At 38.7% G+C, this 118,941-nt stretch overlaps 5 protein-coding genes across 24 annotated transcripts; 4 read left to right on the plus strand and 1 right to left on the minus strand.

Annotated features, from left to right (window-relative positions):
* Positions 1–13,497: 13,497 nt before the first annotated feature.
* LIG4 (DNA ligase 4) lies at positions 13,498–17,784 on the minus strand. 2 transcript variants are annotated; one of them, XM_040054961.2, is made up of 2 exons: positions 17,631–17,784; positions 13,498–17,103 (listed from the first exon to the last, which is right to left on the minus strand). In XM_040054961.2, exon 2 carries the CDS (start codon positions 17,087–17,089, stop codon positions 14,351–14,353), a length of 2,739 nt encoding a protein of 912 aa, XP_039910895.1. In that variant the 5' UTR covers positions 17,090–17,103; positions 17,631–17,784; the 3' UTR covers positions 13,498–14,350. The 2 variants fall into 2 exon arrangements, with proteins under 2 accessions (XP_039910895.1, XP_039910896.1); XM_040054962.2 differs by having other exon boundaries at positions 13,551–17,103; positions 17,647–17,698.
* On the plus strand, positions 17,748–29,658 carry ABHD13 (abhydrolase domain containing 13). 4 transcript variants are annotated; one of them, XM_040054963.2, is made up of 3 exons: positions 17,748–17,929; positions 19,649–19,684; positions 23,878–29,658. In XM_040054963.2, exon 3 carries the CDS (start codon positions 23,913–23,915, stop codon positions 24,924–24,926), a length of 1,014 nt encoding a protein of 337 aa, XP_039910897.1. In that variant the 5' UTR covers positions 17,748–17,929; positions 19,649–19,684; positions 23,878–23,912; the 3' UTR covers positions 24,927–29,658. The 4 variants fall into 4 exon arrangements, with proteins under 4 accessions (XP_039910897.1, XP_039910898.1, XP_039910900.1 ...); XM_040054964.2 differs by having other exon boundaries at positions 19,653–19,684; XM_040054965.2 differs by lacking the exon at positions 17,748–17,929 and adding an exon at positions 18,164–18,327.
* Positions 29,659–32,789: 3,131 nt separating this feature from the next.
* On the plus strand, positions 32,790–50,725 carry TNFSF13B (TNF superfamily member 13b). 3 transcript variants are annotated; one of them, XM_040056609.2, is made up of 7 exons: positions 32,790–32,916; positions 38,639–39,051; positions 39,135–39,240; positions 46,974–47,030; positions 47,361–47,473; positions 47,572–47,722; positions 49,411–50,725. In XM_040056609.2, the coding sequence occupies exons 2-7, from the start codon at positions 38,725–38,727 to the stop codon at positions 49,521–49,523; spliced, it is 867 nt and encodes a 288-aa protein (XP_039912543.1). In that variant the 5' UTR covers positions 32,790–32,916; positions 38,639–38,724; the 3' UTR covers positions 49,524–50,725. The 3 variants fall into 3 exon arrangements, with proteins under 3 accessions (XP_039912543.1, XP_039912541.1, XP_039912542.1); XM_040056607.2 differs by having other exon boundaries at positions 32,805–32,916; positions 37,309–39,051; XM_040056608.1 differs by lacking the exon at positions 32,790–32,916 and adding an exon at positions 35,497–37,411.
* A 13,473-nt stretch (positions 50,726–64,198) lies between these two features.
* On the plus strand, positions 64,199–98,498 carry LOC120765775 (arylsulfatase D-like). Of its 10 annotated transcripts, none has more exons than XM_040090978.2 (17): positions 64,205–64,371; positions 64,515–64,625; positions 66,805–66,858; positions 66,936–66,985; positions 67,130–67,342; positions 67,490–67,639; positions 69,581–69,702; positions 71,143–71,265; positions 74,495–74,918; positions 75,668–75,804; positions 77,009–77,143; positions 77,520–77,682; positions 77,968–78,089; positions 78,379–78,723; positions 85,154–85,421; positions 86,205–86,252; positions 98,453–98,498. In XM_040090978.2, exons 5-15 carry the CDS (start codon positions 67,152–67,154, stop codon positions 85,408–85,410), a joined length of 2,169 nt encoding a protein of 722 aa, XP_039946912.1. In that variant the 5' UTR covers positions 64,205–64,371; positions 64,515–64,625; positions 66,805–66,858; positions 66,936–66,985; positions 67,130–67,151; the 3' UTR covers positions 85,411–85,421; positions 86,205–86,252; positions 98,453–98,498. The 10 variants fall into 10 exon arrangements, with proteins under 10 accessions (XP_058280069.1, XP_039946912.1, XP_039946916.1 ...); XM_040090982.1 differs by lacking the exon at positions 98,453–98,498 and adding an exon at positions 98,346–98,356; XM_040090963.2 differs by lacking the exon at positions 98,453–98,498 and adding an exon at positions 91,665–91,748.
* LOC120765831 (arylsulfatase D-like) lies at positions 91,857–117,145 on the plus strand. Of its 5 annotated transcripts, none has more exons than XM_040091026.2 (13): positions 91,857–91,997; positions 98,453–98,522; positions 100,165–100,305; positions 101,047–101,168; positions 102,056–102,178; positions 103,035–103,458; positions 104,316–104,452; positions 104,735–104,869; positions 107,774–107,936; positions 108,725–108,846; positions 112,142–112,635; positions 113,680–114,126; positions 116,419–117,145. In XM_040091026.2, exons 2-11 carry the CDS (start codon positions 98,470–98,472, stop codon positions 112,498–112,500), a joined length of 1,779 nt encoding a protein of 592 aa, XP_039946960.1. In that variant the 5' UTR covers positions 91,857–91,997; positions 98,453–98,469; the 3' UTR covers positions 112,501–112,635; positions 113,680–114,126; positions 116,419–117,145. The 5 variants fall into 5 exon arrangements, with proteins under 5 accessions (XP_039946960.1, XP_039946967.1, XP_039946972.1 ...); XM_040091033.1 differs by lacking the exon at positions 91,857–91,997 and adding an exon at positions 95,515–95,594; XM_040091038.1 differs by lacking the exon at positions 91,857–91,997 and adding an exon at positions 95,566–95,594 and having other exon boundaries at positions 98,346–98,522.
* The last annotated feature ends 1,796 nt before the right edge of the window (positions 117,146–118,941 follow it).

Genomic DNA, 118,941 nt, shown 5'->3' on the forward strand with positions numbered 1-118,941 from the left:
CTTTCTGCATGACACGAATGTAAAGGTAAATTTTAACTCTTGATTTATATTTCAAATATTCTGCAACTCTATCTGCACATTAGTCATAGTCAGATGGGGCTTCTCACTGAATATATTTTGAAAGCTCTGAGTATCTGTAATGCCTCTCTTAGTACTCATACAGGCATAAAGAAACAAAATTATGCACAGGTGCATATAGAAAAAGGATTTCTTTTTCTATTTTGACTATGAAGGAGGCATGACACAGTAAGCAAGAACACGGGCATGCCTGAGAGGTCACCTACCTCCAGGGCTTAGACATAGAACTCTAGGCTACCCAGAGGCATTTCCATCTAGTTAAAATGTACAGGTGGAATGTCTTCTGGAGGAGGATGCCGGTTTAATATACATGTACCTATACATATATACATATGTATATATATACATATGTACAAAGCTAATATGTATATACAAGGTATAGATGCGTGTGTGTGTGTATGTGTGTGTATATATATATATACACACAGTGAAAAATAAATCCATTGGCTTAGTGTTGTTTTAGAATGCAGAAGAATACTTGTGGAGTATTGGTTTTATATTCTGCATTAAGGTGTTACAGGATGAAATATATAACCAGCTCTTGAAGCAGAGCTGGCAATGCAGTGCTCCTGCACAGCTTCCACGGGTAAGATAAAGAATGCCCATAGGATATCAAGGCCTTCAGCCCGCTCACCTGGGTTTCCTCTGGAAAGTTGGCACAAGTGACCCTGTGGATATTTAACACAGGTCACACACATCCTGCTTGTTAACATTTGTTATAACAACAACCAGCATCACTTCAAAGAAACAGCAAATTTCACTGCATACCAGGCTGAACCACAGCAGCAGGTTTGCTGTGAAGTGATAACTGTTGAGTCCTTGTGGAGCTGTGGATGGAATATTATCAGCCTTCATCACCAACAATGCTCAGTGCTGTGAAAACTGACATGCTGCTCTTCATATTCAGAAGCAGGAGACAAAATGTTGGGGTTTTCTTAAGATAGGAGCTCAGAATCATAGAATCACGGGACAGTTTTGTTTGGAAGTTATCTAGTCCAACCTCCCTGCAATGAACAAGGATGTTTTAAAATAGGTCAGGTTGCTCAGAGCCCAGCCCAACTCGACCTTGAATGTTACCAGGAATAACTAACAAAGTTTTAGTAGCTTTTGGTAGAAATTAGAGAGGTCTTGTAGATGCTAATTAGAAGTCTAAACTCTGCGTAAGGTGGGTTTGTAACAGCTAAATCCTATTTTTGCAACTTTAACAAAATGAAGATAACAAAGGGCTTTTATCACAAGGGACTTAGAAAACAAGAATGATACAAGGTGAAAATTCTCACATCATTGGAAATACAAATTAAGAAGTAAAGGCCAGCCTGTGCAAGCTGATTGGTATCTTTCAAACATGCATTTTCTCATTAAATGTTCCACTCCAGTAGTGCCATAGTTCATACTCTGGTCTTGTTCACTTCTGCACTTGGGAATGCTGACTGATGATTCAAAAACTGTGGATTGAATACTTCATCTATGTAACCTTTACAGAACCTAGGTAATTTCAAAAACATAGAGTAATATCTTTGCTTTATTTTTGTGCTCAGGAAGTTAAAGTTATGTTACTTCAGCAAATTTTTCTGTTGTATGACAGCTGAATTTAGGGAATACAAATGCATTCCCTAAATTGAGTGATCATAAGACTTTAAATGTCAAGTCATTATTCATGAGAAATCTTTTGTCTGCGTTAAGAGCCAGCTGCTGTCAGTGATATTGGGTTACAGAGCACAAGAACAGACAGCTAAAAAAAAAAAAAAATCCAAAGTCATTGCTTGATTTGATTGTTATTCACTTTTAAGTACTTTCATTCAACTCTGATTGCTGTAGAATTTGTCTGCTTTATGAGTGTCTTTAAAAGGAGACATTGATGTTTTGTGCTGTCTTAAGTGCTAACAATCATCACTGCTAATGAACACAGACTCATTAATGTCTAAATCATTCACAGCACAGGGGTGTTGCTTTCCCTCTTGAGTATGCTTTTCCTGGGATTATTAATATTAGCTTCTACACCTATTTCCAGCACCATCTATGAATTTTAGCTTATCCTTTGGATTACAACACTAAGTTTTTCACTGTAAAAATAGAATTTTTTTATTCAGGAGAAGACTTTTTAGAAAACCCTCACCCCTCTATCCATAGAAATATACATTTTTATTTTAAAATTTATTTAATTCTTACATTTATAACTTATAGCTCTTTTAACTATTCCCTAAATGAAAGCTGGTATTATTTTTGTGTAAATAAGATTACACTGTGAACCATGAAGGAACCAGATATACCTCTTGGGCACAGTACTATTAAAACAGACAATGTTACACAATAACATTATCAAAACATGTGGGAACAAGTTAAAGAAGAAATTGTATCATAATACCTGTTTTTCTATTTAGATCTTGTATTTTGGATCCTGAAGAACAAATCTTTCTTTAAAAAATGTTTTTTGGTGACTTATTATTGTGACCATTTCAGGAAAAGCACAGCACTGCCAAAGACTTGGACTGAACCTAGCCCTAAAATTTCTAAGGAAGAAACTGCAGTGTCCTGAGAAAAATAAATACTCTGAAACTGCATTACCAGCAAAAATATAAAATTAATAGTTTTCCTGTATGGTTGGACAGTGCAGAAATTCTTCATCCCACATACTATCCAGTTACTCTGGTGAAGCACTGGGATACCACCTAAACGAAATCATAATGTGATCACATGATTTTGTTGGGAAGTTCTATTGATTATCAAATCACTCTCCCTATGTTCTGAGCTTGGCAGATATGTAGTTTATGGAACTAAAAGGAACAATCTGTGGAACAGTTTTTTGTCTATCAGTCTCTTTTCCTCATATTTGGATCTTTCTGTTCAGGTAGAAATTGCCTTCTTATACAAGTATCTCCTTCTATATCCGATCAATTTAGATTCACTGAATATTCATAAAAAGAATGTGATAGCATTGTATTTTTAGTATCTTACTCACTAAATAAAAATGACAACCAGCACCATATTTCAGAAGACAGTAACATAGCAGGAATGTGCTAGGTTTTGAGAGTCTGACTAAACAACACAAATAAAACTCATTTTGCATTTGCAAGAGTGGTGTACATCAGGATCTACATCACACACTGCAGCAATGCTGAACATAGAGAGTTCTCTGAGCAACAGAACCAGATGATAGTAGCTTCAAAGAGTTTTGCAGATTAGTGATTAGATACTTTGATACCTAATGAAGTATGAGATTTTAATGTGATTGGGCATTCGCTGCTCCCACTTCATGTCAGCACTAAGCAGGAGACTGGAGCAGAAGAGGCAGTGTCACAACCAAAGAAGCTTGTGTTCCTGTTTCTGTGCCTTGGGTGGATTGACTTCCTGAGAAAGTGAGAAAACTGGGAGAAGTTTTTTGGCACCTGAAATATTTTCTTTCTGGGATAGGTACACAGACTCTTTCCTTCAGAGACCATTACCACCTTTTCTTCTCAAGCATTTCCCATGCTGTAGCTTGGGCAGAGGAGTGGGCAGGAAAAGGGTTATTGCTATTTTTTTTGTGAAATTTGGATAGAATTGGCCCATTGGTTCAGAAGTTACTATATATAAATAGACACAGGTATTCACACTTTGATTGCTCAATGTTCATTCTTTTCAGGCAACTTGATTGAAAATGTGAAGGAAGGGAGAGAGAACAAGTAAATAATCTGCTTTCCATGTAAAGAGGTCTGACTCATAACAAGCTGCCGTTCCCTTCATTTTGCCTCTGACTTCTCACTTTATGGTTAACATAAAATTCTCATAACGAGAGAAGAAAAGAAAAAAGCAAGTATCTGGAAAGACAATTTTACTACACACAGCACTTAATGCATGCAGCTTCTCTCTGAATTCAAAATAAGTGTCTTGCAAGTTCCATTTTATATATATATATATATATATATATATATATATATATATATATGTTTTATGACTGTATCTCCTTTATACAACTTTTTCTCCCTCACAGGATTTCAGCTGACTGTGTTTCAAGAATCCGAGGCTTGCCTCTAGTAGAGAAACATGGCTCAGACTTCTGAGGGAATTGCTAAGCTGGAAGAAAGATCTGCAGAGTGGAACCATGTGAAACAAGAAAGGTAAAGTTGACAGTGAAGGTAGAATTATTGAAACTGGGCCTGTGAGAGGTTCAAAGATTCTGAAGGAAAAAATACCAACATAGAAAAAAAAAAAAAAAAAAACTCTGAAGGAAGAAGAATGTGATGAAAGCAAACTCAGGAAGAGCTGAAGTCCTGAGAGCATCAAGAGCCAGCCTTGGTGCCTTTACCTGACTCAGGATCTTCCTGACCTGACCTCATTATTGATCCCTGGCTATCCCTCCCTGGAGTTTCTGAGTATCACATGGAAAGCGGTGAAGGCTGAGCACAGTAACATTTAGCCTAGCTCTTTATTAGGTAGCTAACATCTGTACGTGCGGAGCAGTGGATAATTGTTATATACTTTATAGCTGTGTGTATTATGCTGTCATAGTCTCTTTGCAAATAGCTAAAGGTGTCCAAAGTGTAGCAAACAGTTACATCAACTGGGTACACCAAACAGGTAATGACTCAGACATGCTGAGTTTCTGTGGATGCCACCAAAATCCAAACAGACCAAAAGCAACTGGTGGCAGAGCTTGGACTGGGAGAGAATTTTGAGGTGTAACTTCTAAGAGAAAAGGAGTTAAATGATCTGCACTCTCCACTGCATGGTCTAGGCTTTGAAATCTGGTTGTTGAAGGAGAAGGCCTAATTGTAACTGCTCAACAGGGTAATTTGTGGCCAATTAATGTTCTGGACTGCAGGGCTAGAAGGCTTAACTTCAAGAAAGGGTTAACCTCTCTGGAAGCAGAAATGCCAGACACAGATAGACTTCTTGCTAGGGAATAAAGGTTCTCTGGGGTAATGAGAAACAGCCTCAGCATTGTCTTATAAACCATTCTGGAATGGGAATATTCAGGAGTGCAAGCTTAGGGATGACCTTTGGACAGCAGAGCTGGGCTGAGCTGCAGAGGCACAGCTGGGCTGAGGTGCTATATGCACTATCAGGATTAGTGTTGATGAAAGAGTTCATAAGGCATCTGCTTATGACACATCTACAGAGACTCCGTGTAGAACTGCATATACTGGCAGGACTCTGGCCAATGCATAATTCATTAACCGTTTCTCTTCTATATTTAAGCACATATATGTGTTTAATTGAACTCTAGTGGTACCATAAAAATTCCTCAACACTGTATATATTCCATTTTCAGACTGCACCTCTGTACTTTTTAACATTTCCTAATTGTTCAGGAGCAATATGGTAGGTGACAGGTAAGATATTGCCCCAAAACCAAAACTGTGACCTGACACTTTGGAAATTTATAGGTATTTTCAACCAGCAGAAAAAATGTGATGTGTGAAATCTCCCTCTTTTAATTGGAGATTTTAATGGAAATACAGTATCCCCATCACCCCAAGACTTCTCATTACATCCTGTGGGCTAATGGCTGGGGCATTTATATGGACTGCAGTATCAGTTCCTATCATGATTTCTCAATTATGCCAAACAAATAAACAGCTTTGAGAGCAGGGACTGAAACTTCCCATGGCAAATACTTCATTTGCGAATCCAGGTTAAAATGCCATTCAAAAATCTGGATGTTTACCAGTCCTTTTAAAAGAATACTTTATGTTCACCCAGCTTTACGAAGAATTCGAATGCTGTGTCAGCCTGGCCTTAGATACCTAAATTTGGAGGAAATAAGAAAGAAGTAAATTTCTTTCAGTTAATGAGATTTTTCTTTGCCCTTAACAGTGTGCTCAGATCTAATTATTAAAATTAATAGAAAGATGCCACCACCTGAATTGAGGTGTAAATGAGACCATATGCTGAAGTCAATAATACAGATTTTTATTTAACAGTAATTGTGAGGTAGTGTTGGGGGTTAAGTTTTCCTGTGGATTCCCCCCACCCCCCCCATAAGTTGCTAGGAGACTAAATACTGATAGTTAAAGGGTGCTCAACCTGGACAAAGAAAGTTGATCACTTAGTTTTTGGAGGAGGGAAAAGGCTACCGGGAGCAGAGGGTGGTGGGCTCACTGCTCTCGGTTTTCCGGGGAGCACGGTCGGGCTACTGGTAGCTGCCTGGAGTCCACGGCTAACGGAGGAGTCTGGTCCTGGGAATTCTATCATCTGTTGGAGCGCCCAGGAATTCGGAGTTTCTTCACTGTCCTGCTGGATTTTGGGTCAGCCCGGGTCCAGCCGCTGCGGGTTCTCCAGCACCGCCAACTTCGCCTGCCAGGACACCCCCCTGCCTGCCGAGGACAATCCACCGCTTCCAGCCATCAGCGCCGGAGCTTCCACCGTTTGCCCCTCGGGGTTCTTAGTTCTGTTTTATTATTATTATAATTGCTGTTGTTGTTTGTCTGTCCTGTTATATTTACTAGTAAAGGACTGTTATTCCTTTCCCCATAGCTCTGACTGAAAAGGTTTTTTTTAATCTTCCAAATTATAATAACACGGAGGGACGGATTTGAACTCCCCATTCCTAGAGACGCCTGCGTCTCCCTAGCAGACACCTCTTTTCAAACCAAGACAGGTAGAGAGATAGATATACATAGAGATAGAAAGAAATAGGAAAAACAGAAAGAATAAGAGTAGAAAGGTCTATAGTCATGCCCTGTTGGATCCTAACACAAGACTTGATTGTTGCAACTTCAGAGTCTCTCGGTCAAAGCAATGGTCTCTATCTTGATCCATCAGGGGTGGGGGAAACCCATAAACCAGCATTTACTGGGTTTATGTGTGCTCAGGTTCTGGTAGGAATGCACAGGTACCTTCCCTGGGGCGTGAAGGCAGGATTTCTGGAGTTTCACACTGAAGGATGTAATGCTGCGGATCATGGCACACTTCAGGAGTCTTTGGTGGTTTAAGACCTTACAGCTGCCTCTCAGGTCAGCACAGCTGAGTCAACAGTAAACCATTAGAAGGGGCAAATACCTTCAGGCTACTTGTGAATGTCCAGATACTTCCCTGGAGGAGAGTTTTCATACTTTTCATACCTGAGCCGTTATGTAAGGGAGGACGTGATAAAAAGCACTATCCTTCCACATGGGATTTGCCTCTTACCAGCTTTCTCCCTTATCTTGTTTAATGCCCATCTGTAGCCTCCTGTAATGAATGTGGACTGCCCTCAGCACCTGGGCGGTTAAGAGGCCGATGGTTTGAGTTATTAACCAGTCCAGTATCTCACACAGTGTTTCACCCAGTTTGTGGGGTTTCTAGATGCCTCTTTTTCGATAATGGTCCATTAGTCAGAGAATCAGACAGCTGGATGTTTCTGAACAATACAATAGTAGCATGGTCTTCCCATTCCTGGGAAACACTCAAATCACAGACTGTAAATAAAGTAGGTGGAATATACAGAAAGGTGAAAGCTTTTTTAACTGCTCTCCTGAAACACGGATCATGCATGATTAAGAACGTCAAGGAGAAAGAGGTGGAAGAGTCAAAGGGAATCAGATTTCACTTTTACAGATGTGCATTACAACATACACCCAAATAAGTAATCTGCATGATCCCATGGAAGTGAGGGAAGTTTTTGTTTAAGTAACTGGAGATAGGCAGACCTGACTTGTCTCTGCAGGTCTCCAGAAGCCCTTTAGCAAATTTAGGCAGTTCTGCTTTGAAGCTAGATGCACATAATGTTGATGGGTCAACGTTTAAGTTAGAAGGATATATTAGCAAAGCTTATTTCTTCCTTGTGATCATCTTGAACCTGCTCACAGTATATTCATGCATGTAAAACAGCCAGTCCAGTCTATTTGTCTATACACAGAAATTATTTCACACCATTTTCAGCACAGCACATACTGCTTAAAGCTGGTGCATAAAGTTCTTTATTTGCATTTAACTAACTTCCAGGTCATACTGATAAACATATTAATTGAAATATCTTGTCTACCTCTTCCAACACCTTTTAAAACAACACCTGGCACAGGATTCTGCAGGGCGCAACCCCACCTAAAGGGAGGATCAAGTGAAGGATAGAAGGGAGGCTGGGGTAGTAGTGGGGTAGTAGGAGGCTGAGGTGGTAGTGGTGTGGAGGGGGAAATTAGGCTGACTAATAATGTAAAGGCTGTTCCTGCTTGAATACTGATGAGCCATGTTATCTATGCTGGCCACCTGCCTAACTATTTATTTCCTGCCAATGTTTGATTGCCTGCGCTGATCTTTGGGGAAATGTTATTGTGTGAATGCTGCTAAATGATTTTAATCTTTATTTTAATTCCTGTAAGCTTTTAATATAATTGTAAAAGATAATATGTGATTTTTGTGTTGTCTGATTGCTAAAACCTATGTGTAGTAATAAATGAGTGTTGAAATTCCCTATGGAAATTCCGGGATATAGCCAAAGGGCAGATAACTGTGGGTTAAGGCTTAAGTGAACAGCAGCAAAGCATTGCCACTGCCCTTGCTGGAGATGCACCGAGAACACTTTGGTTGTGTCAACATAGCACTCCTTATCTCCCCTCAGCCTGTGTAAGAGGCAGCTGTGGTCTGTTTTCTTGGCCTCTGCGCACTCATTTTGTTCTGATGTTACCTATAACTCCATGGCCAATCATGAACACTTGTCTTCTCACGAGCTCAAATTCCCACAGCAGAACTATGCCCTCACTCAGCGACCACAAAACCCAGCCACCTCCCCATGTTTCTTGTCTGCTCCTGGACATAATCCAGGGCATAGTATATATTTTCCATGGTCTCAAGGCTCTTCTTCATGTCAGATGCTCATCTCGGGCTCAATTCCTCATCCTGACTAGATAGATTAATGGCACAGGCCTGCCACAACTGTGCTGTTGTCCATAATGCAGCTTGCTGTGGACCAAGTAGCATTCTCCAAAACAGTGATGAAGCACCAGTTAGGATGGCCTGACCTAGGCTAAAGGTACAGCTTTTACATGACCAGACTATTTTAAGAAATGAGAACTTTTGCTGTACTAATGAGAACAGCTGGTGGTGGTTGGCAATATAGTTTAAACTGGAACTGGGAACCACTTCGGTTTAATGTAGGCAGCAGAATGCAAGGCATGGTCTGTGCTGAGTCCTAGGAACTTCTTGTTTCTACTGACTGAGTAAAACTTCCACAGTCCATTTTCTGGACGGGTAGGAAGAGGTCTGTGTGTAAGGCACAGTCATGCAAGTGACTGTGTGCAAGTGTCTTGGCCTGGGGCAGTCTACAGGTACAAATTCTGCAAAACTGTCACAATTCTTGTTCTCTAGCCTTCCCATCCACTTCTGGGATCTCTAAAAACATTCCTCAGCATTGCTAAAGATAAAGGAATAATAAGAGGTAAGGACAGAAGAGAGACATCCTATGCATCACATATGTCTCTCTCTCTCTGTCTTTATATATATGTGTGCACACACATACATACATATATATATATATATATATACATACATACATACATAAGTATATATATACACACACACTCTATGTGTGTGTGCACATTCACACATGCTCTAGCAGGTTTTGGCTACTCTGATGTAGAAACCCCCCTCCATGCAATTTCCTGGAGCTCATTCACATGCTGGATAGACAATCATGCAGTTGCAGAAGTCCAGAGCAGGGTCATGAATGAGCCACAGTCCATCCCTGCAAGGCCAAGGGTTCAGCACCCCAAACGAACCACAGAATTGTGTAAGTTAGACCAGAATTCATAAGCAAAGACAACCCAGTAGAAAGCACGTAATTCTAAAAGCATTTTGCACCGAGAGCAAATGTAAACCTGAATTTGGAAAGGCTGAATCAGCAGTGTCTTCCAGAAACACGGGTGATGAAGGCAGGTTATCCAAAACACATACAGCAGAAAACTTCTCCTGCACCATTACTTGTTAAGACCCAGGTCTCTTCCTAGTGGTAATATGTTTGTTTATATCTCCCAGTCACTAAAAACCCTTAAATATTTTAGTCTTAAAATTTTAAATGCTATCTGTATTGCACCTTAGATGGCTTTACTGAGTGTCTGCCAGGAATCTGTATGAGATCTTTATGCAGCAGTTGTTCTGTTCATAGAGCTCTTCATTACTAAATAAGAATTTAGATAATTGATACTGAAAAAAATTATTCTCAAGTTACCACATAATTCAGAGGGAAAAAAATATATATAGTAAAACTGTGTTTTTTTCTTAACTGTCTTTTATTTATTAACTTTGTTAATGTTGTTAATGCATTTGACTTCACTGCTCTGCCCTGGTTGCTGCAATAGCAGTGTGTCAGGTGGTCTACTCCCAGCACCTGCTGTGTTTCAGTTACAGAGAGATGTAATCAGCAAAACTGACTATCCTGTTTATTTCTCTTATCTTCCTTCAAAAGACCTGAACAATGTGATACCTATCAACTTCATATTTACTTTTGCCTTGAATAATCTTTTTTATTACACTAATAGCACTCAGAGATTTTAACTAAAACCAAAAACTAAAACACTAAAACAAACAAAAAACCCAAACAAACAAAACCCCAAAAAACAACAACAAAACCAAACCAAACAAAGCCAAACAAGCAAAAACAACAACAACAAGAAAACCCAACCCAACAAAAACCCCAAATCTGAGATGTATGTAATTATGTTTGGTATAATTATATGTGAACATGTTTAGAGGGCAGACTGAAGCATAACAGAGAGGTATATGTACTACCTTTAAACTGTACGTATAAATTCATTCCACTTTGGCAGCACACAGGTCTGACATATAAAATCTATTCACTAGTCAAAAAAGGCCAATTCAAGAGAGAAGCCGTGGGAGACCAAGAAGGAAAAAAGCAACCGCAAGACTTAATTGAGACTAGCTGTGTTACACATCTATTTGTTGTCTTTTACTTGAATACAAGTATTTATGCACTGACAGGAACTCCTATCCAACGGCCTTTGACCAGACAGATATTGCCTTAACTCTAGGTGTAAGATGTGCAGGCTAAAATAATAGATTTCAGAGAACACGTTGCCTCTGCTTGCCGCTGTTGTTGCCATAACAAAGTCTGCTGAGGTTATTAGCTGCTTATTAGCTGCAGGAGGAAGCTTCCATGCGCATGAACGTTCAAAATCCTACCTCCTCCTTGGATCTGTAGTGTTTACATGTATAAAGTTTACCATCACAAGAGAGAAGCTGTTACTTTAGCACTGCCATATCAAGACTGGGCAATGGGATGAAAGTGGTTAAATTACTGGAGCCTGTTTTCACTTTCACAATTGGTACAGTTATATATCACCTCAATTTGAAAAGCAGCTGTTCTCTCAGATATGGCTAGTATTTATACACAGCACTTAGCTCTTTCCACTGCTCAGGACACTGAACAACCTTGATGTTCATGTTCATTTGAATTAAATTTGGGTTATGCTTTGGGTTTTCTTGGTTTGCTTGTTTTTTCATCCAGTTTAATGTCTAGCTGTAAAAGTCATGCTGATAAAGAGAGTTAGCTATACTAAATTCTATTGTCCTGCAAATTAAAAAAAAAAAAAAAATCTATTAAATTTGCAATGAATATGTCACCACTTGACACTTGGACCATTCACAAGACACCTAAAATCAGAATGGGAAATTTAGTTCAGACCTGATTCACAGAACAGCTGAGGCTGGATGAGACCTCTTGAGATCATCTAGTCAAACACTGTCCAGTTGAAAGGTCAGGTAGAGCAAGTTGCAGCTGGTTGCATATTGAATGTCACCAAGGATGGAGATTCCACAATCCCTCTGAGCAACCTGTTCATTTGTTTCAGCACCCTTACAGTAAGAATTTTCCTAGTTTTAAGCAAAAGTTTCTGTTCTATTTTGTGTCCATTGCCTCTTGTCTTGTACCTCAGCTGCCGATGATAACTCTTCAAGCCCGGCACTTAAACCAGCTTTCAATCCATCTCCCTGCCCATTCATCTAGCCCACACTTCATTACCTGTCTATGAAAATATTACAGGAAAGTGTCAGAAGGCTTCCAAAAGCTGAGAAAAAAACTTCTAGAGCTCTACTTTTCTTCATCAAGCTGATCTTCTACTATAACACAAAATGCTAGACAAATTATAAAAAAATAAATTAGAATCACAAGGACTTCTATAAAAAATATTAAACAAAACAACCAACCTTCTACCTGAATCTGTTTCAAAAGGTTAATCTGAACTTCATAAAAAGCTATGGAGATACCATAGTTAACTTATTCTAATTGTACAACTCTATACAGAACCAGACTATATGAGTTCATCCTATTCCAGGAAAGACTGAGGATAAAAGAATGGAATACGCAACCCCTCACACCATACCCGCTCATTTTGTGTGTAACAATCCTTTTTTTTTTTTTTTTTCCCTGCTATCTTATTTCTGGCTACTTTAGTCCTGAAAAATGTATTTTACTTTATGTATGACAGGGAGAAAAATGAACTCTGGTTTCATAGCTTTACATAGTTCCTCTACCCATAGTATTACCAGAAGAATAAATTTAAATATATTTTGTCACTAATCTAGTGATAATTATACATGTTGAAACATTCTTATTACACCAGTTTTCAAATACAATCACATATGCTGTGAATATTAATGCTTGCTGTTTGAACTTAAATTCAACTCCTTTATATGTTCTCTCAAGATAATCTTCCCCAAAATTAAAAGAAAAGCTACATCTGTTTAAAGCATCCATTACATTTTACCTATTGAGTATATTTCAAATATTAAGAGAGTTGCTAATATACTAAGTGTTACCCTGGTTTTTCTGAGTTTCTTTGTTAGCCTTTTGATTTTCATAAATGGAGTCAGATCTTTTAGTTACTGTAGAATATTAGAGCAGTTTTCTACCTTTCCCATAGAAGTAATATAAACAAATCCTTTGTTTTTCATTCTCTGTCCTTTGTTTGCATATTTCTAACCTGAAAACAATTGTAACTGACAATTGGTCTGGCCACTGAGGCTGAGGAGTGGAAACCCCAAAAAGCCAATCTTCTGCTAGACCCACAAATGCATAAGAAGTAAAAAAATAAACAAAGGGGTCTCTTCTCTCCGCTCTTTCAGCTGGGAACTAGATCAGAAGAACATCTGCGAAAATCTCTTGTCTGCATGTGATTGCTTTGTGTGTCTCGGTGACAACTAAGAGATATCAATACAATTCCAATTAATCAATACTGCAATGAACCTTTCACATAACAATTGCCAAGCCTTTTTACAGGAACTTTTGCATGAACATGACCACAGAAAGCATTGAAGAAAGAGGTTAGGTAAAAACTGACTCCCTGTGATCTGCCCAACTTCATTTCTGTTTGATACCAATGTTGACAGAACAAGAAATCAGGCCTCAACATTTTTTCCCCTGAAAGTTAATGCATGAATTATCTAACAGTAGAAATTAAGTTTTGTGCTTTTCAAAAGTGACTGTCTTTTAAAGATAAATACCAGGCAGACTTTAAAAATAGATTTTATTTAGTAATCATAAAAATATACATTGAACTGGATATTTGGAAATTAATCCTACAATAATTTAAGAAGCATTTTTAAAAGATAAACTGATGGTTAATTGTAAAAGCCTAGTCCTGTCTCAATTCACAGATAAACTGTAATGAGCACAGGAGTTATTACAATTTTTAAGTAATTGATTTGTATTTCATACATATATATATCATTAATTCATTATCACCTCAATGAAAAGTTTAGGTTCTTTTGTACAAAGGCTATTTACACAAAGAAACATGGGATCTACACAATATCCTACAATCAAAGTGCTTCTGAGGCTGTGTGGTGCTTAATGCTAAAACCAATGTAAGCAAATTAAAATAGTGCAGATGAAGTTTATAAATTACTGAATTCCCTAGCTTATGGAAAAATATACAAGTCAACAAAAACATGAATGTGATTGCAAATCAATAGTTAAACAATAGCTAAACAGCAGAATCTCCATAAAATAATAAATTATTGTCTCCACTTTGAACAATGGAGGCAAGCATTATTAAAGCTAGAACAAGCTAGCCAGTTTCAAACATATTTTATTTATGTAAAATTTTAGATTGCTCCTGAGACCTGTTTGTGGATTAAAAGGCTTAAATTATTTATCTTGTGGTGGTATTTTCTCTCCAACATAGCTTAGTATCTTCTTGCTTCCACAAGAGTAAAATTAAAAGCCTTCCTCTGATTTCACTAATTCAGTGTTATTCTTTAGCCAAAGCCAGCTTTAAACAGACATGAAAACACACAAAAAATTTAGGACCTCACAAAATCCGAGTCAAATCACACCTTTGCTCCAATCTTAAAATCTGCTTTAAACTAAGTACTGATTTTCATTCTTTGCGACTCCTTCCTCCACTGAGTGTGTTACCCACAGCTCCGAAACAATTTTAAATTTTTTCCCAAATGTTCTTCTGAGTGCTTTCATCTGTTCTACCCGTGAATGATCTTCTCCTACAACAACATGGGAGACACCCTCTTCAAGGTGAGAAACTACTTTTGCACCATAAAAACGGAGCTCCAAAGCTCTAATTGATAGTGTAGTTCCAGGGATTTTGCTTTCAGGCTCACTAACAACAGCATAACAGTCCACATAAATAGTGCTTCCTCTGAATATACTGAGCCGACAACTGTTCCACCAGTAACGTTCTTCTAGCTCTGCAATCACGTCCAGAGGCATTGGCTTATTGTCTTTCATTCTTGAGAACACTTCCTTGAGTGGTGCAACATCTGTGTTTGCTGTGTAACTGTCTCCATAACAATCATACTCACGAGCAAAATGTTCTTTTGTGTCAGGAGACATGTGAATCATAAAGGCTGGTTGCCAAGGCACCAGCATTTTTGTTTGAAAACACTGAAGAAGCCATTCTGCCCTCACCACATCATATTTGTTGGAAGCAATAATGTTTTTCACTCTGACATTCTCAGCTCCTACAATGACACAGTAAGTCTCTGGCCCTGGGTTCTGTACCACACTGCCACCACATTCGGCTATTTTGCTTTCCAGCTCAGATTTTGAGTATTTTCCCATTCCTGTCATAACACAAAACTCAACATCTTCAAATACATTTGAAACCTTGCTTACACTAGAAAGATCAGGAGCCTTGAATTGCTCAGCTATTCCAATTATCTTCCTCACCTTTGAAACAGTTTTTCTTTTTTTCTCATGTGGCTCATCATACTCATCTACATGAAGGTGCTTAGATGCCAGCTTTCCTTGTGCTTTGCTTCTAAGGTCTTCTAACATGTCTGAAGTCATGCACTCATACCATTCTTTGTCTTCCCTTATCTTCTCAATTCGGGGGAATCTCAAAGTACAGCCAGTTTTGTACATATCACTGTCAACAATCTCAGCTGCCTTGATCTGAACTATAACAGAGTTGCAAGGTTCAATGTACATTTCAGGTTTCTCAGTTCCACACAAGATGTTACCAGGAGGGTCCTTCCTATGGTAGGGCTTCCAGTGTTTAGCCAGTTTCAAGCCTAGATCATACAACTCCTTCATAGTATAGCCAGAGCCAACACGACAAATAGAATGGAAAATGGTTGGTTTTTCATTTGGAGGGGGCGTCTCTGCAATAGCACATAGGAAATGAGACATCATTCCACCACGAGACCCCTTCCCCCAGTAACCACCAACAATTAAAAGGTCCAGTTCATCCATCAGTCCATTGACATACTCTGGCTTGATTTTTAACCAGCCTTCCCCACGTTTGTCAGGCTTGTATGTGGACATGGGATCTTTCACCATTATTCCTTCCTCTCTGTTATCTATTGCTTCATTTAAAGCATCAATTACTTCTTTTCTTGTTCTGCCACTTCTCTTATGGACAACATGTAACCTGCCCTTTACCGGGGTAAATACACTACTTAATATTTCATATCTTTTGCTTAGTACTTCATGCCCCAACTTCTGATCATTAACCATCAATACATCAAATACACAGAAGCAGGTCTGCAGATCAGAGTCCTCCACCATTCTTTTTATGTCAAATTTGTTTCCTTTTTGCATAAAAGTTTGTGTCTCAGGATTGTAAGCCATCATTTCACCATCGAGAATGCAATTTTGTATATTGCTCTTAAATACATTATGAATAAATGGCGTTAATGAGCCTTCAAGGGGTGAAGCACCAAACTGCTGAGTATAGTCAAACCCATTTCGGGAAAAATACTTGTACACATCCCCATCTTTGTGCATCTGCATACGTTCACCATCCAGCTTAGTTTCTATGTAGAATGTCTGGTTACTCATTTGCTTCTCAATTTGCTGGACATCTGCAATAGCAGCAAGCATTGGTTTAAAGGCAGAAAACAACATGATAGAAACATCACTAAGTGAGACAGAGGGATCATGCAGTTGTCTGCAAACTTTTTCCAAATCAGTGGTAACATTGTGCAATTCAGCAGCATCAGGATGAAAAATGGAAAATATAGTTTGTTGGCTAACACCAAGTTTTAGATCCTTTATAATCATTCGGATAAGCCATTTTTGTTCCAATGCTGTGCTCTGTGTAATTAACTGAAGAAGACTTTTCTTTAACTGCCCCTTGTTCTTAGCGGCATTATTATTAGCTATCACATCTAAATGTTCATTGACTTGTTCTATTGTCAGTCTGCCTTGTTTTGGGCTCCTGGGTTTTAGCACAAAGTAAGCGATCATGGCAAAATCTCCAGCATCTCCACGTGAGCCTGTAGGCGTTCTGTAATTTAAAAGCTTTGCAGCATCTTTTCCATCTTTTGGTAAATTAAGCAGTTCAATATAGAGCTTCGCAAGCATAGTTTCTTTAATTCCATATGCCATCCTTTCTCTTTCCAACTGTGGGAGAATAAGCCGCATAGCTGGGTAAAAGGAATCTGTGACATCTTTCTCTTTTTGATGGAGCGCATCATGGAATTTCCTCCAGGAATCCAGAAAATCTTTGAAATACTTGCTTTTCTCTGGACGAGATTTGCACTTCTGTATTCGCTCCAGAGTAGAACACAGATCTGCAAAAGGCACGTGAGAGGCCACCGTTTTTTTAGGAGGAGGCTGCGAAACAGGTGCAGAAGCCATCAGTCTTTTTTTCACTGGGAACAAAACAAAATTATAAATTTACAAACAAAACGCCAGTTACCCTGTCTTAAAAAAAAAAAAAAAAAAATTCGGTTTTTCTCATTTTTCTACCTAAGATCTAACCACTGTCTAAAAGGACGCCAGCTGATTCTTCATTTAAGGATCAAATTCAGCAGCGAGGCTGTGACACTGAAACAATGGCATCACCTAGACAAAGGTCCGCACGGCAGGAGAAGGCGCCGCTCTCCGCTCCCGCCGCTGCCCAGGCGGGAGCTTTCAGTGCTCGGAGACCGATTTCCTCCTCCACCCTCCCCGAGAACGCAGCCCGCTCCCGACACCACCCGCCTCAGCCCTTGTCCCCCGGCTGCTCCGTGCCGGCGGAGGGAGCGGCGTCCAAGGGGCCGGACAGGGACCGCCCTGGCGCACCCCACAGCCCCCAGCACGGCGCTGCCACGGCCACAGCACCCGCGGGGCACCGCCCGCTCCGCACGGGCCCGAACAGCAGGGAGGGTGGAGGAGCGGCCACCCCGGGAACACTCACGGGGAGCCGCGGCTACCTGCGGGGCCGGGCTGACACCGGCCTCCCACGGCCCCGGAAGAGGAGGGCCAGACCGGTGACGCCGGGCTCCGCGCTCCTCCCCCGGGCCGGTGCGGGGAACGGTGGCGAAGCCCGGGGCGGGGAAAGGCGGGGAGAGAAGGGGGAACGGCCGGACTGTGCCCTGGAAGCGGAACCGCGGCTGCGGTGACTTCCTGCGTCGGGAGGAAAAAGCGGTGGTTGAAGTTGCGCGTCGGGGTCTGCGCTGGCCCGAGGCACCGGCGGCGCCCGGGAGGATGCGGCGGGTGGGTCTGGCGGCGCCTCGGGCCCGCCGCGGCCGCGGCACGGGAGGGGCCCGGGCCCGGCCCCTGAGGCCGCGCCGCGCCCGGGGCAGGCGGGGCGGCGGGGGCGGCCGGCGCCTTTGGGGTTCGGTTTGGGGTCCCGTGGGGGCTAAAGGCGTCTCTTCCCCGGGGCGGCGGCGGGCGGGACATTGTCCCGGGCGGTGTGCGGCTCCTGTGCCCGCACAGCGGGACGGGGCTGCCGAGGAGCTGCTCCCTTGGCAGTGGCGATAAAGGTTCCTGCAGGTGCCTTCCTGCAAAGCCCGGGGAGCTCTTAAGGTTCTTGGCAGCAAGGTCTCGCTCCGGTGTTTCGTTTGTCTCCGCTGCCAGATGGAACAATTCCTGCAAATGTGTGCTTGTAGAAGGTGGGGCTGATGGTAACTGTAGTGTTCTTAATGGGCTAAGTGATTGTTTCGAAAAGGCTGAACTGGGTTGTTTCTCTTAAGTCAAAAAAGCAGCAATTTAACGAGCTTCGAAATTACTGTTTTAGGAGCCTTTGGGTCCTAGAAAGTTAAGTTTTCAAGTTAAGATATAGCCAACCTTGGTTTGTTGTTTGGGTTTTTGGTTTTTTTGTTTGTTTGTTTTTTACCCAGTATCATCCTAACTCAAGACATCGAGTTACATTTGATGATACTTTGTACCGTTTGTCGGCTGGGAGGAGAAGTGTCACGCGAGTTGAGAGGCAAACATTTTCAGTTCTCAGTAAGCGCAGCTTGAACCAAAGCTGTGGGTATTGGCTGTTTGAAATAAATAGGACAAGTGACTCGTGGATGTTAAAGCCAGAGACATGAAATGTGTGACGCTTAAGCTATTCTAACTGTACTTTTTTGTTCGTTTGGAGTCTCTACTTTTTTTTTTTTTTTTTTTTTTTTTTTTTTTTTTTTTTTTTTTTTTTTTTTTTTGAGTGTCTGTAGGATTTTAGTATTAAGGAAGTGTATTTTTCTGGCCCTTACTAAGCTTGTAGGTTTTCTTCCAGATCAGTTCCCCCTCTGAAACTAACTTTTTATAGTTGTGTACCTAATATTTCTGAATAAATATGAGTAAATGTAGCGCTTGTGCAGATATTGTCTGTATCTGGAGGAGGTAGAGTCTAGGAAAAGGAAGTGGAGACAAACAGATGTCATTAGATATTTCTTAAGAACACAGAGGATTTTTTGGTTTTTGTTTGCTTTGAATTCCAAAGGATTGCAGTGGGTGTTAAGATTAAACTCTTTTCTTAAAGCTCTTTAATGAGGAAGCAGGCATTAAAGACCTGATTGTGCTTCTTAGCACTAATTTTAAAGCTACTTGTGCACTAAAAGTTAGTTTTAACGAGAGAATGTAATGTTTGGTTTTATGCACTATGTATATATGCTATGTTATTAGTAAAATATTATAATCATATATGTATATGATTATAATATTACAGTATTGTCATATACTGTGTGTTGTTTAAATAGTCCAGGACATTTCATTGTGATTCTTGAACTTTGTTATAAGATGTCACATTCATCAAATGTTTTAAGCAAGCATTCAGCTTGATAGGAGGAGCATGAGATGCACAGTTTCCTTAGTGAAGCAGCTGTAACTTTTAGGGGGTTTGGCTCATCACTTCTTAATCTTCTTCAAATAACAAGATAAACAGTAAATTACCTGTGTAATTATAAACAATTTTACACAAAATTCATAAATGGAATTGTCTTTCAGGCAGAGATGAAGCCTGGGAAATCATCACATCTAAAGGTAAATGTTTTATGATATGATTAGTGTATGAAAGTAGTACTGTTTCATATTAAAAATATAGACGAAGGCAAAACAACAGAACCTGTGGCAGATACAAGAGTAATTTCAGCGGCCGTTTAAAATCAACAAAAAATTGTTCACTAGTACTTTAAATATACACTTGAATTTTTGTGATTTTTTTTTTCCATTGATAATGGTGTTAACCATTTAAAAATAGCATTAGGGCAAAATAGTTTATTGTTAAAAATGCCTTGATCATAAAGAGGTTTTTTTCCTCTAAATTTCTATTGTTGTGAGTGATTTGTATTTTCAGTATCTGCCTGATTTTGGGACTTGTAGCTCATCTAATAGAACACAGAGGTCTGCAATAGTTCCTAGGTTATGGATTCATCAGTGGAGGTGTGTAGATACAGGGGCCTGCGTGTATGTGTGTATATCAACAAATGTGTATATCGCAACACAAAGCTGAAACGTACCAATTCCAAATTTCCTGTTTTGAGAGACAGTACAGTTCCAGGGCAGTTTAGACAGCAGTCTGGCTAAGTCTTACTTTTATTAGGTCTTAATGTTGAGTTGGGCTGCGTTGCTGTTGCTATGTGGCAATGGTTTCCACAGTAAAGCTGTGTATTTCAGTACTGTTTTCTGCTTGTCTTTTAAGCTTACCAAATATAAATCACCAAATAAATACTTGTAGGAAGTATCAGGATTTCCAAAGGCTAGCCTTTCTAATGCACAGTATCAGAGGGAAAAATTTCTTTCTTTTTTTTTTTTTAATTTAAAAAACCTTATGCTAATTTACCTAGCCTTTTACTTAGTTTAAATAATCAGTGATTATGAAATACTGTGAATGCTGTTAAATGAGATACGACTTCTTGTTAAAGAAAAATCTTGTTTTTGAAGTTACAACAATTATGTGAAATACAGTGCTGTAATACAGTATTTCTTCCAAAAAATTTTTTTTTTTTTTTTTTTTTTTTTTTTTTTTTTTTTTTTTTTTTTTTTTTTAGTGAAGCACGATTGCCCTCCAAGAACTTAAAAGGGTGAATGCTTCTTGATATAGCTGGGGCATCAGACAGTTATGGGGCAAGTCCATGACTGGTAGTCTAGGAACAGAAGCAGTCTTGTCTAAAGAGAGGACAAACAGCAGGTTTGTCCAGGTGGTAGGTTGCTGGGTCTGCTGTTTCTCAAGTTGGCCACATCAGACATCAAAGTCTAAATACACTGTTCTCCCACTCTCACCTTTTCCAGATTATTCTGGCCCCATATTGGTCACAAAATTAGAGATGCAGGAGAAATGCCACATATGCTCTTCATAATTCATGACAGAGTATTTGCATCATAAGATGCAAATTGTAAACTGCTTGAAAGATTTATAATTTCCCATCCAGCACACCAGGGTGGGAATTAAAGACCAAGAAGAGAATTTTCTCTGTGTGTGTGTTGTCTTGCAGTATTTTGAACAGTCCCAAATCTCATACACTTCAAACAAGTGCTGACCTTACTGCTCACTGAATATTACTATATTAGCTTACCCTTTTTTTTTCCTGGCCTTCAAGTGGAAATTTTGTTCTGTTTGTGTCATCTTCTGCTGTCCAAGATAGCGTTTGGAAGGTCTGTTGCTTTGAGCTCCATTGAAGGTGTGGGTTGTAGCTTTATTGAGAATGAGGTTGTATTGATTTGGCTTAGAGTCTCTTCTAGGCCTGTATGCTTGTTTGTGAAACCATCTTTTTCTGATCGTTTAATTGGTGTTGAATGATGGGGAGGAACCTAGGAAAAGTTTTTATCTTAGTTTTCTAGCTAACAATTCTTGCAGCAAGATGTGAAGGCTTAGAAATGCATGGAACCAGTGAAGTTTCGCACAGCTGGGAAAAAAACTTTAGTAGTAATGTAATTGTTTAATATTACAGAGTAGTCAGCTTTATTTAAATATGTAGTGAGCGTGAAACATTTATGTCTGTGTAGTTTCCTCTTCCTGTTAACTACTTATTGTATGTTGAGCTGTAGTTGTAGGATGTACTGGCTTTGCATTTCTAGTAGCAAAGTATTTGTATATACCTATATATTTATTTATATACATATATACACACCTGTATGTACATATATATCTCTCTATATACCTTTATATATCAGAAGTAATTGCACAGCAGCATTGTCTCAGTAGTATAATATTTTGATAATATTAGCCTGCTGAAGTAAAAATAGAAGCAGTGCACTTCTCATGAAACTGAGATGGCTTATAAAATCAGTATCAGTCTCCAAATAATAATCCTTAGTGTATGTGGGATAGCCATTGCAAAACTTCATCACTTGAAGTGAGATTTTTTTTTAAAATTCTTTGTCTCTTTGTAGTTTTGTTTAACAATGGGTTTCTTACTCTTGTGCATATCTTGTTGAGAAGGTATTTTTGGAGTTCCTTTCATTTTGTAAAGAAAGTCAACAAAATGTTGAATAGTGTAGGTAAGGAGAATGGTTTTACTCACTCATTATCAATGTTCTTATAGTCTTGAAATGTAATGCACGAAATGTTTGTTAACTTCTTTAGGGAGTTCTCTTCGAAATTGAAGTAGCTACTTTATATATCTTTTAATAATTGTGAGTTCTTTTCAAGGGAAATGGATCACAAAAATTAAATTTGCCTGTAGACAGTATTTGTGCCTACTTTGATATGGATAATAAACAAGAACTTATAAATAATATAAGATAACTAAGTTCAGATAACTGTCTTTAAGACTATTTTATATTTCACCAGGTTTTTTTGTATTTGCAATGGATACAATATATAAAAGCTTAATATCACATTGGGTTTGGTTAATACACAAATCTTAGGATGTGACATATTTATTTTTGTTTCTGATTTATTTCTAATTTTTGCAAAAAATAGAGATGGCAGTTTTTGCTGATCAGATTAGGTGCTTATATCTGTGGAATGCAAAAGCTGTAGCTGCAGAGGTCACCTTTTATAACTTGAGCCTACCTAGATGGCTGGTATAAAATGCTTGGATGCATCTCTGCATGTCAAGCTCCTTTGGAGTTTGAATTCAGATTATTACTGTGCTATATCACTTTAGGAGATTATAAGTTTGTGTCTAAAGTGTGACTATTATCTGCTATATAGTTTAGTCTTCTCAAACAAGTGAGTTTGTGTTGTCTCTTCCGGGTAGTGAGATTATTCAATTCAGTGGTGACTGAATGGTTACTGTAGTTTTTGTCTAGATTTGGCAGGTTTTGACTGTTTCCCTATGAACCAGGAGTGAATACTCCAAGATCTTGTATGGATGCTGGGAGACATAACTTTTGGTTGGAAAGAAGGTTTAATCCATTGTCATTAGCATCACTCTCCTCATTTTATGCTGTGTATATGTTTTGTCATGAGTGAGTCTGTTTTCCTGTTTGGTGTTTTCAGCAGTGCTTTTCATTGACCAGAGAATAATGTAGTTAACTGACTTTTTTCAGTGGTCTTGCATGATGATAAAATCTTCCATTCAGCTAAAGACTTAATGTGGATTACTGATCTGATAGTGGAAAATTATTGTTATAGATTAAAAGCAATCAAAATATAGGAGAAAAAAGAGCTGTCATAAATGTAACCACAGCATGGTATCTTAGTATAGAGGAGTCTCTCTTCTGAGCAGTTCAGGTGTTGCTCTGTAACCACAGATGATTGAGATGTTGAAAGGCAACCAGTAATGCATAGTGGTGCTGGGATGTGTGGTGAGCCTCCACTGTCTGCAGAGTGACGTGCACAGGTTTCCTGCATACTACTTAGCAACTTAGAAATAAAGGCTATTTTTGTTTGTATTCTCTGAATTCTAGAGTTACTTACGTGAGCAGCTTTGACAAACTGGTGATTCAATCTATATGGTTGTCCTCTTGCTTAGTAGGAAAATCTGAGGGAAAGCAGAGGTTACTGTGGTCTCAGTCAACCAGTCTTCTAGTGCTGTTATTGCACTGCCTTGCCAAAATACTTTAAATGGGAATTTGAAGAGCTCTAATGCCTTTACTTCTGATTGCATTTCTGCTTGTTTTACAGAGTCAAATGGTTTCCAAAAGTTCAAGGCGAGTTTGCCACAAAATTTTATGTTAATGCTCTAATACATTGACTTGCTATTAATCTTCTGCAAGTACAAATGCTTAAATTGCTACCTTTTTCTTTTTTCCTGTATTTATATATATACATTTGGGTTCTTTTGCAGGATTTACTTGGAGTAAAAGATCACTGACTTCTACAATGGAAAAATCATGGATGCTTTGGACCTTTGTTAAAAGATGGCTACTAGCTTTGGCTTCCTGGTCTTGGAGTCTCTGCCGTATTTGTCTTTTGCCGTTGATCGTGACTTTTCACTTGTACGGAGGCATTATACTCCTTATATTAATATTTGTTTCAATAGCGGGTATATTATATAAATTCCAGGATGTTCTGCTTTACTTTCCTGAACAGCCCTCTTCATCACGCCTTTATGTTCCTATGCCTACTGGTATACCACATGAAAACATCTTCATCAAAACCAAAGATGGAATTCTTCTAAATCTTATTCTGCTGAGATACACAGGGGACAATGCAGCCTATTCTCCAACCATCATTTACTTTCACGGGAATGCAGGCAACATTGGCCACAGGTTGCCAAATGCTTTGTTAATGCTGGTAAACCTGAAAGTCAACTTGATTCTGGTTGATTATAGGGGGTATGGCAAAAGCGAAGGAGAAGCGAGCGAAGAAGGCTTGTACTTAGATTCTGAGGCTGTCTTAGACTATGTGATGACTCGGTCTGATCTTGACAAAACAAAAATTTTTCTTTTTGGCCGTTCCTTGGGGGGAGCAGTAGCTATTCACTTAGCTTCTGAAAATTCCCATAGGATTTCTGCCATTGTGGTGGAGAACACCTTTCTTAGCATCCCGTACATGGCCAGCACTTTGTTCTCTTTCTTTCCGATGCGATATCTTCCACTATGGTGCTACAAAAACAAATTTCTATCCTACAGAAAAATCTCTCAGTGCAGAATGCCTTCTCTCTTCATCTCTGGGTTGTCTGACCAGTTAATTCCGCCAGTTATGATGAAGCAACTTTATGAATTATCCCCAGCTCGGACTAAGAGATTGGCGATATTTCCTGATGGAACTCACAATGACACTTGGCAGTGCCAGGGATATTTCACTGCACTTGAACAGTTCATCAAAGAAGTAATAAAGAGTCACTCCCCTGAAGAAATGGCAAAAACATCATCTAACGTAACAATAATATAATTGATATTCTTCTTTGGGCTGGGGCAAGTACCTGCACTGTACCTTGATTTGTGATAAGTGGTAAAAGAATGTCTGTTTTTAAATGTATGTTGTGTCTGTACTTGCCTAAAGAGTGAAATTAAACTTTGAAAGGTCTGATATTTTATTAAGGTGTTCTAGATAACTTTTACATTTGCAGCATTGTAAATGAACCATTTTATGTCTTTCTCATACTTTTTTAGTATCTCTGTCCTGATATTCCATTTGTTTGATATGTACAACAGATGCTATTAAAGAAACTTGCTACAAAAGTAGTACAGAATGTATTTAGAACAACGGGAGGCTCTTCAGTATTCACTGCTGTATGTGTGAGCTTTTTGGACAGCCATGGTTAGCACAATGATTTGTTGCTTCTCTTAGAGTTTATTTAAAGTGTGCCATGCATGAGATTAGTGTTTTATTTCTTGAAATTTTATATTATGCAAAGTGGGAAGTCTTTGATGTGCTAAATAATATAAACTAACATAAATGGTAGAGTATACTTGCAGGTATACTATCCTGGGTTATTACTGGTTTCTATGGTTATGCAAACTTGCATATGTCAAACTGCAGCTGAAGATGAAAAGATACTTTCCTTATTTTCATTTATTATTTGTATTATAATAGTGCACAGAAGGTTGTATGTGCCTAACATCATGACTTCAGGATTTTACCCAAGTAATTTCTCTATAGAAAATAGAAGTAACTTTTTCTGAGAGAGATCAGTGCAATCTAAGCTCCTTTCTGCCTCAAGCTCTCCTCACTAATGTATAGGCAAACTATTTGTTAATAGTAGTCTGCTTGTGCATTTGAGGTGGTATTTCTAAAGGCAAAATGGGTGGGCGCAAAGGTAAAAGCAGGTTTTTGTGTTCAGACTTCTGTGCTGATGTAGTTAAATGTTTGTGTCCTTTATTTATACCTCCTAAAGAAACAAATCCAAATAATTACCAGTGAACACATGATTAGAGATAGTTGTTACAGTAAGGATAGTGAAAATGAGCAGAAAGTCCTAGATGGTCATCATTGGGAGTAGGAAAGCTCTGCAGATAGTGATTGACTGGAACAACAAGCCAAGGCCAACTGCACGAGTTTCAGCAAGATGAAAGGCCAGGTCCTGCACTTCAGTCACAGCAACCCCGTGCAGCACTACAGGCTGGAGAAAGAGTGGTTTGAGGGCTGGTCAGCAGAAAAGAGACTTGGAGGTTCTAGTCAACAGCTAGCCAGATCGATGTAAGCCTGCAGTGTGTCCAAGTGGTCAAGAAGGCCAATGGCATCTTGGCCTGTATCAAAAACGGTGTGGCCAGAAGGACCAGGGCAGGGATTGTCCCTCTGTACTCAGCAGTGGTGAGACCACACTTCAAGTCCTGTGCTCAGTTCTGGGCCTTTAACTACAAGACATACTTTGAGGTACTGGAGATCCAGAGATGGGCAGCAGAACTGGGAAGGATCTGGAGCACAAGTCTTATGAGGAGCAGCTGAGGGGTATGGTGGTCTGTAGTCTGAATAAGTGGGGGTTCAGGAGAGACCTTATTGCTCTACAACCACTTGAAAGGTGGCTGTAGCAAAGTGAGGATCTCCTCTTGAGCCATGTTTCAAGTGCAAGGATGAGAGGAAATGGCCTTGCATCAAAGAAGGTTCAAGTTGGGTATTTTAAAATCAATTTCACTGAAAGAGTGGTTAGCCATTGGACTAAGTTGCTCAGGGAGATGGTGGAATCACCACTTCCGGAATCGTTCAAGAGTCATGTGGATGTGGCACTTGGGGATACCATTTAGGGGTGATTATGGTTGTGTTAGCCTGATGATTGTACTGGATGACCTTGAAGGTCCCTTCCAACTTGGATGATTCTGTGATCAAAGACGTAAGCTGTTAGCTCTGTCTCTAATGGAGTGTGAGGGGCTCTTTAGATCTCTTCTGCAGGTTTATTTACTCATCTGCTGCAGCTGAGTTTGCCTCTTCAAAGTATTTTTTTTTTTTTTTTTTAATAAAAAGAACAAATTGGAAAGTCTTCCACACAGTCTGTAAAGTTGCCCTTTGGATTCAAATTTTTAAGTAATCTTTTATGCCATGTTGTCCTGATTCAGAAAAGCATCTCAGCACACACTTATCTGTTTCCTAAGGGACAGTCATATTTTAAGCTTGTGCTTAAGTTCTCTAGTAGAATAAAACTGCTTTCCTGAACTGGTGCCTTAATAAGGTTATGCCTCCTAATGGAATTGTAGTTCTTACGTACACGTGGGTAATAGTTGTCAGCAGTTTGTATATAGGACTTCTCATAAATGTGATTTGGGGGGGCTTTTTTTTTTTTTTTTTTTTTTTTTTTTTTTGTGGTTGTTTGACTGTTTTATTTTGTTTGGGTTTTTTTGGTGTTTTTTAAATAAGCAAATCCATACCAGAAGTTGCTGCTTTCTCTGATAAGTATCTTTTGTGATACTATTATTAAGATTTTCTTAAGAGTTGATTGAAAAAAGCCTATCCATCTTTGTGGAACTATAGATATGAAAACATAGAGCATATTTTTCAGTGAGTGAAACCAAAACTATCTTTTCAGCCTTACAGTTGTGATACATATTTTTTTCTTTTGGGGAGAGAAGTGCTTAGGCAAAGGGTATTGGAGAAGTTTGACTGGGGCTGGGAGATGAGGCTGTGTTTGTATAGCAGAAAGGAGTTGATAGACATAGCATTGCCTTTCCCTGGTGTATTCTACAGTGAGATATGAACTGCTTGCATAGATTGTTTAAACTCCTTCACATTGCTTTAGAATAGAGGTGGAGGCAGAGAAGGAGTATTGGAAGTCAAATACTGCTTTTCTAAAATTAAGTTGATAAAGCCAAAAGAGTAGATTAATTGTTGGAGACGGAAGAGAAAGTACTTGTTTCAGAAGTTGTCATATCTTGACATTAAATACCATTGCAAGAGGGGGGTTCACAAAGCATCAGTTTCTAAAGTAACATGGCATTTAACCCCACTTGCCACCAATCAAAACAAAACACTCAACTCCAGAATACTCCCAATATTATGTGGTACTGGTACTTGTAAACAAATTAAGTATTCCTATTTGAGCACACGGTTGCTAAGACAAAGTCAAATGTGTGGTGTTAGATTATGGCAATCTGAAACTCTTCAAAGTGGGCTGTATCTAAACTTTGCTTTTTATTATCAAGCCATATATTTTTACTATATTGTCTACAGGAATCTTTAATTTTGCAGGTACTGAGTGTGAGTTGACACAATTGTCATATATGCGTCCTTTACACTTAACATGGTTTCTTCCACCTTCCACACACGCAGTTTTGTTTCTCACTTAATGGGCTGGCCTCATACACTTGTGAATAGATGTTATTGTGCTATTTTTCATTGCATTGGTTATGAAGTACACTCAAGGAAATATAGGAGGGAAGTGATGTTTTTATGCAAATTTTCCACTGTTCTGCTTACAATTCTTTAAGGGAGGGAGGAAGAAGAGAAAGGAAACTTGTTCTGACAAGTGAAGACTTGTTTTTATTTCATGGACTGTGTGATGGAAACCACAGTTATCTGCTGCTAAAAAATTAACTGCAAGGAACATAACAATTTTAAATTGCCAAATGGTGTGCTATGATACTGTTGCATGTATTTTATTTAATACCATTATTGTTTTCCCATAACAGTCATCCATTTGTGTATTTGTTTCCTAAATATTTGTCATATAAATTTCTAGTTTGGGAAGAAGTCGAGTTCTTTTTGCAGGTTTGTAAGAAAGCCTTGGTTTAAATATGTTCATTAAAGGAATTTTCTGTTTTATAAGAGGAAATTAAAGGTTTTTTAAAAAAAGAAAGAAAGTAAAAACAAAGTTCCTGGGGAGGGGTCAGGAGTTGAACAACTGTAGCATTAGAGTTCCTTGTAAGGAAGCATAAAACCTTGTGTGTGCACACATATGTGTGGTTTTAATTAGTGGAAATACTTGAGGCTTCCTACTAACCCAAGTTTACATTCCCAGAATTTGCTTCTGAACTGTGAAATGCAAAGAGATAAGCTGTGCTTTCTTCTGGAGAAACATTAACTGGTTTTAGCTGCCCTCATGTCCATTTCTCAGGTAAAATTAGAAATAGAGCACAAATGCATTTGGTAGGCTATGGACAATCTGTCAGCTGAAGGACAGAAGGATTAACTATTTATACAAAATATGCATATCAGCATCTCTAAGCTAATAATTGGGTCATGTTGGATGTTCACAGTGAAGAATGCAAGGCAGAATTGAGAGTCCAAGGTATGGTCTTTTCTGTTAGCAAAAAGATGCAGATGTACCTCCATTTGTATTTCATCAATTCTTGAAAAAGACATTTTTATTTATGTGAATGACAGGTGATTTTGCTAGGGGCACTTCTGCCAAATATAAAATCAGTGCCTCTTGCATGTAGTGGGATCAGCCTGATGTATCCCATTAGGTATAATTTGCAATGCCATCCTGCTTGTATAATTTAGAGTAGAACCCCACAGAAGCATAAATAGAGATAGCATATTGAAGTTCTAAATAACACTTATGTTTTGAATTCAGAAACAGTCACTGATTATGAGATGCAAGCTTTTTATTTGATTTTTCTTTAATATATAGTTAAGGCAAAACTGTCTTATAAGGTATTCTTAAGTTTTGTAGACAATGCATAAATGTTATTGTATATGTGCTAATTGTGGCAGTTTTACATTATCATTCTAGTTGGTTTTTACAATAAAGTTAATTTTACAAGAAACACTTTTCTATTTTTATGTACTGACATATGCAATAAATTGATACATTAAAAGTGCTGTCAATGTCTTGTTCTAGTTTGTGGCCTGTCTTCAGTGTGTGTGAAGACGTAGTTTTGTTTGCATGGTAACAGATGTATACCCAAGGTATCATTTTCAGTCACTTACTAATGCCAGAGCACATGGACTAGACATCTGCATTGTTAGATGTGGCCTTTGTGGAAAGCTATTACAGCAGGGGGAAAAGCATATTACAAAAATGTTTCTAAGCTTTGTCATGTACCCTCACTTTCTTGAAGTGTTAGTAAGTAAAACTGGTATGTGGTGGCTTTCCATCACTTTCTAACACATTTTGTATTTCAAAATTTCTCTGTTGTTTGGGGGTTTGAGAGATGGTCTAAATACTATGTCCATTAAGAAGTATTTTGAAGTGTTTCTGAATACTTTTACCACCTATGCTAGCAATATTTTAAATGTCAATTTTAAATCGTATAATGCCACTCAGATTTATAGTTAATTCATAGAGTTGGAGTCAATCTGAGGCAATTTCTGCTTTCTTACAGAGAAATGCACTACTAAGCTTACATTACCTCTTCTTTCATTCAGCATAGTTAATATGAAATACCCAGAAAATAAGGGGTTACTGCTGTCTTTTCTAAAGCTGCAAAATATGTGTCCTCTCCTGAATTACTACAAGGCTTATAGTTCATTTTTAACCCAGTACCTAGGAAACTGGGCTGTGGGTGTGGGGGAGTAGGTGTGGTACATTTGGACACTCCGTTCAAGATATCTATTAATTTGGAATGAAAAAAAAAATCAAAAATCTCAAATTTTTGTACAGGAAGAAATGACAGTACAGGAACTCCAAATTTGGGTACTTCATGTGAATATTGCCCTGAATGAGAAGCAGGTTGCTGTCTTGTGAGCTATGTCACTAAAACTTACTTACACAGTGCTGTTCTGGAGAACAAAGTCTTACATTTGCTTTTCTCACTTGAAAATTGATAAGCAGCTGGGCCACAAAGTGCAATACAAATTGTGTCTTGGAATGTCTTATGATGTTATATTCATTTACTTAGTAGGTAGGTCTAGGCCTTTGTATCAGGCAAAACACAGTATTTGAATTTTTCTCTGAATTTGCGGGTACTGATTAAATCATAGTAAACATTCATGAGGGCTTATGAACACCTAAACTAAAATTGGAGCAGCCATGCCAGATGGGCTTGGGGGTGCTGGTGGAAGAGAGGCTGGACATGACCCAGCAACCTGCACTCAGCCCACAAAGCCAAGTGTGTCCTGGGCTGCATCCAAAGCAGTGTGGCCAGGAGGGCCAGGGAGGGGATTCTGCTCCTCTGCTCTGCATTGGCGAGACCCCACCAGGAGTGCTGCATCCACTGTGCATCAGCACAGAAAGGACATTGAGCTGTTGGAGGGAGTCTAGAGGAGGGCCATGAAAATGTTTAGAAGGATAGAGCACTTTTTCTATGAGAAAAAGCTAAGAGAATTGGGCTTGTCCAGCCTGGGAAAGAAAAGGTTTTGGGGTGACCTAATTGCAGCTTTACAGTGCCTGAGGGAGGCTACAAGATAGAGGCTTTTTACAAGGTCATGTAGTCACAGGACCAGTGGGAAAGGCTTCAAATTGAAAGAGAATAGGTACAGATTAGATATTTGGAGGGCGTTCTTTGTGTGAAGATGGTGAGGCACTGTAACAGGTTGCCCAGAGAAATCGTGGATGTCCCATCCCTGGAAGTGTTCAAGGCCAGGATGGAGGTGTCAACATGATCTAGTGGAGGATGTCCCTGGCCATGACAGATGTTGGAACAAAACGCTCTTTAAGATCCTTTCCAGCCCAGGCCGTTCCATGACTCCATGAAATGAAACCTAGACCAAAGGCTTGCTGTTCAAGTATAGACAGATAAGTTTTGAGAAAATTTTGAACCATTGGTTTAGCAAAAATTATTTGTTCCAAAGATTTTGAACATGTCTGAACTTTAATCTCTTGTTGGACCCTATTCAGGGTCTTCATTTTAGATTTTGTACTGAGTTCTGTCTCTGTAAGTAGATAAGGAAAATACACTGATTATTTCTGGATTTGTTTTGGAAACATTGATGTGATTAATTTGTTATGCTTCAGCTTGGATGGGGGCAGAATAACTCTTGTGTCTTGGAAAAACAGCAGTTTTTCTTTCTCTGAAAGGTAGTTCAGCTTAAGACCAAACTTGGGTTTACTGTATTACAAAACATGGTATCACTCCCAGCTGGAGATACATATTTAATAATCTGAAGCAATGAGCTGGATAATGCAAAGCTGCAAGGTGGCTGACAGAAATGTCCCTTTCACTTTCAGGAAAGGGAATGAAATTTTGAAATCAGAGAACCAAGTCTAACAAATGCTCTGGAAAGCCGATATGATCAAAAACAGTGGAATGGAAAAAATCCAGAAATTTTGGAAATGGAGGGATCACAGCCAAGAGGACTGAGATGAAAGGAGGGCCAGTGAAAAAGACCATAACTTGCTAATATTACTCTAAATCCAATCCTTAAGTGCAGGAAGAAATGTAAATTCAGAGACAGGGGAAGAATCTGAAGAAAGAAAATATGTATTAAAAAAAAGGTAAACATTTCAAAACCAAGTGAAAACAATGATAGTGAATGGGATGACAAGAAGTGCAGGGAAATGTACCAAAGCTTGCCAGTTTAATCCTCATCGAAATCTGACAGAAATGTTAAGTCTGTTCACATACCAGGTTCAGAGAGATGTTGCGCTAGTTTCACAAGGAACAGATTGTGCTGCTTGAAGGCAGAAAGAAAGGAAGTTCTACAGCTGGTTTGAATTACACTTAACATCTAGTGGGAGGTAATTACTTACAAATATTCAAAGAGAAAGGTCAGACAGAGAGTTTTTTCCTTTCTGTCCTCTAGGACTCAAGGACAGTGTAGCAAATACAGCTACGAGGAAATAACATTATGATTTGAAAATACTTGAATCCTTGTCCTGTGCCCTCTACTGAAGGTCTCCAGACTGTAGCAGCAGCAGGGTGGCCACTCCCACATGAAAGGCCATGCTTTGTGTTTATCTTGTTACCGCACAAAAGCATTTTTAGTCCATCTGTGCAAAATCTGTTAAGTTGCATAGTGTCAAAGAGGTGGAGAAATGCAGTTCTCTGTGTTGCTGGATAGCACAGCTGGTGAGACTGTAAGAGAAGTGGGCTTCAGCTGTATGACAGAGATCCTTTCGCCCTGGGCAGTAAGAAGCAATTGCTGTAACATCATGGGGAGGGGGAAGGGGAGGAGGTGGGCATTAAGCTGCTGTGGTATATAAATCCTGGGTTGTCTTCTTATATTTTATATGTTTTTAAAATTATTTCCTAGCTGGTTCTGCTGCATATTTTGAAAGACACCTATAATAATTGCTTTTCCTTTCTGTGACAGTTCCTTTTCTCATTGAAAGCACTGTAATAACCATGTAAAAACTGACAGTGGCTGCAAGTCAGACGTAGATTTACTTTGTGTGGTATGCATTTGGACCCAAATTGTCTAGCTATCTAGAGAAATAAAATATTGCAAAGAATTAAAGAAGGATGGCATACCTAAAATGTGCAGAAACATTTGTGTTAATCTCGGCAATTTTGAAACGTTGAAGAAAAGAGAAAAGATTACCCTTTTCACCTCAGAAGAATCTCATAGAATTTTTTGTTTTCCTTTTAACAAGGAAATTTATCAATTAAGGCTTTTACTGTTTGTGTAACAAATCCTTTACTTGCAAGGTATTCAAAAACTTCCTAGAAATTAAAATAATAAGATGTAAGGTATATAGCAACAGCAGTGGAGTATCCAGAAATAGAGTACTTTTTGCATCCATTTGTGAGGATGAACTTGCCTGGATTTGCTACTGTGTAAGCTGTAGTTAATGGCTGAAAGAACTAATTAAGTGTTCTTGAAGGGAATGTGTTCTGTTTCAGCGGGATATCTGTGAATACTCTTAATACAGATCTCTTTATTAGCAGAAAACTGTAATACGAGATTTATTCTGATCTCCTTCAAAATAGTTCTCCTATTTTGTCCAACTTCAGAAAGGACTTGAAATTAAATGGAAAATTTCAGAATGGAACCTTTGCTTTTTCTGTGCTCCTCCATCTGTTCTGCACTGTCTTGTGTGGTAAGGCGAGATATCGTGGTCTCTTTCTTGTAATTACCGCAGGGACCATTTTGCGGCTGCTTCAAAAGTATGTGAAGCTGGACTCTTGCCACTGGAGGCGTACTTTTAGTGTGGCCTTCGACAGGCTTTCCTGGATCTTTGGGTTGCAGCATCTGCAAAACCTCCTTTTTAAAAAAAGAATGTTTTAAAGTAAACTTTCATGTTTCTTCAGTAAATTGGGTTTTTCCCCAAGCCTTCACAGTCGTATCAACTGCTTCTCTTTTGTGCATTTAACTTCATTATGGGTTTTTCCTCCCCCTCAAAGAAGATGCTTTTGTGGTTGAAGTACATAACTGGATTTCAGGAAATCAAGAATTCCGTTTCTGGTTAAACCACAAATTTCCTGTATGATTGGTTACTATCTCTGCCTTGGTTCCCCACAGATGTAATGTCGATCTTTTATAAGTTTTCAGATTAGCAGGACCCAAAACACTAATTTTGAAAAATTAAGGATTTTAGAAAAAGTTAAGATTGTAGTTAAAGATAGGCTTTGTTGGAATTAATTTTTTTGCTAAAATAATTAGGAGTTAATGGTTAGTTAAAAGAAATTGGACCTGGAATAGTCATTCTGGATCTAAATAACCAATTGCTTGTCATTTTTATGTTTGTTTATCTGTGCTTATAATGTGAAACAGAGAAACTGATAAAGTAGATCTGAAGGAACAAAGACAATGGTAACATTTCCTAACATCCAGACTTATCGAGCCAGGAATCTGGAGTTCACCCAGCTGTAATTTGTCTTGTTATCCAGTGAAAAATTTGAAAGTTTAGAAAGAGGAAGACTTGTTTTCCTTCCTCCTTTTTATGACCCCTCCCCACAATAGGACCACCAACCCATTTCAAAAGACGAAGTACTCATGCTTAATAGCTTTTTAGCTAATTACTATACAAAGCGGAGAATAGGAGGTGACAGGGTTATGAACGTGCATTTTTATTTTAGGTATTTGACACTTTTGTAAATAAAAAAGCTGTGTGATCACCGGTAACTTTGCAGCGTACATTAGGGAGCAATCCCACGCACTGCCCAGCGTAGCATTAAACATATGCTTTCTAACTCTAAACTGTTAGAGAGTCTTTTGTCCATCACAGTTGGGTATTTATACTAGATCAATATCCATATTTTAATAAATCAGACCCATCTTGATCATTTAATCTGATACTCTCTATAATGAAAAAAAAAAAAAAAAAATTACCTGCATAAAATTACAGGGCTTGTTTCTGCTGTAACATCTTCGAAGTTTTAACCGACCTTAATTTTGTTCAGGAACCCATTTCCCTGTCTTACAGTGAAACATTCTCACCTTTAAGACTCTTCAGTGGTAATGTGTTGGGGTTTGGTGTTCATTTATTTATTATTTTGAATTTTACATAAATGTTTTCTCTTTTTCCTGGAAGTAAAGAATTTGGTTAAGTAGAATTCTTAGACAAGCCAAGCCATTTCTTAATAGTTTTCCTTTGCTAAATTAAAGAGGTTTTTTAGTCAGTTAATCTGAGTATTCAACATAACTCATCCTTTGGGTTAAGGAGACACTATGGTGTATGCATGGATCATGTACTGTGCATGCAAATTAAGATCATATTTTCAGAATACTTTTAGTATAAGGGTTTATTCTTATTTGTTCACAGAGTTAGATGGTCAGGACTAGGTTTCTGCAGTTTAATGCAACAACATTTTCTTTTGTAGAAATAGTTTGAAAATGCTGCTTTGAACTGGTCTTGAGGTGGCCCCTAAGGTTTTCTGATTGCATATGTGTCTTGAACCCAAAATTGTTGATGTGGTACAAAAGTTTGCAAAAGGATTTTCAGAAAAGCTGTCCAGTAGAAGCAGGCTATTAACCAAAACCTGAATACCATTTCTGAGATTAGTTCCTTAGATGTCTTATATTCATTCTGGATTTTTGATCCTTTTCACAGTTAACTTTTGTCAGTCTTAGCTATATGCAAATAGGTTTGTTAATATAAAAGCACAATGCTATTTCCCTCCAGCATATATATCCAAATAGCATATCTCTGTTTCAACAAGAATATTCTGCTAAGGGCTCATGTTCAGCTGAGATCACCTTCCCATGTCTGCTGATGGGAGGCTGATCTGAGCACTCCTTAGTCCTCTTTAGTCGCACCTTAGTTTAAAACACAGCAGAAACAGCATGTGCTAATCTTAGTGACTTTGTTTTAAGCAGGCTAAGCATCCCTTTGCAGCTCTGCCAACGAGAGGAATCATAACGACATGGTGCAAGACATAGTGGCGAGCATTGAGGCACTGGCTCCAGGTTCTAGGCTCTGCAGCTAGCCTGGGGTTTTTGTTTGGTTTGGGGGCTTTTTTTGGGATTGGTGATTTTTGGAGGGGTTTTTGGAAGTAATTTTTGTGATTCTCTTTGATGCAATTAGCAATCCACAATTAACTAAAGCTCCATTTGACTATATTAGAAGTTGTTCGGCTGAGTATATTTCTAGGTAATTCATACTGGTTTTCATGATTGATCTCTTATTGCCATTAGTTACTGTTCCAACATTTTTGTCATCACAGAAGTTGTTTGAAATTGCATTTTCTTTCAAACCACATAACTGCTTATGAATCTACAGGGCAACACAAAATTGCCACCAGAGCGATCCCTTTGATGCTTAGCTACAAATGCCTATTGAATTTAACAACTTCCCATGTGTAGGCTGTTGTGATTTTCCTCATCTTCCCTTTGAAATTCTCATTGATCAGAATTATAAGCAAGATGGAGTCCAATGTCTTACAGAAGTCCTCTATGTCACCACAATTACTTTGTCAGCCCAAATAATGACCCCATTTAAAGAGGCTGTGGAGGCTGGGAACAGCCTATTTTCCCTAGAAGTGGATAGGGCACTGCTATTTATATAGCAGTCTGTTATTTTCTGATACATTAATGACTGCAGAGACCTCGCTGGCCAATAGTTTCTTGGTATTCCTGCATAACTAGTTATAACTTTCGTTCTCTCACTCAGTTTCATTTTCTAAAATAGCACTTCTTTTCCAACTGTCACATTATTTTTTATTTTTGGAACAGTCAGTACTAAGCTGGTAATGTTCTGATGTCTAGAGATACTTGAAAGCATGTCTGCTTAGTTCTAATAATTTCTTATTCTGTTTAAAAACCCCTACATTAGTTCATATCAAATTTACTTCAAAATGCAGCCCTATATACAGCTTAACTTAGCCTTTAAAATAGGAACAGAAATGGTACGTTATTCTATTTTTTCTACCCCATACCGATTTCTGTATAATTTCTCACAGTATGTATGTGGCTTCCAGGCACAAGATACAGGGTACATTTTTTTCCTTTGCATTTAGGAACAGATTTTCTTGTCTGTGCAGGATGTGTGTGGTTGCTAGAGGTGGCAAAATAAAGAAAAGAGTGCCTTGCATCACAACGGAAGATGATAAAGCTTATAATCACACTAAATTTCTTGTAGCCTTAAGAAACAGAAGAGGGAGAGGCTACGGAAGTTGTTACTCTATTGTTGTTCCTTCTTCCTTCTCCTTCCCAACAGAATTAACTTGAGCTGAACTACTCTGGTAGGTGTTGTCATCAGAATTTATTACACGGTGTTTGGGCTGACCTGTAAATGTTTTCTCTTTTGCTAAGATAAAGTTTACTTACAGGGTAAGGGGGTTGACCCATTGATTTTAACCATAATTATGATACTGTTTATCTTTTTTCTTCTGTCCCAGACCACTGGAACTTTTAACAAAGGGGTAAAAGTTGAATTTTGTGTGGAAACAGAGTAAAAAAGATCACATGAACATACGTGGGATGTCTAGGTAGCCTTGCTGTTGCTGAGAAGAAAGAAATTCCTAATATAAGATGAAAAGACTTATAAAACCTTAAAATATTAACTTAAATCAGACAATCATCATTCACCTGGGTGTTGTCAGCATGTATGTTTTAAGTTTTGGGTTGTGTTTAATTTTAAATTCTTTAAATAAATATTTTCCCTTTCACCCTGTTCTTATTTCCCCCTCTCTTATTCTTTTTCATCCCCTAGTTTTCACCTCTTCTAGTTCCACCCTACAGAATTTCCTCCCCTTTGTGTTCCCTCTTGCATTAATGCAGGTTCTTGAATTCTTTAGAGAGACTGCATTTATTAGAAAAGTTTAATAAAATGTCATCCCTTTTCAAGTTAGTTTGCTGAACTGAACTGAACTGAACTGCACTGCAGAATTTGCATCTTCTTACAACTGAGAAACCTGTAATTTGTGACTCATACCTGGGAATGTTTTTCACCATCATTTTTAGGAAAGGACACAAAATTTATTTCGAATCATTTGTCTCATCTGTAGGCATATTGGTACTTTAGATATGAATATAAAGATGTTAATATAAATGATATAATATATGTACAGAATGCATCTATATGTCTTCACACATGCAGAGGCATATGCCTGTCATACATGTATGTCTTTTAAGTAGCACTGGATGAAATGCTGCCAGGAAACTTTACATAGTTTCTGCACTTCTAGATAAGGCTCAAAATTACCAATGGTACTGGCTGTGCCTAAATTTAAAGATTATGGGAAATGGCTATAGCAAGCTGCCACATAAATAACTAGTGGAAAGTGAAAGGAGGAAGGTAGCTTGTGAGAAAGTATCTCTTTCCAAAATGCAGCACAGAGAGGTGAAAACAAAGGGAAGACAGAGTCTTAGATGTTCACTCTGTACATTAAGTTTAATAGTGCTATCAACAGCTTCATATGACAGGAAATGATCTGGGCGTTTTGTTCACTTATTCTGGATGCCCTTAGTTTCAGAGAGCAACTGGTAACATGGATTGCACCTCGGAAGGGGACAGCTGAACTCTCCCTCTGGCTTTAGTAAGGAAAGAGCAGCGATGAAATCCGTGGACTGTGTGCACGTCATCCAACAGAAGGATACCGCCTCCTCTCCCTCTGCCCCCCCTGGTGCTGTTTCAGGCACCACGGGACTTTTTTCTGTCACATTCCTGTGGCTTGCAATGCTCCTGTCCTCTTGTCTTGCAGCAGTGTCTCTTTACCATGTTATCATTCTGAAAACAGAACTAGAATCTCTGCGCAGCGAGCTGATCTACAGCGTCCGGGCAAAGTCTCCGCTAGACCAGCCACTCGTGTCCCACGATGAAAATAAAGCAGGTACCCCTGTTTCTTCCTTCCTGCAAGTGTCTGCAGCTGGCTTCAGGCAGGTAAGCTGGAGGCATGGGTTTTGGCTTGCAGGGCATGGACAAATGTGGGGCTCCTCTCACTGGATGTTGCTTCTCCTTGTTAGGAGAGCAGGCTTGCTGTTACTGGCCCAGCTGAGAGCTTGCAGAAGGAAATCTGGAATGGGAGTAGAAACAGGGGCAGGAGGTCTGTTGCCGACACAGAAGAAAAAGGTAAATACCAGCTGATGAAGTGGGTTGGGATGCCACCGTTGTATACTCTCTAGAGAAAAGCAGGAGTGTTTGATTCATGTTTTCTTTCTGCTGTTAGTTGATCCGTGTTCCCACAGCCCATTCTGGTTTTCAAACTATTGGTGGGTGAATGGTGTTAACCATAGGCATATTCTTTTAAAAGAGAATATTGAAATCACAGAATGTTTTGAACCTTTAAAGGCCATGTACTCCAACAATCCTGCCATGAGTAGGGACATACTGTTTAAAGTACCAGATATTTATGCTATCTGCAGGTTAAACTTTGAATGCTAGATCCCAAATCTGCATGATGTGTTAGAGTTGAGAAAGGCAACTTCAAATCATTCAGTTTTTAAACTGTTCAATACTCTCTGATCAAAGTAGGGAGAGGAATCTAATAATAAAAATGCCAATTCACTTTTCTGGGAAACATGCTCACCCTAAAAGAGAGAAGTAATGAGAACTTTAGGGAAATAGGAGTTTTCAAGAAGAAAAGCTGGCTTGTACCTGACAAAAGAGGCACACTACAAGGAATTCAGAAGTTTAGCATAATTTCTACATGAAAACAACCTATCACTAAATAGTAAAATTAATAAAGGAATGCCTATCAAGTAAGATTTTTTTTTTTTTTTTTTTTGGTCATGGTTCTCCTTTTTAAAAGGTTCTGCAAAGAACACTGAAGACTGTGCTTCATTAAAGACCTCAGATGTGTATTACAGAGTTGACGTGTTAATGGGATATACTTGTTTCCTTTGGGGATAAAATGCCTACATTTCTTTCTTTTTCCAAACACAATGGGACCTTATAAGATGAAATGCAGAATTTTATTATACACATACTCTAATTGCACTGAGTAACTAAAAATATTTCTGAGTTGCTGAATCAGTTCACTCTTCTTATGTATACTTTTATATTATTTTAACTGATATCTTATACTAAGAAAAGTTGAAATGGAGTAAATTATAGGTAAAGACTAAATGAAGCTCTGCATAAAATGTGTATCTCAGTGAGCAACTAACATGTATTTCACTTGAGCTTCAGAAAGCTAAATGAAATTTAGGTTCTGGGGTATAATTATTCTACTTCCAATATTCAAAAAACCCCCCAAAAAACACATTAATTTAGGACATCACATAAAATACACAGGTTTATATGAGATTTATTCTATTTCATTAGTAGTCTTTGATTCAAGATCTTGGCTAAGACAGATTTCGCAAACGGGACTGATTGCTTAAATTGTATTTCTTGTAGCCAGTTTCCTACCACAGGAACCACAGACGTCCCCTGCCCTCCCCACCCTAGGAACTCCTAAATAAAAACAAGTTATCTGAAGTACAAGTTTCATAAAAAATGTCTTTTTTTAAATGAATGTTAGAGCATCAGTACTCTGCAAGTGATCCAGTTTCCTCCAAAATAGCTTTCATCTTTATTTTTACTGCTATTTGAGGCAAGCAGGGTTTGGCGCTCCTCAGCTGTGCTTCTGAGTAGACTTTAGATCCTTCTCATAATGTAGCCACCTCTGATTATACCTGTTTACTTCTAATATGTAAAATTTAAATTAAGCTACTTATTTCTGTAAACTTTTTTTTAAGGTAAAGCTGGCTTTAAAGCTGTTTAGGATGGATGACAGAAAACACACAATATGAGCATTCACGTTAAAGGGAAAAGCTACCTAAGTTGACCTATTACAAAAATGTTTTCTAACACATACCTCATACTTTTGTATATAAAAAAATAAAAAAGTAAATTGCAAATCTTGCATTTGTATCAAAGGTTGTCTATTAGAATTAGCTTTCTGCCTGCTCTAATTACAAAAAATTTAGCTTTTCAGAGTTCAGTAACATATTTTCTCAGATCAGATTTTGCTGAGGATCATGAATTTACTAGTCAATGTTAATTTTTTTTTTAGCAGAGTGAGTTAAATAGAAGGCAATGGTGTTGTTCATGGTGCTGAATCCAGTCTACTACTTGGTCTTGTACACAGAATTACAGGATCTGCATTTTGATCTTTTGACATTCGTATCTGGGTACCAGAATTCCATCAGTCTCCAAATTGTCCTGCAGAGGTGTGGCACTCATTCTGTTATTATTGCAAATAAATCCGGGTATTGAGTGAAGTGCCTGTTTTTGTCCTACTTCTGTTTGCTTCACCAAGGTCTCAAAATAGAGTCTGGTTTCATAATTAATTGTTGACCCATCATTTTACTTTTATCCTTAGAAAGCTAATATTTGGAAACATCACTGGTATCTAATTCCTTCTCTTGTGCTTAAACAGAGAGCAGAAGTCAAATATAGAACTAATATCTTGTTTATTTATAAAGTTATTGTTCAGTTCTGGGGTTTTTAGACTTAATGATTAAATTCCAGGAAAGGATGCCCCATCATTCTTTTTTTAGACTCAGCACAGCTTTTCTTAAACATACTGAATTTCCATTTGAATGCATACAAGTGGCCACAATAATTTGCTAATGCATTTTAATCAAAAGGACAGTTGAACGGAAGTGGATTTAACACAATGTTATTTCTTTTTTTTATGGCGTATACATTTGTCTGCGCTAATGCATCAAACTATTAGTCATCAGTAGTTGCATATTTTGTGTCTTGCAAAAATTTCCAGCTTGGGTAGGTTGAAAAGAAGTGTTTTAAGCATCAATTCCAAGTAAAGCTGCACAGTTAGCAGTCAGAACCAGAGCTCTTGATGCAATGAGTAGGAGGGTAAAGGGTGATTTTGAAATGAACACTTCTGGTGAATGTCATATCAGGACACATTACAACAGATGTACTTTTTATCTTTCTCTTTACAAATTTCATCTGTGGAGGAAAATTGGTGCACAACAAAAGACCTCTCCTGAATTTTATATTCTATTCGCAATTATTGATTGTGTTTCCTGTGTGTTTCTTCTTAAGCTGCACATGCACTTGAGTATAGGAACAAGATTTAGGTCCCTTCGCCTAAGCCAAAGTACGAACGTGAGGTTTTATTTTTACGCTGCCTCAGTGCCTCATTCTGATCATTATTGTGGGATTCTGATTCCCATGACCTAGGGAGGTGAGAATCAGGTCTTCTGTAAACACAAATGCAGGTGACCTGCTGGGATCAGACTGGAGCCCCCATGGACTACATTTACTTTGGTGAATTGAGGTTGCCCAACTCCTAGCATGTATGAAGGAGCTGAGGAGCTATTCTATGTAATTCCACAAATCAATGAGGCAGGATAACCTGGCATGTGACTTGGCAATTGTTTTTTACTAGCAATTCTCAGATTCTATTCCAATATCAGTTTTGTCCATGGGAAGTAACTATTGCCTTCCAAGCACAGTGTGAGAGTTTTGCCATTGCTCTTGATAAAATTGCTGTACTGGAAAATTGATACATTTTTTGGTTGGAAGTGTTTTGACTCTGTATGTTGTTGGTTTAGATATCCATGACAGCGGGATAGCAAGAGGTTTTACAAGTGGTACTTGACTTCAGTAATCTTTGAATTGAGACACAAGCATGTTTTAGTAGCTTAAACAAATGCCATATATAAAATTTCCTTACCAAATATTCACAATACTTCATATTTTATTGTTTCAAGAGGTCAAATATAAAATAAAAATTAAAATAAAATTTAAAAGGAAAAAGAAAGACCTACTTTTTGAAAATTGTTATCCTTATTTTTTTCTGCTGACAACAGTCTAACTCAAAAGGAAATAGACCCTTCTATGCAAAAGGATAGAAAATTACTTGATGCAATTCCTGCAATTGTACATGAAGAATTTCACTGAATGAATGAGTGAATAAATCAGTGCTGTGTATTATGCAGAACACTGTACAGTCAAAAATAGGCTCTAAGTTTTAAAACCAAAGTTCTGCTTTGTACTGTATAACAGAAACCTTAATTCCTAGTAAGCAATTCTCTTGTTTTTCTAAATGCAACATGTTATCGACAATTCTGTTAAGTGAAAATAATGCGACTAATTCTTTGAAGATTTGTTAGATCTTAGTCATACTATGCATATACTTAGTGCAACTATGATCAGGGCATTTTAATGCAGGGACTGATTGAATCCATAATTAATGCCATACAAAGATGTCTCTATAAAAAATCACCAAATTAACCAGTTGTCCTGGTTTCTGCTGTGATAGAGTTCATGAAAACCAGTTTAAAAAAATGCACAAGCAAAAACTAGAATAAGATGTCTTGTGATTAGAAATCAAGAAGTTAAGGTAAGAAGAACTGCAAAGAGTTCAAGAAAATGTTTGTCATTTGTAAATTAAATTGTCTGGTGTTTAAATGTGCTTTGGGAAGCTTACAGAGATCTAGACAAAAAAAAAGGAACCTAAATAAGCAGGTCTGGGGTTTTTTTCAAGGTTAGGGTTTTTCCTAGGTTTTAATTCAGCAAAAATTGTCACAGATGTCTCAGGCCTCAGTTATCAAAACTTTAAATTTTTATACATGAGCTCACAGATATTAAACTTGAAATTTTATTTGTATGGATCATTGAGTGAGATTGCAAAATACTAAAATTATTATGAAATTTAATATGTGCATGTGAGGGAAAATTTTATTTTACCAATATTAGGTCTTAAATCATGGAGATATGCAGAAATCTGGAAGCTGTCCTTCAGCAAAAGATAGGTTTTTTTAATCATGACTACTTTGTTATGATTAAGTCAGTACAGAACGCATCATTTCATGTGTTGGCTGTGGTTTATAAAGGCATCTGAACTGACTAACATCTTTAGAATTGGGCCTTCTGTTCAAGGAATAAGACAGACTCCAATATGAACTGCCAACCCACAGCCTGCAGAGCAATTAAAGTCAGCAGAAAAAAAGACTGTTCATCCAAGCAAAACTCTTATATAAAGTCACAAGAGGATGGGGCACACTTTATCACTCTAGATACACTTTTATGCATATAGATCTCGTGGTGACAGTCTAGATATTTTTACACATTTTCAAGATGTATTTTATTAATCTTGCATTTCACATTCATTATTAAATATCCTTTACACTACAAAGATGTTGCTGAAGGTTTGATTTACACTGGGCTGAAAGACATTCAGAAGCAACTATTCAAATTGTATTTTGTAATACATTTATTCTTCATATTGTATTTGAGATTAGGGTGCTTCTTGGAATAGAATTGCTAGCGTTTCTTAACAACATTTACTGTTTACTGAAAATTCCTGTTAATTTACCCAGAAAATGTACATTGTATATCCATATCTTCTCCTTAATAGTAGTAGTGTTTACTTGGAATTTGTTTCAATTAATTAGTTTAGGCATGTAAATAGTTCCACTGAAGTCAAAGTACTTGTATATACTGGAAGTAGTCATGTGTCAGCTTTGGCTTCTGAACGTATTTTTGAAGCACATTGTTCTTCAATCTGTCAAGTACTTTTTTACATATTGTCTTTTGTAGCTTTAGGCAAAATGGCCACTGTGCTATTTTCTGTTGTCATGAAGGACACTATTGCATGCATTTTCTCCAAAAACAAGCTTACTGTAGTCTGTGGAGGCTTGTTCCTATCTGCACATATTAAAAGAAAAGAGACAGATTTTTTTTTTTTTTTTTTTTTTTTTTTTTTTTTTTTTTTTTTTTTAAGATTAAGTACAGGTCTGATGGCTGTAGAATAAAGTAGAGTTGGTATGTTTATTGAAAAAAGATGGAGATGATCTCAAACTGTACTGATCTTGCAGATTTAAATTACTTTGAGCTGTTCTCAGCAATGCTGACTAGAATTTCAGTGCTGCAAACAGCTGAAAAAGAAATCCAGAATTGCAAACTGAAAATTAGGATAGTTTGAAGAATGCCCAACAAGTTTGCAGAGCGAGTTTAGCAAGACTTGCTAAAGTAGCCATAGTTTTCACTGCTTGTAGACACTTCTCACTGGTACCCAGCTGGATAGCAGCTGGTTAGTGGGAATCATCATAAATCCTCTCATCTAATTAGTGAAAAATCTAGTGGCCACACTAGTGAGTTCTTTTAAAAGCAGGAATTAAAATTTTGTATTAGCATAGTGAAATACTAGGGAATCAACAAATTCCATGTACTAGGAAGGCATTTTGTTCAAAGAATTAATAACTTGTGAAATAAATTACCTAATATGCTGTTGTATGTCTCCATAAAATCGCATTTTAATTTTATTGAGAAGTTTAGTTTTCAGAAAACTCTTTTGCTCACACGTGTGATATAAAAGGTATGAAGTGCATACCTTTTTTAATTTGGTGTTGGCTTGAGGTTTTTTTAATTTCTTACCAGAAGGTAGATAATTCAGATGCCTTTAAATTCTTATTTTGAAAAATCTATAGATTGTAGATTGTACATTATTGATATGTATTGATAGAAGTCAAGGACATATTTCAGTGTAGGATACAGGAGTTTAGATGATAGTATTCCTATTAATATAAATAGGGCTTGCAGGTTGTCTGATCATTCTGGCATTGGAGCATTCCCAGATATGCACTTGCATCCTTGTGTGCTGCTAGTTGTGCTGGCGAGCATCCAGCCCTCTTCTGCTGTTTTCAAGAAGGACTCTTTAAAAAAGAGACTTAGAAACAGGAAGAGACTGCTTTCCACCCAAATCCTCTTGCTACCTGCTGTGCACCAAGGGGTTTGTGGTACTGGACACTTGATTGCTCATGAGGGTACCACTGACAAATATAGAAACAGGATCCCATATATCCATGCCATTCCCCATTATAGCCAAGTCTGTGTGGCCAAGTCTGACCCACAGCCTTCTTCTGTGAAAAGTGGTAAACAAAATGGAGCAATCCATGGCAGGATTTTCTTCTCTTGACTCTTAATAAATTAATTTGGTCTTTGTCATGTGCAGTAAATATTACTACTCAGTTTTCCATCCTTCAAAATGTCATGAGAATCATATATTTTGATTAAAATCTGCTCCAAGCAAATGCTGCTATTCTTTTTTCCTTTTATCCTGTTGCCTGTCACTTATGCTTAGCAGGTTTTTTTAAACTATCTTTGTTTCACTTGCAAATCTATATTTTAACATTCTGCAGTATTTTTTCTCTGAACACATACCTAATTTCTCATTAGTGTCACCAATCTCTATAGTTTTGAGCAACACATTTTGATGGATACCAAGCTATTTGTTATTCATGCATTAATTTGCTAAGAGTTGTCTCTCTATTTTCCCTCTTAGTCTCAGTATAGGTTGATCCAGTGTAGGTATCTGAAAACATATTGAAAGAACTTATATATGGACTTTGAAAATTTATTAGGAAAGAATATATGACTAATATTTTACAGCGACAATAAATAGAAAGTAAATTCTCTAAATAATATGGCAAACATAGTTAGAAAATGTGCTATCATAGCTGGCAGCATTGGGGCTTTTTTCAAGCTTTTGCTTAGAAATTTAACAAGGCTAATTGACCTGCTGATTTCTAGCTCATTTGACTTACTGTTACATAATTATATTAAGACCAGATATTAAAACAAGCAAGTGTTACTTGTGCTGCTACCTGAGGCCTCCTACTTAGCTGCATGATCTCGGAAAGTTATCTATATATTGTGACAAGAATTTTCATTTTGCACACTTGAGTAAGATCTATGTTAAAATCAATATGTTCTGGTTTAAAATTAGTGGTGAGACTGAAAGATTTCTTTCATGTCTTTTTTTATTTTTTTCTTAAAGTAGTTTCATAAGTTTATTCTATTACTGATTTATGTCTCTTTGATTTCAAAATGCTTTCACTTCGCAGTGCTGCAGGCCTGCTTACAACTGATTGCTGACAGCAAAAGTGATATCCAACAGAAAGGTAAGAATATGGGCCATGATTTATAGTTTATTCCATGGGATAAATATTTCAACAATTTTTGCCTAACTTAAAAGCAGTAACTGAGTTATAACAGCAAATTTAAAAATAATAATAAAAAAGAAGCAACAACAAAAATACCAAAAAACAAGGAGGTCCCTGCACCTGGAAGGTCCCTGGATCTGGATGGCTCTTGCAAATATCATCCTTTCAGTGGGGAAATCCACCTAGTGAGACTGGAAGTTCTATTTAGAACCCAGCTTTGTTAATTTTCAGCAGGTGAAAATGAAGAAAATAACCTTTAGGTTCACCCAAAATTATTTTGTCTTTTAGATGATTCAAGCATCGTCCCTTGGCTCCTGAGCTTTAAACGTGGAACAGCTCTGGAAGAACAAGGAAATAAAATAGTGATCAAAGAAACAGGTTATTTTTTCATATATGGCCAGGTGAGAAAGCTCAATTCACTTCAGCACCTGACTTTTGTAAGGATTTTTTTAATGCCTTCATACAATAAGTTTAAAGTTTTCACCTCTTCTTTCTGTAGGTTTTATACACGGATACAACTTTTGCTATGGGACACCTAATACAGAGGAAGAAGGCTCATGTGTTTGGCGATGATCTCAGCTTGGTGACATTGTTTCGCTGCATCCAAAATATGCCACAGTCTTATCCAAATAATTCTTGCTATACTGCTGGTAAATATCTGCATTTTTCTTTTCTTTGTTTGCAAATAAACTGTATCAAATAGAATCTGTAGTGTTGGGCAATTGTATTGCAGCAGTCATAAAGAGCAGGGTCTGCATTCATGGATCTGCCTAAGTGAAAAATTAGAGAATGCTTTCAGAAACTACAGTTTTATATAAAATATCAGCAGATGGAGATTATACATCCTGCTTGGTGATCTGAACAATTTTTCTCTCTCCATTGACTCTGTAATGTAGTTAAACATTCTGGTGTTTTCAGTTAGATGCCTGAGGCAGGCAAGAGGAGTACCTACTGTCCTTATTGAAGAATTCAATTTAACCTAAGAGTTGAATTCCATATTTAGTTATCCCAAGAAAATATTAAAGAGCTATATTCTTCTTTGAAATGTCATGTATGGATTTTTGCCATCCAATACTTGCATACCTTACTGTGATATTTCTACTCCTTATACAGGCTACTGCATTTTTAGTCTTTGGTTTGATGAAAAATGGTCAATTCCTATGAGGCGCTCTTTATGACTGCACAAATTAGAAACGCCACAAGAAATACCAACTAAAATATTTAATTCAAGTCCAGCAGGCTCAATGATCAATATATGTGCATATTCCTGCAGTAGCATTTAAGGCATTAATGTCTGGGCCTATAAAACCCCATATATCATTTCTTATCTATCTGTCTTTCCACTTTAATGGTGAATTTGAGGGTTTTCTCTTTGGTTATTTTCCAGAAAGATTTTTTTTTTCAATGCCTTATGAAAAGGTGGGTGACAGTGAGGGATGGAATTGACTGTCGGCAAGTAATGGCATTCAACAAATGGGATGTGGCAGGAAGTTTTTTGGTTTTTTTCCAAATAAAAATAAATTCTGACTAAAGAACTAACTAGATACTTCATCCTGGCAGTTGAGCCTGTCCAAACATTTAGTTTAGGTTTTTGCCCCTTCAGTCATGTATTCTTTCAACATAACCACCTTCAATTTCATCTATATTCTGATTTTACCCTTGTATTACTGCTCCCCTTTCCTAACTAGGATCTCTATCTTGCCACTTCAGGTTTCTGCTTCCCAGATTTCCATTGTACCATTTTCACCTGGAAAAAAAAAGTACTGACTGCTCTCTCTCATGCTTTTGAGCTTGTGTCACAGCAGATGTTAGATATGTTCTCAGCTCAGCAACTGCAGCTTGAAGACAACATGCTCTTAGTTATCATATCAGCTGATGTGTGGCTGGCAGGATGCAAAATTTGTGATCTGCAGTTGCAGTGGATCAGCTGATGTGTGGTAACTTTGTTAGGCTGGTAAAACTCATCAGATCTCCTTCAGAAGTGGGGAACACAGTGGTCTAGGGCCAGTAATTCTCGATGCTGACCTTGACTGTCTCATCACCATAACATGAGGAACCTAGGTACACCACGGTTAAATTTTTTTGCAGTGTTTGCTTAAGTGAACTGTTATGTTATGCTGAGTGCAGTGTGCCAATTAGGTCCATCTTCACAGAGGATGTTAAGTGTCAGTTTTGGATAGGCTGTAGCCTCTAAGATTGTGCCTAAAGATAAAAGCACTCATCACAAGTAACAAGCCATACTTACATTTGTAAGATGACACATAATGACTTTTGAATACCATTTTTAAAATAGCGTATTTGAAATATTAACTTTAAAATATTCCAAATCTTTTGCCAGGTATTGCAAAATTAGAAGAAGGGGATGAACTTCAACTTACAATACCACGGAGAAGGGCTAAAATATCCTTGGATGGAGATGGTACTTTTTTTGGTGCAGTAAGACTCCTCTGAAGCCCTTCATTTCTGTTTTTATGCTTAATGCCATTTTCTTCTCTACCTATGCCTTTGTCAGAAAAAGATATTGGATTGTAATAAAGCTGCCAATTCAGCCTCTCCTAATTCACCACAGGTTTGTAAGAATTTTCTTCACTTTAATATGCAAACCCAAAACAGGAAACATACCAGATATGCTTTTGATATAACCACCATGTGATTACCAGAAAGCCAGTTTATTTTAGACAATGAGAGACCCTAGATAACAACTTTAAAGCAGTGAGGTTTTGGCCTTGAAACAATTTGTCGTCCATATGGTAAATCAAAGAAGGAGTTGACCAAAAATAACTGCATGACCAGTATGATAGGCTATCAAATTGTTATCAATTGAAAACTAAATCTAAGCTAGAACTGCATCTTAGATTTGCACTATTTCATCAATAAAGTATTTAACATATAAAATGTGGGGAAAAATCATCTAACAGTAGATTCCCCACCACAAAATGAAATTGTTAGGTAGGTTCTGAGCTTTGGATTTCTCTTCTTTTCCCAAAGATACTGGGGAAGGAAAAAATCTAAATGTCTGGAATAATGAAAACAAATATACATAGTAGACACTGTCTTGCTTCTTCCCTGTGAATAAAAAGTGAATAAATCACTAAAATATATTAGTATTTACTAATTAGAATTAATTTTACTGGAAAGAACACGTAAAATTTCACTTCAACAGATTAATTTTCAAAGCATTGCTATTCATCAAAGAGTATGTGTACACTTCTATGTAAACAAGGCTGGCACAGGAAGAAACAGTGAAATTAGACACAATATCATGGTTGGAATTGGATTTCTGCCTCCATAATTTCTGCAGTCATATATAGATGTGTATATATATACACAATATATAGACATATCTGTATATATTTGAAAGTATGTGCACACACATAGGTATTGGGCATTTGAGGATATAATTTTATGTTCTTTTGACCAGTTTATCCAATGGAAATACTACATCACACATATATCCCTTGCTTCTTGGTATGATCCATTCTATGCAATATAGTAAAAAGGAAAATCCAATAGATCTGGAGCCAGCCATGCAACTAAGAAAATACACTTGTATCTCAGAGGCTTTTTCTGCAGTTTTGAATATAGTGCTTAACTCTCTTTTACAAAAATATTCAGATCTGTAGAAAGAATAAACAGATATCCTTTTTTCTTTTCTTTTGTCTGGCTGCTTTGTTCAGTAGATAGTATTTGTGTCTTTTTTTTATCCCAAGTATTGTATGGTTAAAGGAGCTATTGTACATTTCCCCTCATCTTAAAGAAGCATTTAAGTGCCATTGGAATAGATAAAAAGTAAAACCCCAAGCAATGAATTGTACTTCCTTTGAAAATATTTTTAGGACCTGGGAATTGTGTTATATAAGCTCACTTAGTAAAGAAAAGATGATCTGTATATGGCAGTGTCTTTGTCTGTTTTTATGAATTGTGATTTGATTGATTTCTCATGGTGATACATAATAAAAGATATTTGGATCTCAGAATTATAAAGCATTGTAAACTAATGAAACAATTATTTCATCTTCTCTGGGCTTCAGAAGACATTTCAGCAATAAGCATATGTGTATTAGATTTTTACACTGGGTTTTTTAAAAAGCTTAACTACAGTTTCAAAATATCTGCAAGTCCTCCTTTTTAAAAAAAAACAAAAAAAAAACTTTATTTATATGTGGAGCTGAAACTGCAGCTGCTTTTTTTTTTTTTTTGGTTGTTACTATTATTATTATTATTATTATTATTATTATTATTATTAAACTTTGATGTGCTGAATTTGCCAAAAGGCATTTTAAATCCTGTACAGGAGCCCTCCATTTAACCAGGGTTGTCTAATGCTGCATGTGGGAAAAACAGCTATCAGCAAGCAGCAAGTTGTCTGTTATTACTGAAGTAAATTAATGATGCCCAGAATCTCTCATCAGAAGTTTGTTGATTTTAGCATTTCCTGATTATAGGAAAAAATATGTTGTTACTGTTGCTTTCCCAGAGACTTGGTAGCTAAACTTGCAAATTTAACTTTCATTGTGTAAGCTTCCCCAGTGGTTTTGGTGGGCTTGTGTGTGCTTAGCTTTAGCCATTTCCCTGGCTGGATTTCTTCCTTCTGCTGCTGACAAATGTGCAAAGTGCAGAAGTTTGGAAAGGGTCTGGCACATGATTTGGCTTGGAGGAAAACTTCTGTCTTCTGAAAGAAAAATTTTCAAAGCCGTTCCCTTCCTTAGATGGATGAAACTGAACTTCAACTTTCTTCACAAAAACCATGAACCATGTTTCTGTGAACCACGAGAACTCCCACATGTGTGCAGAGTGCAAGTTGACAGACTGTTCAGATATTTCTGCTGGCAAATCTGGCAGTTCTGATGCTGTCAGATTAGCTTTTTACTGGCTTCATGAGAAAATTTATTTTCCCAAAATTAACCTACTTCTGCACAAAGTTGAGTGTTAACAGATCAGCATTTTCTGATAAAAGCATAAAGGAAAGAGAATACTTCATCCCTGATCATTCTGCTAACAAGCTGGTGATACAGAAGGTAGCAAAGTGCATCCAGACCACCATCACACACATACTTCAGTGAGTGGGAGTTAGCGAAGCATTATGCATTTTGGAGGTATTTAAGTGTGATGGACAGAAATGAGTATCTAATTGGTTCATATAATATTCTACATTTTTATCAAGGATATCTAGCATTTAAGACAGGTTTCTGCAAATGCAACAAACTGTGTGCATACTCTGGTTCTTTTACATGTGGTGTTAAGCAGCAGTGTGGCAAACATAAGGGACCTTTTCTTTCCAATGCATTTCAACACAAAGTGTGAAGTTGTAACATTATTTCCTTTTTAATAATGTGCAGTTGCCAGATATATAGCTGCTTTCAATATAATGTATTTAAAGTAATATGTATCTCATCTCTTTTATGTAATGTGCAGTCACACACCCTGCCAACATACTGGGTATGTTCATTACTCTCCTATATCTGACTGTTTCTCAAATTGCTCAGCATTTGCCAATTTAAGACTTTCATTTCAGAGGTCCCATATTTTTTGCCAAGCTTATACTGCTGGAGCTGACAGTTTCCGTATCTCTGATTTGTGTCTTAGGTTGAATTATTTTGGGTTATCTGTAGCCCTCAAAGTACTACTCTTCTAAAGATGAGGTTAAGAAAAAAGGTGTTCTTTGGAATTCATTTTAAAATTTTGGCTACTTTTTCTTTGGAAAGGCCTAGGGATTTTGCTTTGAAAGAAGAAATGTGTATAACGTGGGTCTTGTTTTGTTTTAGAAAGAGTTTTCTTTCTTCCTTCCTCTCTTTCTTCTGGACTCTCACAGAGTATATGCTTTTGAAGAATATTTTATGCTTTGTCATGTTAAGCATATTCTATCTCTGGAACTTTCAAAAAGAAGAGGGAAATGTTCCCAGCAGTTTTGTGTCTGGATTACATCAATAAGGTCTAAGTTTGTTTTTCAAGATCAGTCCAAATAGCAGCGAGAAGGAAGTTGATGCAAATGCAGGGAAGAGGGAAGGTAAATATTTGATGTAGAAAGACTCTCATGGAATTTGCAGGTTACATAAATCCCAGCAGTGTTGGGAAAAACAAATTGGAGCTTGGAACTGGACAGAAGAGACCCTAGCTGGGATTTGATTGATTGATTGATTGATTTCTAACTCACAAGCTCTCTTATTCACAGCTCACAACTTGTAACTCATGCATCCATGAGCAAAACATAGCTGGGGAGAGCTCTTGTTCTTCCTCCTCTGCCATGGCACAGGTGTCACACTGTGAAGCACAAAAGCCTCAGCAATCCAGCTGCTTCTGCAGCCACTTTAAAAACTGTTTGAGTAAGCTGACACCCACCAGCTTGGACATTTGGTCTGCACCATTTCCGGGCGTCAGCAGGTTTTGAAGAGATTGCCAGATAAACAACATCTAAGATGATGGCTGCAGGAGAGCAGGCTGCAGGTGACAGTGGCTGCATAAGGACCTTTAGCCCTTTCTGGCCACTGTGTGGAGCATACATGTTGCCTTTGCTTTGGCTGAACAGTGCTGACCCCAGCATACATCAGGGGATAGCACACAGCATGAGCCATGTGTTAGCCAAAATCTGAGCTGGAAGCGAGTGAAGAGCCACACCGTGGGGAGGGCAGTCAGACACTGCAGCAGGTTGTTCACAGATTTCCAACATTTTTTTGGATAAATCCCTGAGAAGCATAATCTGAATTCAGTGTTGATCTTTCTTTGAGCAAGATGAAGTGCAGGCCTCCTAAATGATCCCTTTCCTCTGGCTGATTCTCGATAAGAAAGCAGGAGATGTGAGAGACAGAGAAAAGACTGAAAGTTGTGGGTCAGAAAAGGTCCTGCTGGGGTAGGAAGGGTGTTCATTTCCTGAGTGCAAATGAAACACAGGTTCCTCAGTGTGTGCTTCAACAGGATCAGCAAACATTTATGTACCGAGCAGGGCAGGTTCCAGTTAAGCACAGCAAGTTCCTAGTAGTCATCAGGTACTGCATGACCTCAAACCTAAGAGTGTAAATTGAATCAAACCATGTGGCCAAGTAATAACCTTCATTCACTCTCTTGCAAGTTTTCTTTGACTTTTTATTTTCCTGCTCCCCTCCCCAGTTCACTCAGTGGATAGAAAGAAGATATTTCATCCTGTGGAAAATGGGATATCGATGGAAAGGATTTTAAGCTGAAGGCCAGAAATGTATTTCAGAAATGTTGAAAGAAAGTAGTAAATTAGGCAGAATATGAAAAGAGAAATTACAGTGTCCTGTTTAAATCAGAATTACATTCTGTCAGTGAGAGCTGGGTCAAAAGTCATGTTTACTTTCCACAGATGTTGATTTATTTTTTTTTCCCCCTCCTTTTAAGGCTAGAGTTATTTTAGTTTTGACTTAAAACCATTTCCACAAGCATTTTCGTTGGCCGGTCTAGAGATCCTATCTCTTGTCCTGATGAATGTCAGTTATTCCAATGGCTGCGGGAATTTCTGTATCACAACATGTATGTGAGTTCTCCTTCCCAGCTGTGCTCAGGGTACTTGCTTTCCAAAGCTTCTCAGCCTAGGGAGGAGTCTTGATGAGCTGCTTTGGATCTGGAGATTTCCACTTTCCCTGCTCAGCAGTTAACAGCCCTTTTGGAAGTCTAAGTTGAGTTCCCCCCAGACACAATTTTCAGTTTCATGACAGTTTGTTCAGACTGAAATATTTTAAGGAGAACACGTTGGGCTCCACAAACCATGGTTTTGACAAAGATCTGTTTCATCTGAAAATTTCCAGACTGCCCTAGACTTTGCTGTAGAGTTCCTTAAACAAGAATTTTCACAAGTGGTCACTGAGTGAATGTTCCTCATTCTCTGTCTGACTGACTGATGACCTTGTGGTCTCATTTGCAGAAGTGTTGGAACACACAGCTGCAACTGAAATTAGCAGGAGCATGCTTTGAATACATGGAGGGTCGTATATTTCTGCTAGAAGTCTGCTGTGGAAATACTACAGCAACAAATATTCTGAAAAAACCCCAGGGGAAATAAATTCAGATCTGGAGGCAAACATAGTTAGAAGTGTGCAGTCAGCCAAGAGTCATGCTTTGGAAAAAGAGTGAGGAAAAGTTTTTAAGTCATTGCTTGGGTACTGGATGTTGTGTGCATTCCATGTGATAGGGATCTTAATGGGAAGGATGATATGAGAGTATACAAAGTAACTGCTGCTTAGCAGTAGGCACTGAGGCAGTAGGACTGAGACTACAAAGAAAACTTTGGTCCATCTTCACTTACAAGCATTTAACTTTGCATTGAAACATCTAGTGGAGATTGGAGACAGGATATCCAGAGGCCTGTTTCTATTTCCTCTGTTAAAAAAGGAAGCTTCACTCCCCACAAACCTCATAGAAACTAGTTAATGTAGCTGTGGAAGGGTTGGTGACAGTTCTACCTGTGCCTAGAAAGTGTTTGTCTTGACATTAAGGGAACTTGAAAACAGCCACTTCATAATTCCTGGCACCACTGGAAAGCAGACCTAGCATTTTTAAAGTGGGAAGAGTAAGGGGGAAAGTGTTGCAGAGGACAACAGACTCTGGTGGCAAGCTGCCATCTCAGGATTTCTCACCTGGCTTTGTTTGTCTTCAGACCATGTTAAGTCACAAGGATGACAGGGATTTGAAAAACTAAATGAGTCTGTTTTGTAATAAACACTGTTGATTTTTTTTCTTTCCTTCAAAGAGTAGATTTTCCATCTCCCCACCAGCCCAAGAAAGGGTTAATAAGAGCAAAGGGAGTGGATGGGGTGAAATGCATATCCGATTTGATGGCAAGTGGGAGAGGTAGCTGAGACGTAGCTGTGTGGAAGGGATGAGTGAAGATGAGACAACAGACTGTCATGCTACTGCTGCTTGTCTTCTCCCACTGCTCCACGCAACCTTTCAGTCCTGTGTTAGTCTGGCATTTAGTCTTAACTGGTAATTTTTTTGAGAGGAAGTTCTGATGGGTCATACTTGCATCTTTATTCAATCATCAGTCACAAATACCAGCCAAAATTGCCAGTGCTCAGCCTGTAGAATAATACCAATGATGTTCTGTCGGGCTGCCACACTGGAAGTGAGTCAGGACTGATGAGAAATGAGGTTGAGTCTGACATTCTTTGTCTGTAAAAGGATGATGGTACAATTTCCTACCTCTTAGGCTGCTGGAAGTGCATCTTCCACCATCAGTGTATGCAATGAGCAGTGGAAACAGGAGAATCATGAAGTCTGCTACTTTTTTCCATCACTTATTTTCTTTCTTTCTTTACTTGTTCTATCCAGGATCCCTTTATCCAGCTTTGTTTACCTCTCTACTCTCTTGCATTTATTACTATACTCAGAACATGTGGGGGAAAAAACAAAACAAAAAAAAAACAAAACAAAACAAAACAAAAAAAAAAGGTGGGGGGGAGGGGGGAAAGCAGAAAATTTTACTGTCTGCATCATTAGTTTTTGATGGATAACCTCACACCATCATCATGATCCTCACCACTCCCAGAGGGCTGGAGTCCTGTGCTCAGCAGAGCGCGGCCGGTCTGTCCCCACCGGAGAGCAGCAGTGCACACACACCGAGCCGCAGCGAAAACACCTCTCCCCTTCACACACAGGGGATCACTGCTGACACTGCCAGTGGAAAATGAGAAAAAACAAAATGAGAAAAACAGAAAGAAAAAATGAAAAAGGAACAAGAAAGCTCCTGGAACACCAGTGCCAGTGAAGTAAGCATTTCTGCCAGATTCTATGATTAATTATGAGTTAATTCTATGAAGAATCATAGAATATCTTGAGTTCTAAGGGACTTACAAGAATCATCAAAATCCAACTCCTGGTCCTGCTCAGTATAGCCTCAAGAATCACAGCAACACACACAAACATTTTAGGAATTTTGGTCACTATTCTAATTGGATTAGGCCCACCTTGTTATTAATTCTCTCTTCTCTCTATTTGCGTATCTGAGTCTACACACTCTTAATGTATATGTAAGCTCAGCCTGGTATGAGAAACTATAATTTATTCAATTTATAATTTCCCACCATGAATGGATCATTCGCTACCATCTGAAAAGCCAAATGCTTTGCTTTGTTTTTTTCGTGCTACCCAGGTTGAAAAACAAGGGTGGAAAGAAGATTTTTTTTTTTTTTCTGTAATTTAGAAGCCGATGATTTGAGAAATTTTCTATAAATCCATTTCCTCACCTTGACTTAATATCAGAGACAAGAAGAAAAATAAGTCCTTGTACTGCCATAAGTATCTTACCTCTCTGAAGGCATTACTTGACTGCCTGTAGCTGCATTCACATTTTCATTAGTTTCTAATACACCTTTCATTTTAGCTGAGAACATCTTTTCTGTTAAACTGGGAATAATGCAAACCCCATCCCTTTGATCCTACTCTCTAATTCACAGCTTTAGAGCTGATATGTTGTTTTAGTCTGCTGAAATATTTGCTTCTTTGGAGATGGTGATTGCTTACATATATTCATTAGTTTGCTTCACAAAGCAAATCTAAAAACTGATCCCTTGGGTGCACAAACTCCTGGTCTGTGCAGAAGAGACAGGCAGAATGGCAACATTACACACTGATGTGGTTAAACAGTGCCTTATTGCTCAATTTTCTTTCTTTCTTTTCTTTCTTTCTAATGGTTCTGAATAGAGGAGATCACATTGACTTTCTTTAAATGCTCAGGACAAGGTTCTTCTGAGTTAATGAAGATATCAGCATCTGCCATGAGGATGCCTCCATGTTTTGAAGTAACTATCTGGTAGTCCACGGGGAGAAACAGACACTTCTGTGTCAGTTTGACACATTTACTTATGTAAATGATTAATGGCTGAGGTGAATCATACTTTTTTTTTTTCCTCTGTGACTAAAAGACACTCAAGTTAACTCCTCACAATGTAGCTATCCAAATTTAGAACAAGCAGATAATGGCATATTAAAACAAATTGAAGAGGATAATCTTCATGGCATGATCTGTAACTTGGCATTTAAGGGGCTAAACGGCTCAAGAGCAGCCTGACTGAAAAGGACTAGGAAGTGGTGGTGGGAGAGAGGCTGGGCTTGACCCATCAGTGTGCACTTGCAGCCCAGAAAGCCAAACATGTCCCAGGCTGCATCAAAAGCAGCAGGCTGAGGAAGGGGATTCTGCCCCTCTGCTCTGGTGAGACCCCAGCTAGAGTGCTGCATCCAGCTGAGGTCCCCAGCACAGGAAGGATAAGGACCTGTTGGTGTGAGCCTGGGGGAAGATGTTGAGAGGAATGGAGCACCTTTCTTGTAGAGACAGGCTGTACCAGCTGACATTACCCAGGATATTTTGTATAGAGGGGAGGCGTGCAAGTACTCTCAACTATTTGTACAATAGTTTATATATGAAAATGAATGTATTTGAATCTCTCAAATACTTTTAAATACTAGCCAACTCCACAGGTGTAATAGTTTCTCTCTTTTTTCCTTTCTATTTCCATTAAAAAAAAAAAAAAATTCTCCTGGACAAAATCAAAACCCCCAGTCATGTTATAGTTATAATACTGCATTACTTTGACTTTGCAGATGAATAAGGCCTTTTCTTCTGCTTAGCAAGAAAGATTCAGGTCTCAAGTACGGCTTGGGGGTATCCTCAGCAGTGGCAGTGGTAAGTTTTGCCTCTGTGTCTGCCTATTTGCACCTGCTTTAGATAGTCAGAACCTTCTCCTTAATCCTGTTACAAAATCCTTTTTCCTGCCAAACTGAGACCAGCAGCATTCAATTCAACTGAGCTGTCATGCATTTATTCAACACACAGACACAGATTTAATTTCCACTACTCATTCACCCAGCAGCAAAAGCTACCCTGGGAGCAGACTCATTGCCTCTACACAGGCTGTTAGGAATTTCATCTGCACGCTCTCTGAACTGGCCGTGGTAGTCCAAAAAACATTTTTAGTGAACTCCTAAGTAGAGAGATACACAAGCACTCTGAAAACTGAACGTGTTACCAGAGTACTGGAAGCCACAAAAGTATGATTCAGATGAAATGCAAGTCATTTTAGTCCCAGCACACAATCCATCCTAACTTCACAGAGCTATTTAGGCAGCCTAAACCGTAGCAGTCTGTAGGCTTTTGAATCACCATGGGTAAATCTTCTTCATGTCAAATGTTCGACCAACACATATACCCCAGGGCAGCTAAATGGCATGGCTCAGAATCACAGAATGACTAGCTTGGAAGAGACCTTCAAGATCACTGAGTCCAACCCATGCCCTAACACCTCAACTAGATCATGTCATCGAGTGCCACATCCAATTTTTTTTTAAACACATCCAAAGATAGTGACTCCATCACCTCCCCAGACAGACCATTTCAGTACTTTATCACTCTTTCTATAAAAAACTTTTTCCTAATATCCAGCCTAAATTTCCCTTGGCACAGCTTGAGACTGTGTCCTCTTGTTCTGTCAGTTGCTGCCTGGAGAAAGAGACCAAACCGCAGCTGACTACAGCCATCTTTCCTCCATGCCCTATCAACCCCCTTAAATACTTCCTGAGACCTGACCCTCCTTCCAAAGATGATACATCCTCTTTTTATTCTTAAGCTCCTTCAAAACCTCCTTGCCCATCCAGGCTGGACATTTACCTCGTTGACTCGTCTTGCGGCACACAGGGACAGTCTGTTCTTGTGCCCTCAAGGTCTCTGTTTTGAAGCACATCCACCTTTCCTGAACTCCTTTGTTTTTAAGGGCTGCTTCCCAAGGAACTCTCTGAATAAGGCTCCTAAACAGGCAAAAGTCTGCCCTCCGGAAATCCAATGTAAAAGTCTTATTGGTGTTCCTCCTGATTTCACCGATTATCGAGAACTCTATAATTTCATGATCACTCTGCCCCAAGTGGCCTCCAACCACCACATCTCCCACCAGCCCATCTCTATTTGCAAACAACAGATCTAACATAGTCCTTCCCCTGGTGAACTCACACACCAGCTGCAACAAAAAGTTGTCCTTCACACACTTGAAGCATCTCCTGGACTGCCTCTTTTCTGCTGTATTAAGTTCCCAGCAGATGTCTGGCAGGTTTGAGTCACCTACAAGAAGAAGGGCTGATGATCCTGAAACACTCTCCAGCTGCTTATAAAATAAGTTGTCCACCTCTTCCTCCTGGTTGGGTGGACAATAACAGACTCCCAACAGGATGTCAGCCTTGTTGGCTTTCCCCTTAATTCTTACCCATAGGCATTCAACTTCATCATCATTAGTTTTGATTTCCATGGCAACAAGAGCCTCCCCAATATAAAGAGCCACCCCTCCACCTCTTCTCCCTTTCCTGTCTCTTCTGAAGAGCTTGTAGCCATCGAGTGCAGTGCTCCAGCTATGTGACTCATCCCACCACGTTTCCTTGATGGTAACTCCATCACAGCTTTTCTGTTGCATCATGGCCTCCAGCTCTTCCTGTTTGTTACCCACGCTGCGTGCATTGGTATACATGCACTTCAGCTGGGCTGCTGATTTCCCCCATCTCAGGCTTACCAAATTTGGGCCTGCTTCCAGGCAGCCCAGCTGCATCCCCTTCCCAGGGGCAAGCACAAGACAGTCCTTCACAGCTGAAGGAAAGATTTAGCTGTGCATGTGAAGACAGAAGTTGCAATGATGAAACTCAGCCTTACTTGAAATCCAAAAGCAATGATACAGATAAGAGCCAAAATCCTGTTTGATAGTTCCCAAATTTATGGTAATGGCAATGAGAAAGCTCAGTTTACTGCTGACTTCTGTGCCTATGTGTGTCTGTCCTAGAACTTTGCCGTGGTGATTCTGAACCTCTCTCAGTTGCAGATGGTGCAGGGTTAAGAGACTTTTGGTATGAGTTGCTTTATCTTCGAACACTATAATAAAAACATTTTCTACAATTTATTCATTCAGCCAAAGTAAAATTCAGAAAAATGTTTATCTCAAGGAAATTCACACATCTCTCAATCTCCAAATGTTTGTACTGGTACAGGTACCAGTGGCTAACAGAGAAAAAAGAATGCTTACACCACATGGATGAGAAACAACTGATATCTGGTAGTAAACATATATTCTTTTATCATTGGGAATCATAATTTCTTAAGTAGGTTGCACTTGTGAAGGGCTTTGTTTCTCCCAAAACTGATTCTCCTTGTCTTTGTACAGTAAAACCTCATAGGAAGAATGTTTCACAGCAAACTCTGTTTCATGTAAATTCCAGAAACCCTTTTCACTATATCTGTTTTCACTATTTTGTTTATATTGGAGCCCACACATTCTCACTGAGACATAGAATCTCATGATTATTTAGGCTGGAAAAGACCTCTAAGATCATCCAAGTCTAATCAGTAACCCAGCCTGCCAAGTCCACCACTAAACCATGTCCCCACGTGTCACATCTACATGACTTTTAAATACCTCCAGGGGTGGTAACCCAACCATTTCCCTGTTCCAGTGCTTGACAGCCCTTGCAAAGAAGAATTTTTTCCTAGTATTTAATTTAGACCTCCCCTGGCACAACTTGAAACATTTTCAACATTTTCAACATTATCATAATGATAATTTATTTTGATACTTGGGAAAAGACCAAGTACTCTTGCCTTGCCACAGTCAGGAAGTTGTAAAGAGCAATAAGGTCTTCCCTGAGCCTCCTTTTCTTTAGACTAAACACCCCAAGCTCCTTAGCTGCTCCTCATTAGATTTTGCTCCAGATCCACCACCAGCATTGTTGCCCTCCTCTGGCCATGGTCCAACACCTCAATGTCTTCCTTGTCGTGAGGGGCCCAAAACTGAACACAGGATTTGAGGTGAGGCCTCATGAATCCTGCAGAAAAAAAACACATTTCTCAAAGTACTCACATGGGGCTTCCTGGGACCCACTTGATCTCATGTATGATAACATGTATGTGTCACTGCCTTTTTATGCCTTGAAGTTGGATGTCTTAAGAAATACACAGCAAGGATTCAATAAAGAGTATAACTTCCTACAAATGTTAACTTTCTACTCTTCAGACATTTTAGGTTATGCTTTTTTTCTATTACAGTTGAAAATACAACTAAATACTTCACTTTTAACAGCTTCAATCCCAAGAGAATAAGAAGTAGTATTCAGGTTTTAGAAATTAAATTAAAGGCATCTCCATTGTTCAAATAGTAGGATTGTTACATTTGAATCAGATGGTTTTCCTTAAACTTAAAAAAATAAAAACTCACCTTTCAGAACACTATTGGAAATGTTGTAATAAAAATAGCTTTCATAATTTTCTCTGTATGGTAGTATTCATTTGTTTGATCTTTTTCTAGAATGACTAACAATATGGTTTGGTAGCTCTTTAACCAATTCCAATCTATCTGGAATAAAAAGCCATATAAATTCTCTCTGTACAGGCATTAAAGATAGACTGGAACCTCTGAAGGATGTTTCATCTCATCCTAGAATAGCATTATAGGACAGCTGGACTGCCCTCAAGGTGTCTCTCTTTCACAATTGATCACAGAGCCTGGAGGGCAGGCTTAGATGTGAACAGTGAATTTTTTGTAGTGAAACCCAGGTGATATGAACCCATCCTGTGGTGCAGGAGGAAACAGCACTGGATTAGGTCTCCTATTGGAAACCATGTGGACGATTAATTGCATTACAGCCTTCTAAGTATATTAGTTACATTACTTACCAGCTGTAAGTCGAGCCTTAGACAGGAATTGGGGCATCTGAATTGCATGCCTCATGCTTTACCCCAGACCAGGAGAGCACTTTTGAAGCACCTCTCCTACTCATCCCCACGTCCTTCAGTTAGGGTCATGTAGCAGAGCAGTCCTGGAATACATGAACCAGGCTTCTTCCCGGTGTTTCAAACCTGTATTGCGTGCTCCAGGACGACAGGCAAGGCTCTGCAACTGCTTCTGAGCATCCAGGCATTGAACACCTTGTGTAAATCAGAGTTCCAAGAAATAACATCAAAATACCGTTGTGCAATGCCTTTTAGAAAGGTGGGTATGGATCCACCGTTACTCTGAAACGAATAGAAGGCAGTAGTCACTAGAGGGAGCCCCTTAATCATCATATCCTACATCAAACCCCGCTACCACGGCCCTCCATCTCTTAGACGTTGGAGAACCTTTAAAGCATCACAGAGTGTTAACTGTCTCCAGTACTCAGTAAGGAAAACGAGGGGAAAAACAGGAGTATGCAAGGCTTCTGCAAAATTCAACATTCATTCCACATCTTGAAAAAATACAGACTTTTAAAAGATTTTCCCTCAGAAAAGCAGCTAGTGTAAATTCAGTGCATTGGTTGGGAACAGAATTAGCTTTGCCTAGACCTTTTATAAATGTCATCTTTAAGTAGCACCAGTGAAAGGGCATTCACCATTCCCTCCTTCAAAGATCAAACACCAAAATGAGTTGTCACTCTGAAGCTGTCACTCTGAAAATCTTCAGAGCACAAGCACATGCTTTCTCCCTTTAACTTCATAATGCTATAGGTGTGCCCAGTGGCAATTCCCAGCAGCCAGACTTCAGCAAGTGCTAGTTAGAGCAGCAAATTGGTCTGGCTCTCTCTGTGTTTAAAGAGGGCTGTCATAAAAGACAGCAAAGGCATGTTCCTGTAGTGTAACTGCAGACATACATTCAATTTTCTGTTGTATCCTAAATTTAGTAAATAACACAGCAGTTATAGTTTGTGTTTCTCTGTTATAGAATTTGCAAGAAGTCCTGGAGAAAATGCAACAGGGATAGGAGAGCTGTGGAGATGGACCCAACCGCAAAAAAAAAGCTCTCTCAGTGAGCAGGGCCCTGCAGGGATTGATTGCAACCTGGACAGACAAACCTAGAAGCAACGCAGAAGGTGTTTCTTTTTAGAAAACATGCAGCAGTAGGGGGCATCAGACAACAAGAAATCTTGCACACCTGAATGAATCCTTGAGGTGCTAAAGGCTCAATGAGGGGAATGGGAACTAGAGAGGTACAGATTGGGATTCTGTAATGCAGGAGGGAATCAGAAAGCAGACACTGAGAGAAGCAAAACCAGACACATCACTTCTTCTATGAATGTCAGCTGTAACCACTCCAGCATGCTAATGCCGTGGTGGGAGGGACAGGGAAGGGATCACCTATGGTGCTGTAACTTGCCTTAGAGATACTCCACTAGCAATCCAACCTGAGCATTGCAATTGTTACCACCTCACCACACCTCCTTTCTCTCTTAAGATACAAAAATGCAGGAAACTCTCTGTTATTAAAGTTAGATTGCTGTTGGGTCTCAACTCATGCTGTCCCAAACCACTCAGTACAAGAGGACTCACATAAGAAAAAAAACCAAGAAAGTAAGTGTTAGCCAGCATGTAACAATAATTTGTCCTTTCGAGCAATGGCTAGAAAACAGGCAGCACTCAGAACTGAACATGAATGACTCATTTTCTGGAAGAGAAAATTCAAGCCTCTTACCGGCATTTCCTCCCCACCCTAGAACTATTTCTCCCAGCAGAGACAATCACCTCACTGCAGCGTGCACTCCGGGTTGCCATAAAGTGAAGAAATTAGCTCGGTTTCTATTTCCACAACAAAGAACTGCTGCTCTGTAAGTACGGCGATTTTCTCTTTTCCTTGGTGGCAGTGAGGAGAAGTTTATTGGGATCTGTTATTCACGGTACCTTTCACGGGAGTGTCTCAGACTTGAGGGAGATCACTCCCGTCCCTTGAGAGACTGGAGGTCAGGCAGAAAAGCATTTTAGCTGTGTCTGTGACGCTCCCCAGCTGGGCCCTCACCGCTGTGGGAATGTCAGGGTTGTGCCAACAGCAGGGGGAAGTGCAGCTCCAGACTCCACGACAAGCCAGAGCATCCGGCCGCTTGGAAGCTCTGGCATTGCGCGCGTTCGCTGCGGTGAGCAGTGGGACGTGCAGCTAGGCCCCGCTCCAGGGCTGCCTTCAGAAAGGCTGCGCAGGAGCAGCAGTCCTTGTGCTGAGAAAAATCTGGAATCATTTTCGGCCACCAGCCTTTCAGCTGCCTGCTTTCAACATAACTTGACCAGGTACTGTATTCCTCCTTTACTATGTTGGGAAGTGCACAGCAAAATGTTAACAGCTATTTGGATTTTTTTTTGGTTTTCCTTCTGTACATAAAAATATTTCAAGGAAGTTTTTAAAATACTTTTCCCTGTACAAAAGCGTTACTCTCGTACAAGACTGTGTACAAAGAGAGAACTGGAGTCTATGTGTTTACAGGTCTGGGCTTTATCTGTATCAAATCTACAAAATGGTAATTTTAAAAGAAATTTTCACAGGCTGAACAGTACTGAATTGAGTGGTTTTAACTGTGTGGCTTTTTGCCAAGTGTTGCCAAACTGATGCCACAAATGCATACTGTTTTCAAGAAGGGCGTGTATGAGTACGACTAAAAACATGAATATTTTCTATTATGGGATTTTAGTATCTTGTAAGTATTTTGTTGGGGAGGTAAAGACCGGCTATAAACTTTGAACCAATACACAAAAACTATTAATAATATATGAAAGATATGCAAGCTATTCACCCCAGGATTATTAAAATAGATGAACAAAGGAAAAAAAAAATAAATAACTTTGAGGGAGGAGTTAACAATAGGAAAGGGAGGAATGAGTTTTAAGCCGAATTCTGCTCAGATAGCAGAGGGGACTGTTTCCTTGCAGTTTCTCTGCCTGGATTCTCATCACCTTTCACTGAGGAAATGGTTTGACAGGGACAATACCAGTCAGTATCATAAACCAGCAGCTGTTTTCTGCGTATTGCCTGCTATTTTACAGGCAGCTTCTGGGGAAGCTCAGCCTCGAGCTCCAGGCTGTGCTTTAAATCTGTGTCTCTACTGTGAAACACAGACAGTTAGTAACAACCAACTGCACAATTAAATTATTCCATTATTTTTTCCAACTGTCTTTTACTTCAACTGTTTTGGAGGCTCACAGAACGTAAATGTTAGAGATGACTGAGATGTTCTCTTATACTTTTCCTGTAACTACTTAGCATGCAGCGAAGGCATAAAATCACATGCAGGAAACTGAGTATCTCTAGATAGCAATGCTGCACCAGTTCTGGTGCTTGTAAGCAGTTGTTTGGATGCCAGTTTTCTAAGCACAGAAATCTAATTTTTCTCTTCTAAGCTTGTACTGTTGATGGATAAAATGCAAGAACTATGAATATTAACTAAATGGCTTAATACATAATTTCTTTAAAATAAAAATAAATATGAAACAAACATAATTCATAAAATTAGGTGCTTGGGGCAGTTCAGCCAGGTGTGGGATAAATTTCAAAGAAGTCTATTTTGAAGCTTTAGAACAAAGCTCGTTCGGCTCCTACTTAAAAGTCTTCAAATAGTTTATCTCACTGTCTTGACAGCAAAAGAAGAAGCCCCAGAGAAACCTCTTCATTCTCAGAGTTAAATAACAAGAAGTCATGAATTCTTCCAAGAAGTTATAATAATTGAAAAAAGTTGACTAGAATTTCTACAACTAAAAAAACCTCTTACAAACCTGAAAGGAAACGTGAAAAAGCACAATGCTGCTACTGTCTATCATTATAGAAAAAAAAAATATTGAGGACTGGGTTTTAAAACACTTTTTTTTTTCCCTTCTGAAAATTTTTATACAGATGATTCATGTAAGAAAATAGAATTATTTTGCCATTTTGAGATAAACTTCTTTACACAAAAAAGAAAAATCACTCTAATAAGTGAAAGGCTAGCAATATAAATAACATTAATGCCTTTACTCTTCTTCATTTAGGGTCTGATCTGAGATGCACGGGAGTAAATAAAATAGAATGTTAACAGGCTTTGAGTAAGTCTTTAATCTATTTTTTATTGCATTTGCTACTAAGAAGATGTAACTATGACAAAGTACTCTTGGTTTTGCAGAATTTGAATGCTCCAAATGCAGAAATGATTTGGCAACTAGCATCTCATTGGTAAGAAAAAAACCATACTTAGATCTAAAGTGAGTGATGCTTAATAATGATGTAATACTGTCATATAAAAGAGTAGCATTTTTTTTATCTCACAATGTGATTTTCGTTTGTTTTTCTTGTTATTAACTTTTCCATAACCCAAAGATCCCAGTCTGGGAAAAAAATTATGTCAGAGGAAGTTGATCCCATTCTCAGCTTCCCAGAGCAACTCTTTATAAACATCCAAAGCCATGAAGGAAGTCATCTGCTACATGTAAATTCCCATGTGAGACCGCTCACAGGAAACTTGGAAACAATCAGAAAAGGAGATTTTAAAGTTATGGTCCTGAAATTTTCCTCTTCATTGCACCAGTTTGGGTAAATGGCAGACACTCAGCACACCCTCTGTGTCTGGACAGCGTGGTCTGGTCTGCAGCCAAGCCCACGTCACAGGGTCTCTCTCCATGTGCAGGGGGAGTGATGAATGGCCAGGTCACTGGCTTCTTTCCCTCTTCTGTGTTTCAGGTCACCCCTGGTTACACTCCTGGTTTTTGGTCTGTTTCTGCAAGCACCATTCACACAGCCCTCCACCATCACACAGCCAAATTTTGTCCTGTTGCTGGCTGATGATCTCGGCATAGGGGATGTAGGTTGCTATGGGAATGATACTATCAGGTAAAGGAAACTGACTTCCAGGGTGAACAGAGCTGGTGTGATATTTAATGTAAATGTGAAATCCTCTGCTCAGGATTATCTCAGCCTGGAGGGCATTCCCAGGGCCAGCTCCGCTGTGTAGCACTGCTTTACTAGGGAAATATGACAACCATTCTTGTGTATTCCTCAATTGCCTAACACTTAAAAAACAGCTATACCTAAAGATAGAAATATTGTCCCCTCTTTCAACATGCAAGCCTAATTACCTCATTTTAATTCTATGTTACCATTCTTTCCCAGTCTCAAATCAAAATACCAGGAAATATTTCTCTTTTCAGCATCAAGGACATAGAATTTGCCTTCTCTTTGAAAATTGTGCCGCAGTATTTCCTGCTGGCTTGCAATGTGTTTGAGTAAAACCAAATATGCTATGATTCCTCCCCTCGTCCAGCAATGTTCTTGGAATCTTACCCTGAAAGGCTTCAGTCAGCAAGTTCCTGACAGGCGGATGGTGATCATAGGTAGCTGAGAGGGTTCTTTAAAGCCAGGCCTCCACAGCATCATCCCCAAGGCATGGATTTTCTTTGTACACATTTGGGGTATACTAGCAGGGAGACTAAGTATCTGGTCTCTCTTAGCAGCTGGTTCTCTGCAGTGTAAAGAATGGCAGGATTTCAAAATAGCAGTTTGGGAAGCAGACCTAGTGCTCCTTTGAGGAGGAATGTTTATCAGCTAACTGAGATGGCAGTTTTGCTGAAGGGTGGAACTACAGCAGCTGCTTTGCCAAGTTTCCCCCGACTGCACCACTGGCAAAAGCCCTTAGAGAATAAGAAACCTCGCTGCAGATGTTGTTTCCTGTCAGCATGTCTTTGAGGGAGGAATCCATAACAGTACGAGTACAAAGCAACAAATCAGCCAGGATCTTTCAAAATCCTACTGCAGGTTTTGCCTACTTGTGAACACCATTGAGCTGATAATTGCAAAAACAAAACTGTAAAACTGAAGCTCAATTTAATTTAAAATAGAAGTAGGCACATCTTGAATTGGAAGAGGGGGATATTGTATTCTGAAATGCAAGATATTACCTCGTCTATTAACTAGTGTGCTAGGAAAGCTTTTGTTGTGGTGGTTATTGTTGTTTGACAGTTGCTTGCAAAATGCCCTCTTCTCACCTGCTTACTCACCGTGTGGCTTAATTCATGTTGCCATGAGAGATGGCCACTACAGTGTGAAAACATGCAGGATTTCTTTCCATTTTTCTCATTTTCCTTCACTACAAATGTCATGATATGTACCTTGTTAGCTTCCTTATCTGTACTGTAAGTCATGTAGCATCTTGTCTAGTCAAGCACTGTCACCCTGTGGCAACTGAATTACCATTACACTGATACACAGAGGCTAATACACAGCTCTTTAAGAAGCTGGTGTAGGAAAGGCAGCTCTGGAGGAATGAAAGGTCTTTGCTGTGAGGGTGGTGAGGCACTGGAACATGTTGTCCTCCAGAGAAGCTGTGGATGCCCTGTCCTTGGAAGTGTTCAAAGCTGGGCTGGATGGGGCTCTAAGTAACCTCATCTAGTGGAAAGTGTCTCTACCTCTGGCAGGGGAGGTGGAAATTTGTGATCTTTAAGGTGTCTTCCAGCCCAAACCGTTCTACAGTTCTATGATTTCTGTAAGACCCTTCATAGTACACAGGGAAAAAAAAAAAAAAAAAAAAAAAAAAAAAAAAAAAAAAAAAAAAAAAAAAAAGGTTGTTTTGATAATATTCCAGGTACAGATTTTTAAAGAGGAAAGAAAAAGAGAAATATTTCCCCATCACTTGAGAAAATTAAAGTGAACTACAAAAATATTTCCTGGCCATCTTCCAATACCAGTAGAAGAAACTTCCAAAAGATAAGTATCTAATTTCTTATTCCCTTAAAAGACTCTCTGGATGCTGTCTGGTGGCATTGGTTGCATTTTTAGGACGCCGAACATCGATCGCCTGGCAAAGGAAGGAGTGAAGCTGACCCAACACATTGCTGCAGCTCCACTTTGCACCCCCAGCAGAGCAGCCTTCCTCACTGGCAGATATCCCCTCCGATCAGGTTTGCCTTGCAAAGCCACACACCATTTAAGCATTGCTTTATTGCCGGGGAGAGCAATGTCATACAATGGGCACTGAAGGAATGAGGGTGTGCAAATAGGGGTGTCACAGACACTCCATCCCTCACTGAGACTCACAAAGTGTCAAGTAGGCTAAGTACCTTTGAGGTGGCTTCTATATTTGTAGGGTATTTGTGAACCAATCTGAGGGGAAGCAGAACAGCGAACCAGCTCTGCAAAGCATCTTGGTCTCCCTCAAGGCACAATTTTGGTAACATTTGATGCTCTGCTGTACAGATTGCTTCCAGAATGGAATTAGTGCAAACTGTTACATTCAAAAAAGTCATTACACAAAATATGAAGAATTGCAACAACACATTTACAAAACACTAGTTAAATTAATTTCTGTCACAGGTGACTCTTCATCAGATGTCAGAAGCAGCTCAGCCCTGCAGGGAGCAGGGTAGGCCTTTGCAGATGTGTGTCCATTCCCTCCAGTCAAGGTGCAGAACAAGTCATTCATGGGAAAGCTTCTTTACGTAGATGTCAAAATTAATCTGTCCTAGGAGATAACAGTTTGACAGCAATATAATTTTTCCCAGTTGTGTTTTTGAAAAACAAAAATACTATGCTGTCAAACTGCATCCCTGAGATGAAGAGGTATGAAAAACAAATAACTCTACATGTTTCTAACAGCAAACCTCAAATGCTTGTTCTATTGCAAATTATCTTCAGAGCCTTCATTCCTGAGGCATTTTGAAGCTGATATGTCATCCTACTTTTATCATGACAGCTCCCACTGAGACAGGTAGTTTGAAAACACACATGGGCTTGTACAGACCCTTTCCTTCTGTAACAACAGGGCCAGAGATGCTCAATGCTACAATGACAGATTGAACTTTACATAGCGCTGTATGCCAGGACGAAACACTAAATGGTAGGGTGTAAACCTGCAGGTGAACAGAAGATAGCTACTCTGTGGGGCTCAGAGGTCAGATACCAGCCATGCCACTGTGAAGGGAAACCCTGAACTCCCTGGCAGCCCTCAGTGAGCTAGAGTCTGAGACTGACAGAGGACTGAAGTCTCCTTACGCTCCTCCCTGCCCTCACATTCACACTAAGCAAGTACATTTCATACAGTCTAGGTGCCACGGTGACATATAAAATCTCCTATACAACCATGTCATTCCAAATAAAATTAAATTAAAGAAAAAAAAAGTCTCAATAAGAGATACAAAGAAGAAAGAAAAGGTACTATGGTGAATCTTAACTCTTCCTTAATCTTATCCAGGGTCTTAGATTTATTTTCCCAAGCAAACAGCATTAGGACAAATGTTTAACACTATCGTTTCAATGAAAGCAGGAAGGAAACAAAAAAGTATGTTGGATAAAACTACCCAACCCTTTATACTTACGCAGATTGGGTTTTATTGCATTTTTAGGGATGGACGCTATAAATGATTACCGTGTTATTTTTTGGAATGCCGGCTCAGGAGGGCTTCCTCCGAATGAAACCACGTTTGCCAAAATACTGCAGCACCAAGGCTACAGCACAGGATTGATAGGTATGGGGGCACTCCTCTCCTAAAGATGTTCTTAAATGTGTTTCACCTGCACATCTCACTCAAACCATTTGTTTGCCTGTACTTTAGTTGTAATATTTTTATTTCCTGATTAAGAATAATATGTAAAAAGAAACTCTGATCAAAAAGTACCTCTCTAAGAAGAACAAGCATGATAAAGAGGGCAATTTTTACCATTGACCCACTTTTAAGCACAGCTGTGGTTGTTAAAATACGTAACAGAAAATGTTATTAATTCCTGAATATTATTATACCAGGTATAAGATACTTAGTTCAATACTATTTCATTTAAAAAGAAGTAAAAAACATGAGTGCCATTCAAATATGCATGATGATGTTTTACACAGTTCAGAGCAGATTCACATAAAAGGAAACAGGTGTAACTTAAAACATTAGAGACAGTTAATAGTGTCACAAGATTGGGCCCTTCAGAAACAGAAACTGTGATTTTTTTTTTTTTTCTTCAATCGCAACATGCCGCTGTAGTTCACCAAGATTTCAGTACAGCCCAAAACCACTACCTTCTTCAGCATAAATGTGAATTTCATTTTACTTTATATTTTATGGCACTATATTTTTTAGTATAGTTGTAACTTTTGATCATTATCTTGTTTCAAATAATTATTTATCTTAGATTTGTCACATAGTTCCACAGGCTGATAAAGCACAAACATTCCTGGCTGATTTTTCAGCTATTTGCCCTACCTCATCTGAGCATGTAAAATGTCAAAATCCAAAATCTGTATCTGGCACATAAAAATACTAACTGCACAAACCAACTGAATTTATTATTAAAATTTCCTGCAGAAATAGATTTGTATTCATTCAACAGAATAAATCTAAACCACACAGAACAAAACTAAAAAAAGTGTTCCAAGCAATTTAAATTCTACATTAATAAAGATCCTGTTAGTTTTGTAGAGATATTATTTTAGTTCTTTTAATCGGCTTATAAAACAGGCTGTGCATGCTTCATTTTGGTTTCAGCATGTCATCACCAGCAAAACAATCAGATTTGTCTCCACTGCCCCCAGGCAATTTCCCTGAAGCGGAGTTGTGCTGCTTGCCTCGCAGAAGGAAAATGGGGAGGCATTTTCCCTCTGGGCATCTCGGCTAAAATCACACTACAGATGCCAAAAGCATCACTTAGATTAACCGCATTGACAGATCCTGATTAATTGCACCATGGGGGATGATGGAAAGCACCAATGATAAGTGACACACAACATACCACAAGAATTTTACATTCAAGTCATGAAGCAAAAAATCTTAACACAACACCTACCATATCACCACAGCTGAATGAGCACTAAGTAGTCTCACCTGAATCATTTGTGATTGTTTTGCCCTGAGCACAACCAGTTTAATTGCAAAGTTAAATCCTATTAATAACATGCAGCTTGAAGTGATAATGAGATTATTTTTTGGGAAATGTTTTGAAGGTTTTTTGTAGTCAGAGAACCAATGCTGTATAACCAATGCCCTCAGAGATTAATTTGTCTTAATTATACACTTACTTTAGCTTCTGGAGATTTGATTCTTTTCTAGCATGTCAGAAACCTTTATCGACCTCAGCTGGAGATTAAGGTGTTGGAGTGCATCTGAATTCCAAGAATACTTTAGCTGCACCTGTATTTATGACTAACACATGTATGCATTGATTACAAAACTGTTTCATTCAACAGCGGGCTCTAAATATGTCAGGAGGTAAACTGAGCAGAGACTTTAGCTGAAAGCAATTCATCCACATATGCTAGAACTTCCATTCTTTCTTTTTATTTACAGCCAAGAAGCAGCAATTTTTCTCCTCTGGGACAGTTTTTCTGCTCCTATTGTAATGCACTGCAAGTCTATTGAAACTAACTCAGGATTGGCTGCTATTATACGTACTAATAACATACCGAACAATTTCTTGAAGATAATATCATCCTGGAAGTGCACAGTTCCTCTCTCTACAATAAGAATTGATTTCAAAATAGTTTTTGAGTGAAATTCCTAATGTCCATTTTTATCTGACATCCAATATCTGCATAAATGCAATTAAACCTCTGATGAGTGGTAGATTTTGTCCACTCAATTCAGACATACTTAAACCTCAGTGTTTGAACCAAATGAGCCAACTTGCTGTCACCATGTAAGTGCCTGTTTGACCAGGCATGTTATGGCATATTCAGAATGTTATCAGAACATATAAACACCAGTCTGTTTGAATAGACTGGAGGGGAAGCAAAGGCATGGTTTTAATGTGCCATCCATGATAGTAGTTGGTACGTTCATAATGAAGGACAAATTGTGTTACAAAAGGTCAAGAGATGTTCCTTCTGATATATGAAGACTTCAGTGTTGTAATGCATTAATTGGGTTTATATTTCATCGGATTTGTAATGTTCTTTTCTATCAGTCCTTGCCCAGCAGTGCCCATCCCCCGCAAACCTAATCCTGTTCCCTCCCACTTATCCCTGATTGGGTATTGCCTATGGGCCCTGCCCCCTGGGGGAAAGTGCCACTGCGGGGGAGGGGCCAGCAATCTCTGGCATCGGTGAGCCATTGGGAAAGGTCTCCAAAAGCTGAGCAGGACTTAAGAATAAAAGCAGAAATATCCAACCTGGAGCCAGAGAGTCAGACTCTTCTTTTGCCATTGGCGGCCGTCTAATCTCGTGGGGGAAATGACACTTCAGTATTTAAAAGAAGTAGGCTTTAACATTTTAAAGTTTTATTAAATACAAATAAATGGCACAAATATATAAAACCAAAGTATTTTATTCTCATTCAGTATATGGAGATATAATGATAATCGAAGTTACTTAGAAATGTACAGCTTCATGAGAAACACTGATCGCCCGAGTGCAAGTTTTTCTGGATCCAGTGGTTTGTCTGGCAGTTCCATGAGCTTCCAATATGCTACTCTATCCATATCTCCCCTTACCAATCTGGTACTGAATGTTGCCATAGTCCTGACATCAAAACCTCCCAGGAACAAGTCTGCATAGCTCTTTGAAGGTAAAGAGACAACAAAACAAGGTTATTTTTCCCTATGCTTACAAAAGGACAACTTCCACCTCTTTTCTGCTTGTCAAGTCACCAGGAAGGTAATTTTTTTTTTTTACTCAAGTTTGGAATTTTTCTCAGTTTCTAGTTGCCTTTATATGTTTTTAAAAGTACATTCTTTTAAAATAATATCTTTTTATATTTAAATAACCTCTTTTCTCAGGGAAGTGGCATCAAGGTGTTAACTGTGAATCCCGCAATGACCATTGCCATCACCCTTTAAAACATGGATTTGACTATTTCTATGGGATGCCTTTTACGCTAATAAGTGACTGCCAGCCAACAGAAACACCAGAGATGGACAGAGCCTTTAGAAGGAAACTCTGGCTTTCCACTCAAATGATTGGCCTCATTACATTCACTGCTGTCCTTGGAAGACTGACCGGCTTGATTTCAGTCCCCTGGAAAACACTGAGTTGCCTTGCTGGGTTTAGTCTCCTGTTCTTCATATCCTGGTTCTCAAGTTATGGATTTGTACGGTACTGGAACTGCATTATGATGAGAAACCATGGAATTACTGAGCAGCCAATGGTGACAGACAGAACTACATCCCTTATCTTGAGAGAGTCCATTTCATTTATTGAAAGGTAAAGTGGACTTCCTTTAACCACAGATTTTCTGGTTCTTGCACATTTTGTAACTTGTAAACAGCACTTTCCTGTTTCATGTCTTCATAAGTTTTTATAATTTTTACAATATTATATAGGATTATAAGTACTGTTATTTTTATTCATTTTAAATAATATCAATAGTTATATCATGTAATAAAAATAATAAAAAAAAAAGCTGCTGCTTAAGGATGCCCTGTATTCCTAGCTTCACTAAAGCTGACTATAGTTCCCAATTTCCATCAGTTATATTGAATATTTCTAGGCTATATTTGAGAAATATGTATACCTATCAATGAGACCAGCGTTTCAGCTTTAAGTAATAGCAGGTGATGTCAGAAATGTGTGTGTGGGCCAGGCCAGGGAAGGAGAAGCAGAGCTGTGATGTAGCCTTATCATATGGACTGATAAGTTGGCAACAGCTGGCAGGAGATGAACCTGCTGCCTTCACTTCAGTAGCATAGATGTGCTTTACAATAGCAGAAAGTGGATCTTCAATCTGGTAGTTTTCTATCCATGATTCAGGGTAGAAAAAGGATAATTTTATAAAGGCCCGACATTCTCTTATCAGACAGATCCTAATCACTGGGTTATAATATCTTAAAAAGTAAGGGTTTTCTGAAGGGATTGTTGAAATATCTATATAGAAATAATATAATCTTTACTAGAACTTGTCTGCATTGAGAACCTTCCTCCCTAATAACACAGTGTTGATTTCTGTTTTGTAGAAATAAGCACAAGCCATTCCTCCTCTTTCTTTCCTTTTTGCATTCCCACACCCCTCTCCTCACTACAAAGGAGTTTCTTGGGAGGAGCAGACATGGATTATATGGAGACAATGTAGAGGAGATGGACTGGATGGTGGGTAAGTCAACATAGCATATAACAATGTCTCAAACTATCTAATACCTAGGTCTAAATAAAAAGTTTTTATTAAAAGAACAAAAAAGATAACTAAAAACATGCAGAAAAAAAAATCCTAGGCTTTTCATGGACATCTATCCATCTTATGTGAATGCTGTCAATTTATAGTGTTGGCTTTTTACTTTCTCCAGTCTTGGACCAAATTTCTTTCGCTTTTCTTTTTGGTGAAATGTTTACCAGTTTTAACCATGTCCCTTTAGCTCCTGTCAAGGAGCTGTCTTGTTCTTCTTGCCAAATATGTGAGAATTTCTTGGTTTTCTATGATTAAAGACCAGATTATTTCAGGCTCTTATGGTCATTTCTAAGTAGGATACTTCAAAAGATGATAAAATGGATAAGGAAATTAATTCCAGATGGAAAAGCAGCAAGCTATTTATTTGTGGCCACTACATTAAGCAGAGTACTGAATATTTTTCAGCCACAATCATAAATCCAGATGTTCATCAATGTTAATTGGTATGCCACCCACAACAAATTCATGTTATTTTTCAGCCTGTTTTTCTGGAGAGGAAGGAGAATTATTTATCATTTAGTCATTATGGACAAAAGGACCCACGTTTGCAAAAGAGAGAGAAGTCTGGTACACATATAGGGAGAATTTGGTTTCAAACCTGTGAAATATTTACACACTGCATATATAATTAAGAACATCAGAAATAGCTCAAGCATGATTTCTAAATTTAAAGGAACTTTGTTATTAATGCATATGGTGTCCATGCAGTAATATAATGCAAATCCTATCTGTGGTCTAGAAAATGTAAGATAAGGGTAACCTTATGTTTTTTGCATATGTTTCACGATGGCCACCACTGATGCAGAATCTAACTTTTTGGCACCTTAGATCATAATTTCTTTCCATGTTTTTACAATTCATAGTAGTTTTTGCCCTTGACAATACACGTTTCTTGTCTGTGACTGTGGGTCTTGCACTCCTTGCTAAAATACCAATAAAAAAGTGGATGCTACATATCAAAAATTTTCTGTGCTTTTAGAGACAATGAAATCATAACTGCAAATCTCAGTCTTAAAAGATATTAAATAATGAGTGGCTTTACTGGTAAATGTTTACAAATCAGAGGTTAAAATTTATGTAGTATGAGGGACATTTTTTGTTTTGTGATATATCCATATTCTTGCGTTTACAGGCCAGGTTCTAGATGCTATTGACAAGGAAGGCTTGAAAGATACTACATTAGTTTACTTTGCCTCTGATCATGGTGGATGGCTGGAAAGACAAGAAGGCAAAAGGCAGCTGGGTGGCTGGAATGGAATATACAAAGGTAAGAGCTGTCAGAGACAATGACAACCCAGCAACAACCAGTAAAATCTTGGGACACCTCTAAGGCCTAAGTAAGATTGTACTCTCAAGGAGTGACACTGGTTTATTACCAAGAAGCAAATATGTCTTGTTCTAATTAGGCATGTAACAATGTAGCAAATTCTAACCTGGGCAGGTGTCCTTTATAAGCATGAATTCTCAGATTATCATGGTCTGGTCTACTGAACACACTTTCAGTAATGCTCAGTAGGAGCTTAGCAGCAAAAGCAAAAGAGTGAAGCTCATCAAGGTAACATGATAATACAATAAAATTTGTGCAAAAATTCTCTGTATTTTAAATCAGACTTTTTTTAATTTTATTTTTTATTTAATGAAAGGTGGAAAAGCTATGGGAGGCTGGGAAGGAGGAATCCGCGTCCCAGGAATATTTAGATGGCCAGGAGTGCTGCCTGCAGGCACAGTTATTGATGAACCCACAAGCCTTATGGATATTTATCCTACAGTAGTTCACTTGGCTGGAGGGGCAGTGCCTCAGGACAGGTACAAACAAAAGCATCTTTATTCCTCCTTTCCCAAAACAATGGAAAATCTAGCTCGGAAACACATTCTAAGAGTTTGATGCTTTCTGTTTCAGTCCTGCTTTTCTAGACACATCAAGGTCTATGAGCTCAGTCACCTCTCCTTTACCTTTGAGATTCAGCCCCTACCTGCCATTTTCTGCAATCCTCTTTCTTGTCCAGAGCTGCCAGTTCCAGGGAGAGGTGTGCAGAAGAAGCACAGTCCTTTCCAGCTCACCCCAGCCCTATGGTCTGTTTCTCGTGCTAGGGTAATCGACGGCCGGGATCTGCTGCCGCTGCTGCGCGGCACGGCGGCACACTCGGAGCACGAGTTCCTCTTTCATTACTGTGGCGTTCACCTACACGCTGTGCGGTGGCACCAGAAGGACAGTGAGTACAGAGCTTCTTTCCAAGGAATTGTATTCAGTCTACAGGAAGGCACGTTGTTATAACACATTTTTTTCTGGGATTGCATCTTTCCAAATATTCTTTTCCAGGTGTAAGGTAAGAACTTATTAGCATTGCCTGTATTGTACAGCATCTGGAGAAATTACAGGACTACATTAATTAATAAGTGTAGAGCTGAAGTGCTGCCAGAAATGAACACTAGAAAAACATTCACTCTTCCTTGTGATAACTGGCAATGTTATAACCTTCTGTGGTCCTTTCTTTCCTATAGCTGGAGCTGTTTGGAAGGCTCATTATGTGACTCCCATCTTCAGTCCTCCTGGAGCTGGGGCTTGCTATGAGAGGGGATTTTGCCCATGCTTTGGGGAAGGAGTGACCCATCATGAGCCTCCATTGCTGTTTGAGCTCTCGCAAGACCCTTCTGAAGCCAAAGCTCTCTCGGCTGACACAGAGCCCCTCTTTGACACTGTCCTAAGGAGGATTGGCAGAGCCATAGAGGAGCACCGCAGGACGCTGACTCCAGTCCCAGAGCAGCTCTCTGTGTCCAATGTGGTGTGGAAGCCATGGCTGCAGCCGTGCTGTGGGACGTTCCCATTCTGTTGGTGTGATAAGGAAGGTGATAATAAACTTGTTGATCTCTAAAGGATAGAACCTGATACTTTCTCAAAAATGTATTTAGATTAAGAAGGTTTCCTTTGGGGGGTGTTGGCCCATGGGTCATTAATTTCTCTAAATGGACCCTTTATAAAATAATTGTTCCGGTGAATGGCACAGTATTAAGTAAAGGTAGCTTTAAGTTGGACACTGTCAGGGAGGGATCAAGAGAGATGATCTGAAGACCATGTTTTAACTAGCATCTGCTGACAAGAGAATTAATAGTTCAAATGCACTGAAGTGGGCCAAGATTAGAGCTGTACAAGCAATGGTTCTGAATGTATATTTTGTGCTGAATTTCTAAGTGATTCCTGGACTGGGTTCTCCCTTAATTTTGTTGTCCTTATTTCCCTTTTGCTATCCTGGCAATGCATTTTTTTATCCTTATCTCTCCTTTTGCTATCCTGGCAATGCATAAAGTGACCTTATAATAAATTTTGCAGACTGTTGCTTCTGAAATAATTAGAAAATAGTCTTGCCTGCACTTCCTCAAGAAATCTTTCTTAAGAGTGGCTTTTTTCATCCCTTGTAGCTAGGGTCTCCAAGCAGCAGTAATGATAACCGCTGATTGGCCTGGGCAAGGTGTAGGGCAATCAAGATGACAAGCTGGGCAGTGGCTGTCTGCACTCTCTGAGAAGGGTGGGACTCTGCTGGTTGGAGTCAGCCTCTTTTGATGGAGTGTTGGAAAAACACAACTTGACAGAGATGGGGCAGCTGAGGGGCATTTTTAAAGATTTTACTCCATTATCAATCTCATAGAAGGCTGAGACACAAGAGATGTAAAACTCAATGCTATTCTATCAGAAGCCACCATATTTCTATTTGTTATAATACCTTATAAATGTTTTTCAGCCTATTAGCTTTTGCCACACCATGCTGCTAATACTTCTAACACCAATTACCTATTATTTCACCCCATGTGATCTTGTTACAATGCATTTTTCACAGTTCTAATTCTCCAAAATATCTGGTCTGCTTGCAAGACCATAATTTGAAACTTGTTTTCAGTTCAATTTCTCTCTCAATGTCTTCTCTATTCCATGGCCTTTCTAAGTCAGCACACCTTATCTCAGAGTTTGCATACAGATGTGAGCTTTCAGTCAGGCTTTGACAATCCTCTACAAATCCATTTCTCACAAAAGAAAAGAAATAAAGGAAACTACTGTCCTTTTCCAAAGCTCCCTTTGCCTCCTGCTCCCTAAATAGCACTGGCAAGGGCCTTTTGACACTGATGGTCACAGTAGTGCCACGCTGATGACTGGTTCAGTCATTTGGGTACAGGACGGCACAAGTTACACTGCTGCCCAGATCTAAGTCATAAGTGTTTCCTACTGACAAGTAGCATCTTAAAAAGAAGATGTCAAGCACTAATTATGAAAACAAAAAATAATTTGCTATGAAAAAAGGTAGAGAATTAAGGTGGGTTTTTCTTCACAAGTTACATTTTCACACCACCAAAAAGGTAGGATTACTTAGGTCTATCTCTTTGCTTCTATGCCTTTTTTGCTGCAGTTCTTTCCTTCTTTGTGTTAAAATAGCTGTTCCTTATTAAGCAGCCTTGCAAGTAATGTTTTTCTTTGTAAGCCTGTAAATACATCTGTTCAGATAGACATGTTTACACTGATATAACTGAACAGTTAGGCATCTAAACATAATTTGTGCATTTGTTTTATTTCACTGTTTTTAACTTTTCTTTAACTACTGTACTAGGACCAATTTATCTTATTCATCTTATTCAGTACACATTTGGTTCATTTTGGTTTTATTTCCTCCTTTGCTTCCCACAATTCAGTCACTAGGAAATCCGGAGGTAAAAAATGCCCTACAGCTTAAAAGCAAAATTTTATTTTATGCTGTGACTTCATGCATTTCACAGATTGTTTTAATTCAGCCAGATGCACCATCAGTGCTATTGATGAGAAGAAGGTCTTATTGATGAGAAAGTCTTACTGTGAAAAATTCAAGACATTCACTAAATCCATTACTTTCACATGTTCTGATTGCTGCTCCTTCCTCCGATGTTAGAAATGTCTGAGTATTTTCCTCATTTGAGTGTATTCTATTTAACTGTTTCTTTCTTGGAGCGATTTAAAGGTCTTTTCATATCCAAAATGAAGTGTTTTCTTTACCTGAAATTAATGTGATCAGACTGGAATTTTTCAATTTTCTCAGTCATTTTCCAAGATATCACTTCCATTCTCAAGCCAGTGCGTGGGATTTTAGTGTGTGGGATTTTATGTCCTCTCAGTTTTTCAACACTTTTAGAAATGCACAGGTGTAATACCTGTGAATATGAGCAAACCAGGTTTTGGGGGGGGTTTTGTGCTGAAATACTTAATGGCACTGCAGGATATCCATTAGGACTAGAGGGTACTGGAAAACATCTGAGCTAGAATTTGTCCTGGACACCGGTGTTAGCACACAAAAGCACAGTGATCATCCCCTGCTGATCTCCAAAGTGCCATGGGATCAACAACCATTCAAGGTAGAAGGGACATTATACCTGGAGTGATGTCAGGCAATGATAAAGGCTGCCTTGACAGTAACATACTTGGGAACAGGCTGACTAGCAAGTACTGATCAGCTTGATCACACCTTTTTTTTTTTTTTTTTTTTTTTTCCCCCTATCATATTCATGGATTGCTATTTCAGTGCAAATAATTTGGTAGTTTTCATCTCATGATTTATGCTGGTCATAGCCTAAGATGACATAGATAGTGTTCAAGAGAGGATTTCAAGGAATCTCATAAAACTCTTAAGATCTAAATTTGGATTCTGATAATGTTTTCAAACACAGTCGAATGCAACATTTGAGCATGAAAATTAAGTTGTTAAAACATAATTATCTGTTTTCATTTGAAAATTGGACATAAAATATTTTTCTGTTTACTGAAAGGAGATCTGTGACAAACAAGAAAAGGAATAATTCTCTATGTATTATTTAAAATTTTATGGGGTTTGTTTGTTTTTGCATTAGAATAAGAGCAATATTTTTAAGCTGGTTTTGAACCCTCCTTGGCACATATTGGTCAAGTGCTTCAGCTTGACTTCAGCATGTAATCATCAAAAAGGTCACTGTTTTTAGTATTTCAAACTAAGCTTCTGTGGACACCATGATAGATTTTGATAATTTGATAATTTGTCAGGCTTCATAGATTAATAGTTTTATCCCATGCAGGTTGGTATCAGTGATATTTACACTTGAACACTATCTCAAACAAGACTGTCTGTGCTGTTAAATAGCATTGCAGGGGCAAACCAACATATCAGTAATCTGTGGCAGTACCTGGAAATGTCAAAATCAGGATTATAAATTTAAAAACTCCCACAGCATCTGTCAGTACCATGAAACTGAAGAGACACAATGTTGCCTCATAATTTGCACTACATGTTGTAACATCACATGTATTTTACAAATAAGTATTTTTATCCAATCTAAAAGAAGCAATTAAAAATTGTAATTGCAAATTACTAGTAATATATAAAGAACAAGCTCTTAATTGTCCTTTTTAGGATTTCACTTCAGTTTGAATTGTTTTGTCACTGGGGCTTCACTATTTGTTCTTGCACATTTTAATATCCTTCACAGTTTGTTAATAGTTTTTGTTGTAAATGATTTTACTAATCTCAGCAGAAGACTTTCTACCATTAGGTAGTCCATTTATTTCTTACTAGTCATTGCTACAATTAATTATTTATAACACAAATTTACAAGTATTTTTAAAAATAGATGTTCAATCTATATGAAAGAAGTTGAGAAATCAAGAAAAAATGTTGATAACAGGAGATACAGAAGTTGATTTATTTCACCCTTTTTCAGTCTTTCTCTGGAGGCCAAACTAAAGATGCTGGTAACAAAGAGTGCTTTAAAAGCATCATATCACCTTACTACACTTCTGATTATGGCAGATGGCCAGAGATATGAGATGGAGGAGCTTTTCCAGCTGGACAGAGTGAATTTACACAGATGTGAGAGCTGGGAATTGGATGATCAGATCTGCCCTGGAGTAAAAGGGCCAAACCCAAATCCCTACTTTTTCAGCGAGTCTTTGCAGAGTGGTTCTTTCCCTTAATTCTTGGTTTCTAATCCAGGAATTTTCTGCTGCCCTCCTAGTACAATGGTACAAATGAATTGTACCATTTCTATTTAGTTTTTCCAAGTCCCTCAAAAAAGAAAAAAATAATGAAATCTTTCTCTTCATATCTCTGAAGCTTTCCTTTAATATATTCTCCCTAATGCATGCAAGCATCCTATTCTCAACAGTGGACTTGAACTTGAGCTGGAACCTCATTCCTTGTACTCTTATTTCTTTGCCCCTTTTCCCATTTACCAAATACTTTTTTGGGCAGAAGGTTTTAGTGAAAATATTGCAGTAACTACTGCTATCTGCTGATAATATTTAAGACCCTAATGCTCCCCTTGATTTCTATACACCACACCCACTAATGATGCTATGAATATCATTGTAATTATCAACGGCTAGTTAGTAAATTCTGTTTTCTCCATCTTGCCACAGTGGCTTTTATTAATATTTATTTTGGCCTTTTGTGGCTGTTTCAGTTCAAAACCAGGCAGAAACACCATTTAAGTGTGGGGGGGTTTGGTTCACCAAATTGAGGTTCCTGGAAAATGAACCAATTTAATGTAGTGGGTCTAGTGCTGGCCAAATGCCAATGACTTACTAGAATTATTTACTTATTTTTCTGCTGCAAGATAAGATTTAGAAAGAGAGTAAAGCAGACTCAAAACTTTAAAGGGTATAACAAAAACTTTATTAACAGAACTAAAAGAAAAATAATAAGAAATAATAATAAACCTTTAGAACACTTCTCCCTCCACACCTTCTTTTCTTTCTCATTGACAATGCAAAGTGACAAAACTTGGGACTGTCAGTCAGTTTACCACCCCTAATATAGTCTTTTGTCAGACTACTTAGGGAGAGGAGTCTCTCTTGCCATGCCATGGAGATTTCTCCACAAGAAAGTTCTTTTGTGGCTTCAATGTCACATAGAATCAGCTGCCTGGGAATGGAAAATCTGTTCTCAGTGTTAGTCCCTCCTGTGCCTTTCAGCCTTCCCATAGCTGCTTTCTTGGGCCATGTGAGCTTATGGAGTACATATTTTCAAGATGAGCTGTTCAAAAACAAAGGTTCTCTTCCTCTATCTCTGAGATCATCTCCATCTCTGGGAACAGAGATTTTTGGGTGCAAAGGGTCTCCATCACTTTTGTCTCTCACTGTTCAAGCTTCTCATTTGGATCCCAATGTCTGCTTTGCTTCAGCATTGGTGCCTTTGCTCATGTCTGCAGTTTAAATGCTCCATCCCCCCCATGCTTTTTTCATGAGTTACAGGGACATTCCAGTGTATCATAGTCCATCACCATAGCCTCACAAGAGAATTTCAGCCCAAGACCAAGGCATCTCCTCATTCTCCACTCATCTGAGATTTGGCTCCGTCTTTACTGACCTTGGTTTCTTCATGTTTTTTCTCTACGTATCTTCACCCTTTCCTTTTCTCATCCTTGAGAGAGGATTGATGTTTGTGAGTTTCATCTGTGCAGTAAAAGAGTTAATATCTCGCCCTGGCCTGCAGGTGACCATGTGATCTCGGTTGGGGCCCCACAGCCTCCCCGCCCCTGCCCAGCCACCATGTGAGTAATGGGAGAGAACTTCTCTCTTCAAAATCTGGAGAGCAAGAGAGCTTTTCCCGGGGTTCGTTCATTTTTACATATGTCTTCACAGAGGCATATCTGCCTTTCTTAGTAGTTTAACAGGTTGCCAATTCTCAGAGTTAGCCAGCAATTGTCTTTGCCAGGCACAGAGGAAGCTCTTAACAACTCCCCTCAGAAAACCATTTCCGTGGCTGGCTCCTTCCCTCCTCACCAAAAATCAATTAATGCAAAACCAGCATATCTTTGACAAGAATATGTCTACACCAAGAATCTCTCTCGTATTTTCTGCCTTTCTTTGAATAAAGCCCTTTTTCAGTGTATCACAGCATAACACCTTTATACCCTCTTCTCAAACCAGTGTAGGCACACTTAGCCAGTAAAAAGAGGGGTCCAGTACACCCATGGGACTAGAAAGATGCATGGCAAGCCAGATTGTGCAACCACATGTGTATTAGTGTTGGCACAGGAGCAAACTCACAGAGAGAGGAACTATAATAACACAGGAAGGAATGAGCCAGGCTACCAGGACTGGCATGCACACACCAATGTGACAATGCAATGATGGATTTTCCTTGATTCCAAGGGAGCTGCATTAAGCAGGGCTCATTCTGCATTAAGCAGGGCTCTTCCACTTCCATCCACAGGGTGGTTCTCCACACGGTGCCCTGTAGCCGACAGTCTCACTGTTTTGCTGCTCAAGCTCTTCTGTTTGCCTTGGCAGATACAACAGCTGGATTTGCAGCATCAGCTTTAGAGAAATTCTTCCTTATTCAACATGTGTTCCCAGGGGAAGGTAGGGAAGCCCTTCCCTGGAGGAGTCAGGATGAAGTAAATGCCTTTGCCCACTTTTTTAAACAAGACTGGTGCCTGCCAATTACTCTATATGATATGAGCCATGGTTTTGATAATCCCTCCTTGGAAGCAAAGATAAGAAAGCCTGAGGTGAAGAGGAAAGTGACAACAGTGTTCCTGCAGTGAGTGAGCATGGAGTAAGTAAAAGATGGGGGAATGTTTGAATTTTGGGTTGTTTGGGGTGTTTTTGTTGTTGTTGTTTTGGTTTAGTTGGTTGTTTTTTGTTTTTGTTTTTGTTTTTTTTTTTCTTTTTTTTGTTGGGTTGTTTTGTTCTGTTAAAAAAAAAACAAAAAACCCTACACCCACCCCCAAAAACCCCACCCTTGCCTAGGTTTTTGGAGACAACTTATTTTTTTCCTTTTTCCAACAGACCTGAGTAATTTTTGGCAAAAGGGGAATTTGCCATCATTTTCTGCTGAACCCTGGGGTTCAGAGTGGGAGTGGCTGCCAAAGCCAGTGCTTTCTGAGGCAGATTCCACTCCCCATGAGACAGTGCTGGGAAGTTGAGCTGGAACAGCGAACCCTGCACTGCAGAGCTGTGCTCTTTTTGGGAGGATGGCCTCCAGCCTCTTACTACTGTCCTTCTCTGCCAAGGTCTCAGACTCCACCTGCCGGTGGAGCTGATCCAACAAATAGTAAAAAACCCCATGGGATTAGGGTTGCAGCAGTGCATGATAGGGGAAATCAGCTGAGTATAATAATTAACAATCTGTGTTTTCCTTCCCTTTTAAGTGTTTCAAACCAAAATTCAGTTTTTGGAGATGATTATTATTATTATTATTATTACTTCATAGGGATAGACACGAAGCATGATTTACCCCCTGCTTGCTTCTCTGTGTCTTTTCCTCTAGCAGACATGCCCCTAATTGCTGCTCCTTTAATCTCATTCCTCTGCCCTCTTTCTGCCTCTGATTTTCCAGTTGTGCGCTGCTCTTGTCCTGGCTGGAAGGAAAATTCTGTGTTCCTAGGTGAGTAGTTTGAAGCCAAAAGGTACAATTATATTGTTTAGACCAGCAACTGCTAATCATAATGCGGAAATGCTCAAGATAATCTACAACCTAGGGCCAGAACCATCCCTTACTGCTGTTACTCTGAAGGCAGAGTGCTCCACAGCAGCACCCTGGCCAGAACAGGATGGCCATAATAAATTTAAAAAATTGGGTTACTTGCCACAAGAGTATTACTTACTGACAATGCACAAAGCTATGTGGTAACATAATCATAGTAGCAGAGAGCAAGGATTGATATTTTTCATGCCACTAAAAACTGTATTGCCCCCATCACCCCCAGTGAACACTGTTGAAGCTGGTTCCCTGAGGGTGCAGAATGGAAAGGGGGAAAAATAAAATAAAATAAAATAAAAAAAATAATAATAAAAAAAAGTTACTGATAATCTGCTTTTGACATCCTTCCAAGGGCATCCCGTGTATTTTGGTTGATGAGTAGCACCTCTGGCTCACCAGCTTCAGCCACTCACTGAGAAACTGGCTGTGCTCACATCAGATGGAAGTTTTTAAGTTCTTTACTCTGTCTTTCCCCACTTGTTGCCTCTCCTTTTCTGAACATCTATATACCCAGAAGCTATGTAAGAGAAGGGTCAGCAGGATGGAACAGTATGTGACATACAGTATGTTGAATGTGCTTCCTTTAGAACCATAATATAATATGAAATTAGCATTTTTAGTTATGTTTTAATATACTCTTTACTGAGATTAAGCTTTTCTGTAGCATGTTTTTGTATAAGGTGGAAAGCAAGTGCTTATTTTCAGCCAATAACTAAGTAAAGAGAGACTGTTGTACATCACCAGTAAATATTTCTATATATGTAATAATTGTAATTCAGTTTTTTAATATTTAAATAAGCGTTGAAGCATTTGGAGTTTTGCTCTGGTTTTGCAGCAGTGTGCAAATTATTTCTTTCACTGTCTGAAATTAGACAAAGGAAACAAAAAGACAAATTCTTTTGTTGTGTGTAATTACTGGCTTTTAGTTTAATTAACAAGGATTTATTCTGAAATTTTCTGTTGGAGTTGGACCTCTCTTATCATTTTTAAGAATGAGAAGTTTCTTTCATTCTGGTGGATTCCCAGTGAGTGGTGGCATCGCCAGGCTTTTGGGAATTATGGTGCAATATGGGATATGCCTGGCTTTAATAAAAATTTTGGTAACAGGGAGATATTTTTGAAGTGGAGGTTTGTATTTTCTTATTCTCTGTAAATTTATCTCCTTTTTTCTTCTATTCAGCATATCAAGAATTATTAATTCTGATCAAGGAACACATTCAACAAGTGAAATAGAGGATGGGAGAAGTACCTAATGCTAAGCTACAGTCAGGGAAGAAGAGACTAGTTTTCTAGCAGTTTCAGGCTTGAAGATTACTTTCTGTAAAACAAAGCTGGGGAAAAAAAAAAAAAAAAAGTGCAAACCAGAGCCTACACAAGGCTGCTGGCTAGACAAAGCTGTTACCAATCCATGTTGAGTTAGGTCCACCTACTTCAGCCCCATAATAAACTAAGCAAAAATTTTGGGGGTAAATCTCTTTAAGTGACTGTTGAGGCAGCTGCAGACTTTGTGGCATTCCTGGCAAGTGGAATGCATTTTATTGGAAGTTGATTAAGCCTTCATTTATGGTTGACAAATTTGGAGAAAGAAATGGTAGACCAGTCGTGTACTAACATCTGCTGAAGAGAATGACTTTTGGATAAGGTTTGCAGATAATTAAAACTGCTTAACGCCAATGTGTCCACACAAAATTTGCTGGCCAGTTTCTGCTGTCTGGGCCCCTGGGATTTGATCTCATTTTGCATAAATGTTTAGGTTGGATTATTAGATTATTATTAACCCTATGACCTCTTATGTGGAGGTACCAGACTCAATAATTGGTGCTCTGCACTTCTGATTGCACCTTTAAAATACTTCCCTGGAGAGCCTGTTTCCATGCTTTAGAATCCTTCCTCTGATTTTTTTTTTTTTTTTTTTTTTCCCCCCCTTAATATCCTGTCTAAACCTCCTCTGGTACAACCTGAAGTAATTTCCCTCTGTGCTGTCACTTGTTATTTGGGAAAAGAGACTGACTCCCACTTCTAACTTCTTTTCTGATAACTGTAGAGAGCAATAAAAAGTTTGAAGGATTGATTGAATTCCTCTTTTACCTCTGACATCATGCTGATGACTGTGCCCAATCTGTTGCTTTCTATAAGCTTAATTTATTTTCAAGATTGCATTGCTACATTGCAGAGACATTGCTGCCATTCTCTTCAGGTTGGCAAGTGTCTGGCTTCTTCCTGAATGCATTTGTTTGTACTTGGACAAATTAAAATTGTGTTGTTTGAATTGACCCACCTGGAGTTTTTTCCCAAGAACGCTGGACTCAAACAAATCCGTTTTCCTGAGGCTTCATGTGCTTTAAGTTTTTGTTGTTCCTTTCTTTACCCACATTTAGGAAATTAAATTCTATTAAAAAATATGTCATTATTTCCCCCCACCCTTTGTTTTAATCCTTCCCTGACTGTAAGTGCCACAGAACTAAAATTGTGTCTTCCTTTGTACAAGCTCTCACAGAAGTAGTCCAAGGTGTGAGGCTCTTGCACAGGTACAGCTTCCCTGTGAAATCTGGAAGGAGCAGATTTCTTGAATAGGAGGGTGCTATAATTTATAATGCTGTCATTCTCTAGATGTACACTGAGCACAGCAGTATCAACTTAGAACATAATTCTAAGGAAAGCATAAGCACCAATTTCTCTCAACATTGATTGCTGGCGCCAATGGCTTCTCTGTCCTCAAGATCATTGTTAATAATGCTCTGTGAGCTCAGTTATGGTGTAAGTCCATACTGAGTCTTGTAAACAAAAGTTACATAATAGTTGCCTGTATTTTTCTGATGTTTTTTATTTACCTGATTCATTAAGCAGATGTTGTAGAATCACTTAGCAATACTAGCTTCTTTTTTTCTTTTCTTTTTTTTTTTTTTTTTTCTTTTAATGTTTTCCTGGTTTTAGGCCATGAGATCTGTTTCTTGAGTGGAAGTCTCTGGCTATGTCTCTATCATAATTTTCAGAAATAACATTTTAGAGAATTTTGAAAAGGTTTACATGTGTATGTGTCATATATATGTTTTATACTCTTCTTTTCCTATTGCTTTCAAAGTTTACTGGTGTTTAGTAACTAAACATACTTGCAGTCTTCCTCCATGGATTGCTGAAAAATAATTAGAGCTCTAAGCATGGTTATTTTATAGTGCACAATACTGCTACATAACAACTTAGAATACAGACTTGGAACTGTAAGCAGTATGTTACCTGAGATGGAATTTGTCCTTGACCCTATCTTAACGCACAAGCAGGATCACCACAGGGATCAGAATATATACAGCATTTAATACCATGAGAAAATAAAGTGCTGGGAGGGGGCTGAAGACATAGGTAAAAGCAGATTTCATAATTTGTGGTGGTTTGGGTTTTTTTGGGTTTTGTTTGTTTGGTTGGTTGGTTTTGGTTTTGTGGTTTTTTGTTTGTTGTTTGTTGTTGTTGTTGTTGTTTTTAATATGAGACAGGAGGGGTGGAGCACACTCCTCTTGTCCTCATTTTTGAAAAAAGAATGCCTGAGTGATTCAAAGGGGCTGTCAAGGACTGCTTATTTCCAAGGTCCTTTTAGAGACCTCCCTGCAACTCTACCTGAATATACTAGTGCTCTGAAAGGATTCATTGTGCCGCTGAAATGCCCTGCAACTCTTAAGAGATACAAGACTGGCAAAGAGAAAATTCTCCTTTCCTTAAAATTAATATTCCGAGTGTAGAGATGGAACTATCCTGCAGTGCTTCTAAAGCAATGTTTTACCACAATTCTCTTTGTCACCATGTAGCTTAGTAGTAGAATGCACTAAAAAAAAAAAAAAAAAAAAAAAAACCAACAGCCTGGAACTTTGCTCCTGGATAGTTAAAGTCCCATAGGCACTGGTTAATTATTTACAATTGGGAGTTCACAGTCATGTTTACAAGCAGTGCCGTGTGTTGGGTTTGCCCATCAGAGGTGATGGTTACTTATTTATTCAAAACCACGTTTCTGTATGTAGGTTCTTTGCATCCTAAAAGGATCTGCAGAAGCTCTCTCAGTCTGGGCTAGAGATTTGCCTCATGTTTTGCAAAATCAGTACATATTGTGATGATGTGTGTCCATCTGAAAATATCAATCTAGGGTTAGGTTTAAAGGCTATTGATAAGTAATGCTTGCTAGGCATATTTAAGAAAATTCTGGTATGCCTGTGTAAAAATGTAAATTCTGGGGTTTTCTGCAGCAGGTATTTATTACAGCTGATCTATGTGTGGGTCCTGGCTGGCATTTTAGAATGGCAGTAGGGGAGATGGCTTCAAGTAAACGTATTCTTGATTTGGAAGGGAAAGTTTGTGCACACTTTTCCTCTTCCCTTCCAAATATAATTAAAATGGCTTTACTTGCTGGAGACAAAATACTCAAAAATGCCACCATGACAGAACATGGGTCTTTATAGAATTTATGGAAATTGGAAACACCAATTTTTCTCAGCTCTTGGAAGTTTTTGCTACATATTGAAATCCATGACACTAGTTCAAGATGAAAATTGGTGGCTGAGGTTATTTTGGCACAAACAGGCCCTTACAAGTACCTCTTAGCTTTGGTAAACCCCTACTTGCCCATCAGATTTTTTTAAGTTCCTTTGGAAGTTGCAAAATATTAACCGGTCAGTATTGATTTATGAAATAGATTACTTTTTTTTCTGCTGGACCAAGCTCTATATATTGTTTATGTATTGCTTGATGGAATGAGTTGAGACAGATACCATATACTAAAATCAAACCAACAAAAACGCAAACAACTAAATAAAATCAAGATGATGTGTAAATATTGGCTTGGCAATCTGGTGGCTGCTCTTAAATCCATAAGAAAATTATTCTGTGAGCTGTCTCAAGTGCTGATGCAGCCAATGTAAAGGAAAGGCAATGCAGTTTTGTAGCCAATGCTAAAAATTCATTGTCAGGTTTGCCCCTGCCTATGTTTCTCTGCATTGCATCAAGGTAATTGATGGGTGAAACTTGATGCCTTTACTGCAAGGAAGAGCTCAAAAGTCAGAGCATGGGTTTCCCTTTCACTGTTGTGGTCCTCCTTGCACGCAGTGTGGTGAGACCAGAAGGAGGTGGCACCAATGTGGCTTTTTTCATATTTATCATGGTTTCCATCTTCAAAGTCTGTAGGTCTATACAGAAAATCTGCTTCATGGTGTTTTGGGTGCCAGGGTGTGTGAGAAGACATCTCCTTAGTCAATAGCTCTACTACTGTTGCTTGGAGGAACTTTCCATTTTTCTCTATGGCTTTGTAGTTGTGCCATAAGTTTTCTTTCCTGCCAGGTGGAGCTCACTTCGCAATTTAAGTTTTTCATCCACCTGGGGCTGAAGCTTGCTATGGAGAAAGAATTTGTCCATGCTTTGGGGAAGGAGTGACCCATCATGAGCCTCCATTGCTGTTTGAGCTCTTGCAAGACCCTTCTGAAGCCAAAGCTCTCTCGGCTGACACAGAGCCCCTCTTTGACACTGTCCTAAGGACAATTGGCAGAGCCATAGAGGAGCACCGCAGGACGCTGACTCCAGTCCCAGAGCAGCTCTCTGTGTCCAACATGGTGTGGAAGCCATGGCTGCAGCCGTGCTGTGGGACGTTCCCATTCTGTTGGTGTGATAAGGAAGGTAACAACACATAGACTTTCTGAGATGCATGTCTAACAACATGTCCTGTTGATGCCTTAAGTTTCAGCTTTTGTGTTTTTCAGATTCTGTGCTGCCTAGGTGTACAGTTCTGAGCCTCATATTAAGTGTTAGTAAGCTCTCTTCACAGAGTAGGTAGACATAATAAATCCTTTTCCTGCTGGAGACCAAGGACCACCATTACAAGTTTTCAGGCACAAAAGCACAAACAACAGTGGACTGAAGAGAGAAAACAAGAAGGGTGGGAATTCATATGAAGCTGTAATTGGACAATTAACCCCAATATGCAAATGGACCAAAACTTATTAAAGTGTGAGACCTCATGACCAGTTGTCCATTTTGTGACCATTTTGGGTCCTTCTTGGGTGTAGCCCTGGCCAGGCTCTTGTACTGCCTGAGGCGTGTCCTCAAAGGCCTTTTAATAAATACCTGCTTTATTCTCTAGTTCTGTCCAGTCTCTCTTCCAGGTCAGCCAAGGCATCACTGGGGCACTGAGTACTCTGCTGACAAAAATACCAGATAATAATTGAGTTTTTCTTCTCCTGGGAAGCAAAGTAGATGAAAATAAAGAAAAGGAAAAGGAATGTCAATCAGAAGTTTTCCCCTTCATTCTTTGCCACTAGCCAAAGGTTTAAGGAAATCCTGGGTTTGCAGATTTGAATATAAGAGAAAACTGTAGAGGTATATTCTTAATATCTGACTAATTTATGCCGCTCAAGGATTATAGTTGAAAAATGCAGCAGAGAGCCAAGTGTATGGTGCTGAGCAGGCAGCAGTAAGAAATAAAAATAAAACTCTAAATGTTTGCAGTCGTGCCTCTATAGTCCACAAATAGCAGTTGTACTCTATTTAAACATAGTAGTTGGAGTCATTACTGCTTCTTGTACTGCTCTGTTGAGATGCTGCTCCTCCTGATGTGGAGCAAATATGATTTAGTGAGGGATTGTCCTTGAGTCATGAACTTGTGATCTGAAGCTTTATCTGTATAAAAATGACCTATATCACAGACAATATGAGGTATAAAATATTGATGTGCAGTATACATCTGCAACAGTTATACAAGAGAGAGAAACATTCCACCCATCAGAAAGAGGTCCTGCTGCATACTAACTTGGCCAAACAATTATATTGCATATAAAATGCTAATTAAAATGTTTTAATTAATAATTTGCACTTTTCCAATGTCAGTTGTAGAAAAATAAGGTACATTTGATAGTCATATTGGAATAAAAAAAAATTTGGTAACAATATATGTATTTTTGCAAATAACAACTTGTATAAAGGTTGTATACAACTTATATACATGCCAGTACTAAAAATCAACCCCATAAACCCAAACCAACAGAACAAACACCATCAGTGGTGTGACCCTAGACAGGCTTTCTAAGGAGACATGACTTTGCACTGCATTTTACAACAAAATTACACCAATTTTACGGCTTTGAACTATATTAATGGCTATATTTTTGTAGTTGTAGATGAAGTCAGAATTTATTATAAGTATCCTTCTAGAACTCCAGAAAAATTGCTTGTTGAATTTAGTAAATGGAAAAAGGTTTTAATAGTGTGTTTGTTGTTTTCCTTCCCCTGCTTCGAATATTTCTGCAAACAGTTTACTTGCTCAGCCAGTTTAGTAGGTTAACACTTTTATTCTTATCTTTTTTGATTTTTTTTCCCAGGGTCTGAGATAGAAGTGATCTTATGAAATTTTGTATGTGTCATTTCAGTATTTATGTTCACAACGTTATGTTCACTGAGAAAGCTTGTCAAAGGGAGAAGGAGCTAAATGAATGCCAGTGTTTGCTTTTAGTACTCAGACGTGTAAAAAGCCAGGAAAAAACCAGCAGTATAAACCCCACAGTGACTCAAGAAAAAATAAAAAAAAAAAAAAAAAAGAATTGGCCTGTTTACAGCAGGGAGTAAACAGGAACTTTCTGTGATCAGGGGCAGTGAAAAACTGGTTAGCTGAAGAGGAGGAAATACTGCTTGGCTCAATCTACAGAGATAGAAATAATCTCCCTTCTGCTTTGGTGTCACTTATTTACTTTACTCCTTTTTTTTTTTTTTTTTTTTTTTTTTTTCTTGTTAGAAAAATGTTTGTTTAAAATTTAATTCTGTGGAAGACAACAAGTAATCATGTCTGTTAACTCTGTGTTAGGTCACTAATGTAGTGGTGAGAAACAGAATGTGAGGTCTTTGCTTCCAGATAGAGTTTTGCTAGCAGGGAAAAATACGAAGGTGTGGGGTGGTTTGGGGGGTTTTTTAGGTGGTTTTTTTAGTTTTTAGTTTTGTTTTGTTTTTTTGTTTTTTCTTGTTGTTGTTGTTGTTTGGGGTTTTTGTTTGTTTTTGGGTTTTTTTTGGGGGGGAGGGGCGGGGTGTACACATGGGTGTGGCAGGGGCAGTGCAGTTTGTTTCAGTTTGCATTTTTAAGTCATGCCAGCAGCAGCATGGGCCCATCCTCAGTAGTGAACACATGGAGAGAAAGACATAAATAGTTTTAAAAAAGTTTAGTCATAATTTGGATGAAAGCCAGTGAAGGGTAATACTTGTGTTATTGGTGGTTTTCAAAGATCTGTCATTCCCAAGCATGGTGTAATTTTTAAGAAATACAATTATTTCAATTCTTTGCACCAGAAGCACCACAAGCTGTTAAGCAGTCTTACAAAAATAAGTATTACAGTCAAATATAAATTAGTGAAAGTAGCCCAATATCACAACATAAAAATAACTTAATATAGTAATAAATGCAAGTATGTAACAAAATAAAAAACTGTCTCCAACCCTGGTTATCCCTGCCACTGGATTATACGAATCTAATAATTTTAGCTGCTTCATCATTAGATCTCACTGACTCCTACTGACTTCTCTAGAACACAGTCTTAAATTCAACAATTACTGTTTTCAAGTAGCACAGAGAACCAAAATATCAGCAAATAAATAAGGCTCCTCCATGTAATTTCCCAAGACCTTTTGAATTATAAAATGTATTATATCAGAGTTAAGATCTGAAAGAAGGGGATGGATAGTAAACACTACAAATAAACACATCTTCAGCACAGGTATGCCTACCTTTCTAGAAAATGCAATGAAAACAGCAAAATGACATGGCAGAAGAAAGGGAGGACAAGCTAGTCCTTTTATGTCATCTGGCAGGCTGAAAAAGCTGTGGGGGAGAAACAAAACCTTTTGTGGCATATCCTGTTATTATTTATAGTATCTCTTCTGAAGTGCTGGAATAGAACAGTGACAGACTTTATACATATTTTCTCAGAATTAAACAGATTAGGAACATAGAAGAGGCAGTAGCCATGTTGTCCTAGTATTTCAACAATAAGGACTTTGTACTCTGCCTGGAATTCATGTAAAACCTGCATAGCTGTTCCCATTTGATGGCTGTTCCAGTTTGCTGGCCGTTCCTGGCAGGGATCCCAGTGTGTCCACCCTGGAGAGAGGGGGAAAAGAGAGCAAGAAGAACAGGAGCGAGTCCTGCCCGCTTTCACCCACACACCTTTTAGAGAATCAGAACTGCTCAGCACATCCAGGAGCAAGAGGGATTTCGGAAGAAGAATAACTGAGAGGGTTTGTTTTCCACATTGTTAAAAGGGGATGGCCTTTTTTATTAGTCCTGATGATCATTTTATTGTGGCTTACTGGCTTACATAGAGAATTACTATCTGATGTATTCTTGGATTTCTGTAAGAGATTGCTGATTTTTAGAGACTGCTGTTAGATTTATAAATTACACTGGGTTTTCTCTTTTAAGAGCTAAGGAAACTGGATAAGCCCTAGGGCCCAGTAGTGGGTTCATCACATCCTCATACAGTCAGTGAGAGCTCTGCTTTCAGAAAGAACCAAACCCTAACAGAGAAATGTGAATATGCATATTTAAATTGTGGTGTTTTTTTAGTGAGTGTGATCATTCTTGTAGTTCTTCAGTAAGAGAAGTTCTCCTAAAATGGCTTGCAGTAAATCAGATAGTTGCCACATCCAATGGTATTTAGATCTTTTTAATATCACTGGTATGCCTCAGTTCAAGTTCATCGTTTTCCTGAGGGCCTCTACATAAGTTTCTGTCTAGATGTGCCTGCTATGACCAGCTGGCTGTGATACAAGAACTTGTAGGTAGAAAGTGGAAGACAGCAGAGCTGTTGTATGAACTTGGAAAACTGATCAACACCTTGGGAAGTCAAGGGGTTTCTTAGATATTCAGATCTGCCTGGTTCTTGTGCTCTACTGCAACTAGACCAAGGGCTGATCCTCAGCTACTTGGTGTAGAGTGAAGAATATCGTTGTAATAGTTTTGGCTTAACCATGTACCACAAGCTCTTTAAATGTAATGCTGCCTAACAGTGGCTGGGAAGCAGAGCTCTGCCTGTTAAAGCACCACGAAGATGCTGCCATTATCAGTGATGACCAGAACCATCAGTCATTTTTTGTTGTCACAGACTGATGGCTTCAGGCACTTGCCTCATCATTGCCCCAGCTCTGTCCTGTAGGACCAGAGTTCATTGGACCCTCGGGGGAACTGCATCCAGGCTGAGACACACCAGCACACTGCCATCTCAAAAAGATTTGAGATCCTAGTAGCAAGTCCTTTGCTTCATATTAATACAGCCTGCTTTTTTTGATGTTTGGCTTCTGGCAGTAAGGTTTTCTTCAAACAGCAAAGTTTGACACATTGAGTCAGAGAGACTTTACTGCCTTCCCATTAATCTCTGACCCACCTACTAGGCATGGAGGATGAGCTTTCAGTACTGCCTTTCAGGATCTTGCCAACAGCAAAGGGAAACATCAACCCTAGAGGATTCTATAACTAACAGTGATCAAGTTTGTTGTTTTTTGTTGCTTTGTTGTTGTTCTTGGGGGTTTTGTTTTTTGTTTTAGGGTTTGTTGTTGTTGTTGTTGTTGTTGTTGTTTGGGTTTGGGGTGTTTTGTTTTGGTTTGTTTGTTTGTTTGTTTTCCTGGGGGATTTGTTTGTTTATTTGTTTTGGTGGTGATGGGTTTTAGGGTTTTATTAGGTTCTTTATCTCCATTATTGTCTCAGCCGTAGCCAAACAAGAATATAGATGTTGCTTGGAAAAATCATCAATGGACCCCAAGTTCTGACTCAATACCATTTTCCTAATCAGAATAATAATACTATTTTCCTGATCACTATCTGCAATTTTTTTGTCTTATGGCTCATCCTCTGAAATTCGTAAGGCAGGATTACAGTCTGCTCTAGGCAGTTTCGTATTCTTCAGACATTCCAGGTTAACTCTTGTGTACTAAAAAGGCAGAAAAAAAGCTCTCAGAAGATGCTGTGTTTTCATTTTTGGAGAAAAAACCCAAGTCTTTCATTAGTCAAGATAGAATTTTTCAGTTCTCTGTGTTTACAAACGTATCTCGAGTTGTCATAGAAAGTAAAAGTTCTTATTACTTTCAATCTGTTCCTTGGTGCAGCCAACAAGATCTTTGTTCTTGTGCTGTTTAGAAATAGAAAGAAGTGTGGAAAAGTAGGGATATTGCATGGATGGGATGTTTCCAATTTTTTTCTCTCTTCTCAATGATGGAATGAATGGCATCTCTAATTTAACTGAGTGTACTCCACAAAGGTGAGCATGTGCCAGTCTCCACTGAAGCCAGTTTACCATGTACTTCAGCGGACTGTTTGCACAATTCCAGTGCAACATTATCTGTAGATCCCTTAGGCCATTCACGAGGAAAAGGAGCACGTTTCTCAAGCCATTCTTTTTTCCAAAGTGACTCTATTTCAGCAAGCAGAGAAAATAATTTCTGCTCATAAAATTTGCTTTACCAGACAAAAAAATAAATATTTAACAAATGAAAAGATTATTTCTATATTTTTAAAGTCCAGGTTGACTTCATAGAGTTGGTAGGTAGAAAAACTGTGGGTTTTTTTAAATTTTAAAATGGCATTAAGGTTTGGAGTTCTTTAAGGAAATCATTAAGTTATTTATGTTCCTAGTAACGTCTAATTTCTAGAAGTTTTTAGTAACAATTCAGATAGAAACACCTTCTTGAATGTACTGGATATACTAGATACAGCCCCTTTCCTAAGAATAGCAGTGAGAATATTAGTTTCCAGGATGGTTTTTATTTGACATATTTTTTGTAGTTTATAAGCTCGCAGTAAAGGTTAGATTCTTTTCCTTAAAGTTGATCTGAGGTTAATTAAAAAGTGAGATAATAATTTTACCTCATTTGTAAAATGGTGAGAACATTCCTTTCAGTGAACACCAACAGTTCTGAGTATGTATTGAGTAATAGGTGCCCCTAGCACTTTTTAAGAGCTGTTAACATTTTGCCTCCTTTCCAAATTCTCACAAGTCCCCCTGGAGTTAACAACAGCTGGAAACAGGCCGGACCTTGCAAAACTGCACGCAAGATCACCAGAACTTCTGGATTCAGATTCCTTTCTTTTCCTTTTTCATCAGAATTTATATGACCAACTATGTACCTGTTTCATAAAATGGAAAACTACGAAGTTTACCAGGGAAAACAATGGTAAGAGACACATTCACAGAGGCTCTTTCCTGGATTTTAGGTGTTGTGCTTAAGAAAATGTAAGCAGATAATCTCACATTTCCCCTGCTACCACCACCCCAACTTAATGAGTATCTAATAGTAGCTAATACAGGTTTGGGTCTATTGGTATTTCAAAATATATTAGCCTACTTTTCTAAGCTATGGAGGGTTAGGAGTATATCTAGTCTGTGGTATAGTACACTTATTATACATTTATCATATTTCAGTATCTACTAGTGAACTAATGTTGTATCTCTTAATGAACTAGCAAACAGAAGATGTGTTCTAGGTGTATAGGTATTTTACTTCAGGTGAGCATCTGTAAGCTTCCAATTGCAAAATTTTTGAGCAACTAAAATGTGCAGAGATATTCTTAGGGTCTCCTAGGAAGATAATCAAGTTTAAGCCTGTTGCTGCACCTTGATTTTGCAGATGATCCCATGGCTTAAGGAGCACTTTCCAGACACTGTGGGTGCAGGGGGCGCAGTAAATGCCACAGTCAAGCCCTTGCCATAATGACCAGCATGATTCCATGTGGTCCATGTAACCCTTTTGTGTTTTCTGTATAATAAGGTGTTTTGTGTCAATCATCCCACCCCCCACCTATCCATGTCCATCCCCTCTGCCCCTCAGCGCTCTGGGGCAGCCTGTCTATCACTCCTGGGGTCCCTCCCAGATTGCAAAATCTCAGGGAGAGGGCTTCAGGTGATAGGTCCCCTGGGGGGAATTCCTTTGGCTCTGGATTTTAGTGGTCCAAGGCTTGGGGGTGGGCACACCTTGGTACCCCCTGAATCCCCTGATTTGTCGTCTTGTTGTAAGCCCCCCTGAACCCCTCCCCCGCTTATAAGGTGGAGGAGGGAGATTCAAATCCTCTCTGCTCTCGCTCTCTGGCCTCTCTGGCCTGAGGTTTAGACCGGCTGCGGACTTCCCGCAGCCCGGCCTGAATAAACATCTTTTAACAAGCTGAGAGCCAGCTTTTTCTTCTTCTGTTGCTGCTGTCAAGACACTACTTGGTCCAGCTGCTGCTGAGAAGCCGAACCAGCAGGTAAAAATAACCTGCGTGCCCATCCGAACTGGGAACATCATGTGGCTGTGCTGACCTGAGCTAGCCGAAGGTCAGCACCCGCCCAGTGTGGGGACAGAACCAGCCACAATTCCATACCAACCACCTTTGTGCTCCTGTCCCATTCATCCCAGGAGCCTTAACAGGACCATCCTACAGCTCCATACAGGGGGTGCCTCAGGACACTTGTAATTATCCAGCCACTCATTCTACTGGGAACATCCACAGAGATCTGTGAAAATATCAATAAAGAAATCCAGACACAAAATTCCTGAAATAATAATAATAATAATAATAATAATAATAATAATAATAATAATAATAATAATAATAATAAATAACCCCCCCAGAAAATTATACTAATATTATAAAACTCAAGGACTTCTGTGCATATTCAGGAGCTCCATCTGCTGGCACTCTTTAGTTGCTGTTTGCACCTATACTGAGTTCCCATAAAACTTCAAGAACAGCAATTTAAAGTCTATTGTAAAACTGTTTGTTTGTTTGCTTGTTTGTTGTTGTTGTTTTGTAATTTGACCTCTTTACTTTTGCTTTTAGGAGCTACCGAAACATTTGTCTAATTTTATGCTTATTTGCAAGAACCTGTGTATCAAATCCTTCAAAACCTAACTTTTTACTGATACTGGCTGATGATCTTGGTATTGGAGATGTGGGTTGCTATGGCAATACTACAATAAGGTATGAAATAAGTTATCCTTTCCTGGTGAACTTTTTTAAAAAACCTACTGATAATACTTAGCATAAAAATTCATTATTAATTTATTAGTTTATCTAGATACACTTCTTTTCAAACTATGTAAAAAATCATGTTCTACAGTAATTCATGCTGGAGTCATAATTATACAGGCATGCTTGAGAAACTCTTGGGGACTTAGAACTCTACAAATGTGTCTGTGCATAGTACTTGTCTGGCACGAGTATAATACATAAATTTCCATAATTCCAGGGTTGAAATATGAAGGAATGAGATTAGAATTTAGTATAAGTTAACAACTCTAGAAGACTTATTATGAAATGACATCTCAGTCTATGTGATATATTTATTCCTAATGCAGTTATCAATTTGTATATAGATTGATTGAGAGAATGATGTGTCTTTGTTCTTGCCTATTATTGTCTTGGATGTTGTGATGTGAAAAGACTTTTGTTCCCCATGCTTCAGGGGATTTTGGGGTGGGACATACCTGAGATATCTTTTTTCCTCCCTTTTTTAAAGTTATTAATAAAAACATATATATCCATGAAAAAATCATTTCTATGGAGTCAAGGTATCTCAAAAATACATATAAAACACAGAACTTTTTTAGCTGGGTTGTAGGTAAACAGATTTTTGTAAATTTGATGGTGATGTGCTCAACAAAACTACACATGAATTTCTGTGTAATACATTTTTATGAGAGATGGGATTTTTCTCTTTAGGACTCCTAACATTGATGGCCTGGCAAAGGATGGAGTGAGACTTACTCAGCACATTGCTGCAGCAGCTGTCTGTACTCCAAGCAGAGCCGCTTTCCTGACTGGCAGATACCCTATCAGATCAGGTTGGCCCTCTCTCTGATGGTTTGCTGCAGTTAGTCTAGTCAGTGTTGATATTAAAAATCCTGTTAAATAAACCATGTTAAACAACAGTTAATCTTGGGATTTGGAGTCTCAGTGAAATGGGCAAAAAATAGAGATGACTAGTGATTGATTTCTATGGGAAAGTTCCCATACAAAACACATTTTGTGTGGCTAAATGACAACACAAAAATGGACAAAAATCCAAACACTACAAAGCACCCAGGGGTAGATAAAGAACGAAGAGCTTTGTGTGATGTATGTTCAGTGGCACTAGGATTATAGTAAATGTAATATTTTTAATATCCTGGCAAACCTTTTCACAGTGAAATGTGTCAGACTGTAAAAGAGGTCTCAGCAATTGTGTCTTAAAACAGATTTGCTTCAGCCATGTAAATTTATGACCAGCCACTGCATACAGCAGTCATAATCAGTGTAGCTTCTGATGTGATTCTGACCCTCTTAAGGAGAAATGTAATCGTGAACTCTACATTTCAGAAGTGTGTTCCCCGACCCCGCAAGCCTTTTGTTCTATATAAAACTTACTTGCCTTTTTTGTTGTTGTTGTTTACATCATATTTTGATAGAATAATTGTAAGAAGCTGCCTAATATCCAAATGTAGGTGTCTTCCTGCCATTTGTAGACACCCCAGCACAGCTAATGCATCTGCATTTGACTAGCATATGATGACATGGAACTTGGAAAAGACATCATTTTGGAGGTCAAGCAGAATATCCTAGGACATAGGAAATGGCTTATAAAAAGGCACTAGGCTTAGGCAACTGAGTCCCATTCATTAGAAAGCACAATCTAAGACTGGAAATCTAAAATCTGGCTTGTTTTATTTTAAAGACTATTATTCCTCTCTAGGCATGGCATCCAGCACTCAACAGCAAGTTCTCTTCTGGAATGGCGGTTCAGGGGGGCTCCCACCAAATGAAACTACTTTTGCTAAAATACTCCATCAGCAAGGTTATTCTACAGCACTTGTAGGTATGAGACAAAGAAAGTTGTTGCCTTTCCATTGTTTGTTATTCTACTTAGATTACTTCTGTAAATACATTTTTTGTCAAAATATCCAGGATCAGTTAAACTAGATTTTCTTGTATACATAACTTTCAAAATCAGCGGGGTTTTTTAGAACACTATCCACAAGTCCAATGTGAGTACAGCTTATCTGGTAAACCCAAAATATATATAATACATAAATCCGCACTGCAAATGGAAGTAAAGTCAAAGGAAAGAATCTTGTTCGCCCAGTACAGATTGTTTTAGGATGAACCAACAGAGATATTCATTGATTTATTATAGCTGAAAAATGTCATCTGCCAGTTGGCACTGAGGCACCACAGCGGTCTTAATTATATCAATTTCAGCATAGTGGTCTTAATGATGTTGACTTCAGCAAGGATTTTAACACTGTCTCTCACAACATCCTCATAGGCAAATTCTGGAAGTGGGGACAGGGAAGTGGGTTGAGAACTGGCTTAACAGCTGGTTCCAGAGGTTCACAATCAGCGACACAGGGTCTAGTTGTCACCAGTGATGTTCCTGAGGGTCAGCACTAAGCCAAGTATTGTTTAAATTATTCATCAATAATGAAGATAATTAGGGGACTGAAGCATCTCTCTTGAGAGGAAAGGCTGAGGGAACTGGTCCTGTTCAGCCTTGAGAAGAGATGTCTGACAGGGGGCCTCATCAGTGTCTGTCAGTATCTGAAGGGGTGGTGCACTACTGCTCCCTGAGTCTGTCCCCATTCCACACCAGCTCCTCCCCTGGCTGCACCTTAACTGAGAAATAGAGACACACCCTACTATTGGATTGAAGATCTTTGTTTTTTTATTTCCAGGGAAGTGGCACATGGGTGTGAACTGCAAAACCCGCCATGATCACTGCCACCATCCTTTAAATCATGGGTTTGATTATTTTTATGGCATGCCTTTTACACTTGTGAATGAGTGTCAAGACACAGATGACCCTGAATTGGCCAAGTCTTTGCAAGAAACATACTGGTTTTACACTCAGATGATCATCCTTGCAGTATTTACTCTTGTGATTGGAAAACTTGCCAATTTATTCCCAGTAAAATGGAAAATAATCATCTGTCTGACCATCTGTGGTCTCCTTCATTTCATCTCCTGGTTCTCCAGCTATGGTTTCACAAAGTACTGGAACTGTATCCTGATGAGAAACCATGATATCACTGAACAGCCAATGAATCTACAAAAAACTACTTCTAATATGCTGAAGGAGGCAATTACATTCATTGAAAGGTAATCAGCAGACGTGAGGATCAGATTGGGGTGTAGCAAGAGATACAAAGGGGTCCTGGCCAAATACCATGCCTTCTGCCAGCAGGAAGAGGAAAATTATCTTATGGTGGTGAGTGGACTGTCATAGAAAGTGTCATATGAAGTTAATGTTTAACAAACAGCAGAGTGATAGTGAGTTTTGTTTAGTTTTGTGGGGTTTTTTTATTTTTTCCCCAAAGGTGTCCTTCATTTGTTATCAGTAACTTCAATTGAAATTGGAAAAAAACCGCTAAGTCTTTAAAAGTATTTTTGTTAAATCTGGGCATATCCATATTTCTGTCAGGGTTTAGGGGTTGTGTGTTTGGTTTTTAAAGGAAATTTGAGGTAATATAAATTCTTGAAAAGTTTGAGCACAGATATAATCTCAAGTTCGTAGGATATCTTACCTGGTTTGATGTTGAAACAATTAAGTTTCACTGTGGGGGATACCTGCCTCTTCCAGGAGGACACCTCAGATGCTCAGTGATGCACATCCATGTTTAAGTTTAGACAAGTGAGTCATGTTTTCCTTGCTTCCGAGAATGTGTCAGTCTTTTGGCCATGACCTCTTCTAGCTGTTTATTTAATGTTCTGCACATGTCTAATACAGAACTGGAAAAAGAAAGGACCCATTACTGTTTTGGTCTTAAGACAGAGAAAACATCTTTGAGGGGTATGTTTTAATCCCTTCTGTCTCCTCAAAGCCAAAAATATGTCAAAATAAAAATTGTTTAGGTCACAATATAATGTAAATTGAGAGAGTAACTGCAATACAACTGTTATATTTTGGGTTGAATGACAGTTTGAATAGAAATAACTATTGTTTTCTTTTATTTCAGAAACAAGCATAGACCATTTCTTCTCTTTGTTTCCCTTTTACATGTTCACACCCCTCTCATTACCACAGAGAAGTTTCAGGGGAGAAGCAGGCATGGCCTGTATGGAGATAATGTAGAGGAGATGGACTGGATGGTGGGTAAGTGTTGGTCTTAAAGAAAATTCTTCATTCACTTGGATGTGGAAAGGATATTAAAGGGGTAATCACCAAACTCCCTTTTGGCACATGTAAAAATCAGTGAAATCACCTTGGTTACACAGTTGGTTTCAGAGATTGCCATACCAAAACCATACAATACCGCTTTTTTATTTTCTTAAGATGAAAGCTTAAACTTTCCTTATTTTACTGAATGTTGAGCCAAGACCTAAAAAATCTGACTGCATCTGCTGATGTAATTATGATGTTTTGCTTTGTTTATAGGCAGGCTTCTGGATGTTATTAACAAAGAGGACTTGAAGAATACCACATTTATTTATTTTGCATCTGATCATGGAGGATTCTTAGAGGCTCACAGAGGACATTCTCAGTTGGGTGGATGGAATGGGATATATAAAGGTAAAGTTTTAGTAGTTTGTACATGCATGAGGCTTCCTCTTAAAAAAAAGAGTGATAGAAAAAATATATCCAAACAGACCATATTTAATAAACTATGTGGTGGGATTATTATCTTGGATTGTAGAGCTGAAACAAAAGGTATCTGCTATTCATAGGGCTGGGGCTAAGTAGAGGGGCAGGACTACTTCCCTCTATCTGCTGGAAATGCTTTTCCTAATGCATACCAGGATACCCTTGGCCTTCTTGGCCCCAAGGGCACTGCTGGCTCATGAAGAGCTCATTGCACACCAGGACACCCAGATCCTTCACTGCAGACCTGCCTTCCAGCAGGTCAGCCCCAGCCTGTAATGGGGCATGGGGTTATTCTTCCCAAGATACAGGACCCTGCATTTACCTTTGTTGAATTTCAAAATGTTCCTCTGTACAGATTATCTGTGTCAACACTGGCAGATATCATGATGTCTATTTTTCTTACTATATGTAATGGTTTTAATTTAATAAAACTGGGAGGAAACATTAATTGATGTAGGGGTTCTAGTATTAATTTTCTTTTTGTGGGAGGGAGAGATAAGGAAAAAAAACAAAAACAAAAACATAGCAGGCTTAAGCTTGAAAATGAACAAAAATAGTTTTATTAAAAAAAAAGAAAGGTTGAGAAAAATAAAGCTTAAACTAAAACAGAATGATACCTTAAAACACGCTTCTTTCCTCTTACAAACTATTAACTTTCTTATTGAACAACATAGAAAGACACAACTTAGGATTTTCAGTCAGTTTTACTATTTAGACATAACCACTCATTACTTTAGAAGAGTCTTTCTAAGATCTTTTTATGAAGACATTTGCTACAAGACAAATTAGTCCAGTGCTCTCAATATCACACATCTGCTGCCACCTGGAGTTCTTGCAGACTGTGATGTTCTATCAGCAGAGCTTCTCAGTGTATCTGGGGTACTATTTACGAATACTTCTTCTAGCCTAAAATGATCTTTGTCTCAAAGGCTGAGACTTCCTTTAACCCAGGAGCAGGGGCTTTAAAGTTCCTAAATACATCTCAATTACATCAGTCCTTAATTTTGATTAGAATAGCATTCTACCCAACGACACTAAGATGCTACAAAGAAAGTTCATTTCTCCATAATTTACCTTATAAAAGCCCGATTAAAAAATGTCCACTTCTTCAATCCTATTCCAATATCATTAGTTCTTTCACTTCTAATCTAACTGACTTCATGTGTCTATTTCTATGTACTTTCTGGTTTTCTTTCTCCTTTCTCTCAAGGAAGAATTGTGCTTTAAAAGTTCCATGTTGCTAAAAAGGGTTAAATCTGTTCAGGCTTGCAAAGGCCACGCAAAGCTGCAAGAGCTGAAGAAAATGCAAAGCCGTGCTGATGGAAGAAGCTGGAAGATGTCCTTTTTTCCACCCCTCGGTCTCATCTAAGGTGACTCAGCTCAGAGTTGTTATGGAGCTGCAGGCTTGCTTTCTCTGCTGCCAGCGGTGATTAAGCCGGGCCATGTTTTGGTCCTTTCTGCCGCGGTCTGAGCACATGGCCCCGCACTGCTGAGCTGCAGCTGCTTTTTCCTTCCCCGCCAGCAAGCAGGGGAAAGGGGCTCAGCCGGCCCAGGCCCTCCCTGTGCGGGCAGCGGCCCTCAGAAGCCGACTGAGCCTGGCCCGGCTGCCCAGAGAGGCAGCAAGGCCCAACCCGGGCCCGGCCTGGGCCGACCACGATGTTACCTCATGGCAGATCTCTGAAGAAAGAGAGAGGCTGATCACCAGCAATTAGTTTTAAATGTCCCCTCCAAAGCTGCATCAACATTTCCCATGGGTTAACCTAGCTGCCAATATCCTGGCTAGCTTTTTGATAGGTCCCTGTTCTCCTCCCCAAACCACTCCACGGTTAGGGCAGGGAAAAAATATCTCACATTTTTCTGTAACTAGAAAAAAATTGTGCCAACCCCTGATACTATAGTTCTCCAGTTTCTCACCCACCCTATAGAAGTTTCTTTTAGACTCTCTATGACTGGCTTGCAACCCAGTGACAAAATCTCTATGGAAATGACTTTCTACGGCATCTCTTGTATGTGCTTCCTCCAGATTACTAAACCTTGAAAAGCCACTGTGACATCTTGGGCAGCTTGGCACTTACTGTGTGATGAAGTCTGAAAGCTATAACCATCACGTGCTTCCCTACAGAAGAAGAGTAATGTGTACCTTGACCTTGGTCAGCATTACAGTGCACATTGTCTCACACTAAGTTACTTGATGGGCCTCACAAGCAATGTTTGATAGAGCTGGGATCCTCCCACACGCAGTCCTAAATGTAAAATTAGCCTTTAGTTCTTGATATGAAGATTCCATGTCAGTAACAGATGCAAAAAGGCCAATAGCTTAGAATCCGATCCAAGGAATTCACTTCCACTAGCTGAACGTAAGTATATTAGTAACAGGAGAGTCCAGAGGGGAAAGAGAAGTGTGATCAGGAAGTTCAGGATGAGAGGACAATAATGAAATTGTGCCTGCTTAGAGAGAAGGCAAGAGGGGCTGCAATATCAATTTAGATATCAATAACAGAAAGACATAACTATTTATGTCCACATACAGGGTATATGCCAGTGAGACAAACTAGAAAAATTAAAAATGCAATTTAATTTATATATATATATAAAACTCACTCTTGCTATTGGGAGCTGCATATTAAAAACAAACAGATAAATAAGTCATACAAATAATGAGAAGAGCCACTATTGAACGATAGTCTACTGTTTTCCAGGATTTAGTATGCTTTCATTAAAGTTGCATGAAATATTCTAAAAGTTTTAAAACATTTTCTTTTACATGCACAATAAACATCTAGTATCTTCTATTCATTTATCTTTTTGATGCTTCTCCTCCTTCTATAACAGGTGGAAAAGGAATGGGAGGCTGGGAAGGAGGAATCCGTGTTCCAGGTATAGTTAGATGGTCAGGAGTGTTGCCTGCGGGGACAGTTATCGATGAACCCACAAGCCTTATGGACATTTATCCTACAGTGGTTCAACTGGCTGGAGGGGCAGTGCCTCAGGACAGGTACAGAGGTGGTTTCATAAACCATATTGCTTCTCTTTTTTTATTGGGACGGAAGTTGACTGTGTCATGCATCCTAAGAGCCACAAGTTAAATTCTCTTTGTTTCTAAACCAGGCAATTCTCTAGCTTGCTTTCTGCAAAGTGTGTCCCATCTTGTCTGCTTATGTGAGAAAGGCAAAGAGAAAAAACATATGTTTTATCAAGGGTCATTTAGCTAATTCAGTTCTCCTATCTCTGAAAAGCTACTTGGTTGATTTGGGACACTTGTATGACTGAAACAGAACAGACTTCTCTAAAGGACATGAGAAAGTGTGGGTGGCTAAGCCATTTCAGCAAAAAGCATAGAAGTACTGATAGATAGTAACTAAACATGGTTAAGAGGCTTTTTTTTTTTTTTTTTTTCTTTTTTTTTTCTTTTTTTTTTAATTTTTTTTTACAAAGCCTGGAGCTCACAGAGCAGTCAGCAATTTTCATTTCAGGTGGCAAAATTAAAACCTGTGAACCATGCCTTCACTATTGTTATCACTTCCAGGAAAATTCCAATAACAGTGTCTGATCTCCCGAGGCAGGATGCATGAACTAGCTGTAAATGCAAAAACTTCTAGTATCTGCTAATTACTGGTCTCCACGCATTCACCCAACGAAAAATCTCAGGGCTCATTAGCTAAACAGTACCTTGGTTAAGTAATGACACTTGAAATCATATTGCTGCAGACATAGAGTGAGTACTGCTCGTGCTCCAGCTGTAGATTTCTTAAGCTGTCTGGTGACTCTGGCGCTCTCCATCAGGGTCATGGATGGGCACACCCTGGTGCCCCTGCTGCAGGGGACAGAGCAGCACTCCAGGCATGAGTTCCTGTTCCACTACTGCGGTGTGTTCCTGCATGCAGTGCGCTGGCACCAGAAGGACAGTGAGTATAAACATCCCCTCCTGCAGGTCAGACATGATGTAATGTCCTCTAGCTCCCAATGGAATATAATGTAAAAGTGTACATATTCATTTTTATGTATGGAATACATTGTCTCAAACTCTCAGTTCTTCTGCAAGGCCACATTGTTAATTGTCCTGCCTTGCCTGGGATGAAGGGGTTTGTTTCCTGGGGAGTAGAGCTTCAAGAATCTCTCACTGTTCTCAGTGATCTCTCTTTGTTTCTCTGTAATGCACACCATTTTTTGGGAGCACAGAATGTTTCTGGGCAGAGAAAGCTGTGTCTGACTGTCCCAATTCCTGGATAATATTCCTGCTGGAAGAGTCATGCCACACTTCCTTAGTGAAGGCTATTCATACTCCAATCAAATGGGGCATTTGAAGATTTGCTTTTCAGGTTTTCCTGATGGTCACCTTGCCTAAATTATATTGCTTGTTCTTCTAAGCTATAAAAGTTCTACTTAAGCAGCTATGCATACAACATCCAGATGCAAGGTGGAATTTGTGGCATTTCATGTTCCTGTGAAGCCATGTGCACATCGAGATTTCTTATGCATTTCTACAATTTTTCCCACTGAACTGTTTATGGCTAGGGGCTGAAAACAATGCCATGTTCTGCCTATAAAAGACTAGCTAATCAAACACGTAGCCCTTCTTTCAGCTAGGCAAGAAATTTTGATTCTTTCTTCCAACTGCAATTTCTTCTGATTTGGCTGACAGACAGAGTCTGTTTTAGCTCATTTACAAGTATGTCACACTCACATTACATATTTATTATCTGTTAACATCTGCCTCTTGATCAGCCTAGATGCAGTGTAACCTGGGCAGGACCTATCCTTTAAGGCCTTCACTGGAGCCAGAAGAATCCTTTGTTTGTATGTTAAAAGGCCTTTCCCTTACCTCTGCACCATAAGTCTTATTAGTGACTGTCCATTTGTTTCTGGTCATTAAACTGATTTATTGTTACAAGATGGGTTTGAGAAATGTTTGGATTGAAGCAGCAGATTTCCTTTCCCTCGGATATATTAAATTAACATGCTGTCCTAACATGCACATGCACCCTTCAGGTTCTGTCAGAGCTACTTCAGTAGCAAATTGTATAATCCTCTTTGCCTCTTGGAGATAAGTGAAACCCCCACTGCTTTTATCAGCACTGATTTCTACTACCTTTTTTTTCTCTTATCGTTCTGTAACCCAGCTGTCTACTCAGCTCACCAACACAGGTTAATTAAAATCTGCCTCACTCTATCCTTCAAAATGAACTAACAAGGACCTGTCTCCCACTCTGCAACTCCAGTAAATTTCTGCAGCTGTGAAAAGTGAATGTTAAAATTTAGCAGAATCAGAACAATTCTCCCCAGACACTCTACACTCACTACTACAAATTGCCATACTGTGTATAAATTATAAAGAATTCAGCTCATTTATGGAAGAAAATAACTACTTAGATCAGTTTTTCTGAACACTGTTCCTATAGGTAACACTGTACTTATAGGTAAGTCCATCTGTCCATCTCATATAATAAATGGTTACTTTGGCAATATCATAACAGCACTCCAACTAGAGCTAGATACTCAGAAAAAATGCATGTCCCAGGGAGTGCTTGTTTAACACCTTGTAACCAATATCTATGCTGCCTAAGAAGCAAATCCCATGCTCTGGGCACCTTGATATCACAAAGGATGCTTGCGCTTCTGTCATGAGACAAACATTCTTTTGGTAACAAGACAGGGATAAGCTTGCAGATGCAGAGCACATCCAGCCAGCAGCAAAGCAAATACTCAAACAGACCTAAGGAGTATCTGTCTGCCCTAGTAAGCTGTCAGAAAGTTGAAAGAATTAATCTTTCTTTCTAGATCCAAGATATTCTGAGCTGGAAAGGGCCCGTAAGGATGATCAATTCCAACTCTTAAAATGACTCTTAAGGAAATGACCCAGCCGGGGTTGAACCCACAACTTTGACAATATCACCACCATGGTCTAACCATTTTTCTTTCAGAAAACATCCTTTATCCTTTATTTCACCATTTCAGAAATTGAGATATCTAACATTTATCTTCATTTTCTTACACCAAAATATTTCAGAACCATTGAGACAGCATCCCTCCATAAAGTGCAGAAGCAGGATGTGGAAAGTGTGTGGAGAAAATAAAGAGATACAGAGCTAGCCAGCAACTGGATATTTTAATCTAAGATATTACCTAAATCTTAATATCTGTTATTTGTTCCCCTTCACCTTTTAAGAAGTTTCAAAATTTTATTTATTCACTAAATATTGTTCTAGTGTAGTGACAAGAGAGAGACTGAAGAATAAAGCTGCAGGCTCCAGACATAAAGAACAACTCTGGACACAAGAGAAGAAAGGAAGAAAAGTTCAGCTGACTCCATTGAACCAAAAAGAAAATTCCATGTAGGGACAATGCAGTTGTCAGCTTTTTAATGCTTTGAGCACAATAGTGACTCCAAGCAGTGAATGTCCCCTTTCTTCTTGTCTCCTTTTTCAGACATAGTGTCTAATTTCTGTCTTCTTGCTGGGTACATCCTCGCCTCTGAGTCCAGTGTAGTGCTTTCTAAATGGGGGGTAAGGAGAAAAAGGAGGAGGGAGGGAGAAGTAAAATATCCTGATGAGCTGCATTCAGCTGTAGTCCTAGTAATGTACAATTTTTTCACCCCAAGTTACAAACCTGTGCTTAGCCCATGGTCAGTACAAGAGCCTGATGAAGTACACTCTCTAAAGCTGTGAACTATTTGCCTTCTTCATGTTAACTTAAACACTAGACTCCAGATTTTACTGTTTTAAAGGCCTGCAATTACTACCCTTTTTGGAAGTGTGATGGAATATGAGCAGAGAAATAAACTCTGGTCAGTTTCTGCCTAAATGTACTTCTTCACTCAGATGAACAGAGCCAGAAGAACCACCTATCAATATATACACCCAGAAAGCGGGAACTACATTCTCTATATTCCCCACTCTAAGAAGTATGAAAAGTTTTAAAGGGGAATAAGAAAGTGGCAAACTCCATCTGTACTGAAAATATTGGGCTAACCATCCATATATACTGCACATGGTACCCAGAGCCAAGGTGTGCCCATGAGCCACAAAAACCATTTGAATCCCTGCCAGCTTCCACAACTCCTTTCCCTGTATGCGACAACCATGACATAAGCTTCCCCCTGAAGCAACAAAGCAGATCATTTAAACATGAACTAACCTTTCAGGGACCACCCCCCAGCCCCTAATGACATTAAGCTGTTCAAATGTTCTTTTTCTGTGACAGGTGGCACCATATGGAAAGCTCATTATGTGACTCCAGTATTTCAGCCAGAAGCCTCTGGGGCCTGTTTCAAAAGAGGAATTTGTCTATGTTTCGGGGATGGTGTAGCCCATCATGACCCTCCACTCCTGTTCAATCTCTCACAAGATCCATCTGAGGCAAATCCTCTATCAGCTGACACTGAGCCCTTGTTTGACAACATAATGAAAAGAATAAGAAGAGCTGTGGAAGAGCACCGCCGGACCCTGACTCCAGTCCCACAACAGCTGTCTCCTTACAATAATATATGGAAGCCATGGCTGCAGCCATGCTGTGGGATGTTCCCATTCTGTTGGTGTCATGAAGAGAATAACAAAGCATAGTCTAATACCAAAGTTAGCTTTAAAGAAATTGATAATTTTTTTACATTCACATGACAACAGTCATAAAGATAATAGAGATAAAGATTAAATTACACTGGGATATGTCCAGCCTTTTCTCTTACCCGCAGAAATTAAGTAAGTCTCTGGTTTAAAAAAAAAAAAAAAAAAAAAAAAAAAATTAAGGTTCATCTATATAATCTGTACCTCAAGTGAATAACTCAGGATTAAATACCAAATAAATGAAACAAAATTTAATTTCTTACTGACTTACAATTCAAGCAAATGATGACTGATAAAAAAGCAAAATTTTAATAGCAGATGTTTGTATAAGAAATATGCTTGTTGAGAGAACAGGAATGAGCCAAAAAGCGTATCCCTATTCAGGCCTTATCTATTAAATGAAAAAAAAACCAAAACCCTGTTGTACAAAAATGAAAGGAAGATGACAATGAAAAAAAAATGAAAAAAATAAAATTGCACACTTAATTTGTGAATATGCCAAAAATACATTGTCCTCTCAGAAATAAACAGCTACTCATTTACAGCAATTTTTTTCTTCAACAATACATTCATCTGTCCTGTAAGAATTCCCAGGGAAAACTGAACTGACAAGTATGTTGTAAAAATTGGATAACCAAAGTTAGCATCTCAAGATCAGCAGCAAAGTACCAAGCTATTCTGAAATGTTAAACCACAGCAATTCTTACTGACATGTGTTTTCCACATGGTTAAGTCATCTTGAAAATCATCACCCTGCTGCTTTGAGAAGATTGTGAAATTTGGGACCCATCTGTGAGACAAATTCATAAGCCTGCATGTCCCACCTGAGTCACAATGCCCCGATTTTACAGGAGTGCCATTATGCCATAAAAATATTTTTTGTTTTGTGAAAAAAACCACTTTGTTTTCAGTAGGAGGTGTTAAAAATAAGTCACCTCACAGACTAATCGCTTCTGTGTACAGGTCATCTACCCCAAGCCAAACAAGTGTCAGCACTCTGTACAGTTATTAGGGAAAGGAAGGGAATTAACATAGCTAATCCTCTCTTGCTGCCCTTAGGTTAAATAAATTCATCTGTCAAGATATAATCCTAACTGTTCTTGGAGGGGTTTTGTGTCAAATCAGATTTTCAAATGGAGATGCTTATATCCTGTATTTTTTCCTCCCTCAAAAAACTAGATTCTGGGCAAGAGACTCATATTCAAACTTTGAAGTCCTCCTGAACACTGTATATTCAGCTCCTACTATACAGCTAAAAGTCACCCAGGTTTTAAAAAATACCAAGGCATGGTAAGACCTGCAGAGCAAGTTTTTCAGGTGATGCATTTCCTGTGTTTCCTTAAAGCTTGCTGTCTCTATTCAGGACCAAGGTTGCCTGTGTGGTTTTTGTTGGTTTTTTTTTGTTTGTTTTGTTTTGTTTTTGTTTTTTTCTCTTTTTTTTCATTTAGAAGCAGAAAGAAACCAGAACCAGAAGGCCCATAGCAGGCCCTCAGCTCCTGAGCTGCCGCAGCAGATCCCTTTCACCAGGTTTGGGACAGAAGAGAGTGCATGCCTGGATTATGCACCCTTTGCAGTGTTTCAGGGAACCTCCTGGTTTACGCCTCAGTGCACTAGGACAGGGGTGTGGTGAGTCACTGTTGTTTAAACAGAATAGGTTGTGACCATGATGTAGCACCAAATGCAAGTCTCTAAAAAGCTGACCAGGCATTTCTCCAAGTTATTTCCCATTTCACCTTTTCTCTAAAAGGTCACCAAGAAAGTTATGTGGAAAACATTCCACAAAAATCATAGGGCATGCATGAAAATGAACTGATTGGATGCCTCAATGTCACACTTAATAGAAGTATCTAAAAATATGTTTGTTCTCACATTTTAATAGTGTTTAAATCTGCTCCAGCATTGCTACACACTTGTCAGATTTGACACTTTTCTGTGGCTGACAGGGACTGAAAACAGAGCAGTTGCATTTCACTGGATTAATGCAGGGAGAAAAGAGCATAAAAGACTACACATTTTAAAGACAGTTTGGCTGATTCAGAGATGGAGGTCAAATCCTGCTGCTCAGTGGGGAACAAAGTCAAAAGCTGTCAAGCCAGTCAATTCAGTAGCATCTACATTATCAATTAAGTACAAGGACAAGTTTTTTCCCAGTTCAAGTCACTTGCTTCCCCACGCACCCACTCCATTCATTAGGTTAGGTATCAGGAAAAAGTTTTTCACACAGAAGGTGGTTGAGCTAGAACAGGTTCCTCATGGAAGCGGCTACAGCACAAAGCCTGAGTTCAAAAAGTATTGGGAGTTTGTGGGAGAACAGGCGGAGATGGTGCTGGGGGCATTCTTGCCCCTGATGTGTTGCAGCTGTGTTAATTACCAAAGAGTGGGAACAGCCTCGCCCTCACAGCTGTGGGTGATAAAAGAGTGAGTTGGTTGGTGGAGTAGTTAGTTGGAGTCTGCTGGCTGTGGAGAGGAAGGGACAGAAGGTTGTCCGAGTGACAGAAAGGGTAAGATATCATACAAGGGACAGACAGGGTTAGGCAGCCATGTGAGGGACAGGAAGCAGCGAGCTGAAGGTGAAGAAGAAAGAGAGAAAGAGCCAGGGCTGTGTGGAGTTGCTCATGGGACTGCAATGTAGAAAGGGTATGAGAGACTTTTTAGATAACAAGAGACTGATACTTGAGGCCCTCTGAAGTTTTTAAAGAAGCACTCTTGAGTGCTGTGGCCATCTCGACAATGATGACAACAGGAGTTCAAAAAGCAATGCTCTCAGGTACATGGTGTGACTCTTGGCATGTCCTGCAGAAGGCCAGGAGGTGGACTCTGATCCTGCTGGATCTCTTCTAACTCAGCATGTTCTATGACTTACACACAAGAATGTGCCCCATCCACACTAGGCCATGAAGAGAGCATGGGAGAGATTTACCAGAGCATGGGATGGTGTTCAAGCACCCACTCAGCATGCAAGCATAGATCCAAACTTCAGGAAGCAAGACTAGGAAGGCCAGTACATCAGCAAGACCCAGAACTCCATCTCTAAACACAATGTGAAAAAAATCACCCCGTATAAATGTAAACGTTAAACATTTGGCTAACACCTCATTCCTCTAAAAATTAAATTTTTTGAGCTTCTGTATAGAGTCAGATGCTAAGGAGTTACATAGATATCCATGTTGCCTTTCTGACATCCAAACAGATAATTTTGTCTTGGCTGGCATCTGTGGATCTGAGGTGCTTTCAGGCAGTAGTTGGAAAAATTAGGGCTGGCAGCAGAGAGAACCAGCTTTTGTCAACTGTTTGGAGTCCTCAGCCAGGCACAGGGAAATGTGCTTTTCCTACACAGAGAGGGAGAGGGCAGACACTGCACACAGATGATCTGCAGGCAAGCAGGAGGGCAAAGTAATGGGAAATGGCTGAAGAGGATACACATCACTTCAAAAAATGGGGGGGGACGGGAGAGAAAACTATTTTCAGTCCCAAGTTCCTTTCACTGTCTAAAGCTAAATGTATCTAAATTGTACAAAATTAAGCATACAGTGGTAAGCAAGAAAAGGATGTTAAATATTTTACCTGTTTCATGCAGGTCCTAGTCATGGATTGGTTGCAAATCTCTCTGTCTGTACACGCTTTAACAAGAACATGTAAGCTGTGCAGAAGCTGTTCTTCTGATCTTCTGGCAAACATATAAATCCCCGTAAAGCAGATGAACCCAATATCACACTCGAGTTGTCCTCATGAACCCTTTCACATAAAATGCATTATTGGGAAAAAAAATCTATCACAAAACCTTAAACGACACTAGAAGGAAGAAACTCTTAATTCAGTTCCTTGGTTTCCTTGAAAAATCATCTAGTGTAATATTTTTTTCAAAATATATTGATATAAGAATAAACCCTAAATTGTATGCTTTCTCTCTTCTCATAGTTCTTCCCTTTGCAGAAAGGAACAAGAAGTGCATGAAATGGCATATTGGGAAAACCTGAAACAACCGGCCAATCTCCAAGCCATTGTTTGCCATTCAAGAATGTGCCTACACATGGTTTAATATAGACACCATAGAGCGCAAAGTATTACTCTGTAACAAATGAAGTTTGTTTTACTGAAAGAGCTGTGGTTGTCCTGTGTAAACGTTTGACATTCATGGTGTATGAAGCTGACTTCCACTCAACACGTTTGATCATTATTAAATGCAATTTGGATTTGATGCATTGGACTGACTCAACAAAGCAATTGTCAAGTCTCACAGGAGTGAGACAATAAGCTTCTAAGAAGCCTCACTTCACCATGTTTTAATATTAGACACATTGCTTTGCTCCCTGCTGGGACTCAAGGGAGTGCCAGCACACAGATCACAGGGTCCCATCTTCTAAGGATGCAAAATAGTTGTGTAACAAATAAACTGAGAAAAGTAATTTGAGCTCAAAATTTATCCAACTTGAAATTCCCAAGAACTCTGAATATATTTTAGAGGCATTTACATAAATGACCAAGGAGTAACAAAAAGCTTTAGCTCATGACAGATTGTATGTTAATATACACAGACATATATATAGTGTTGAACTCAATATGACACTGGAAGATTTTTGTAGGATGTTTTGATTGTAATGTTACATCTAATCAACTCCATTAAAAAGCTCAGTTTTATTCAAAACCTCATTTCTTATTGAGTTACCATAATACTGCATTACTAATATTTTTGAATGCCAGAAAAGAAAACTTAAAAAACAAATTGCAACTCCCGATATTGAGATAAATGGGGTTATAAGAGGATCCAAACAACCCTGGCTTCTGCTATGCCATTTGTCTAAAAGCCATAAATAAAAGGTTTGGAAACAGAAAGAATTTATGGAGGTTTGAAAAGAAAAAATAAGAGCCTCTAAACTGAACAAAACATGAAACAGGTACCCATCCATGACATGTGATTAGTTCTGTTCCAAGTACTTAATCCTATGAGAAGGCTCTGAAAATCTCATTGCTCTAAAATAAACAAATTATCTGTTTCACATATTTATCATTGCTCGGAATGAAGCACGGTGCCGTAAAGTTGAACAGACATTTCTCCAAGGTAGTTAATGTTTTGCCATCCTGAAAACTATTAAAATAATCACAACTCAGAGACTTGCTGTCTTGGAATTTTAGGGTTTTTATACCTCCAGTTTGTTGAAGTTGAAAGGGTTCTGACAACAGTCAGAGTAAAATTCAAGAAAAAAATCTTGCAACTGTATTTTTTCCATTTATTTATATTACTGTATTTTTTAGCTACCTTTGCTATAATTATGGTATGATTATTACAATTACAAACTGAAAGTTTATACTAGGATGCAAAATATAACTTGAGTGCCACAGCTTTTAATTTTTAGCACAAAAGAAATTATTTATGAGCCATTCAATTTAGGATGAGCAGAATTTTAGCTGAAACATTTTGCAACCAATATACTGACAATGTAGACTACTTCAATGAGCAGCCTTATGTATTTTTGGAGGCTTTTTAAGAATTTACTACCATGCATTTAATCTCATATATTGGGTTGATAAAAACCAACCAATCAAACAAAAAACTTCAAAACAACTAAAATTCAAACAACAGAAATAAAATCCAAAACTAATGAAAACAGGGGGGAAACTGGAAAGTGAGATTTGAATTAATGAGCTATGAATTAAGAAAACAGGTCCATTTAATGTTATGTTCAAAGTCATAGGAATCTTTTAAAGCAGCTTAGATTAGGAAAGCACCAGAATCAGACCTATTAAGGAATAAAAAGTCATTGTGCAGTCTTACTGGTGAACAACATGGTGTTTCTAGGAGCACATGAAAGTAGCAAGCACCTGCTGCTAACCCAGCCTCCCAGTCATGGATAGAAAAATCAAGCTAAAGAAAACAAAACAAAGCATTTTTTCAAGTACCAGCTTTAGAAAAAACATTTCTGTGAGCTCAGTGATATAGAGAGACAAAGAAAACTTATTTCCAGAGAACAACCCAGATGGAAATGTCCTCACAAAACACTAGACAGTAAGTAAAGTGATATTTCAAGAACATCAATCTCCTTTTCCTGTAGGCTACGAAAGTGCATTAACCCACATGTCTAAAATTTTCAAGAATTTCCCTTGTGGCACACCCACACTATCTCCTTCTTATACATGAAGAGCACCCAATAAAATTGCTGTATGGGAAATAAAAGCTGTGAATAACCCCAAGCACATGACAGAAGAATCAGCATTTATTGTTTTAAATGCAAGTTGTCCTCTCTAAATGCAAAGTGTACCACACAACAGTAAGACATAGTCTGGCCTTGTTTAAAGATGAATAGGGCCACCAAAAAGCTTACATTTCTTAACTTTCTTTAATCTAAAAATACTTGAGGCTATACCACAGTTTATTGTGGGAAAAAAATCCAGGTGAAACTCTTGACAGGTTTTTTTTTTTCTCAAGACATATTTCAACTTAGC

The sequence above is a fragment of the Hirundo rustica genome, chromosome 2 (assembly GCF_015227805.2).
Source record: "Hirundo rustica isolate bHirRus1 chromosome 2, bHirRus1.pri.v3, whole genome shotgun sequence".
NCBI classification, from domain to species: Eukaryota; Metazoa; Chordata; class Aves; order Passeriformes; family Hirundinidae; genus Hirundo; species Hirundo rustica.

Bases quoted from the DNA above. Each gene is read 5' to 3' on its own strand.
- LOC120765775 (XM_040090978.2), top strand. From the start codon at position 67,152: ATGTCAGAGGAAGTTGATCCCATTCTCAGCTTCCCAGAGCAACTCTTT. The intron at 69,703-71,142 runs GTTTGCCTTGCA...TTGCATTTTTAG, and splicing joins CAGATATCCCCTCCGATCAG to GGATGGACGCTATAAATGAT. The intron at 74,919-75,667 runs GTAAAGTGGACT...TCTGTTTTGTAG, and splicing joins TCCATTTCATTTATTGAAAG to AAATAAGCACAAGCCATTCC.
- ABHD13 (XM_040054963.2), top strand. From the start codon at position 23,913: ATGGAAAAATCATGGATGCTTTGGACCTTTGTTAAAAGATGGCTACTA.
- LOC120765831 (XM_040091026.2), top strand. From the start codon at position 98,470: ATGTACCTGTTTCATAAAATGGAAAACTACGAAGTTTACCAGGGAAAA. The intron at 102,179-103,034 runs GTATGAGACAAA...TTTTATTTCCAG, and splicing joins TTATTCTACAGCACTTGTAG to GGAAGTGGCACATGGGTGTG. The intron at 103,459-104,315 runs GTAATCAGCAGA...CTTTTATTTCAG, and splicing joins GCAATTACATTCATTGAAAG to AAACAAGCATAGACCATTTC.
- TNFSF13B (XM_040056609.2), top strand. From the start codon at position 38,725: ATGAAATCCGTGGACTGTGTGCACGTCATCCAACAGAAGGATACCGCC. The intron at 39,241-46,973 runs GTAAATACCAGC...TTCACTTCGCAG, and splicing joins TGCCGACACAGAAGAAAAAG to TGCTGCAGGCCTGCTTACAA. The intron at 47,723-49,410 runs GTAAATATCTGC...ATCTTTTGCCAG, and splicing joins TAATTCTTGCTATACTGCTG to GTATTGCAAAATTAGAAGAA.
- LIG4 (XM_040054961.2), bottom strand. From the start codon at position 17,089: ATGGCTTCTGCACCTGTTTCGCAGCCTCCTCCTAAAAAAACGGTGGCC.